Below are 144179 nucleotides of genomic sequence, written 5' to 3'. Positions count from 1 at the left end.
AGCATAACTAGACTTTTGCCTAAGAATATCTGGTAAATGACAGCGTTTGGATTTTCTCCATGTGTAGGCAGCTAGCAGCCACATCCCTGGCTTGCCCTGACACCCTTTCATCAAAATGTATCTGCTGTGGGTCCTAGCTCCTCAAAATTCTGACTTTATGTAATTAATTGAGTTAAGAATTTGACCTAACATCCCTTTCCAACCTGATCCTGCCAAGTCCACATGAACCATTCTCTCTGGCCAGACTACTTCTTACCACTTGACTATGTCATTCTCATTGAGTCAAGGTTAAAATATCCCCCACCCCTCTCAAGTCTTTCAGTGATAGCTCAAATCCTAATTCTACTCTTTTTTAAAAATATTTTTATTATAGTTGATTTACAACATTCTGTCAATTTCTGCTATACAGCAAAGGGACCCAGTTATACATTTATATGCATCCTTTTTTCACATTATCTTCCATCTTGTTCCTTCACAAATGATTAGATATAGTTCCCTGTGCTATACAGCAGGATCTCATTGCCTATCCATTCCAAATGCAATAGTTTGCATCTACTAACCCCAAACTCCCAGTCCCTCCCACGCCCTCCCCATCCCTCTTGGCAACCACAAGTCTGTTCTCCATGTCTGTGAGTTTGTTTCTAATTCTGCTCCTGACTGCTTTAGTTGGAAGTGATTTGCTTCTTCTCATATACTATCTGTCTCATTATCTTCTAACTTTTTACTGTGAAATATACCTTAGATATCAAAAGTATGCATCATGTATCTGGACATAAGCATAAAAAAAAAATCACCTCCCAGGTCAAGAAATAGGACATTACTCATCAAAATTGCCTCTCCCAGCCCCACTTCATAGAAGGAACTGCTATTCCTATCATTGGATTATTCATTGTCTTGCTTTTCTTTATGGCTTTGACATAAGTCAACGTACCCCTACACAACCTTGAACTTTATTTTGCCTTCAACTTTGCCTTGAACTTTGTTTTGCCTTGAACTTTATATAAATGAAATCCTACTTTATTTATTTTTCCTAGGCTTTCTTCTTTTGCTCAAATATTGCTTTTGAGAATTAACGGTATTGATTCATATAGCTATAGTTCCTTCTTTGTCATCACGCTATAGTGTTCAATTGTCTGCATATACTATGAGCTATTTATAGTTTCTGTTGTTGATTAACAGGTTGTTGTCAAAACTTTTCAACAATGACCAATGTAGCCATAAACTTTCGTATCTCTTAGTGCATACTTTTCTAGAGCAATGGTTCTCATGCTGTGGGCCCTGAACCGGTAGTATTAGGACCATATGGGAGCTTGCTAGAAATATAAGTTCTTGGGGCCCCATCTAGACCTGCTGAGTCAGGCCCTTCAGGGGCCAACTCAGCAATCCACAGTTTAACAAGCTCTGCAGGCGATTCTGATGTACATGGTGGTGTGAGACCCATATGCCTGTTGTGATAATAGATTCGTCAGCTTCTTGTAGCTTTGTCCCTATTGTTTATATATTTTGAAGTTACGTTATTGCAATATATGAGTTAGAGTTGCTATGTTTTCCCGGAAAATTGAAAAGTTTATAAAAATGTAGTGATTCACTTTATTTCTGGTAATTCTTTCAGCCTTAAAGCCTATTTCGTCTGATATTAGAACAGTCTTGGTAATTTTCTTTTGCTCTCTGCTTACTGTCTCGTTTCCTACCACTTGACTTCTACTCTTCCTCTGTACTTAAGTTTTGGTTGAATGTGGCCCTTATAAAATAATTTATTACCTTTAAAAAATCCAATCTCATAGTCGTGTATTGGAGGAGTTTAATCCACCTATATTGATTACTGGTCTATTTTAACTCCTTCTTACCATCTTATTTTCACATTCTGTTGGATCTCATTCTTCCATTTTATTTTTACTTTTTTTTCGCTTCTTTGGATTATTTGATATTTACTTTTTCCTCATTCCTTTTTTTTCCTCTGCTTGTTTTATACTTTTAGTGTTTTTTCTGGAAATAATTTTAATATGCATATTTAATTTTTAAAGTCTAAATTTAATCAGCAGTTCTATTCTGAATGATATAAGAAGCGTATGGTGTTTTAAGGTTGAATGGCACTCTTCCTGACATGTTTTCTTAATCAAAGATTCTAGTTTTTAAATTTATTTCTTGGCTCCATAAACTACACATTATTGGTTTATTCCATCATTCATGTTCATATACCACTGCATTGCTATTTTTGATGTTTATTATTTTTCCTTATAATTCAAGTCTTCTGGAGTTCTTTTATTTATGAACTCTGTCATGTACGAGCTCTTTTAGTAAAGATCTGGTGATAACAAATTCTCTCAGTTTTTGTATGTAAAGTTCTCTGTATCATCCTGTTTTCAGATGATGGTTTTATTAGGTAAGCAATTCTGCCATGATAGTTATTTTGTCTTCAGCAGTTTAAAAACAGTATTCTAATATCTTCTCATTTTCGTGTTGTTGAAAAGTCAACTAGTTGTCATTTTGTGGTAAATCTGCCTTTTTCTCATACTCATATTCTTTTTTTAACTTTTTTATTTTGCTTCTAGTTTCTCTAAAATATGTCTCAATGGAGATTTCTATTTAATTTGCCTTGGATTGTTGGGATGCCCAAATCTAAGAATTGGTCTTTCATAGAGACAACAATTCAGTTCTGCAATTTTCATATAACTTAAATTGTGTTTTATTTTCCTATGATCTTTTCTAGCAGTCTGATTACACTGAATCATTTCACTCTATGCTCTGTATATCTTGACCTCTTTTTATGTATTTTCACTCCTTTTCAAATCCTCCTGTTTTTCTTTTAACTTTATTTAAACCTGGTAATTCTATCTCCTTCCTTTATGAATCTGTTTCTGTAGTTTATCATTTTGGCTGACTCTCCCTCATTGTGGCTTGTTTCTCCATGTTGCTATGATTTAGGGAAGGGGGTGGAGAGAATTATCATGGCTCATGTTCCTTGGGACTTGACCCAGAGGAATTCATTTGAAGCCTGGGTTTAAAGTGGATTTGTGTTTGTTTCTGATAGGCATCTAGGGACAATACCAATCTTTTTAAACACTGTATAGATATTGGCAGTTATGGCCTTAAACCCATGTTAGAAATTCTTGGGAGTCTCCCTTGTGGCTCAGTGGAACGAATCCAACTAGTATCCATGAGAATGCAGGTTCCATCCCTGGCCTCGCTTAGTGGGTTAAGGATCCAGCATTGCCATGAGCTGTGGTGTAGGTTGCAGACGTGGATCAGATCCCATGTTGCTGTAGCAGTGACGCAGGCCAGCAGCTGTAGCTCTGATTCATCCCGTAACCTGGGAACTTCCAAATGCTGCAGGTGGCGGCCCGAAAAAAATAAGAAAATTTTCAAAAAGCTGTTTAAAACTATTTTTCCACCCTTATTTTTTATTTGTATTATACTACATTAGTTGATAGTGTCTCTTACTGCAAGTCATATCCACTTTGAGAATACTTCAATTGTTATTACAAAATGAAAGAGAGAAAGAATATCTAAAAGTTGATGAATTATAGCATTGGATTATTTTTAAATGAAACTTTGCTAGGATCTCAGTTAACACAATCCAATGTATTTTGCTTTTAAGGTATGTTTCAGTCCACCTGAGACTGATAGCAGAATCAATTGATCTTAAAGCATGCTTAGGCAGGCTCAAAAAATGAATGAGGAAAACATGGGAGTTCCAAGTCAACATTAAATATTTATGTGGAAGTTAAGATTTAGAGGCTTTCAGATTCAGGTCTGGATTTGTATCCCAATATGAATGGGCAAGATGGAGCAGTATGAGTAAAGTGCAGAAGAAAACACTAAAGTTCCAAAATATGCTGAGTGAAAATCCATAGGTACAAAACAATGTGTATAGAATGCTGCCTTCCACATAAAAATAGAAGGGGAAGGATAAACATTTGCTTATATGTGCATGAAATACTCAGGGAAGGATATTCAGGAAGTCCAAAATCTTGCTTGCCTCTGGAGATGGGAACTGGATAGTAAGGGGAGAGAGGTGAAAGATTTTTCCACGTGTACCATACCCCTTGAGTTTTGAGCCCTGCAAATTTATTATCTATTCAAATAAATGGATATGTAGATGGGTAAGTTGATAAATATAAAGATATATAAAAAGAAAAGTAGTAAGTAAAGGACGGAGAGAGCGAGTGAATGTACCCCTAACTGAATACACCACTTACAGCCTGTTGTGCCACCTTCCCTGCCTTCACTTCCTCACCTGTAAAATGCAGATAATGGCATCTACTTCACTGGGTTGTTGTGAGAATTGAATAAGACACGTAAGGCAAAGTTTCATAGTAAGTATACACACACAAAATGCTAGTATTTGTTTGGCTATAGTCCTTGTGATCCTAAGAAAATGAGTTTTTGTCCATCTGTACCTAAACCTATGAGTAGGTTCTCCTACTTCTGTGAGATATTGCGCAGGATTTTAAACTTCTCTTGCCCTCAGTTTCTATAACTATAAAATTTGAGTAATAATAATATAACAAAAACAATACTAATAAATTCAAAAAGCCATCTCGCTGACTTGATATTTGTTGATATTAAAAAATGATGGTTAATTTTTTCAGTGTGGTAATATTAGGCTTATTTTTAGTGAGTCCTTAACATTTTATTAATAAAATATTCATAGATAAAAATATCTAGTATTTGCTTCATTAATAATAGAGGAATATGTGGTGGCAAGGATAAGAGTGACCATGAATTAATGATTGCTGTCATTGAGTCATGAGCACATCGGGATCATCAGACTACTCTCTCTGACTTTGTGTATATTCCAATTTTTCCCTAAAAAAATCTTTTTCCTAAGAGGCTGTTGTTAATGGAGAAAATATATCATCCAGTAGCAGGTATGAAGTAATGACTCAATGAATGGATGCTGGGAGCCGGCCGTAGAGCTGGTAGTTACACCAACAGTTGGAGCTTCCTATCTATTTTTATCAGCCTCAGTTAGATGGTCGGGAACAGAAGCTTACAGCAAAACAATGGATTAACTGATAGATGCAAGGAAAACTATCAATTTAAAAATTTCTCCTGATGAAGAGTCCAACTTCCTGATATTTGGAGAAACACCAGCCACCCCTCCCACCCCCCTAATAGAAGTCTATAGAGCCTGACCCTTAACAATCACAGTTCTCAGCCAAAAACCAGACCCTGGAAAACGGTAGGATTTTCTTTCATTGTTAAGTGGCAGGAACCGTTTTAATTTTACCTTCATTTTGAGCTTCAATTTGGAGCTTAAACAGTATCTAACAGGGGTTTGTTTGTTTGTTTGTTTGTTTTTTCATGCAAATGTATCTTTACAGTCAAATACCTTATTTTCAGCCATTTAACCCTGAAGAAAAAGGGAATTTCAGTTACTGATGTGTGGCTGTTTTAACTTGGACACTCATTAGTATTGGAGGAGTGGGGATTTGGAAGTGCTGCCTTCAAAAAAAAAAGTTTCCCCTTTAATTTATTTTTACCCTTCCCACCTCTGTCTCCATGGAAATGGGGTCAGAGGCCACAGGGAGCTCTCAGGGAGCCAGCAGCTGAGAATGAGAATTCTCACTTAGAGATTTTAGCTGAAAGCTATAAACCGCTTTACAAAGACCAGCTGAGTCTTGGCCACTGCGGTCTCTGGTTTTTTACACTGATGCATAAGGTATCCTTTTTTTTTTTTTTTTTTTCCCTGTGTTAGAGGAGAAAGAGATGCTCTTAAGTAAAAATCATTTTTCATTTAAACTTGAACTTCTCTCCTGTAAATCAAAGACAGTGACATTCCTTCGGCAATTATTTTCAATTTAAAAATTTTTAATGATAGTGTACATTTGGAATTTAGCAATTATCACGTTTGCTCTCTATCCTTTCAAGCTTATGATAGTACTGGATATTTGAAGAAAAACACATTGAACTTGCTCATCGCATGCTATCAATTGCAAGTGATTCTGGTGAGTGGAATATCACCATGGCACAATTCTAAATTACTAGAATGAAAATAAAAATCTCAAGGTTATAGGCAGTCAGGACCATTTCACAGAATGTTTTATAAATTAAAGTATAATTTACTACTGGCTCCTTTTCTTAAACTGTTAACACTATTTCTTCTTTTTTTCACTCTAAATATTCCGTTAACTTTCTTATAAACTATTTGAAAATATCTGAGGGGGCTGGATGCCCAAATATGCCAACTATTTTAAGTTATTTTTATATATTACACATTATTGTTTTATTCATTAGCAACCAAGTAATTATTGAAATAATATGAAATGTAAATTTGCTTTTGAAAAAGCCCTGCCAGGTCCTGATTAAATTTGGATCTAAAAATCTATGTTTCAGGCTATCCTTTTTTTTTTTTAATATTCTTTTTCTCTTCATTCCACACATCGTTATGGTTCAAAGTTTATAGACTCAACATTATTCCCAAGCACTTTTGCAAAATTTCACCATTACTCTTGCCCAAAGTATTCAGTTTTTACTTTCTAATCAATCATTAATCCTACAACTTCTCTGAATTTTCCAGAATTTAGTTTCAGTAAACATCAGAACCACAGCACCTCTTTTGAAGGCTCTAATCAGTCTTTCTCTCTCTCTCTCTCTCTCTCTCTCTCTCTCTCTCTCTCTCTCTCTCTCTCACACACACACACACACACACACACACACACACACACACACACACACACACGTCTTTGTGGTCAGCAGTCCAAGGACATTGCCTTTATTCCTTAGTGTTCCTTTGTCTCTCAGCCTCTTGCATGTCTGTGCTGAGTCCTCCCTCTGTCCTGGGTTGAGCCCTTATTCCACTTCCCTTTGCTCGCAGAGTGAACCAGAACATTGTGTTCTGAAGCTGCCCCAGCACACATGCTTCGTGATGCTGCCAAGTTTGCAGCTGACCAATTGGCCTACTTTAGAGGGCTTGATTTATAAAATTTACAACCCTTAATTTCCACCACCCATTCCTCCCCCCACCCCTGAAAAAGAGTGTGCCAGACGTCCTGATAAATCAAGAGTCCTTTGGTTTCGGTGCAACAAAATGGGCAGTCATTTCTTTTCCCTTCATTGGCTCTCAGCCTTGCCATTCCCTCCTGAATAGATGGAAAATAACGGTTGATGTGTTGTAGGAAGACATTTGATAGTGGCTGCCTCTGTATTAATAACTCGTTTTAAAAGAAGTGTACTGACAAAATGATACGCTCTTCAATTTCTGGAACTCTGCACTTCTCAAGTAATTCCTATTCCAAAAACCAATCCAGGCAAGTTTGTCTTCTTCCAAATTAGGAAGACAGAGTTGGGCCCTTGATTTTTGAGTGAGGTTGGCTCAGTTGGGTCTTTTGAATTTGGATATTTTGATTACTCCTTATTGGCTCTACTAAACTTTTTTAATAAATGCACAACCAAATACGAGAAGGTGAAGGTTTAACGGAGAGAAGAAAAACTGTGGAAACCAGTCTCTTGTGATTTTAGTGATTTCTTAAGTTCTTTCTCCTGCCCTCTTCAGAGAAAAAGACCTCTGTCAGGGTAGATCCCAAAATTTATGAGGCCTGAAGCTTCTCAAATGTGGAACCCTCTTTATGAAAGAGAATATGAAACTAGGTTCAAGGTACAAATTGAGTTCAAATGAAAAAATCAAAGAAAGCATAACAAATTACAAGTTCTAGAAAGCATCTAGAAAAATAGCATTATCATCATTAGTTTTAGTTAATTTTTGCTACAATTACAACCTAAGTGCTGACCCATCTATGTAATACATCTTTTCCCTATATTTTTGGCGTTATACTCATTGATCTTTTTTCACATGGTAAAAATTTTATAATGCCATTTTATGTACAGAGAATAGAAAGACAACTTTGTCTTCTGACATAATAGATAGATGTTTTTTGTTATTTGTGGTTTAGAAAGGTTTCCTTCCGCTCCAGAACTTGTTGATCATGCCACAGCTGAAATAATTTCTTGATCTGGAGGTACGTCTTGTCCTAGGAAAAGCCCTCTGAGACTCCAGACCTTTGTTATCACTGGAGAGGGATCCAACTGGCTACCTGGCTATGGCTGTCCAGCTCAGCCTGGTCCAGCATCCTGTTGGTAGTCCTGGACAAGGGAAGCAGGGTCGGGGAAGTGCAAGGTGAAAGGTGCTCATGGTGGAGTCTTAGTCTGGAGGGCCCTGGCTAGAGAGGAGAGGATCATCCTATTCAGAATCTTCTTAACCCTCCTGCGCTGTTGGTGGGAACGTAAATTTGTACAACCACTATGGAAAATAGTATGGAGGTACCTCAGAAAACTATATATAGAACTACCATATCACCCAGCAACCCCACTCTTGAGCATATATCTGGACAAAACTTTCCTTGAAAAAGACACATGCACCAGTATGTTCATTGCAGCACTAGTCACAATAGCTAATATATGGAAATAATCTAAATGTCCATTAACAGATGAATGGATTAAGAAGATGTGGTATATGAAAACAATGGACTATTACTCAGCCATAAAAAAGAATAAAATAATGTCATTTGCAGCAACATGGATGGAACTAGAGACTCTCATACTAAGTGAAGTAAGTCAGAAAGAAAAAGATAAATACCGTATGACATCACATATCTGGAATCTAATATACAGCACAAATGAACCTTTCCACAGAAAAGAAACTCATGGACCTGGAAAATAGATGTGTGGTTGCCAAGGGGGAAGGAGTGGGATGGACTGGGAATCTGGGGTTAATAGATGCAAACTATTGCCTTTGGAATGGATAAACCATGAGATCCTGCTGTATAGCACTGGGAAGTATATCTAGTCACTTAATGCTGGAGCACTGTGGAGGATAATGTGAGAAAAAAGAATGTATATATATGCATGTGTGACTGGGTCACTTTGCTGTTCAGCAGAAAATTGACAGAACACTCTAAACCAACTCTAATAGAAAAATAAAAATCATTAAAAGGAAAAAAAAAGAATCTTCTTGATGCCAGAGTTGGGTTTGGGATACCTGGGGAAGCCCCCACACAGTGTAGAATGTCACTGGGGGCCAGCCAAAATGAAAGGGTTACTGGCAACCCATTGAGCTCACCTATAATTCATAATTCATGAGCAGTGGCCCATGTATTGAAACGAGTACTAAATTCTTGAGGAGGATGCACAGGAAAGGCCCATAAAAGTAAGCAACTATGAAGCTTAAAATTCTTTAGTTTTACTAAGAATCCACCTCTGTAGCTCAGCATTTAAGGGACTTCTGTGGAGCTGAAAATGACATTGAATTTGATGGCCAAAGTGACCTGTACTTAGTATCCTCAAAATTATAGGGGCCAGGCAGGTTCACAGCTGTTTAATTATCATTTAGAATAGTACCTAGCACATGGTTGGAGCTCAGTAAGTATTTGCCAAATGAATAAGAAGTGTTTTTCTCTGAATATTTTTCCGATGGTAAAGAGAAACAAAATTAGTTACCAATGCCATTTTTTTTCTCCTGGGTTAAAACAGGCCAGCCAGCTGGAAGCAACTGGATATTGCTCACTTTTAATGTCTTCATCCACCCTTGAGATGCTCTTACTTCCATCATCCAAGCTCCTCCCCATGCCCCCTCCCCCTAAAATGGGTGGCAGGGGGGACTTTAAAACATTGTTTAAGCATCATGTCATTTTCTTTTCACTTTGAGTGCATGCTCTATTGCTGTCCAGATAGTCAAATGTTGAGCTTTTTTGACTGAGATTCTTTCATTTATACTATAATGCCTGAACTTTTTCTGATTAAAAGAGCTGTTTATCCAAGTGTGTTTTCTTCTTGTTTCTTGAGGATTCCGAGATGCTCCTTTTGACCTATAGGGAGAAAATAATTCAGTCATCATGTTTAATGTGGGGATTATGGTGACCTTTTCATTTCTGGAGCCTGCAAGTCACAACGTGGCTATCTTGTTATACAGATAGTGAGTAGCAGCAGTGGAAAGAAAGCCTGAAACTCATAGATGACATAGGATCTTATGGTGACGAGTGACATAATATATTCTACTTCTTTACTGATGAGAAAACTATTGCTCAGAAAGATTAAATGAATTTTGCCTAAAGTTATAGTCATGATTGGCATTAAGCAGAAGTTCTTCAAGGGCAGCATAAAAAAGCTATTCCTCAAAATGAGTTTTGAAGCTTTTCTTATCTCTTATATTCATTCCCCCATCAGCCCTTGTCTCTAATACCATAAGCCCAATTAACTGTCTGAATCTGTGTCGGTGCTGTCGCTGGTTTTTTTTGTTTGTTTTTATTGTTTCGTCAAGTTCTATTGAGATTTAATTGACACCCAGTATTATATAAGTTTAAGGTATACAGAATAATGATTTGAGGAGTTCCTATTGTGGCCCAGCAGAAACAAATCCGCCTAGGAACCATGAGGTTGCAGGTTCAATCCCTGGCCTTGCTCAGTGGGTTAAGGATCCAGTGTGGCCGTGGCTGTGGCGTAGGCCAGCATCCGTAGCTCTGATTTGACCCCAGCCTGGGAACCTTCATATGCTGTGAGTGGGGCCCTAAAAAGCAAAAACAAACAAACAAAATAATGATTCAATATACATATATATTGCAAAATGATTACTACAATAAGATTAGTTAAAATCCATCACCTTAGTTTTTTTTTCCCTCATGATGAAAACGTTTAAGATCTACTCTTTTAGCAACTTTCAGATATAAATACAATATTGTTATATATACTCACCGTGCTATACATCACACCCCCAGAATTTGTTATCCTGTAACCAGAAGTTTGTACATTTTGACCTCCTTGAAGTAATGCCCCTGAACCTCCAACCCCCACCTCTGGCCATCAACAATCTGTTCTCTTTTTCTGTGAGTTAGATTTTGTTAGATTCCACATGTAAGTGAGATCATACAATATTTGAATTTCTCTGTTAAATATGCCTTCAGGTTTCATTTATGTTGTTGAAAATGGCAGGATGTCCTTCTTTTTATGACCGAGTAGTATTCTGCAGTGTGTATATACCACAGTTTCTCTTTTGTTCTTTAAAAAAAAAAATTGAGAAGAAATTGGCATTTAATGTAATATTAGTTTAGGGTATACAACATAAAGATTTGATATATGTTTATATTATAATATGATTGCCCCAATAAGTCTAGTTAGCATTCATCAATACACACAGTTAAAAACTTTTTTCTTTATGATGAAAACTTTTAAGATCTGCTCTTTCAGCAACTGTCAAATATGCAATACCGTGTTACTAACTATAGTCACCATACTATACATTTCATCCCCAGGACTAGCTTCTTTTATGATTGGAAATTTGTGCCTTTTGACCACCTTCACCCATTCTGCCCTTCCCAGTCCCTTGCCTATGGCAACCACCAGTCTGGTCTATGTATCTATAATTTTGGTTTTTGTTTGTTTTCAGATTCCATGTATAAGTGAGATCATTCATATGGCATTTGTCTCTGTGTGTGTGTGACTTATTTCATTTAGCAAAATATCCTCAATGTCCTACTCATGTTGTCACAAATGACAGGATTTCCTTCCTTTTTGTGCCTGAAATAGATATGCATATATTTGACCTTTTATCCATTCATTTTTCAATGGACACAAGTTGTTTCTATGTCTTGGCTATTGTAAATAATGCTTCAGTGAATGTGGGGGTGTGTATGCTTTTTGAGGTCATGTTTTCATTCACTTTGGACATATTTATTCCCAGAAGTGAAATTACTGTATTAAACGCTTGTCCTATTTCTACTTTTTTGAGGACCCTCCACACTGTTTTCCATTGTGTCTGTACCAAGTCGCATTCCCACCAATATTGCATGTGTTCCCTTTTCTCTACATTCCAACACTTATTCCTTCTTGCCTTTTTCTGCAACAGTCATTCTTAAAGGTGTGTGGTGTTATCTCATTTTGGTTTTAATTTGCATTCCATGATGATCAGTGATATTGAGCATCTTTTCATATACCTGTTGGCCACATGTATGTCTTCTTTGGAGAAATGTCTGTTTAGAGTTGCTGCCCATTTTTAAATCATATTGCTTGTTTTGATTTTTTTTTTCTATTGAATTGTATGAGTTTCTTACATATTTTAGATATTAATCCCTATCAAATACATGATTCACAACTATTTTTTCCAGTTCTGTTTTCATTTTATTGCTGGATTCCTTTGCTGTGCAGAAGCTTTTTAGTTTGCTGTAGTCACATTTATTTATTTTTGCTTTTTTGCCTTTGCTTTTAGTTTCTTTTCTTTTTTTTTTGTCTTTTTTTTTTCTTCGGTCTTTTGTCTTTTCAGGGCCACACCTGCGGCATATGGAGGTTCCCAAGCTAGGGGTCTAATTGGAGTGGTTGCTGCTGGCCTACACCACAGCTCATAGCAGTGCCAGATCCGAGCCACATCTGTGACCTACCGCACAGCTCATGGCAATGCTGGATCCTTAACCCACTGAACGAGGCCAGGGATTAAGCTCACAACCTCATGGTTCCTAATCTGATTTGTTTCTGCTATGCCACAATAGGAACTCCCATCATTTTAGTTCCAAATAAAAAAAAAATCAATGCCAAGACCAATGCCATGGAGCCTACATTTTCCTTTAGGAATTTTATGATTTCAGGTCTCATGTTCAAATCTTTAATTCATTTTGAGTTGAATTATATATATGGCATTGAAGAGTGATCCACTTTTATTCTTTTGCACATGATTGTCCAGTTTTCCCAGTACCATTTGTTGAGGAGACTATCCTTCCCCAGCTGTATATTCTTGGCTCCCCAGCTGTATATTCTTGGCTCCCCAGCTATAGAGTAATTGGCCATATGTGTAGGTTTGTTTCTGGGCTCTCTGTCCTGTTCCATTCATCTCTTTGTTTTAATGTCAGTACCATACTGTTTTGATTACTATAAGTTTGAAGTATAGTTTTAAATCAGAAAGTGTGATGTTTCCAGCTTTTTTCTTTTTTTCTCAAGATTTCTTTGTATTCAAGATCTCTTCTGGTTCCATACAAATTTTAGGATTGTTCTATTTCTGTGAAAATGCTATTGAAATTTGGATAGGAATTGCATTGAATTTGTAGATTTCTTTGGGTAGTATGGACATTTTAAAAATATTAATGCTTCCAACCCATGATCTTGGAAGACCTTTTCATTTATTTTTGCCTTCTTCATTTATTTCATCAATGTCTTGAGTTTAGTTTTGTTTTGTTTTGTTTTGCTTTGTAGGGCTGCACCCTCAGCAAAAGGAAGTTCCCAGGCTAGGGGTCAAATCAGAGCTGTAGCTGCTGACCTATACCACAGCACAGCAATGCAGGATCCAAGCAGCATTTGCAACCTACACCCCAGCTCACAGCAATGCCAGATCGTTAACCCACTGAGCAAGGCCAGGGATTGAACCTGAATCCTCGTGGATGCTAGTCAGATTCATTAACCACTGAGCCATGACAGGAATTCCAATTTCATCAGTGGCTCGCAGTTTTCAACATACAGGTCTTTAACCTCCCTGGTTAAATGTATTTCTGGGCATTTTATTATTTTCAATGCAATTATAAATGGGATTGTTTCCTTAATTTATCTTTCTGAAAGTTCATTATTAGTATATAGAAATGCAACCAATTTTTGTTTATTAATCTTGTATCTTAGAACATTATTGAATTTGATTATTAGTTCCAACAATTTTTTTGTTACAATTTTTGGGGCTTTTGTTATATGAGAGCATGTCATCTGCAAATGGTGACTTCTTTCTGATTCAGATATTTTTATTTCTTGTTTTTGCTTAATTTCTCTGGTTCATATTTCCAATACTATATGGAATAAAAGCGGCAAGAGTGAGCAACATTTTTTTGTTCCTGATCTGTTAGAATATCTTTAAATTTTCACCATTAATAATGATATTATCTGTAGGCTTGTCATACATGACCTTTATTATGTTGTGGTATGTTGCTTCTGTGACCACTTTGCTGAGAGTTTTTATCATAAATGGGTGTTGAATTTTGTCAAAAGTTTTTTCTACTTCTATTGAGATAATCATGTGATTTTTACCTTTCAACTTGTTAATGTGGCATATCATAGATTTGCAGACATTGAACCATCCTCGCTTTGCTGGAATAAATCCTACTTGATCATGGTGTACAATCCTTTTAATATATTGTTGGATTCAGTTTATTAACATTTCGTTGAATATTTTTTGTGTCTGTGTTTATCAGGAATATTTTCCTATAATTTTCTTTTCTTGTATCCTTGTCGGGTTTTGTTAGGGTAATAATGGCTTTGTGAAATGAGTTTGGAAATATTCTCTTCTATTCTATTTATTGTAAAGACTTTGAGGAAGATTGAGTTTATTTCTTTAAATGTTTTGTAGAATTCACAAGTGAAGCCATCTGGTCCTAAAGTTTTGTTTGTTGAAAGGTTTTTGATTACTGATTCAATCTCCTTATTAGTAATCAATCTATTAGATTTTTAATTTCTTCATGATTCAACCTTGCTAGGCTAAACATTTCTTGGAATTTATCCATTCTTCTAGTTGTCCAATTTTTTGGTGTGTAATTGTTCATAGAAGTCTTACAATCCTTTGTACTTCTGTGGTACAAAGATATCAGTTGTGATAACTCCTCTGTTATTTGTGATTCTGAGTCTTGCTTTTTTTCTTGGCAAATGTAGCTAAAAGTTAATTTTGTCTTTTAAAAAACCATCTCTTGGAGTTCCCATCATGGCGCAGTGGTTAACGAATCTGATTAGGAACCATGAGGTTGCAGGTTCGATCCCTGGCCTTGCTCAGTGGGTTGAGGATAGGGCATGGCCGTGATCTGTGGTGTGGGTCCCAGAAGTGGCTCGGATCCCACATTGCTGTGGCTCTGGCATGGGCTGGCAGCTGCAGCTCCGATTCGACCCCTAGCCTGGGAACCTCCGTATGCCATGGGAGTGGCCCAAGAAATGGAAAAACAAAACAAAACAAACAAAAAAACCCCAAACCATCTCTTAGCTTCATTGATCTTTTCTATTATATTTTTAATCTCTATTTCATTTATTGTCATTCTGATCTTTGCTATTTCCTTCCTTCTACTAATTTTGGGCTGAGTTGTTTTTATTTTTTGTTTTTCTAGTTCTTGAAGTGTAAAGTTATGTAATTTCTTTGAGATCTTTCTTGTTTCCTAATGTAAGTGTATATCATTATGAACTTTCCTCTTAGGACTACTTTTGCTGCATCTCGTAAGTTTTGATATGTTGTATTTTCATTTTTCTCAAGATATTTTCTGATTTTTTAAAATTTATTTATTGACCCATTGGTTGTTTAATATCGTGATGTTTAATCTCCACATATTTGTGAGTTTTCCAGTTTTCTTCTTTTAATTGACTTCTATTTTCATATCATTGTGATTGGAAAAGATGCTTGATATGATTCCGTCTCATTAAATTTATTAAGATTTGTTTTGTGGCCTAAATATGATATGTTCTGGAGTATGTTTCTTGTGAGCTCGAGAAGAATGTATATTCTGTTGTTTTGGGATGAAATATTCTACATATATCTTTTAAGTCCAACTTATCTAACATGTCATTTAAGGCCAATGTTTCCTTTCTGAATTTCTGTCTGGATGATCTATCCATTGACAAAAGAAGGATATTGAAATCCCTTATCATTATTGTATTACTATTTATTTCTCCCTTTAGGTCTGTTCATATTTGCTTTATATATTTTGGTGCTCCTCTGTCAGGTGCACAAATACTTACAAATATTTTATACTCTTGTTGGATTAAGCCCTTTATAAGAGACAAAGAGTCTTCTTTGTGTCTTATTATAGTCTTTGTTTTAATATCTATTTGTTATAAGTATAGCTACTGCAGTTTTCTTTTGGTTCTCATTTGTGTGAAATATCTTTTCCCATTCCTTTATGTTCAGTTTATGTATATTCTTACATCTAAAGTAGGTCTGTTTTAGGCAGCCTATAGATAAGTCTTGGGTTTTTTTAAATGTGTTAGCAACTCTATTTCTTTTGATTGAAGAATTTGGTCTGTTTACATTTAAAATAATTATTGATAGATATGGGCTTATTACCATTTTTGTAATTGTTTTCTGGCAGTTTTATAAAGCCTTTGTTCCTTCTTCTCTTGTTATCTTACTTTGTGATTCAATGATTATCTGTAGACTCTATTTCTGTGACTATTTTCAATTAACAGAATGCAACAGATATGATGTTGTAACAGTTTAGGCCCTTAAGAAGGTATTTTTATATGGGGAGCCCTGAGCCACCATGTACTCAATATTGTCACTCAGCTGGTGAAATAAGCCTCACCTGAGGTTTACATCCTGTTGGACCAGATAGACTTAACAGACATATACAGACAGTGAATTTCATTTATTAACTAAGTCTTTATAAGTGTGTTTTCTGTTAGTTATATCTGATGGGATCTCTGTATCAGAACCATTACCAAGAAGAGAGAATTGTTATGAGCTAGGCAAATACCTCAAGAGGGATCTACAAAGAGGAATGTAACTCCCTTTCACTTAGATGAAAAGATGTCTTGTAAGCACAGAAGTTTGGGGAAATAGAGGAGGATATGAGGTCACATGGCATCCCTCTTTCCGTTGCAACTCTGGTTTCTGTATATCACCTTTAGGAAGTGAGGCTTTTATTAAAAAAAAAAAGGTAACTAAAACTTACTGAGCCCTTACCATGTGCCAGTCACTGGTCTTGGTCCTTTACATATCTTACTGAATCTTTACAGAAGCCTTTTGTGTAACTACTCTTTAACACTGCAGATGTAGAAGCTAAAGCTCAGAGTAGGCAATCAACATCACGTTGCTAAGTATCAAGCAGGTCTTCCATTTGGCTCCAAAGCTCTTTCTCTCCCCCTCCCCTCTGACAAATCCCAAAGGCACCCTTTCATATCTGTTCTGTTATCACCACCAGTAAATGTAATTATCAGTGGGGATAAGGAAAGGAAGGCATAAAAGCAACTCTGGGCACATAAAGTCCTGGGGGTAGGATTGGGAGAAGCAGCAAGATTTACCCTCAACCTCACTCTGTTAGTTACAGTCTGTCAAGTCTCTTGGTCATATGTGTTTCACATAGAATTTCCAAATGTTAGAGGAGTAAGAGAACCTTGTGTCATCTACTCTGATCTTTTCCTTTTATAGTAGCTGGAGCTGAGTCCAGAGAGCTGAAATGACCTGCCTTAAGGTCACACGGCTAGGAGCAATGTTTGAACTAGAACCAGAGTGTGCTTTTAGCTCCACCTCTCTCATCTATAGCATAGTGTTATTTGAGAGATCCAATTTTGAATTCACACTGTCTAGGTTCATTGCTTGGCCCTGAAACTTACTGAGTGGGTTGGGCAAGTTATTTCCTCATTTTCTTTAAATGGGACAAAATAGCATCACCTGTATCTTGGATATAAACCAATAAACAGTGTCAGGAACATAGTGAATGCTATGTTCCTTCCCGTTGGCTAGCTCACAACACGATCTCAGTGGCATCGATTCTCTTCCCATCCTGGCCCCATACTGAGCACCTCTCAAGAGGCTTGTTATACACTGGTTACCTTCAGGGTGAACTGAATTACAATCTTTCAGTCATCTACCTAAATCTGTTCTAGAAAAGAACTTTTGATTACTGTGCTATGAGGCAAGAGACGCGATAGGGCAAGGCCCCTAATTTTAGTCTTAATCCATCTAACCTTTAGTTTTCTCTTTTTGCTTTTCTCCATTATTGGTAGAAGTAGGAGGAAGAAGGTTCAGTGTCTCCTTTTCTACCCTCTCACTTTTAAAATCTACCACCAAGAAAGGATCTGATAAGCTTATTCTTTGGTAACTTACTGATAAGGTTTAACTGGTAACCTCCGCTTTTAGGGACATTTTGCAATTCTGTGATAGGTTAAAGCCTAAAACAAAGGATCTCTAATGTTAGGGTCTTGGTATCAGTCAGAGTGGGACAGGTTTGCATGTTGGCTTTATGTTTCTGATAGGAGATTTGGGAGGAGGAACAGGAGGAAACACATGCCTTTCCTTTGAATCCAGTTTTCACCCTGCAGGCTGTGAGTAATCTAACCAGGTGGACAGACAGGGAAGAAGTGTTAGATTTTTTTTCCAGGCTTCCTGAGGCAGCCCAGCCAGGATACAAAATGAGAATTGCCTTCATGGGAACCAAAGAGTGGGGGTGATGGATGGCTCCACCAAGAAACAGAGCCTTTACTGAGGACAGCAGTCATGTATCATATCTAAGCTAGAATAGGACAGAGTGACCCACAAGTATATTCATCAGTGAGTCTGAGCCTAGGGCTCACACCCCTTTTAAATTGGAGCTGGCTCTGTGCTATGGGGCAGGTACTACAGACACAAGGCTCCAAGACACGGGCACTCATTGCTGCCTATTCTTGCTTCTCTTAGAGTGCTACGCCTTCCAAAGAATGGAGGGTGGAGAGAGCCATTGACCAATGTAACCAAAAGTTACTTGGACTTGAAAAGAGCACAAGAATTCCAGCCAGGTCAGTCCATTAACCCACATGGAGTTCCCTCTGCACTTCCTTTTTTAAAGAGTTCTCTTAAGAGGTGAAGAGGAAGTAGATCCATAGGAACTGAAAGTTCAGGTGGAATGGCTCATCTATTAGAAGAGAAGAGCTAGTGATGAGCATAGGAGTGGGGTGGAGCAAGGGGCAGCAACAGAAATGCATACCTTCCTGATTAGAGGTCGTCCCAGGAGTTATTTCAAGGCCTTTGCAGCAAGCACTAGCTATAGACTTAATAGATAATATGTTTTCACACATATATGCCAGTGGTTTTTCAAATGCATATGGAAGCTGTAGTGTGGCAATGTGATTAATATCATCCCTAATTTATAATTCTTTATTTTACCAATGAATGGTTAATAAAGTGCAACTACTCTCATATGGGGACCCATGAAATTATTTTGACTTTCAAAAGAGATTCTTGTTCTTGAAAGTGTTGGAGACATTGGGCTACATCATTGCCTTTTCATTGCCATTGTCATGTGCTTCAGTAATCTTTTTTTTTTTTTTTTAATTGCCACACCTGTGACATATGGAAGTTCCCCAGCTAGGGGTCAAATTGGAAGAGCTGCAGCTGCCGGCCTATGCCACAGCCACAGCAACTCCAGATCCAAGCCACATCTGCGACCTATGCCACAGCTCACAGCAACGACAGATCCTTAACCCACTGAGTGAGGCCAGGGATCAAAGTCACATCCTCATGAATGCTAGTCAAGGTCATAATTCACTGAGCCACAATGGGAACTCCTATGAATATAATCTTTTTGCCCACCATCTTCACCATCAGAGAGTATGTATTTGGTGTCCTCTTCTAAATATTGGATAAAATGAATCAAACAAGTATGCCTGTTAAAAACTTTCTTTAAAATATCCCTCAGTGTATTTTCATTGATCATTTCATTTCTGTTCTTTTCTGGAGTGAATTCACTTAATCCTTCCAGCCTACCAGCTCTTGATACAGACTTGGGGGCAGATTCTTCCGGAGAAAATTGAACTCTGTTTTCTGAATCTTCACACACACACAGACACAGACACATAGGCAAATGCGACCTACAAGCAAGATATACTTAAGTAATCTGGATCCTTGATAACAATGTTAAAAAGCTTGCTACTCATATTGCTGGTCAGATAACAGTTCACAGTCAAAGGCATACTGCTAACTTTGTTCAGTTTCCTTTCCACGCAAGTAAGTTTACTCTCAGACAAGTTTTAATTATTTTTCTAACATAATTTTTAATTGTTTCAAAAATTTTGAGATTTACAAAAATCAACCACCCTTTGAGTTTTGTTGGGAAATCTGTGTTCACAGTGGATGTCTATTTCTCTCTGCAGCAAGCAGACCTTATTTCCTTGACACCACCTCTGTGACCTGGGACAACTCGTTTCACCTCCACAACTCCTCTGTGAAAGATAGGTGAGGGGCTGGGCTTGGGACATTGATGCTGAGAATGGCATGCCATACTTTTATGTTACTCAAAGTAGAAATAACACTGGTCCTTAAAACAAATGTCAGTACATCAGCAATTCTCTGAATATCTCATGATGAAGGCTTCCTTGCTTTCAGTGAACATTAAATATGAAATTCTTTCAAGCCGTGTATGCATTTCTACTTCATCTGGCTATCACATAACCTAATCACAAACAGGCTAGTGCACTTTACACTCTCTGAGCTCTGAAAGTCTGTGATTTGATAGTTATGATTTGGAGAGTGGAAACAGAGGTGAAGAGGTTAATTAACATGAATGGTATTAAATCAGGCTAAGGAAGAAGAAATGACTTTGAGAGATGGGAGACAATGAAGATTATTTTAAAAGTCACCAAGTACCCAACTTAGCTGTGGGCTATGCATAGTGACTTTGAAAGAAAATAGTAAAAAGAGGGTAGGGGGAAAGGTAACTTTCCATTGGGGAAATCTGCCAAACACTACCTCAGCCAGGTGATCAAGGTCAACATCAGCAGTCACAGGTCATGTTGATAGTACATACCCTTGACTGATATGATATGATGAAATGGCACTTTACATCTGAGGTCCTCTAGCCCAAAACCTCCTGCTGTAATTTAATCATGAGAAAAACAACAGACCTCTCCCCAGGGATGGGCATTCTCTTACCTCTTAAAAATCACTAGTACACCTCAAAACTGTCAAGGTCATTGAAACCAACAAAAGTCTGAGAAACTCTCACAGCCAAGAGCAGCCTAAGGAGACATGACAACTAAATGTAATGTGGCATCCTAGATGGGATCCTGGTATGGGAAAAGGACATTAGGTAAAAATCAAGGAAGACTATGGGAGTTCTGTTGTGGCTCAGCAGGTCAAGAACTCAGCTAGTATCCATGAGGATGCACGTTCAATCCCTGGTGTCGCTCAGCGGGTTAAAGATCTGGCATTGCCATGAGCTGTGGTGTAGGTTGCAGACGTGGACTCAGATCTGGCATGGCTGTGGCTGTGGCGTAGGCTGGCAACTGCAGCTCTGATTCCACCCCTAGCCTGGGAACTTCCAAATGCCTCAGGTGCAACCCAAAAAAGAAAAAAATAAATGAAGGAAGTCTGAATAAACTGGACTTTAGTTAATAATGTTTTGATATCAGTTCATTAATAACAAATGTGCACTATTAGATGTTAATAATAGTGGAAACTGGTCGTGATGTATATGGGAACTCTCTACCGTCTTCTAAATTTTTTCTGTAAATTTTAAATTGCTCTTATAACTGACCTCTTGTTTTTCATTAAAAAATTCAGGAGTAATTATTTAAAATAAGAACAGTGACATTAAATTTTTTCTTGTAGGCTCGCCAGGCCCAGACTGGGGGTTGGGGGAGGTAGGAGGCAGGGTTCTTACTCCCTCAGTATTAAGAAGCGATTTTTTTTTCTTTTTTTGGTCTTTTTAGGGCCACACCTGTGGCATATGGATGTTCCCAGGCTAGGGGTCGAATTAGAGCTGTAGCCGCTGGCCTACACCACAGCTATGCCAGATCCCAGCTACATCTGAGAGCTGCACCACAGCTCATGGCAATGCTGGATCTTTAATCCACTGAGCGAGGCCAAGGATCAAACCCACATCCTCATGGAAACTAGTCAGGTTCGTTACTAGTCAGGTTCGTTAACTGCTGATCCATGACGGGAACTCCCAAGAAGGGATTTTTCTGCCTTATGAATCTACCTCATCTGAATTTTCCTGGAATTCTCTGTAATGAAAAGAGTAGACATTGTTCTGAATATAAATTATTGACTTACTCTGTATTCCCATGGCCAAATCGCCTTTTCTAGGCCACAGTCACCTGGCACTTTAAATATCAAATTTACAGGGCATAAGCTATGTGTTTCTCCCAGAAAGGGTATAAGTTATTTTATAGTCATACCAAGATTGGATTTCTGACTGTACTGTTTATAAACTGCGTAACACTATTGAACAAATGAGTTAACCTTTCTGAAACTCAGTTTTCTCCTTTGTTTAAAAAAAAAAAAAAAAAAGAACAACAACAACGAAATTGCAGGATTATGGTAAGACAATGAGCATGCAATACCTAGTTCAGTACCTAGCACATAAAAGTTCTCAGGAGATGATAGTTAATGATAAACAGGATCATCAGTCCAGATCAGGAGGAGATAATAGTATCCTTTGATTGGACCAAAATGTAACTGAGAGCTCTCCCCTTCCAATTCTCCTTCTCACTCCAGTAGGTCACACTGCATCAAGCGTCTAGAAGGCTCTCTGCCAGCAACTGTACTGGCTTGTTAACTGAGTGAGTCTTGGTCATTTAGCAAAGTCAGGGTCTTTGTTACTGTTTTCATCACCACTAGCTGAGCAGAGAAAGACCAAGCCACAGGGTACATCTCTGCCTGCCAAGGTCCTGTGTGTGTTCCTGAAACAAAAACCCAATAAAAATGGCAGTTGGTGGCAGACACTGAGCCCAGGCTTGGGAGCCAGTAGGGAGGGGCTCCTTCTCCTGTCCCTCAGCACCTGTCACCGAGAAGGGGTGGCCCAGGCTGCGGCTGACCGCCTCCTCCTCCCCCCATCCAGCCCAGGGGCAGCTCCGGACCTCGGCTCCCAGCAACGCAGCACAGCCCACTCAGCAGCTAGAAAAGCACCCATTGAGGGCTTGCAGCTGCCGGTGCCGTTTGCCCAAACACTACATAAAGCCTCAGCCTCAGCTCCAGTGAAGAAGTCACTACTGTGTTCTTCCTGAGCCCCAGTCACGGCTATCAAACATTCAAAGAGGACTGGCGGTGGTTAAACACTGCATGTGTTTACACCCCGAATCTTGAATCACAATGGGGCGGTTTGAGCTGCCAAGACCCGGCCAGGCCCGGCTTTATCCTGGACACTGGAGTCTGTTCTCTGGCCCACCGGACAGAAGTAAAGTTGAGTAAATACCAGATCGCTTTGCTTTTCAGAGCTGTTTGCTCTCAGGGACTTCAATGGGCTTCGTCTCCAGGCGGGACACATACTTGAGGACTCAAGCTGCTCCCTCACGTCAGAGTGCGTTCAGAAGCTCTGAGGCTTTTGTGAGCCATCCCCAAAGGGAAAAGCCAAGCTAGAGAAAATAAAATCTATCCAAACAAATTAGAGGATAACTTGAATCCTTTCAAAAACTGCTCTGAAAAAAAGCAGGGAGGGGAAAGAAGTGCAGTTGATGGGGGAAGCTGAGGGATGGATATTTGGGACCTTATTACATGTCCTCCATTCTGGAGAATTTAGACATTCATTAAAAAAAAAAATACTACAGGGAGTTCCCTGGTGGTCTAGTGATTAGGACTCAAAGCTTTCAATGAAGCAGCCCAGGTTCAGTCCCTGGTCTGGGAAGTGAGATCCCACTTCAAGCCACTCCACACCAAGCCAAAAAAAAAAAAAAAAAATTCTATAGTAAGAAAACTCCTTTGCCTCTCTCCTTTACCCAGGATACAATACCTAACATATATTTTCTTTTAAATGTTCAAGTCTATTCTCTGTTTTAACTTTTTGAGTTTTTTTTTTTTTCTTTAAAAAACATGTCAGGATTTTGTTTTCTCTGATTATAAAAAAGTATATTATTATGGTGGTAAATTGAGAAGTGGAGAAAAGAAGCATAAAGAAGAAAATATTAGTCCCATGTCTTTGCATTAGAATTTGTTAGTGTTTTTATATATTTCCTTGCAATCTTAATACATACATGCAGAGAAATAAAAAAGTAATTTTTAACACACGTAAATGGAATCCAATTCTGTTTAGCTTTATACTGTGGGATTTTTTTTTCTTTTTTTGAACTCATGACCATTCCCCATACCATTAGATATTCTTAAAAGAACAACTTGTAATGACTGTGGAATACTTTTATCCTATGTTTCTCAATGCCAGAAAAAGTTCAAAACAGTCTTTTACTTATACCATGCCATACTTTAACAAAAAAAATAGAACGAGATTTTTATAGCTAGAGATTGCAAGGAAATTTATTTCTCACTAGCTATATACCACTTTCTCCAGAATAATTTAAGAATTGCAGCTGGATTCAGCATAGTATTTGGCAAGTGCAAATATAGTAGTAAGACAAAGTTTTCTCACCTTCAGATGTGCTTGGAACAGGAATGAGAGGAAAAAATGGAAGTAGAGCACATGGGTTGTGGATGTGAGAGGCGAAGCCAAAAATGGGAGACAGTGACTCAGCGCTCTCCCTCTCCCTCTCCCTCTCCCTCTCACACACACACACACACACACACACACACACACACACACACACACACAGCTGCTATGGTCTTGCACCAGCCAATAGGATCTCTGTCTCTTAAGAACTTTGGAATCAAAACTCAAAAGGATCAAGTGAAAATCACAAAGAGTAAGAGGAAAAGACATGTTGAAGTGAAGAGCAAAGGAAAGAATAGCAGACAGATTCAAAAGACAGGCCCTCCAGCACTGTCTGAGCACCTGCTGCACACAGAGCTGTACATTGGACCAGTACATAAGCCAGTCTTTGGCCCCAAAGAGCCCTCAGTCTAATGGAGAAGACAGGGTATAAGCAAGTCATTTCAGCTCAATATGGGCACCACATGCACAAAGAAATGAAAAAATGTAATGTATACATGTAAGGATAACCTGACCTCCTTGCTGTACAGTGGGAAAATAAAAAAAAATTATTTAAAAAAAAAAAAAAAGCAATCCAGTGGGATCCCAGGGGAAGGATGAGGATTCATGTGAGATCAGAAGCTCTCGGAGAGGATCTAACCTTGGAGCCAAGCTGAGAAGAATGAGATCTCAGAAACCTAGGAGGAAAGGAAAAAAATGACTGGGGAACAGTTGAGTTAGCAAAGAAAAACAGCTCTATTTTAAAATGTCTTTTTGGAGTTCCCATTATGGCCTCAGTGGAATAAGAACCTGACGTCTCCATGAGGATGAAGTTTCAATCCCTGGCCTTACTCAGTGGGTTAAGAATCCACAAGCTGTGGCATAGGTCACAGATGTGGCTCAGATCTGGCATTGCTGTGGCTGTGGTATAGGTGGCAGCTGTAGCTCCACTTCTACCCCTAGCCCAGGAACTTCTGTATGCTACAGGTGCAGCCATTAAAAAAAAGGAATAAAATGTCTTTTTGTCATGGTATTTGCCCTTTTTTCTGTTATATATATATGTGTGTGTGTGTGTGTGTGTGTGTATATATATATATATATACAGTAAGTGAATAACATAATAAATAATATATATAAGTAAATAATAATTATTCTGGAGTATTCCTGAAAAATTTTGCACTGGACAAACTGATATTTTTAAGCATATTCCAAATAAACAGAGATAGCCATTTAAAGAAACCCTACTGAATTTGTTTATCTAGATAACTCTTCATTCGTGTGTATTTATTTATTTAGTTTTTTAGGGCCGCACCCGTGGCATAAGGAGGTTCCCAGGCTAGGGGTTGAATTGGAGCTACACCGGAGCTACACCTGCCGGCCTGCTCCACAGCCACACCACTACCAGATCCAAGTCTCCTCTGTGACCTACACTACAGCTCACGGCAACACCGCATCCTTAACCCACTGAGGGAGGCCAGGGATCGAACCTGCAACCTCGTGGTTCCTAGTCGGATTCATTTCCACTGCACACAACAGCAACTCCACCACGACAGGAACTCCTGTTGGTGTTTTTGTTTGTTTGTTTTTAATATGGGATTTTACATAGTACCTGCAGTTAGGGCAGTGGTGAAAATAGATGTTTCCCCACAGGTTCTGTTCATTGGTTTCCAACCCAGAAGGACCTTAAATGAATGTGATATTTACATGCTGATGCCCCTCCCCCACCCCACACCTATTTGCTTTTTCCTGTTAGATGGTGAATATTAAAAATCAGATGACAAAAGGCAAGTAACAGCACAGGCAGACATGGCCATTGTGAATGCAGATTCACTCTCCTTAAAAAACAAGTTTTATTGATTTTGAAAACTACCACATTTACAAAGCTGATTTAGTAATTTTAACTCTTTGGCTTTTTTTTTTTTTTTTTTTTTTTTTACCCCAGGCAGTTTACAGCCTCCCCGCAACCTACACAGTGACAGTTAACGTAGGTCAGGACTATAATTACAACTTTGCAAATAGAGAAACTAAAATGAAGAGGCAAGGTTGGATGTTAGCAGCTCTCCCAGGTAGGCCTTTAAATTGTCATCTATTACAAGAGAGAGGTTTCCTGCAGTGACTGGAGGCTGCATCCTCAGACAAGCTCTATGTCAATGTCATGACACGGTCATTTTTAGGAGCTGGGCTGTGCTCTGCACTCCTGTTGAATTAGAGCACTCAAATCTTGATGGTATTGAAAATATCTATGCACTGATGATGGGACGGTAAAGTGCCGCACGAATTAGCTAAAGGGGCAGGAAGCAGAAGTCTGTTCTTATCTCCTTGTATTTTTCCTCTGATCGCCAGGCCAGAATGTGTTTCACTGTGGTTAGAGTAAATAAAGACTCAGAATGACCTTTTTTTTTTCCAAACAAAAACAGAAATTTTTTTTGTCCTGAAGAATACTGATAGTAAGACGACTGTAGTTGTTATTTAAGGGGTCATCTTAGCTGTGTTTTTCTTAAATGGAATTTTTGTTCAGTATGTAATGGCCATGGATACGTTTTTAAAAAGGCTTTCCTTTAAAAAAAATTAAGGCTTTTTAGAATCTTGCATTCTTCTGTTTATATAGGTTCTAGGTCACTTATTCCATGGTTATCTTTCTCTCCTTGAGTGTGGACTCTAAACTTATCAGGAAAATGTATTGAAATATAAATGTTTCTGTGTTAACTTTGATTCTGGTGTAATTAAGAATAGTTTTGGTGATGATACCATCCTATTGCTACATAACAAATTCCCCCAAAACCAGTCGCTTAAAACCACCATTTTATTTCGGTCACAGTTTTGTGGGCAGGTAATTCAGGAAGAGCTCTGTATAAGGAGGTCTCACTGGGGATTTTTCATCCATTCCAGTCAGATGTTGGTTGGAGCTCCCATCATCAAAGCCTCCGATGTGCTCTCCTGGGTCTAAGGTTGAGGTGTCACCTTGGGAGCTCAGCAGGGATGGTTAACAGAGCACCTACACCATCTTGGCACTCCCCAGGTAGTCAGACTTCCTACATGGGAGATGCTTCCCTTCAGTCAGCATCCCAAGAGAACCAGGCAGTCGTCTTTGCCAGCCTAATCTCTGATACCAGAGCACTGTCACAAAACCAACTGGTTATAAGCAAATTATGAAGATTGGCCCCATCGTGTTGGAAAGAATGTCAAAGACATTTTTTAATTGCCAAATGTGTGTTTTTGTGTTGTGTTATCTCTCTCTCTCTCTCTCTCTCTCTCTCTCTCTCTCTCTCTCTCTCTCTCTCGGGTTTTTTTTGTTTTTTTTTTTTTTTTGGTCTTTTTAGGGCCACACCTGTGGCATATGGACGTTCCCAGGCTAGGGGTCAAATTGGAGCTACAGCTGCCAGCCTCCACCACAGCCACAGCAACGTGGGATCCAAGCCGCATCTGCAACCTACACCATAGCTCAGGGCAATGCCGGATCCTTAACCTACTGAACTAGGCCAGGGGTTGAACCTGCATCCTCATGGATATTAGTAGGGCTCAAGAACCACAATGGGAACTCCTAGAGTGTGTTATCTTCAGCTAGCAACCTGGATCCTCCTCAAAACCCCACAAGTCTGTGAGTTCATTTGGTACTTCCAGAACCTGCCACAGGGACTTTGCTGTAGCAAGTGCTCCAGGATACTTGTTAAACTAAACAGAGGGCTGACAAGCCAAGGACCCTGCAATACAAATGAAGGAGAAGGGACTTTGTGGTTGCCAAACTTTTACCTTTGATAAGTTAGAAGGCTTATCTTGGCTGATAAAAACCACTCCATATAGAGATTACAGAAAAGCTAGAGTTTTAAAGGTACAGGAGTCTTAGAAACCCTATGGTCCCACCCTCCTCCCCCCCCTCCCTCCCAGTCCTTCCCACCCCACCTCAGTTTTTTCCAGCTGAAGCCCAGAGAAGTTAAGTGAAATAACTGAGTCCACAGAGATCAAGTCTCCAGCCATAAATTCTAGCCATTGCTTCTTTTCCATTGTAAATGATTTTGTCAGTCACTATTTGGGGTTATAACTTTATCAAATCGCCAAGTCCCTGAGGTTTAGCTCTTTTTTATATATCAGAGTGAATGCGGTTAGGACTCTGCCAACTTGATGATTGCAGCCAAAGTCCTTTTCCTCCTGGACATGTCTATCCATTCCATGCATCAAGAAGATAAAGAAAAGCCCCAGAAAGGTTTCCCCAGGAGGCCCCAGGACTCCAAGTGGCTCTCTTCAGACACAGGTCAAAAAAATCTAACTCCCCGATGCTTTCTTCCTGTCTTGCAATAAAAATCTTGCAGATTCCTACATCTGGGGCAGTGCTGAGTCTGGAAGCCTTCTTACTATTTAATTTTTTTAAATTTTTATTGAAATATAGTTGATTTACAACATTGTGTTTCAGGTATAAAGTGATTCAGATGTGTGTGTGTGTGTGTGTGTGTGTGTATTCTTTTTAAAATTCTCTTCCACTATAGATTCCTACAAGATTACAATATGTTGAGTATAGTTCCCTGTGTTATACAATAGGCCCTTGTTGGTTACCTATTTTTTATATAAGTATTTTGTATATTTTAATCCCAATCTCCTAATTTATCCCTCTCCCTTCCCTCCTCTTTGGTGAATAAGTTTGTTCCCTATGCCTATGAGTCTATTTCTGTTCTGTAAGTAAGTTTATTTCTACCCTTTTTTAGATTCTATATATAAGCAATATCATTGTCTAAGGACAATGATATTTGTCCTTCTCTGTCTGGCTTAGTTCACTTTGTATGATAATCTCTGGGCCCATCCATGTTACTGCAAATGGCATTATTTCATTCTTTTTTATGGCTGAGTGGTATTCCATTGTGTATATGTACCACATCTTTAGCCGTTTATCTGTCTAGGGGTGTTTAGGTTATTTCCATGTCTTGGCTGTTATAAATACTACTTCTCTGAAAATTGGGGTATATGTATCTTTTCAATTTAAAAAAAGCCATTGGGAAATGGAGGTGTCCCTGAAGCTGCCAAAGCCTGTCACTGTGACTGTATGTCCAGGTTGTGACTATGCATAGTACTGTAATATTGTGAGATATCATCCTTGCTCTTTGGGGTCTTGGAGGCAGAAAGTCAAGCCTCCTATTTTGCATCACAGTGATGCAATTTTGTCAGGAAGAAGAATATTTAAGTGACGACCCAGATAACTAACACAAGGAAAGAAATGACATCTTTTCCTTTGATGTTTCTACAGCTTCCCTTCACAAGAGAAAGCTCCTGCCTTAGCCTGTATCAGGGCCATGATCGAGACTTACACAATTAAACAAATTCCATAGTTATAGGAAAAGGCAAACGATAGAACTGGTGCCTCGGACTTGTTCTTAAACTAATTTCTTAGGTCAGTAAATATTCCTTTAATTCATTAAATTGATATTTGTGAAGGTGGCTGGCTCACAGAAAGTGCTCAGTGTATGTTAATTCCCCCCTTTTTCCCCACAGCGCTGTACAGTGAGTGACCCGTGTTCACGACGTTCACTGTTTCCCTAAAGTCTTCTGAATCTTTGTTAGCAAGAAAATATCAATAATATTTGGCCTCCTGAACTTACTGAGGAAAGAAAAATCTTTTGAGCTCCTTGTCCTAGGGATCCCCAGAGAACCAACAGAAAAAAAAAAACATCTATATGTTTATGTATATCGAAAGGGATTTATTGTAAGAAATTGGTGATTATGGAGGCTGACAAGTCCCAAGATCTGCAGTCAGGAAATTTGGTGCCAGCCAGATTGAACAGGGATAGAACAGGTGCCTCAGACCCAGGAAAGCTGATGATTTAGTTCCAATCTGAGTCCAGAATCCTAAGAAGAGGAGAACCAAGGGTGTAGTTCTAGTCTGAAAGCCAGCAGGCTTTCAGCTTAGGAGGAGCCAGTGTTAAAGTCCCAAGGCAGGAGAAAAACCAATGTCTCAGTTCCAGGTGCTCAAGCAGGAGAGTATCCCCTCTTATTCATCAAAGAGTCAGCCTCTTTATTCTATCCAGGTCCTCAAATGATTGGCTGGGGTGGCCCACACTGGGGAGGGCCATCTGCTTTACTCAGTCCACCCATGCAAATGTTAATCTTGTCCAGAAACACCCTCACCAGCACATCCAGAATAACATTTGACCAAATGTCTGGGCACCCCAGTCCAAGTGACACGTGAAATGAACCATCACACTCCTCTTCCAATGGGTGCCAGCTAGATTGAACTTTCAGATGTCATTTGTATGGTTGTAACAGAAAGGACTTTCTAGGAGTTCCTGTCATGACTGAGCAGAAATGAATGCAACTAGTATCCATGAGGATGTGGGTTTGATCCCTGGCCTTGCTCAGTGGGTCAGGGATCTGGCGTTGCCGTGAGCCGTGGTGTAGGTCCCAGACTCAGGTCCCGAGTTGCTATGGCTATAGCGTAGACTGGCAGCTGTAGCTCCAATTTAACCCCTAGCTTGGGAGCTTCCATATGCCACAGGTGCAGCCCTAAAAACACCATACACACACACACACACACACACACACAGGCTTTCTAGTTAAAATGGACATTTCAGCAGTGATGTGTAAGGAACCCAATTCTCTGTGCCTTCAGATGTTACAAAGAGCTCAGGACATTTCCTTCCAGGCCATGTGAATAAATGGGATGCCTCCTATCCCTGTCCCCAAGAATCCATTTTCAGGGATAACACAGGGCCAGAGGGAGAAGGACGCCCTGGGTAGCAGGCTTGCCTCTGTCACTGTGCTAAGAGATGCTGGTGGAAGCTGTCCATCTTCACTTTGGAAGAGAAGAGACTTGCCTTTAGAGGTGTTACAGGGCATGGAGATCAGAGCACATTTGACAGACATTCACAGACATCAATGACATTTTAGTGCCCGTAGTTGGAAGGCAGATCATCTGCATAGTTATGACTGATTGAAAAGTAAGACATTGTAAATGTGTTGCATTTTGGTCTTATTCAGAAACCAGAAGCCTTTTCTCATTTGATGGCAGCAAGTTTGCACTGACATGGCTGGTTGTGTGGGCTGCTGTGGTTAAGAGCATGCAACTATCAGGGCTCTAAGTGCAGATCTACCAACACAAAAGCAAACATGGGGAACCCTGTAGAGTTTTAGAGTGGGAATACAGTGAAAAAATCAATGGCTGAAGAAGGTTTGTATTAGCTAGAATTTGTGCTTATGTTAGCTAGACTCTGTTATCTTTGTAATTAATCTCTAAAGAGATTATATCTTCTGTACCTATTGTGAGGTACGTACTTGCCAAGTGGCAGTCTGAAAACATAGAGAACGCAAATAACTTGTCCTAGAGAAGCATAGCAAGTAAATAGCAAAGCTACCTGCAGGAGATTGAAAAGAGGGAGTCTGGTTCCCAGTCTGATCACCAAACTAGAGGTTCTGTAGTTGTAGAGACTTCTCTTTGCAACTTAGACAAACCCACGATTCACCCCCATGACTCCACAGGGCTGCTGCCTTGTTCTGCCAAGCCCCAAGGGGATTATGGGACAAAGGTTCTCCTTTTCTGCTTTCAGGCCATGCCACTCAAACCACAGGCAGAAGTGTACGGGGATGAAATGTAAGACCAGACCTCATGGAGCCCGAGGCCTTTCCTCCAGACCCTTCACCTTCCTGCGTCTTTTACACCCCACTTGCTCCATCCACCATCAGCCATGAACCCTGTAGCCTTTTATACTCTCCATTCCACCCAAAACTTGGGTTTTCCTTTGAAGTTTTTGTTAGTTTTGTAGCAGAAATCTTGGTGCTGCATTCTAAGCAGTAGGTCTGCCCTCAGTCAATATCACCCTCTCCTGACTTGGTCCTCCTCACATAGAAAGAGGGCTTCCACTTCCAGGTCTCTTTGGAACCAGAGATGCAGTGGTGAGCAAAATAAACATGGCCCTTGCTGACACAAAGTTTATGTTCTAGCAAGGAAGACACATGTGATTCAAAGAATTACCTGTAAATGTAAAGCTGACTGCAACAGTGCTATAAAGGGAGGCTGCAGAGTTTGATGGATCCAGAGTTGGGGAGGTTGACCTATTCAAGGAGTTCACAGAAGTCTTCCCCAAGGAGGTGGAACAAAGTGCAGATCTGGAGCAAAAGGAGAGTGTGTCACAGTAAGAAGCTGCTCGGAGGCCCTAGACTCAGGCAGGAAGGAACATGGGGATTTTGAGGAACCGAGAGAAGACCAGTGTGGCTGCAGAACCGAGGGTGGGGGCAGATAAGGAAGCAGGGACAAAACCCCAGGCTAGGGGTCTAATCAGCCCCTGTTAAGGATTTTGGCTTATGTACCTAGAGTGGTTCTTGCAATCCTGGCTTTTCATCGGAATCACCTGGGGAGCATTTTTGAAATACTGAGAAGAGGATCCCACTCCAGAACAACCATATCCAGATTTCTGAAAGTGAGACCCAAGCATAAGTGTTGCTTGTTTGTTTTAAAGCTTCCAGGTGATTTTACTGTGAAGCCAGGAGTGAGAATCATTGCCCTACATTAACAGGAAACCTTAAAATGTTTACAAGAGAATATGTGTATCATGTTTGGTGTGTGTTTGGGGGGAGGTGGGTGCCATCATGAGATTTACATTTCAAAAATCATCCTTTGGCTAGAACTGTGGAGTTAGGAATGCTAGGAAGTAAAAGCTTTCAGAAAGGAGACTGATTATGTGATTACTGAATGATGCAACTTTGGAGTAGGGTAGCGGCATTGGGGATGAAAAGAAATGGTTAAAGATGAGAGATTTCTATTTGCTTAAACCACTGGGGCTGGTGGAGTGGTAAAATGATGGACTTTGTACAGGAGAAAAGAGAGAGAATGATCACCCAGGTTCTGCTTACACAGCAGACTGGATAACTGTGCTGTTACTGAGCTGGGACCAAGGACTAGAACCAGCCTGGTAAAAGTGAGGGTGGAGCTTCAGTTTTGGCCCATGGCGTATGCTTTCCTTTCATAGTGTGCTTTACTTCTCCTTTCTCCAGGTCATCAATATGTCACTCACCAGTTCTTGCTATTTATTTTTCACTGAAACAACAGCAACACTAGTAACAACAACAAAAAAACCATTGGGCACTTGGTAAATTCAAGCCATTGGCCTGATTAATCTGCCTTTGATTGTAACTCACAGAAGCTCTCTGATGAGTAAAATAACCTATCCTAGTAAATACGTGTATTTTCCTAGCAAAATTTTATTTCATCTTCTCCTTAAAATTTGTAATGTTGTGTATTTTTTAAGACATTTATTGCCAAGTGATAAGCTAAAGCAAAAAGAACATTTTATTGTAAGCCTATAAAGGTATCTCATGGATACAAAGATGAATCTGGAAGAAAACGGAAATCAGGAACTCAGGACTTCAGGGTAGCTCTCCTTGGTTCCTCCTCTCAGCATCTCTGCTTTGTCTTTTTTTGTTTGTTTGTTTGTTTTTTTTTTGCCTTTTCTTGAGCCTCTCTTGAGGCATATGGAGGTTCCCAGGCTAGGGGTCTAATCAGAGCTGTAGCCCCCGCCCTACGCCAGAGCCTTAGCAACACAGGATCCGAGCCACGTCTGCAACCTACACCACAGCTCATGGCAACACCGGATCATTAACCCACTAAGCAAGGCCAGGGATCGAACCTGCAACCTCATGGTTCCTAGTTGGATTCGTTAACCACTGTGCCACGACGGGAACTGCCTGATTTGTCTTTCTTTCTCTCTCTTCACAAACCAGCTTCTAGGATGTTTCTTGTCAACATAAAAGAAACATGGCAGTTGACAGCTTCTGAGATTTAAGTGTTAGAGCTTAGATTGACTCAGCACAAAATCCTAAGGAAGGAACTTACTGGCTCAGTTGGGCCACAAGAGCTCTTTCCAACCCCTCAGCTATGGCCAGGAAGTGTGTCCTGAGGAAAAGGTAATGGTCATCTCACACTGATTCATACACCCAAGGTCTTTATCTCGATCATCACCAGTAATGGATGCTCCTGTCATAAGCCGTGGGGATTGTATCGGGACTGGCGTTGCAAATCCTGGAGAAAGAGAGGTTAGGCAAATAGTGCAAGTCTGCCGATACATCCCAACCGAACGAATTAACATATGTGAACCATCAGCTCTGAGAACACTTCCAAGAAGGTTGATAATTTTACACAATATTTCATTTCTCTGGTCTGATGTTATTATGGCATCTGAAGTTTCCAAAACTTCCAGAATGTCATATTTAGATAGTGACGCATGCCAATAGATTTGCATTTGTATATAATTTGGAGTATGAGGTTTTGAACCAATTCAACAAAGCAAAGCACTAGTTTTGAAATTTTGCTGACTTTATCATTTGCATTTCTGTCGATGGAAAATTATGTAACAGTTTCTAGCTGTTTTGATTCTCATTAGTATTTGATTAACACTGACTCCCCAAAACCCTACAAGAAGGAACAGGAGTTGAGATTTCAGGAGCATTTCAGAAAATACAGACTTTGTTCCCTTGGAAATGAAGGTGAACACGTTAAATGACATGTCATGAGGAAGCTGATTTTGACAGTGTATTCTTTTGGAAGTTCTAAGATAAAATGAGGGCTTTGCAAATTAATGGTGATAATCAGAAATAAAGATTTCAGATGAGCGTTCTTATGGCTGGGAGTTGAAAAATACTAGGGAATCATCCGGCCGGTATTTCCATTCTGACTTCTCAGGGTAGGGCCCTCCTGCAGATGCCATGCCTCTCGTATTCATGACCTTTGGAATTTTCCTTAAGGCATTTACAATCCAGTTGGGACAAAACGAGTACATGGTTAATAATGTTTATAAAATAATCTGCTTTTTTTGTGTCTAGAAGACAGTTTACATGAGTTTAGAAAGAAGTCAGGGCCTGGGAAGCCAGGGAGGCTTGTATGGCCCTGCTCGGCCTGGCCCTCCACAAAGCTGGAAAGTAGCTGATCCTGTACCCCCTTATCAGCAAGAGACTGTGTTTTCTCCCTATTGGCTTCTCTGGGTTTTAACTTCCTTCTCCATCTGCTGGATGATCCCTCTAATTTGTTCCAGTCTTACTCTTAACTCATTTTCCACTAAGCCCTGCTAAGGCACTAACTGAAAAGTGAGGTGGTATCTCCAATGCAGTGGGGTAGATGTTCAGGTTGGGAATTTAGATTCTGGACCTGACTCTGCTGTTACTAGTGTCATCTAGAGGTCAATTTTCTCATGCCTCCAGACTTCAGTTTCCTTATCTTTCAAACAAATGGAAAAGAAGTGGATAGATGTTAAACTGTCTCCTTGATGTTAAATTTTTAGCTTACAGATGTGATTGTACTTCTAAAACGTCTGAGAGGGACATTCCACCTCCTTTCTCAGTATAATTCAGAGCAAGAGTCAGCAAACTCTTTCTGTAAAGAGCCAGTAAACATTTTAGGCTTTCTGGGCCATACAGTCTCTGTTGCAACTGCTAACCCTGCCGTGGGAGGGTGAAAGCTGCACAGATAATGAGAGGTATTTATAAAAATAGGTGATGGGCCAGAAGTGGCCTGCAAAGTAGGCTTTGTACCAAACCCCTGGTTTAGAAGATGCTGTCTGGGACCAAGCTGCTTGAGATCAAAGCTCAGCTCTACCAGCTACCTCACCTCTTTGTACCGCAGTTTCCTCATCTGTAAAGTGGGAGTGGCGACACTGTACCCATCTCATGGGGTGGCTGTGGAGACTAAATGAGTTCATATGTGTAAAGCACTTGGACCTGTGCTTGGTTCATAAGTGTGGTAAAATATTCTCTTTTCACCTTCACATTGGCATTTTTTTTTTCTTTTTAGTGCCATACCTGCAGCATGTGTAATTTCCTGGGCTAGGGGCTGAATCAGAGCTGCAGCTGCTAACCTGTACCACAGCCACAGAAGCACCAGATTAGAGCTGCTTCTGCAACCTATGCCTCAGCTTGTGGCAACGCCGGATCCTTAACCTACTGAGGCAGGCCAGAGATCAAACCCGCATCCTCACAGACATTATGTTGGGTTCTTAACCCACTGAGCCACAAAGGGAACTCCTGTTTTTCTGTTGATGTGCTTGGCTCAACAGCCTTTTCTGCAGGGAGGTGGTACTATGAAGGCAAGAACCATTCACCTGCCCAATCAAGAAAGATCTATCCTTGTATGGAAACTCCCTCTTCTGAGCTCTCTCCTGGTGAACAGTCATAGATATCTCCAAAGCTTCTTTCTAGAGCAAAAGCACAAGAACTTGGCCAGCCTTGAACTAATGGCTCTTGTGCTCCCATGTAGGATATTACTTTGAGTCTAAGACACATGGTCTTGTAGCCATCTGCAAAGTAGCCTCTTGGTAAGCCAAGTTTCTGAACCCCCTTCCAAGAAAGAGTGAATAAGGAACAGCTTGGCAAAGCCACCTCTGTCCAAATACTGAGCCTCATGATGGGTAGCATACTGGGTTTTTAGTATTAGACAGGGATTGGTGAGGGAAGGTACCCTACGTGAGGGGACTATGATGATACAGTTTTACTGTGGTCCCACATGGCATGGGGTGGGGTGTGTGTGTTGACATTCATGGCCACATCATTGGTTTGGGAAACAAGTATGTATTCTTTTTTCCAGGAACTGCCACCTCTTTGCCACGGAATTGTGTGTTAGGGTATAGCATTTCATGTTTAAAGAAGCTCTGTCCTTAGATTGCACCATCAGCCTGCATGGTTCCTCCTGTTTTTCACATGGCACGGTGCCTAAATTGTGTACAAGATTATTAATCCTTTACAAGGCCATTGTTGACAGACCTGTAATCATGTATACGAGTCATAAATCTTGTCTTCAGTAAGTCAACAGTGCCTGTTATATTTGGCAAGTACTTACCAGGCACCAGCTAAACCAGAATAGTTCAGGCCACGGCTAGACCAGTAAAGCCTGTGTCTGGACTTAGGAGACTTAGGTTCTTACCATGATTTTTTCACTAACTGGCTGTGTGACTTGGAGCATCAACTAACTTTAACATAGAGACAATTAGCTTATTTCCCTGAGCTTCAGTTTTCTTTGAAAAATGAGAGAGTTAAACTGGCTACATAGGATTCTTTTCTCTTGTAGATCATCACAGAATATTGGGTAGAGCTCCCTGTGCTATACAGAGGTCCCTGTTGGTCAGTCATTCCATGATCTATGTGGGAAAAAAATCTGAAAGAGAATGGATACGTGTATAATGGACTCACTGGTTGTACAGCAGAAATTAACACATGGCAAATCAGCTACACTTCAATACAACTTTAAAAGCAAACAAAAAGCTAGATACATAAGACACCTGTCAACTCTGTAATGCCAGATTACCCGTGGAGGGAGATGAGGTGCTCCCAGATGTCTGAAGTTGTCTGTGGATTAGCTAGATCCTCATGGGCCCTTGCAGAATTTCTCCTTGATTTGTGGTAATGACAGATTAGCTGACAGTTATCAGCGATTAGATGAAAGCTGCCTAGAAGTGGCACATCACAGGTTCAGGATACAGAGCAGGTTAACTTGAAGGCGGGTATCACTGAACAATGAGGTAGCCTGTGCAGTGATCTTGGAGTCACACAGCCCCAGTGGAGATTTTTATCGTGTTGCTCGCCATCCATGAGACCCAAGTCAAATCGCATAGTCTTCCTAAGTCTCTCTCTTCCTCTATAAAATGGAAATCATGATGCCTGCTCTGCCTTCAACCCAGGGCTGATGCATCAAATAATTCATGTCAAAGCCCTCTCGAAACATTAAAATCCAACAGAAAAGCCATCATAAGCATGGCTCCCCTCTTAAGACAGAAAACAAAAGATACGTATTTTTAAACATATTCACGGTTAAAGAAACTAATGACCTACAAAATATCTTAAATTAGAAGTAGTCATTCCTTCAAAATGCATGCATTCATAAGTGAAGAAAGGAAATCCTTGTTAATATCGTGATACAGTCACCCAACAAAAGATTCTAACCAATTTTAGAAAATTTGCTATTGTTCAGAATATAACCTTACCTGAACTAAAGCGTTTTCTTTATAGACACAGCTTGGCAAGACCCAGAGAAAAAGGCAGTGTGGTAGGGGCCAGATTGGGAAGGGGGGGATGGTAATGGGTTTCCTTTATTCTGCAGGGCTGCCTGAATACTCAGGGCTAGGTTCTGTCAGAAGCACTGACAGTTCTGGATCCCCTCCAGTGGAGGGAACAAAGGCTGGGGTTTCTTTTGAAAAGCTCTTTCTGAGCAGTGAGATTGTCCAACACAGTTTCCTTGATAAAGGGCTCATTATCTATCGGTGTGACTTTGCCCTTCATTTTTATGCTGGCAGTGCCAACATGAGCATATTTAAGCAAATCCTTTTTCCCCAGACAGCTGTAACAGCACCCTCACAATTTGTGCCAGTGCTCAAAGCTGAGGTGTAGAGTAAAATGCACTCGGAGCTAAGTTTCCAATAAGTCGAGGCACCAAGAAATATAATTTATTTGCTTGCTTTTCATCGTATTCACACTTCCTATCCCTTTGCAAACGCAAGCCCATTTTGAATTTAAAAAAAAAAATAGAATGTTTTAGAATTGCTTTCTTACTCAAATACATTCTTACAGATCAAAGTGGTTGCTTTTGTTTGAATAAGGTGACTCCCAAACCTTGGGTAAAGGTGACCCTCTGAAAAAGAAATCCATATTAACAATGAACACGTAATAAATCAGTCTGAGAGGGAGCATCTGTCAAAGGATGGAGAAAATCTTGTATCACGTGAGTATAAACAGGGTGATTAAGTCTGTCTCTACAAGGCAAGGCCAGAATGTGATGTTAGCTCAGGAAGCAGAAAGCTAAGTGTCCTGTCCCCTTCGGAAAAGATTTATCATCAAGGAGTTCCTGTCATGGCGCAGCAGAAACAAATCCGACTAGGAACCATGAGGTTGCGGGTTTGATCCCTGACTGCACTTAGTGGGTTAAGAATCCAGTGTTGCTGTGAGCTGTGGTGTAGGTCGAAGATGTGGCTAGGATCTGGCTGTGGTGTAGGCCGGCAGCTCTGATTAGATCCCTCGCTTGGGAACCTCCATATGCTGCTAGTGCGACCCTAAAAATAAAGATTTGTCATCCAAGTGAGGTCACTTCATGGAGCCTAAACAAAGAGGAGTCAGACAATAAGAGTAAAAAAGTACCAGGGAGAACATTCCTGAAGTGGGGGATAAAAACACTCTGCCCGTTAGCAACAGGCACTCCATCAGCTGCCCAGGACATAGCAGTAAGCGGTCCCAGAGCCAAGATGAAACATCTTCAAGCCTTCCCAACACCATGTGTGCTAGATGTTTTCAAGGTTCACCCACATTGTAGCATGTGTCAGATCTCCATTCTTTTTTATGGCCAAATGATATTTCATTGCATGTCTGTACCGTATGTTATTCATCCATTCATCTGTTCAGAAACACCTGTGTAGTTTCCAGCTTTTGGCTATTGTCAATAATGCTGCTATGAACATTGCATACAAGTATCTATTTGAATCCATTCTCAAGATTTTAATTTGCATTTCCCTGAAAACTAAAGATGTTGAGCTTCTGTACACGAGCTGATTGGCCATCCACATATCTTCCTGGGTAAAGTATTCAAATCTTTTGTCCATTTTTAAAAACTATGTTGTATGCTTTTTTAAAATTTACTGTGTTGTGAGAATTACTAATGTAGTTAATGTATTCTACGTACAAGTCCTTTGTTGGATATATATTTTGCAAATATTTTCTGCAAGATGTGGCTTTCTGTTTTCATAGCCGTGTCTTTTGAGGAGGAGACGTTTCCAGTTCTGATGAAATCCAATGTATTGGTTTTCTTTCTTTTATAGTTTGTGATTTTTGTGTCCTAATATTTATGAAACCTTTTCTAAACCCATGTCCTCTTTTAGGAGTTTTATGGTCTCAGCTTTTAAATGTAAACCTATGGTCCATTTCTAGTTAGTTTTTTTATATGGTAGGATATCAATATCAAGGTCTGCTCTTTTTTTTTTTTTTTTTTTCTGGCATGTAGCTTTCCATTTGCTCCATACCTGGTTATGTTTTAATACTTCTCATAGACTGGAAGCATGGGTGTCCTCAAATCTGGTTCTGACTTACTCAGACCCCCAGAGGTTCTATCTGACCAGCCCTTATATTCTGTTACCGTAATAGTCACAAAAACAAGAATTTCAGGGGCATTATCTGGTAGTCTAGTGGTTGAATTTGGTGCTTTCACCACAGAGGCCTGGATTCAAAGCCTGATTTGGGAGTGGAGATCCCACATCAAGCTGATGCATGCTGCAACCTAAAAAATAAGAATTTCATGTTGGGTATCTTTTAATCCTGCAGACCTTTCTCCCGTATTGAGTGTCTGCACCCTGGCATTCAAGAAAACAACTACACACGTTTTGTTTGTTTCATATTTTATCAATTCAACTGAAATGACCATAACTTTTTTTAAAATCCAGCTTCTTAGGTCAGGGGACTTTGAGAGCAGATATTGAGTAGAATTATCTGCAGCTATCACTACAGTGACTTATTTTCTTCTCTCTCATGCTGGTTGATTTATTTAGCCTTATTCCCAAAATATGAGGAATGAAGAGCTGAAGGACAGGAATGCCCAGACCATAGATTATAACCAAAGAACTGAGTATAGGTGATTATGACCAGACATGTTCTCTGGGGTACAGTCAGGAACTTGCCTCTCCTTTTACTACTTCAACCTGGTTAACAGCACAGACAAGCCCCGAAACAATCAAAGAAGGATTCTAGAACTGATGGCCTTCTTCTTTTTTTTTTTTTTTTTTTTATGGCCTTCTGAAGTCTCACTCTGCTAGGTAAAGCACTATTCCGGCCAATGATGTTTCTTCAAGTTTCTCTCGCCGTGTGTTTAACCTGGCTAACTCACAAAGAGTGGAAAATGTTAAGCTAAGTAATACAAAGATTGATTCCCCCCTCCCATTTCAGTTATCAGGGTAGGAGATAGGGAAAATAAAAATATTGGGCAAAATCCCAGAGTATTTTGCCCCAGGATTGCTGCACTGGTATCTCACCCATTCCCAATTCTCAGTCATTGAATGCCTGCAGTGTTTGGTGTTGCAGAGAACAGAAGATTCAAAAGACCCACTTATGGAGTTCCCTTTGTGGCGCAGTGGTTAACGAATCCGACTAGGAACCATGAGGTTGCGGGTTCGGTCCCTGCCCTTGCTCAGTGGGTTAAGGGTCTGGCATTGCCGTGAGCTGTGGTGTAGGTTGCAGACGCGGCTTGGATTCAGCATTGCTATGGCTCTGGTGTAGGCCGGTGGTTATAGCTCCAATTCGACCCCTAGCCTGGGAACCTCCATATGCCGCTGGAGTGGCCCAAAGAAATAGCAAAAAAACAAAACAAACAAACAAAAAAAAGACCCACTTAGTTTTATGATGCAAAGCACTGGTGTTCATAATGGGCCCTAACCCAGGTTTCAAAAAAAAAAAAATGTTGAATGAATTTCTAGCATTTAATAACTGGTAAATTGCCCATAAAAAAAAATCTGTATTTCCAGCTTCCCTCTGAAAATTGGAAAGCCTGGCAGATCTGGGCTTACGTTACTGTGTGGCTACAGGTCAGCTCAACTCTGGTACCAGAGCCTCCCTTTAATACCAGGCATTTGGATGCCATTCTCTCCCAGCTGGCCTTCCTGATGGCACCCTTTCCTACCTAGATCCTTCAAGTGGTTCTGAAACCTGGCTTCAGGTATTGGAAGCACGTGAGGAACTTGAGAGCTACTGATGCCTGTTTTCCAGCCACCCAGAATTTTGATAGGATCCATCTGGTGTGCAATCCAGGTACTGGGATTTTTTTTCCTTATCTTTTTAGGGCTGCACCTGTAGCAAATTGAAGTTCCCAGGCTAGGAATTGAATCAGCTGCAGCTGCTGGCCTATGCCACAGGCATCTGCGACCTATACTGCAGCTTGCTGCAACACCGGATCCTTAACTCACTGAGCCACAATGGGAACTCCATGGGTTCGGGGATTTTTATAAGCTCTTCAAGTAATTCCAAATGTGTAACCAAAACTGAGGAGCCCCGTCTAAGAGCATCTCAAACTTTAACTTGCCTTATCACCTGAAGACCTTGTTAAAATGCAGGTTGTGATTCAGCAGGTCTGGGATTCTCCATGTCTAACAAGCTCCTATATGGTACCAGTGCTGCTAGTCTATGGACCTCTCTTTGAGAAGTAAGGCTTGAAGGCATTTGTCTTCGTCTTTGATTTCGAACCCTAAACTACAGACTTAGGTTGCAAGTCTAATGGAAGCTTATTCTAGCACTCATATTACTGAAGTAGCTGAAGTGAAGGTAGCAAATGAGAATATCCCACTTGTCCTCTTTGGGGGAGGGTATTCTAAGTTTGCTGTGGCCCCGGGAAAGCCTTTCAAAGTGCTGGGAGTCCTTGATTCCCCTGGGTCTGCCCTCCAAGCCACCTTCACTGTCACCAGTTGTGCATGACAACCCTCCCTGCCTTTGGCAAATTGTGCCTCCTCTGACATTTTGAGCTCTTTGATGGTGGCGATGCCTGCTAGCCAGCAGTTCGGCTGTTACTGATTGAATAGTAATGTTTATGAGTTTGAGTGTTTTATTGCAGTGGTTCAGATGTGCGCCCAGATGTCCTAGGCCTGGAGCAATGGTTCTCAAACTCTACATGTCATTTAGAAGGCATATTAAAACAGATCCACAGGCTCCACCCCCAGCACATCTGATTCACTGAGGAGAGAATTTGCATTTCCAACAAATTCCCAGGAGGTGATGCCACAGTTGGTCCAAAGACCTCGAAGCTCCCTTGGTTTTACCATAGGGCTTCTCATAAGTTACATTTTGGGAATCCAGATAAGATTTGATTAAAGAAAATGGTTAAGTCTTAAAAATTTGAATACTGTTGTTTTGGTGCCTTTTGCTTTTATCATTTCATAGAAATTAATAGAAAATGAAAATAAATAAAATTTGAATATTAATGATATGGTGAGGAGGTTATCAGTTTGAGAGATGAAACAAGACTAAAATTATTCAGTTTATGGAGAGTCAGATTGTCCTTCATGGAACACTCTTTGGACTTATGCTATGTGTTCAAGTATGATAGAAAAAAATTAAAGACAGGAGTTCCTGTCGTAGTTCAGTGGTTAATGAATCCGACTAGGAAGCATGAGGTTACGGGTTCAATCCCTGGCCTCCCTCAGTGGGTCAAGGAGCCATGAGCTGTGGTGTAGGTCACAGATGCGGCTCGGATTCCGAGTTGCTGTGGCTCTGGCGTAGGCTGTCGGCTACAACTGCAATTAGACACCTAGCCTGGGAACCTCCATATGCCGCGGGAGTGGCCCAAGAAATGGCAAAAAAAAGAAAAAAAAAAAGACAAAACATATACTGTCAACAAGCTGCTGAGGTCTATCTAAAAAAGGAAGCTTGATTAAGGATTTCATGCTATTTTTAGGCTGAGGGGAATAGAACCCTGTAGTAGCAGTACATAAGTGTCTTTCCAGGAACTCATGGTGAACAAAAGGAGACAGCTGGTAAGGTTTCTTCAGACCCAAGCCTAAAGGAAACAGAGCAAATATAACAGCAGTTGTGTTTCAGCTTATTGGAATGGATCAAAGTAATTCTATCACAGGGTGAGACACATTTCATTTACTGACGAGCAATATATGGTACCGTTTCATACGTAGGTGCGAATGATAAAGTTTGGTAAACTCTATATTTCTTTTGAGATAAAATGGATTTTTAAACAAATAGGTAGGTGTCTGTTTTTGTATCTTCAAGAAACATGTGGAAATAACAAAAGTGCCAGAGCCTGAATAACCGAAAGTAGAACTAACTTGTCCGTTAGAATGTGAGTCACATTTAAGAATGATTATATTTCCTTAGGACAGACAATAAATTTCAGGATATTCTTTTCTCTGCTTCCAACGCCAGAGGAATAAACCACCAAATTCAAAGTTTGACAAAAGTCTAAATACTTGGTTTAAAAAAAAAAAAATCTTGCAAGGAAATTGGGAAAGGGACTTTAAGGCAAGTAGGCTGGGCGGCTGCAGGCCTCAAAACCGCAGAAAGAGGAATCTGGGAAAAGCTTTTTAAAAAGCGGACTCTTAACAGGTTTTAATGGGCGAAAGAGGAACACAGGGTGCTGGCATCTCCTCCTACCGTCAGAGGAAGGTTTGAATCAACATCAGATTTTTCTTGTGCAACTTAAGTAATGAGTATTAGCTGAAGAATCCGCATTTGAAAATTAACAAATTTAAGGGGCCATACAATTCACGTGAGCTTCCTCCTACGACTCCACGAGTAACAGGGGGTCCGCTATCTGTCTGAGCGACCTACTTTTGCTCCGACATCTGAGGACTGGGAGGGATCAGCCAGCGTGCGCCCTCCCCATAAAACTCTGCCCTTCTGGCGGGCCCGCCTGGCTGCGGGTGGCGGCGGTGCCAGGCTCCTGGAGTTCGGGGCAGGCTGCGGGCGCTCGTCCCTCCGGTTCACCCTTTCACCCCTCCTTCACCCCCGGGAGCCATGCGGGGTGGCGTGGTTTTTCCGCCCACTCCTGAGGCCGCTCTGGCGAGGCCGGGAATTGCAGGTCCTCCCCGCTTTGGTTGAGCCTGGAATCCGAGTCCTGCCCTAACCAGCAGCTCTGCTGGGGCGCAGGGGGCTCAAAAGGGGTTTGCTTCAAGACTCTAGGATTAGAGACGCAGCCTCTAAGTCTGAACTTGCCCTCGACCTCCCCCAGCTCCGCCGCCTCCGGTCCCGGAGACGCCCAGCAGCCGGTTCTGCCGCGGGCGGGCAGTAGCCTGGCCCGCCCGGCGGGCGCACACCCAGAGCGCTCGGCCCTGCCGCCCGGGGCATCCCCGCGGCTGGGGGCGGAAGGCAAGCACCGGCTGCAGGAAGGGTCTGCCGGACCGGAGCCCCGCCCGCTGGCCGCTGGGCTCAGAGGCCGGCACTATGAATGGCAGCGGCCGCGGGCGCGGCGCCAGCAGAGAGGGGCAGAGACGCGGGCGCTGGTTGGCGCGGGCTTGGGGGGCGGACCCCGTGGGGCGGGCCCAGAGGCGGAGCTTGAGCCGGGTGCTGGAACTGCGGGCGCACGGAGAGGAGTCGCGAGCAGCTGGAGCGGAGTTGGAGGAAGCAGCGGCCGCGGCTGGGGCAGCAGGGAGCGGGTCGGAGACAGCGAGCTCGAGTCGAGAACGGCTGGCGGGTCGGAATCGGTTAGGGACGCGTTGGAGACGTGCGCGCCAGAACCGACGCTGCAGCCCGGGCCGGGCAGAGGAAGGAAGCCGGCCGGCGGGGGAGGTAGGCGGCGGCGGCAGCGGGTCCGGGTGTGTGCTCGGGAGGGGGAGGCGGTGCGTGCGCGCGCGGCCACCGCCGCTCTCTTCCTGTCACCAGCAGCCGCTTCTCCTTCTGCAGAGCCGAGCAGGGGAAAGCGGGCCGGCAGCCGTCCTCCCTGCCGCCAGCATCTCCCGCTGGCCGAGTAGCCGGGGGCCCCTCTCGCGGCCAGCGTCTTGGGTGCTCCCGGCCACCTCGTTGGTTGTGCATGCCGCCGGGCGCATTCGTCCCCGGAGATGCAGGCGAACTCGGGCTTCCGCCACCGTGCCTCCGTCACCGCACACTTCTGAGGGTCCCCACTGTCGCCTTGCTGCAGCTTTTCGGGGCCCTTCAGCAGCGGAGAGCGCCCCGACCACTGCCTTTCGTTAGCGGGAAGGAGCGATGCCTGCCCCCGCGCCCTTTGGCTGCACCCAGGTCGCTTTTCCTCGGGCGGGCGGGGCGACGAGGGTCCCCGGAGCTCGCCCCCAGCCCCCGCCCTCCGAAGTTTGCTTCCCTCCTCTTCCGGGGTGGGGGAAGTGCGCCTCGGGGCGGCTGGCCGCCGGGGCCCTAACTCGGAGTGTGGTGCGGGCCGGGCCTGAGCAGGTTGTTGGAGGCAGATTTAGTGGGGTCTTGGAACAGCCCGGAAATCCAGCTTTTTGTAGCGCGGAGCGAGACTGTTGGGACCTGCCCAGCAATATGGAGCCGGCTAGAGAGAGGGAGCATGCAAGCCCGAGCTGAAAGATCGTGGGGAATTGTCTGGAAACCACAGCTCTCACACTCACTTCCCAAGGCCAGAAACTGCCCCACACATCACAAGACAAAGAGAACAGGAAAGCTCAGGCCAAGCGCTCCAGTGCAGAAATATACTTTGGTAACCGGAATTCGAGCTTGAAATGTAAGGGTGTGAGCGGAGTGGCTGTTACGTGTTGAACGCACAATGTGTGTGAACTGGATTTGGGGAAATTATTTGGCTTTTCTGGGAGCAGTTAATGTCAGAAAGGTCTCACTTTTACCGTTAACCCTTGGTGGAGCTGCAGCGCTCTGGGTGTCTTGAGTATGAGTATACTCTTTATTTGGGGGAGTTTATGACTTTAGAAGCAGGGGCGGGGTGGGGTGGTTTGTTTTTTGTTTGTTTTTTTTTTCGGTTCTTTTCCTCTTTGCTAGTCATTGCAAGGTGCGAATGGATAAAGCAGTTCCGGGTTTTGAATGCAGCATAAGATTGTCATTTCAGTTTGGTGAGGCTGGAGTTTTAGTTGTTAGGCGGGACATTCATAAAGTTAGAGACCCAGGCGGGATGTGGAATGGTTTTTGAATATTTCATTAGCTTGTGCTGCCTTTCAACAACTTTAAAGCTGGTTAGGTATTAGCCTGAAAAGGTCAGAGTAGGTAGACAGGTTTAGTTCTGGGTCAGGCTCATGGTACAGATCATTGAGAATTTGGCAACTTCAGCACAGAAGGCCACAAACATCTTTTATCATTGAAAAAGGCAAAAAAGCATCCTTCTGACCACAATTTTTTGATAGATGATACTGTTTTTGAAATACACAGTTTTTAAAAGGCAGCGAATTGTAGTTTTCTTAGGGAACAAAACTTAGTCATTTGGAAGCAAGTGCTTTGGTCATTACTAAGAAAATACCCTGTGTGTGTTGGGGGGGGGGGGGTCCTCTAAAGTTTGGTTCAGAATCAAGGTTTAAACTGGAAAGGCGAGTGAAGGAAGCTCCCTGCCTTGTAGACGTGTTGGGTTATGTCACTGCTGGCCCCTTCAGCTTTTATATGCCAATTGCAACTAGAGAGTTGTTCTTTTTCCATGGAAGTGTATAGATTTTTGTGATTGGAAGAGAGTTTTATGTATCTGATACCAGCTTTGAATGTGTGATGTGCATTTGCTTTTTAACTTGCATCTTAATTTGGAACCTGTTCTTGTCACTTGCATAATAGATATTTGCATTGTCCACCCTATTATCTGCTGTTTTATCTGCTTTTGTAAAATGTTATCACTGTGTTTCTTCGTCTTTGTGATGCTGATAGCCAGTGTGAAAAAGCATTTCCCTTCCCATTGATTAATTATATTATCTTTCTATAGCTATTTCTTGAAATTTAAATTTTTCAAGAACAGTAAATCCCTGCTGCATGACTTTGGTTTTGGGAAACAGAAGTGGTACAATAAGTCATAGGTGGTATGTATTTTGGTCACTGACAGTTGGGAGTTTTTCTGCTGGAGATGTTAAGGGCACCTAAGCTGATTTTTGAAGAGTTTTGTATCTTCAGTGAAAGCTTGCCCCACTTACCCAAATTTTGTGTTGCTTAAAGTGTTGCCCATATGTTTAAATTTTTTCATGAATGCCATGTAATTCTTAGGCCAATATGTTGGTCAGAATCCCTCTTTTTTTTTTTTTTTTTTTAAGGTAGCTCAAGGGAGTATTTTAAAAAGGCATCCATTCTGAAAGATTGTCCACATGCTCATTAAAACAGGAACAATTCTAGTTCAGCTTTCATTGTGTTTGCATTTTGTGATATGCAAAATGAGTTTGATTGAATAAAAAGGTGGTAAATGACCAGACTGAAAAAAAAAAATGATTTCATGGTCAGGTAGAATATAGAAAGCTGAGATTATGTTTGCATTTGGTGTTTTGCTTTTAGTACTCCCACAACTGAGGCGTACACAATGCAGAAGAAAAAGGGAAGTGACTTTCAGTGTATTACACATTTTAAACAAGCTTTCCACAGCACTTGGCCTTTTGGAGGGCACAGAGATTTGCAAGTGAAGGCGAGAGAATTTAGCATCTGGGTGAAGCCCTCAGAAGAGAAGTTACTTATCAATGGAAAGGAGGAATTATCACTTAGTTTTTACCTTACAGGGCATAACATCAGTTATGTGAAAGCTTTTAATAAAACACTTGGGTTGTAATTAATTTTTAAAACATTGGTCCCATTTATTGCCTTTTGTCCTCTTGTCTCTTCCACCTACACCCTAATATGATTACCTGCCATGATTCTGCAAATGCTCTTACTGGAATTACTTGCTGAAGAGAGTGGCATTTAAAGGCCATTTCATGTACATTATGCCAAATGAGTTGAAAATAGGCTATGTGATTACTCTTAAACTTGTCTGGTTGGGTGACATTAGGTTTTTGGGTTTTTTTTGTCAATTTATTCATTTGAAAGGATGGAGTGAAGGTGGTATACCTTTCACTTACAAAAAATCCTACTATAAAAGCATCTTTAGAGATTTTTATCCTCCTGGGTTTGTTTTCCTTAAAGTAAGTCCAATACATAGCCTGAGGCACCTGTAGTCAAAATAGCTTTCTCATTAACAATCACCCCAGAGAGTAGTGGAGTCTCAGGAGTCTGGTAAAAGTGTGAGGAGACCCCACCAGTGGGTGAAGTGAGTGAATCAAGCCAGGTGTCGGGGCCAGTGTGCTTTGCCCCCTCACCATCCTCACTGGACCCAGGGCTCAGTCCCAGGAGCTAGGGCTATAACCAGAGGACACAGTTGCCTTCAGTCCCTGGAGGATTGCAAGAATGCTGTCATCTTTTCTCTTTGAAGGCAGCTAGGCAGCAGCCACCAAACTCTGCTGGAGAGGAGTGTTGTACCCTGACTCCACCTCCCGCCTCATACCACTCTCTCACACAGCCCCAGCCCCTCCCAGGTCTCCTTTGCCCTGACCTCTATAGAACCACCCTCTGCCTCAGGACTAGATGGGCAGAGTCCACAAGCAGCCCTTATCTGTCTATCTATTTACTCTGAAAAGGAGTTAAGGAAACTGCAGAGAGTTTTCTTTTGGCTAGCTTCAGGATTCTTGCAGTACAGTTTGCAGCTTTGACAAGCCATGCCAAGGACAATTCCTGGCAAGTGTTCTGGTTTTAATTATGAATTGTGGCATTCAATACTAATGGTACCGATAGTAGTAACACTAATAATAATTACTAGCCATGTAACTTACGGCAAATTATTTAGCTTCTCCATGCTGCTTTTCCCATCCGTAAAATGGCGATGATAATTGCACCCAGAATGGTTGCAAGGATTAAATGAGTTGATATATGCGAAATCGAAAGAACTGTGCCTGGCCCCAAGAAAGCATTCTATTGGTGTGAACTATATTAAGTTTTAAGCACCAAGCATGGAGACAAGTCTTTGTATAAATAATTTCATTGACTCCTCCTGATAACTCTCTCAGGTGTACGTTTGCTTATTGTATCGGCCTCACTGATGAGAAAATTGTGGCACAGGGAGGTTTAAGTAACTTGCCCAAGGTGAAAAATCTAGGCACCCGTGGGGACAACCATTTGGGTGTGCAGCCCCATGCTTACACACACCTTCCCAAGCATTTTACACTGTAGCCTTGTTTCTTCACCAGAGGAGGGACTTTAGATCATCTGCTTCACTCCTCCCATCCCATGGCCTCCTCAGAGCCTCTCCACTGGGATGATGCCGGGAACTGGAATGGTCTCCTCCATGCCTTTTCTGGGCGATGGGCAATGTTTCTCAGGCCCTGGGAGCCACAGTGTGAGTGCTGGCATGGCCCTTTGTCCCAGCCTCTCAGTGATGACTGGTGAGCCTGAGAGCTGCCTCCAGCTGGGCCAGGGTCTCCCTGCCCATCCAGCAGTACGTAGCGCCATCCCATCACTGTGCTTTCTGGAGCATTCTCTATCCTTGTTCTTTGACCCAGGCTGGTCCTGCCCTCTCCCTGCACCCCCCGCCCCCACCTCCCCTACACACTCCCCAGCCCCCAGAGGGCTTCCCTGAAGTACAGATCCTGCCCTGAGCCAGGCAGCCCCCAGCCACAATCTCATTGGTTTAAAAATGACTGGAGATATTGGAGGACCATGACTTTGGGCTTCATCTGAGCCCCTCATTGTGTTTTGCTTTAATAGAGATAAAATTCACATTCCCCCCAAATTGTACTCTGAGCCCGTCCTTTTGTATTGAAATTCATTTTGTTTGGTCGAAATTTTAACTATTCGTTTTGATTTTCACAATTTTCGAGACACCATATTTGAAAGTGAAAAGATTTCTAAATTTTTTTTTTTTTTTCGGTTTTTAGAAAGACTGTGTGAATTTAGTTGGGGAGCTTGCCCTACTCAGAGTATCCCACTGAAGATGGAGAGACGAAATGTAGAGAGGGGTCCGGGAGCCACTCTGTAGTAGCTTTGCAGCTGGATTGAAGGTCCATTTTTGTGCTGCGACCCAGTGCTAAACTGCTATTTCGTGGTGGGATAGACTCACACGATCAGGACATATTGATTTATTTAAAGTGATTTGAAACTATCCTTTATTCCTGCCTCCCCATCAAGTTTGCTAAATCTCCATCCTTTTTTAAAAGAGGGAAGAGTAAGTCAGCAAAGTCAGAGGGCTTTTCAAAGGATTTTGGTTGGTTCTTTGCCCAAATGCCTGCGGGTTAGAGGGTTAAATTGAAAATTTACTTTCAGGCAGTTGTGCGTTAAGAAGTCATGGATTGCTCCTTGTCAGGCTTGAGAAAAAACTTGATTCTGAGGAACAAGATGAAAATTTCTCAGTATTTTAGCAGAGAGAGAAAAATATGTCTTCTGGATTAAATGGTAATGCAGGCAGTCTTTAAAGGGCTGGAAAGACAGGAGTGAAATAATTCTCTTGAAGGAACTTTTGAACAGTTACATATAATGTTGTGTAAGAGTAAGTTAATTTGTTATTCGTTCATAGGATGCCTTTCTAACCTTTTGTTACAGTAACTTAGGTATATGCTAGTTTGGAGCCTGTGTTGTCAGAAAACTGCCTTGGTTGCTGGAAAACATTAAATTATGAGTGGTGAATATTATCCATATATAAAAACTGCTAGCACAGAAATGATTCTGTTGGAGGTGTGTGGAAATAGTCAATGGACAAGTGTCTGTAGCCAAAGAGATTGGAGGTGTGAGCTTGTGAATCTGGGCAACATGTAGTTTCGGCTCCACACTGATCACAAGAGAGTTAGGCACTAGCAAGCCGCAGGCTGCTAAGTGTTCTACAGTGTTGGGAAAGGTGAAGGTGAGAGAAAAGAGAACCTACCTGTCCTCTCATGTGACAGCCCTTATGACTGTGGATCAGTGTTTCACATATCCCCCTAAGGAGGAGCTGAGTTGTTAGAAGTTGTGCTGTGACGGGCCTGGGATAGCAGCAGAGGGCGCAGATGCCAAGAGGCGTACAGGTGGCAGGAGCTTAAGCTTGTAGAGCAGAAATGGGCAGGATTCCAGGAGAGGGCAGCCTTCCAGAAGTGATGTGCCCCATATTCTTTTATTCACTAGTTTATTGACTTCCTTGGCATGAATGCATTTTAATGAAGTCTCTTTGGGAGAAACTTTGCCTGGTCCAAGATGCCTGGCCTCAGACTTGAGGCTACTGCTGCTGGATTAGAATGGCTTCGTTTCTTGCAGGTGTTTTTGTGAAAGGGCCACCAACACTATCAGGAAGGCCACGGTCATAGAAACTAAAAAGCAGGCACCTTCAGGGTTAATCTGAGAGGTCAGAACATGCAGGCAAAAAATCTGCATTCTTGACCCCATGGGCATATCTGGGCCATCCAAGCAAGTTGAGTTTGAACATTAGGTTTTAGGGTGTTAAAAATGGTGGCTCTCAGAGTTCCCGTCGTGGCTCAGTGGAAATGAATCCCACAACTAGCATCTACGAGGACACGGGTTCGATCCCTGGCCTTGCTCAGGATCTGGCATTGCTGTGGCCTGTGGTGTAGGTCACAGACAGGGCTCGGATCTCGAGTTGCTGTGGCTCTGGTGTAGGCCAGCAGCTGCAGCTCCAATTCGACCCCTAGCCAGGGAACTTAAATATGCTGCTGGTACAACCCTAAAAAAGTTGGGGGTGGGGGAGAGTGAGAGAGAGAAAAGGTGGCTCAGAAGCCACACTGCTTAGATCTAAACTCTAATTCCACCTCTTGCTTGTTGACTGTTACCCCAGCCAAGACACTAAACAGATCTGAACCTCAGATTTCTACCTATATAAAGTGAGAACATCAATAGTACGTACCTCACAGTTATCTTCCTATTGAGCATGTTAATACACAGAGCTCCCAGTAAATACTCAATGCTGGTGATTGAATGGGTGATGCTGATGATTGAATGGGTTAATACACCTATGGCCTCCAGTATTAGATAAAGACCATGATGACAATAACAGTCATTAAAATGGGCATGGCAGTTAGGAGAAAGTGTACAGTGTGCTCTAGGGTAGAGCTGCCTGCCTCCTCCCTCCAGCCAAGGTCTGTCTCTAGCTCATGATAGGATGCACTCCAGTCGCCACCCACAGGGCGAGTCCGAGTTGGCTCCTCTTAATGACTCTCCAACCACTTAATTGGCACTGAAACATGGGCGACCTTGAATTGTTTTGATGGGTCCTCCTGGCCTTGATTGTGGAGTCCCAAAAGACAGGAATGATGTGTTCTACTGGCAGTCCAAAAGCCATTGGTGATCTGGGGTTCTATTTTCAGTCACGGGTCCATAGTTCTGCACAGATTTCTTACAGAGAAAATAAGGATCCTCTTACAGACAGTGAGGGAGGGGGACTTTGTAGAGACATGTCAGTCTCTGGCACCTGTGCTGGCAGTTGCTATTCTAGAGTCTGGCCTTGCTGAAGTCTTCAGGTGCCTCAGCGTTCTTTATCTCTTTGCACAGATTTAGCCTCAGGCCGACTAATCCAGAGGGTTTTAGGTTTGTACAACCTTGACCAGATATGGAGCCTTTTATTAAGACAGTGTCCCCTGGTGAGGAACATGCAAAGCTACATAGGTATGCTATGAGCAGGGTTTGGTGGCTGCTGGGGGCTGTGTAGAGGGGAGAGGAGGAAGGGGTGGGGGGCAGAGAAGGAAGGAGAGAGAGGTGTTATTATACCCCCATCCTGTTAAGTGAGATTCTTAGGCCAAACTGGCCTCCTTGGTTGTTGAAATAGAGGAAGCCATAGGCGCAGCTGGAGGAAGGATCTACCCAGCCTACTAGAGGATTTTTTTTTTCTTCTTCCAAAAAGACATGCATTGCCAGGAAAAGCTAAGAAAAATCTCAAGGCAGATTTGGAGGAATTAAATTATTCTTAGGCATATTGCCTGGTTTCCAGGCATTTAGGGATATGTAAATTTTCATGTTCTTTAGAGTTCTGTGTCTCATTTGTAACAGAGTACATTAGTACTAAAAATGGGATTTGCTAGTTCTACATTTTTGTGTGAATTTATGCAGTGAATATTTAATTTGACTCTGGATCTATCAAAAGGAGAGGCTGTCTTCAGACATAATATAGTTTATTTTTCTCATATGCTCTACCGGCTGCTTTCATTTTTTTTTTCCCTCTCACGACTGAAATACAAAGTAGAATCGTATCCCAAATTAATATTCTTGCTGCACAAAGATCCCCAGTGTTTGTTTTTGCTTCTTTTAATGTGTAACTCTCCTAAGAGCGTTATTGTATTACAGCTAAGAGGCTTTGGCCTTGTAAAGTTGAATACTTTACACTTCTGAATGCCAGCGTAACAATTAATCTGTGATTAGATTTTGCTGCTTAAGATGCCTACACCACAGAGTGCCTATAATGTTAAACTTCTAAAGGGCTCCACTCTTTAAAACTTATAAAGCTCTCTTTGACATAGCACACCGAAATTGGGAGGCTATTGTTTTTATGGCTTTATTGTTCAGTCAGCTTAACAGAAACCTTTTAGTTTACTTTTGCTCTTTATAACAAAGATAATGTGGAGAAATGAATGGGGCACAAAGTGTGTCTGTGTGCATGCTGTTCACTGCTGTTCTCTCTCCAATCCGTGTGGCCTTACCACCTCTCTAACTTAGCCTCTGACTCTCTAATCCCTCTGCTTCCACTATATTCAAAAAAGGAAAGAGAAAAACACTTGCATTTCCCATTTCCCCCTTCACTGAGCCATCTTCACAGAGTAATCCTGCAGCAAGCATCTCCACTTACCTTCAGTTCTTCCACTCCTTAAACTCTAGTTACTATCCTCAATACCAGCTTTCTTTAGAATGTGATGATTCCAGGATGGATGGAGCCCCTGTGTCCTGGCTCTGCCTCCCTTTCCCCCTTCTGGAGGCCTCTGCAGGATTTAGTCTTGGAGATCAGCTTTTCCTACCTGAAGCCCTCCAACCCTTGTTTCCAGAACATTGCATTGTCTCCAGACCTTGACTTTTCCTTCTTAGTGACATTCACTGAGCCTCAGTGTTTGGTCCTTGGATTTATTATTATTTTTTAAACTTTTAATATTTTTTCCTGTGAGTTTCTCCATTCCATTGAATTTGGCTTTGCCATGTTTGCAGCTGATTACCTGATCTCACGTGTGTTCCCTCTCCTGAGTCACTGTCAAGGTTTTCAACTGCCCACACCTGTATTTGGATGTACAGCATCACCTTAAGTCCACCAGGCCTCCTGCATCCCTTGGCCTCATAGTGGTAGCTTCATTCTTCTCATTTACTAGGGATCAGACACCTTTTGCTTCTCTCTCCCTTTTTAAAAATAATATATCATCTTTATTGCTTTTTAAGAAAGGAATCAATATAAAATTCAAATAGTAATCAACTTTGGGGTAAAGGAAAAAGTGGGAGAAAGAGAGGTTGTTTAATGCTGTACGTTTCTGTACAATTTATACTTTCTATTTTACGTTTTTCCTTCGAATGTACCAACAAAATGACCTGTGCTCTGCTAAAACGTACTACTTTTTTGTGGTTTTCATTTCTTTGTAGTGAAAATACTAGTATGGCAGGGAGAGCCTCCTGTGTAGCACTGGGAACTATGTCTAGTCACTTATGATGGAGCATGTGAGGAAAAAAGAGTGTATACATGTACGTGTAACTGGGTCACCATGCTGTATAGTAGAAAAAAAATAATGTATTGGGGAAATAAAAAAAAAGATGAAAAAAAGAAAATACTAGTCTGTTGCTAAACATCCACATGAGTAAATATATCTCCCTGTTGATCTGATGTTGTGCAGAAATGAAAGCTAAAATAGCTGGTGGAGTGGATGATCTTTAAGCTCCAATGGTCAGCTACTGCCTTGAAGCTTGGCTCAGCCCTCCAGGTGGCGAAGAGCCCTTTCTTCTTGGCTTCTATGCCATCCCCTGTTTCTACATCTCCCCGACTAGGGTCGAGCCCTCCAGGACTCTGTGTCTCTCTTTCTTGACCCATTTTCCAGCATTGCCACATCTCGCACATGGTTATTTCAGACCTCCCCTTTCCGTGCTTTCTGCTACCTCTTTGGTTCATGCCCCGATGGCCACTTGCCCGGAGGGCTGCAAAACACCTTTCACAGCTTTCCTTTTCTGTCCCTGTGCCAGTCCCTCCTCCGCGCCATGATTAGATTTTCTTCAAGTCCCCCTCTAGGCCTGTTGCTCCCCCTTCTCGAAGCCTCTTCCCAGCTCCTCCTTATGGATTTGCATCACTCCTAAACCCGACATGGGTTTTCGTGAAACCATACAACCCCCTACTTATCTTTCTGACCTGGATCCAGTGCTCCCTCCTTGGCTTCAGACATACTGCACTGCCTGTTCTAGCTCTTCCCAGAATATGCCATGTTCTTAGTGACACCTGCACCTAAGATCACGCCACCCATTCCCTTCTGTCTTCAGATGCCTGTGGTGAGATGTGGTCTCTTCCTCTTTAAGGTCCCTGGCATTCATTTAGTCTCTGCTCTCTTATGGCATTTACCTGGTGTCTGGTTCCTTGTATATCGTCTTATCTCCGAGACACTGCCCACTGCCACCACCCCTCCCACCTCCCAGGGCCTGCCCACCTCACTCATCTCTGTTGTGTGTACCGTGTCAAGCAAAAGCACACCTGTCCTGTGCACATCTGCCACATTGATGAAGTACTTGCTGAATGGAAGCTGAAAGTCACATTTGCACAGATGGCCAAGTGTGCCATTCATTCATAAGTCCTGCTCTTCCTTTGCTAGGTGCGGCTTGTGTGTGGCGTGCCACGGTCAAATCAGATGACAGATGGACAGTGTGACAAGAGTGTCTGAAAGGATCGGGCCTCGCCAGGGGAGTCAGCCTGGAGTCAGCGTGTTGACAAGTCGTTGAAAAGAAAGCCAGTGGGAGGACTGTGGCCGAAGAGGAAGTGAACCCTGACTTCAGTCACACCCTTGATGGAGGACAGATGGACGGCCGGATGGCCAATCACCGCTCCTCGTAAACCTTTGAAGAGTTATCCTTTGTCCTCTGCTGGACGAGCATTAGGAAACTTCACACACTCTCTGAATTCACTTTCCATAGAAAGGCAGAGTTAGACTGCAGCGTGCCCCTAGCCCAGCTGTCGCATGGTCGCAGGTCTGCAGCCATGAGTGCTGAGGGCTACCAGTACAGGGCGCTGTACGACTATAAAAAGGAGCGTGAAGAAGACATCGACTTGCACTTGGGGGACATACTGACTGTGAATAAAGGGTCCTTAGTAGCCCTTGGATTCAGTGATGGACAGGAAGCCAGACCTGAAGAAATCGGCTGGTTAAATGGCTATAATGAGACCACAGGGGAGAGGGGGGACTTTCCAGGCACTTACGTAGAATATATTGGAAGGAAAAAGATCTCACCTCCCACACCAAAGCCCCGGCCCCCTCGACCCCTTCCTGTTGCGCCAGGTTCTTCAAAAACTGAAGCAGACAGTGAGCACCAAGGTCAGTAATGATGAGTGATCGCTTAATGACTTTTCTTTTCTTTTCCTTTTTGTTAAAAGAAAAATTCCTAGGTTGAGATGGGCTGAAAAACTCTGGGCAGAGGTTGTTTTGGCACCTTTACCCGAAATTATGTGTGGGGTACGGAAAAGTTTGGTCAATCATTAGATGGAGAGCTGTTATAAAAATAGGGTGATGATATCTGAGAACCTGTTTAGTGAGTGTCTCTAAACACTATTATTAGAGTTGCCGTTGAATTAGGCACCTGTTGCATTCTTATTCTTGTAATTGGTACTACATATATTTTTTAAGTGATCATTTGGGGAAAGTAGAAGGTAAGTCTAATGTAAGTATATTTAACATTCCTGTCATCTGCGTGGAAAATGTAGCCAGTAATGCATGACCACAGAACTCAGCTGAGAAAAAACCTTTGTTTTTATAACCTGGTGCCTACCTCTCCGTTTCCTCTCCAGGAACACTGGCTGGAGCTGAAACCTGACCCTGTCATTAGTCTAGAAGCACAGGGAGTCTCCTTCCTTCCTGGGCAGTGTCGTCTGTAGCATTAATGCCAATAGTGTGCTTGGCTTTCATGAGAGAAAAAAAAAAAATCACAGCATATTTGTCTCACATGGAAAACATCTTGATCCAAAACCCCCTCATTGTTCACAGGAGATGGTCCCGAAATGAGCTCCGAGTCCAGCTGTTCCTTAAGATGTTATTTCTATAGAGTTTCACTCAGAGACAGCCTTCTGCTCCAATTTGCTGTTAATAGCCTTGTCAAATAATTCATTTCCTTACTAGTCAGTCTCAAGCCTTGTTCTCCCTGTATAATCTTTTTTCCCCCTCCGGAGACTGAGAGTGGTATAGAAAGGTGTGTTTCCAGTGGGTAGACTCAGTGGTGATATGTTGAGTAGAACTGGCTGTGGCATCAGTGTATTTCTGGAAGAGATTCTTTTCTTTTATGTCTTCTTTAATGTTTGCTTATTCTAGCAAAAATGAATGAGGCAGTAGGAATAAAGAAGTAGAATGCAAGGGCAAATAGCTGCCTTTTTAGCATTGGGTAATCATAGAATTGGGAATATTTTATATAAGTCAAAGAACTCACGAAGGATACTTGAAGGAAACTGCTTTCCCACTCCCAACCTACCCAAAAAGGATACTTGTTTCGTAAATATTACCCGTACTTTAGGAGTTCCTGTTGTAGCGCAGTGGTTAACTTGAATCCGACTAGGAACCATGAGGTTGCGGGTTCAATCCCTGGCCTTGCTTAGTGGGTCAACGATCCGTGAGCTGTGGTGTAGGTCGCAAATACAGCTCGGATCCTGCGTTGCTGTGGCTGTGGCATAGGCTGGGCAGCTGGGTGGCTACAGCTCCAATTAGACCCCTGGCCTATACTGTACTTTAGAAATAATATCTAAATGATATGTTTTACTTTACAGTTCAAAAGCAAATGTTCATTTTTCTTTCTAGACGAATCAAAAAATCTTGACTCTGTACTCACATATGTAATTTTATTAACCATTGATTGTGTTTCTTGTATAGTTAACTCAGAAGAAGGAAGGTATATACATATATATATATATATTTTTTTTTTTACCATCAAACTACATATTTTAAACTTTTGCTTTACTAAGTTAGATACCCTTCCTTATATGTAAGCCTGATTGTAAAGGAAAAAATGGTAGTTTCTCCCAGAATACAAAAGATTACAGAATCATAACAGTAACTGAGTTGGATTAGAAAAGATTATTTAAAAGGTGGAAAGGGCATACCTTGTCAAGATTAGTGATAAAAAAGATTTTGCAGAAATAATTTTTCAGCAAAATTGTGTTTAATACCTGCTGTCAGGTGTAATGACTTCATTTGGCTATAGTATATGGAAAAGCAAGTCTTCCTTTAAAAATGATTATCCCTTTTTAGGTCCTAAAGTATTTTATAATGCTTTCTTTCTCATCTAATATGATAACAATTGAGATTTTTAAAGAGCTTTTTCTTTTTTTTTTTTTAAGACATAGAAACTTAGAGTAAAATGAATTCTTTTTTGCAGAATTTAAGCAAGAAGCCCATGATAATGTGCATTAAAGTAGTAGAGCAGGCCTGAGTATAAATGAGACATAAGGGTAATTGAAAGGTTGAAAAGGTGGTATGGAGGGCTGGGTGGGGAGTGGGGTACTGGATACTAGATTTCCTGGAAATATTAATCTCATCTTCTCACTTAAACATGACTCCTGTGAAATGAGCATTCCACAGCCCCTGCCAGCTGCCTGTGTATTGTGATGGAAAGTAGTTGTAAGGACGAATTCATTTTTTGGAACCTATAGGACTTTGATTCCTTTTGCCTGAGTGTGTTTATTTGAAGTGTTTTCAGTGAGGCTGTGAAGTGTGTGAAGGTGAGAAAGGATAGTTCTGTTCTTCCCGTAATTGGATTCTTTGGCCTTTTTTTTTCTCTTTCTTTTTTTTCCTTTTTTTTTACTCCTTCAGCTGTCTTGGCTTGTGTTTCATGTTTGACTGTATTTTATTGAGCAGGTCATCCCTGCCTGGTCTGAGGACCTCATGCAGGTCTCTGTGGTGGAGGGAGTGTGGTGGAGAGAGTTTCACCCCCACGGTGAGCAGGGGAGGCACTGAGGCTGCTCAGACCTACCTTCACGCGGCTCTCCCTGCCTTCCCTCTTTGTCAGAAGAGGTGGTCTTTTTTTTAACTTTTAAATTGAAGTGTAGTTGATTGACCATGTTCTGTCCATTTCTGCTGTTCAGCAAAGTGAGTCATACATATGGAAGTTGTCTTTAAACAGTGGCCACAAGTAAGTCTCTGTAAGGGGTGCCCCCTTACGTAACAGAACCCACTCCATGGTTCAAGTATGTTCCTGGAAATAAAGCTGTGGTGTTTCACTTTGAGGGGAAAATAGAGTGAAAAACCCATTTGGAGATCTGATATCCAGCTCCTCCCAGGAAAATGGACCTTCCACCAATCTGTTTTGCATACGTGTCTTTTCTTACAAAGCCCTGGTCTATCGCTTGGATTGAATCTGTGTATTGGATAATCTTGTATTTCTTGGAATTGAAATCATTCAGGAAATATGCCCTGAGCCCCTATTTTGTACTAGAAAACAGCGAAGAAAGATGTAAAGATGTAGTCAGGCCCCAAGAGAGATGGGGTGCCCTATGATGGCCTCCCCTCCCCCTCTCCCACCTTGGGCTGGGCTGGGCTTTCTCCCTCTGCTTGCCTGGCTCTTCCTCAGCCTTCCTTTTGGCCTGACCCACTCTCAACTCTTGGCTTAAAGCTCTCTTCTCAAGGAGGCTGGCTCGCTCATCTCATTTCATGGGGCAACCTGCCCCTCTGCTTTTGCAAAGCATTTATCATCTCATCTGCTATTGAAATCACTTACCACATTGTTTGTTTACTGTCTCGTCCTCTGGTAGATTGTAAGCTCCAAGAGGGCAGGGGCCTTAGATGTCCCTCCATTATCCTAAGGATCTAGAACAGTGCGGTAGGTTCTCAGCAAGTAGGCAGATGCTTGCTGTTGAAATGAATCACCTAGCTACTTCACGTCCCATGTGACTTTGGAAATGAGCCACATGCTTTGTATGTCACTTGCAGGCACACAAGGCTAACAGTCCGTTCTGGTTTTGGAAATCCTGAGCTATTTGTTATCTGCATCATTCATATCTGAGGAATCTTCTGCTTTGGCCTTGACCATTGCATGCTACAGCTCCAGAACTTATTTTCTGCCTCATTTCCCAGGACTGGTAGTTCTACTGCTAGGAAGGTGTGTTGAGGATGTGTTCTGTCAGTCACTCAGGCATAGTGAATAGAACACATCTAGAACACGTGTCAAGATCAGCAAGTGTCTTCAGGCATGAGTTTTATGCTCTCTCTCTCCTCCTCATTTATTTCTTTATACAGAAGCTAAAATTGCCCACGTGAACATGACATGTCATTTTCCCACAACCTGGTAAGCCCTGGGAGAACCTCTTTTCTGTCTGGTGCAGGTAAAGGTTGTGATGGGGGTCCTGCATACTCCTTAGGGGAGGCCAGCTCTTGTAAGGCTATTCTCCAGCTTTCTCTGAGTCAGGCTGCTCACACCTGAGTGTTCCATTCCCATATACCCAAGTGCATTTGACTGTGCTTCCATATTTCCCCTGACACAGGGAATCTGTTGATGGAAGTGGGAATTTAGGGATAACAGAATCAAAAGGTATGCCTTTATTTCGTAAGAAAGCTGTCTATTGGGGCTGTTTCTCAAGACAGCATCTTGAAATCCTTTAATTAAAGTCATGCTAATCAGGAGTATGTAGACGAGTAAGATTCCGTGACCACGTTAGTTTGTATAGGATGCTGAAATCCACACCTTGAGAGATAACTTAGGAATCTGAGTTTATACCCACTTCCACCCCCCACCCACACACCCCTCCCCCAGCTTCCACTTAGGATTCTGCCCATGGGTCCCAGCTGGTCCCACATTTGGTGTGGCCCATTTTAAAATTTGATCCGAATTCCTTCTCAAGAGAAGAAGAGAAAAGCCTGCGACTTGTGTTTGCGTTCATGGTTTCCCCAGCCCCGTTATTTTTCCATTTTTCACACTCAGCATCTTGAGTGTCCTTCCACGGTTGTCGCTCCCTGTCTAGAGAGCAAGGCTGTAATAAATCACAGAAATTGACTACCCTGTGCAGAGGTCACAAGAGGTGGTGACCCAGTCCAAAATTACACACCTTTGCAGAGCCCCCTGGTCGTAAGGTGCCGCAGTTACACACAGAAATAGTACTGGCGAAAGTCGTTGGCTTTGCTTCGCACATTCCTGCCTTTGTGAATTCCATTTCAGTTCAGAATATGCCTTGTCATAACTTTTTCCTCACCACTTCTCCTCCTTAAGTGAGACTTGGCTGTGAAGTGGGGAACCGTGTGGTTAACTGCCCCCGAATGATGGAGGAAGGCATCTGACTTTGGTGCTGACTGCCCGTTTTTCATGGGTCACTCTGCTGTCGGTGGAGGGGTGGGGAGGCAGGCCTGGTTTCAGCATATTTGAAGATCAGAGCATTTGAGCCTGGTCTTTAACTTCTTTCCAACCAGAAAAATTAATCAGAGCAGTAGAGATTTTTACCCAGGTGTAAACATTGACGGGTCTGCCTTTTGAGTTTTAGTAGGGAGTGAACAATATTTCTCAAAGGTATCATCGGTATAATTGATTAAAGATTAGACCTGGGAAAAAAACAAATGTGATCATAATTTTTGAGACCAGATGAGCCTAAGCACTTCTCTGCTGATAGAAAATATCATGTAGGAATTAAGTTACATATTATAACAGAGTTCTCCCTCTCAGAAGCACCCGTGTAGTGTTTCTCTTCTTACCAAAGTCTTGATTTAGAAGGCATTCTTCCTCTTCATTTTAAATTTCGTTATTTTGTTTCTCCAGAAATGTCAAAATACCCCTAATGAACCCAGTTTCCCTATGCACAGTCATTTGTAAAGGAAATAGTGTTGGAGAGAAAGGATTCTCACCTTTGCTGCTTTTTAGCAGGAAAGTTCTGCCCTGAGCTGGCTCAGCCACCTTCAACACAGGCCACCAAGGAGGGGAAATGAGCAGGAAGTTCCCTGTGTCTCCCGGAGAGGAGAGAACTCCTCCCTCCTTCCTCCAGTCTCTTGTTAGAAGGGAAGCGCTTCTCTCTTTCCTGGAGCAGCGGGACAGCTAAGGTCAGGGTTACAGATAAGACATTATTTGAGGAAAAGCTCTCCACCAGGCCCCGAATCACAGCTATGGTATGCAATTTTTTTTTTTTCTTAAGTGAGATATGAGATATATATTTAGACACTTTCATTAAGGCTTCTGGCTTTCAGAAATTTAATTCTGTGTTCTTTTTCCCCAAATGGGAAAAGGGTCCAATGTCCATATCTGTACAACCTAAATAAAGCCCTCACACCTCTTGTTGGAACAGGAGCTGTGTAGGCGGAGTGCTCAGGATTTGTTTACTAACAGCCAAGCTAACATTGATGTTCTGATAACCGTTTTCTTTGTCATGAAAGTCAACTCTATATGCTAAAAGTGTTTCTATTTTAACTTTTTAGCTCAGTTGAATAGATCCTTTGATAACTTTGATGTCAGTCTTTTCTGGTTTCTAGGTGAATGCATCTTTGTGTAAAACAGGCAAAGTTCTGATTAATCAGCACTTCTCCAGTAAGTCAGGGTTTGAGAAAATAAACGTTCAGAATTCTGAAATTCAACAACAAATGGTGCCTTGCATGATAAGTAGCTTCCCCAAAAGGGAGCATTTGGTACCTCTGGCAAATAAGAATACCAAGCATAAGATGCTGTTTACATATCTATGTTTTTCCTGGTAAAAGAAAACAGATGTTAGCAGTACAGCTGGCTGTTGCATATTTGTGTATCTTTGTTGCTAACAAATTTACATGAGGAAGGGCGTACAATTGGTTTGGAAACTAAAAATAGGAGAAAATAAGTTGGTATTTTAGTTAGAAATGAGAAACATACTTGCATGATGGATTATGTCTTAATTTTTGAGGTCTTGATTGAAGTTACAGCATTCAATAGCAAAACAGTGTTTTAGGCTTTCAGTGAAACTAAATAGAGCTCAAAGTAGAACTAGAAATTGGGTTTATTTGAATTACTCAGGTACAGCCTCATGAAATGTCAATTTTACGAAACGTTGTCAGAATACTTTGTAAATGTATATTCCTACTTACTAATTTATTAAAGAGACTGTGATATTTTGTAACTGCTCTCATAATGTACATTTTTAAAATGTTCTGATAAAATCTATTTTGGCAATTAAAAACAAAACAAGCAGTGGATCTGTTTAGTTTTATGTGCAAAACTTCCTCCCAGTGGCTTTATGCCACCAAAAGTATGGCTGTCGTTTTCAGGAATACCTTCTCTGCTCTGTTTCTTGCTTGGAGATATTTGTATTCATCTATTTATCTATTCGCAGTTGGTAGCTTGTATTAGGCAGTACCTATAGATTCTCCTGTTCTGTCCCAGTCTAATGCACAGTGAAGTTTCTGCCGTGAATTTACTACACTGTATGGTAGAGGACGTTTGTAATTTGTTGATCAGATATGATCTCCAAGATGGTACAGATGTAGGCATAAGTGAAATAAAAAATCCCTGTGCTATATTATTTGAAGCAGAAGTTCCACTTCTGCTTTGCTTGCTGTAAATGCCATGAAACCCTTCTCATCCCAGGGGTCTCTAATAGTAAAATAAGTTGATACTATTCTGAGTTCTGGTTGTATTTTTATTTTAACCTCTTCCTGACACTTGATCAGTAAAAGCTTCTCCGTTCCTGCTTATAAGAATTGTTGGAGAAATAGAACACAGAAAATATATGTTCTCACTAGTAATGCATCCCCAGTAATGCAGCCCAGAAACTAGAAGGGAAAATAACGAAGCAACTTAGGTAGAGAGACAAGCAAGGACAGTAGATGTGCTCACATGACCTCATAGCAAGATCTGATTGGAGGTTGGTCCTTGGAATGATATGGGATTATTGCTAATGAAAGTGCCCATTTGGTACCAAGTTTTTGCAAATCTGCGTACTGTGTGATTTTAAGATCTGTTTCACCAGATCGAGACTTCATGCATTGCCTCTTTCGGTGGGCACTCAGCAGTTGCTGACATCTAAAGCGGTTTGAGACTCTTCCCCTTTTACTGAATTACCTGAAAGTAATTCAGGTAAAGACTGATTCATGGGAGTTCCCGTCGTGGCGCAGTGGTTAATGAATCCGACTAGGAACCATGAGGTTGCGGGTTCGGTCCCTGCCCTTGCTCAGTGGGTTAACGATCCGGCGTTGCCGTGAGCTGTGCTGTAGGTTGCAGATGCGGCTCGGATCCCGAGTTGCTGTGGCTCTGGCGTAGGCTGGTGGCTGCGGCTCTGATTCGACCCCTAGCCTGGGAACCTCCATATGCCGCGGGAGGGGCCCAAGAAATAGCAACAACAACAACAACAACAAAAAAAGACTGATTCATGGAATGCTCCCTTAGACTGTGTCTTTGTAGCGTAATTAAACTTAGTGACATGATATGTGCTTGGAGTTCCTAGGGATTTGTCTCACAAGTGTTTTGTTAAAATTTTCCGAGGCAGATAGAGGGTATGTTTATAACGCTGTCTCTTCAGGTTGTAAAGTTTTGCTTATTCAGACCTCTTTGAGCTTATGTGGTAGAAGTATTAAAACAGGTACCCAAGAGGTAACACATTAGCATAGGCATTAGGTGAGCCTGCATTGTAAAGCCAGAAGGCAGTGGTCATTGCTGTCTTCCAAACTTTCCCCTAAGGAGGAGGAGAACTCTCATAGAGCCCCCAGGCTCTGCACATGGTACCTCTGCCACAGCAAAAGTAGCTTTGGATCCAACTTGCTACTGGGTTTTGGAAAATGCATTTTTCAAAATGACTTGAGGTTGTTCAGAAGGTAAGCTATTGTGAATCTACATTAAACACTGCTGGCTTTATTTTTTATCCATTTTAAAAAATAATTTCTGGGAGTTCCTGTTGTGGTTCAGCGGAAACGAATCTGACTAGTGTCCATGAGCATGCAGGTTTGATCCCTGGCCTTGCTCAGTGGGTTAAGGATCCAGCGTTGCTGTGCATTGTGGTGTAGGTCACAGACAGGACTCAGATCTGTTGTGGCTGTGGCACAGGCCAGCGGCTACACATGTGATGTGACCCCTAGCCTGGGAACTTCCATGTGCTGTGGGTGCAGCCCTAAAAAGCAATAATAATAATAATGTTTAAGAATGTTACTTTATCAGTAAACAGTTCATTTGAACTATGTCTTTCTGTCCCTGCATATTAACTATAGAAATGTAGCTGAGTATTTGTATCACTATTAATTTATTTTATTTTTTTTTTCGTCTTTTTTTTGCTATTTCTTTGGGCCGCTTCCGAAGCATATGGAGGCTCCCAGGCTAGGGGTCTAATCGGAGCTGTAGCCACAGGCCTATGCCAGAGCCACAGCAACGCGGGATCCGAGCCGCGTCTGCAACCTACAGCACAGCTCACGGCAATGCCGGATCGTTAACCCATTGAGCAAGGGCAGGGACCGAACCCGCAACCTCATGGTTCCTAGTCGGATTCGTTAACCACTGCGCCACGACGGGAACTCCTGTATCACTATTAATTTATAATTTTAAAGTATTTTACACCATTACTAACTTAAGTCTTACCTTTTTTTCAGGGAGCAAAAAATAAATTTTCCATTTTCAAAGGAGAAAGGGGTTCAAAGAGGTTAAAAAGCAAGATGACTTTATTGCTAAATAATTGCCAAATGACTGTCTACTAAGTACCAAGGAATGAGATGTAATGAATTCGGTTGGAACATCTCAAAGTGTATATTAGAGTCATTGTCCCGTGTGTCCCCATGGCTCTAGTTAAATATTGAAAATGCCTTTTTCAAAATATAGCCGAAACATTTGCTGACTTACTGTTTGCCGAGCATTCTGCTTGGCATCTGATAGATACTTTTCATTTGATCCTTACAGCCACCCTGCAAATATGGCATTATTATAACCATTTTCCAGATTAAGAAGCTAAAGCTCAAACGATTGTGTAAATATTTTTTAAAAGAGGGGCTCCATTGAAAGACCATTCAGAAGGCTCAAGAACTGCAGCAGGCAGACTTGTGGGTCTTGTTAAGGAGTCCTTTGTGAAGTTGTCGGCAACCGGCAACCGAAGAAACCAGCTATTTTCTGCTGTTTGGGTGGTCTCTCAGCATGTCTGTTTTATCTGTTAAGTTCCATTCATACAGCCACACAAATTGCCTTGTTTTACCTGCGACATATAGCACATTCTCATGTCTGCTAAATATATGAAAGGGTTGAATTACAAAGAAACTGATCAGGCCATGAAACTTAGACAAAAACTGGGGTTTTATGTGTGTGTATGCAGTTTCTCTTGGGAAGAAATATACTTGATCAGACACTCACAAGTTAGATACCATTGATAAATGATTTTCTTTCCATTTCTGTTATTTTCGAGGAAGTTAATATCTGCCTCAAATGTTTCCCTGAGCTCCACGTTTTCTTATTTCTGATTCATAATTAAGTCATTTTGATGAAAATCAAGCACAGGCTGATTATTACCCACTTCTGAAGAGCCAAAAGCTGAGGATATCCAACATAAAAATTATGTGTTTTGGCATGTGGATAGCAGCTGCTTAAAATCCATAAGGACAAGTGGACTGAAGTCTTGTACCTGAGTCCTGTCAAAGTTAGCAGTAAATGCCATTTTAAAAGTTTGGCTAAATGACTAAATTCTTTTGAATGTCAAACTTTATTTCTCAGGAAAGTTAGTCACTGCCAAGTTTGTAACATAAACATTGTGCTGTTACCTTGAATTCCAAGGACAAGAGGGTGGATGAGGGCAAGTGAAAGGCACAGGTGAATTTTATTTCTAGTTTTTTAGTTTAAAAGAACACCATGACATTGCACAGAGTCTCTCAAAGGCCACAAGTGCCAGCAAAACTTCTTGGATGCTTTTATTTTTGCTTTTTTTTTCAGTTAAAAAAGAAATTTATTTAAAAGTTTCCTGATTTGAAAAGGTCTCTGCCTGGTAGTCCTGGCATAGCCCCTTGAGAATTCTCAATAGAGTCTTCTAAGAAGATAGAGAAAAGCCCTTATGTTCTAAACAGTTATAAAAACTAGAACTAGCAGGAGAAATGTCTACTGTAAACCAAACAGAACTAGGTTGAAAAACATAGGCAGAATAAGTTTGACCACCTAAAAATAGGTAGGCAGAGCCATGTCCTCCCTAACTCTGGCTTGTAATTCAGAAAGAGCCTGGGCAGCTGTCCCCAGAATGCTCTTCCCTTCCTCTTTCTAATCTCCTCCAACAGTGCCTTTTTATTCCATGGAAAGTCATAACGCAGAAAATAACCAGGCAGAGCTGGGAGGGTGGGACAGAGGCGGTATTACTATTACATCCTGAATCTTAACTCCACACAAGTGAAGTGCTGGAGCTGGGGCAGAGTTAGAAAACCTTGTGGTTCCTGAGAGTCTGCGCATTGAGTCCTCCGTGGTTCAGAGCATCAGGAAGCCTGGCAGTAAATGTAGAAGACGATTTTCAGCAAACCCACAATGAAATGAAAATCATATTGGGAATTGGCCCAGGGACATCTCAGCCTGCCGACCAACCCTAGATCTGTAGTCGGCACCACGTGGATCCAGAGGCGCTCAGAGCAAATGCCAGGTCTAGGTCCTGATCAGTCAACAGGAAAAGTATAGCTGGGCCCACCGAAAACATTACTCTGTCAAGGAAAGGCGAGATCTTACTGGAGATTTAAAGGAGGTGTAGACCTCCAGCAGTGGCCCAAATGAAAGAAGGGCAGAAAGCAGTTAGATGATTATGAGCTGGAAAGAATAGGATGAGATAAAAGGAAAGTTACCCCTCCCCAAAAAAATAGATTGTAAAGAAATTTAAAATGCAGCATAGCCCATGAAAATCGATAGGTGAGGCAATTAAGCGTAGCTGAAAATAAAGTTAATGTTGCAGAGGAGAAACTCAAATAAAGCTCTTCCAGAATTCAAAGAAAGAGAGAAAATGAAAGAGAAGATTATAGAGGTATAGTGAGAAGATACAGCATGGGGATTTTCAGTGTTGATAAAAGAGAAATGAATCATAGCAAATGAAGAGGAACAATCATGATACAAATAAGCGTGCACGCATTTTGTGTGGATTGGGAAGCATTCTCCACATTGTTCAGATGAAAGGAAAGCCCACCTCTAGATGTAATTTGGCAATGCTTCTTTTTGATTATAAGGATACTATTAAACCTCTTGCCAAAATATCTGATTAACTACCAAAGAACAAAATGCAGGCCTCCTTCTCTTCTGTAGCAGTAAATGCCAAAAGATAGTGGATGTAGCATTTTGAGGAAGAAAGATGGTGACTCAGGAACTTTATGTGCTGCTTCCTTATATACCATGTGGGAGGAATTGAGAGGCATTCTCTGATAACCAAGAGCTCAGGGAGATGCCTTCGACTTCTCATGTAACGTGGGTAAACTTCCGTGTTGCCGTTTCATCGTTAAGCTTTATATGATTAGAAAGGCATAGGTTAAAAACGAATTCATTTTGATGAACTAAAAGAGTAGTTACCAGAAGAATAAAACTGTAAAGTTTGTATTTTTCAAATACCTGGAAATAGAAGGCATATTCCAAAAAAAAAACCACAAACAACAAAGGGTAAACATACTGATAGGAGGAAAATGCTTACTGTGTATGAAAAGGTAAAAAAAATCCATTTATAAGCATATATATAGATAGACATAAATACAAAATTGAATTTATACCTACCCGTGTTTGTTCAACAAATAATATCTTCTTGTCAGTTGCTCTGCTAACATTTTGCTGCATTAACTTGTCACTTTTCATAGGAACTCTATGACATTGGTTTTATTATTTATTACACCTGTTGTGAAGATAAAGAAATTAAAGATTAGTTAAGTGATGGCTCATTGCCTCACAGCTTGTGCAGAAGTTGGGGTTTGACCCCAAACCATGTGACTTTTGACCCAGTGTTCTCAAGCAGCTGTGCAATTCAGTGGAAGGGCCTTTGGGTGGTCATGTTCGTGCTGTGTGACATCACTGTATTTCTGGCCATAGTCCATCAGCCAGGAGAACAAGTGATCCCCTGGTTTGCCAGTGACCTGTGATGCAGCCTGATATGAAAAAATGAGTCAAACAACCAAATTTTTTCTCAGGCAATAGACCCAAGAAAATCTAAAGAGAACAAAGCAGATCCGTGAGTTACTCTCACTCCCAGCAAAAGAACCTCATCAGAACAGTTTGGGGAGAGGTCATTGGTTTTAAGGACAGTTCCTTCCCTTGGCAGGTTGGAAGCTATGGGGCTTATTAAATGGTTAAAACACTAACCTTAGAGATAGCCCTTGCTTGGCTAGTGCTTCTCAAAGTGTCATCTATATGAATACAAAACATAAATGTATAAAATAGTGTGACACTAATATGTAAACATTTATATGTTATATAAAAATGTATAAATTATAACAAATTTGTAGCGTATATTTACATAGATCATGTTATATGTTAACATCTATCTAATAGCATATAAGGCAGTTTAGAAACGTCATTGTTGGGTTAATTTTGCAAATGTAATCTGCCTGCCGTGTCACTGAAATGGGTTTGGAAGGATTGAAAGCCAACTCTAACTTGCTACTTTACTAGCCATCCTTGTTTGTATTACATGCAGAGTTATAGTGTAACTGTCATTTGTGGTCTAATCTTCCCCTGAAGGGAAACTTGAGAAACCTGGTCAGCTTGAACATTTAGAGGAAGTTTAAACATATTGGAACAGAAAATTTACAGTTGTTTAGGTTAAGACTCCATTTCTTGTCAGACCACATCTATCCAGCTCTTCTGTGATTAGAATCATCTAACTTGGCCTGAATTAAGGGAGAGTTTCACAAGATGTACAAAATGTTTACTCTTGTTTTCTTTCTTTGCTGGCTTCCTGAGTCTGTGCAGTGGACTGAGACCTCTGCTTATCTAATGGCAATGTGGTCACATAAGCCAATTGTCACCAGTTAACTATTTTCATTCCCTTAACTGCTTTTGGCAAATTCCAACCAAGGTATTACATCCTTTAATATTTTCAGTAATTTGTATCCTATAAGTATAAAAGTGAACATATTTGAGGGTTTGTAGGGGGAGGTGGTTAAGTTATAAGTTTAGCTGTGAGACTAGTTGCCTTTTATATATTCTAGAAGGATGGGGGTCAGTTTCAAACTGATATTTTTTCCAAAATGCAAAACCACCGTCCCTCCTACCTCTCAGGCACCCCCTGCTCAATCCATTTTCTAGAACACATGTAAAATATAGCCAAGGCTTTCCCTTAAGAGTCTCTTTATGCACTAGATTCCCTAAAGGGCTGTCTTTTGCCCATGTCAAATGCTGTGTTCGCATTTTGAAATGTTCTAAATTTTATGTCCTAGCAAATGTGATAGTAATCTTCAGATTACATTGTTTTACATTTAATGTATAATTTATTAAGAAAAAGAGAGATGGTGAGTGTTGAGAGTTATAGTAATTAAACCTTCTTAACATGATGGGGAATAATCTTTTGTTTATGGAAGCTTATAATCTTTTTAGAAGAATAAAATCTTTTGTTTATATTCGAGGCTTTTCCCAGAAATCCATCTCCTGGAAGTTGATATTGAATGTTTTGGGCAAAGGCACTATAGATGCTGATGGATTTTGTTACCTTATTCTGGACCTTTCATTTATGGGCATGTAGCTAAACGATTGCATGAATTTTTGATTTGCTAAAAAAAAGGCTGTGTTTGCAATTTTGAAAATATTAGTTTTCAGTTCATTGCATCTGAATGCCACCTTTTTGTTTTCTTAAATATGTGTCAGATGCAGTGCTTCACCTCTGATATGAAAAATTTGAAGTTTATTCTTTGCTGATAGGTTTGCTCACATGCATGAGCCCTTGCTCTGTGTGTGTACTTCCATTATCTCACTTGGTGCCATTTACAGGTTGAGCTTCGAGAGAAAAAGAAACGTGCCCAGGGACAGCTGAGACTTGTACGCAGACTTTGTGACTTGAGGACGTGTGCTTTCTAACACCCCACTGTACCATCCTCAGAGTGGGGGGCGGGGGGGATCTTCTAGTAGGAATAAGTTCTCCAGAAGTCATGCCATATTAAAGCAACCACAGGTTCTGAAAACAAATATTACATATTAGGCAGTAGTGGCCCATAAGTTGTAGACTTTTAAATAGTCTCACATCTCTGTAATCTTTGTCTCCTTATCCATTTAGCCTCCAATTTCAAAATCTTAAAGATACAGGTATTAAAAATGCTTGATTGGCCATTGCTTTGTTTCTGTCAAGATCAGGTGCACATAAAACCAGAGTCTTATATGAGATAATTTGTATGAAATTTTCAACTTCTCTAGCAGTTTTCTTGCAAGAGAGAGAGAGTAATATGAAGTATCATAGATGATCTCATTCCATTCACAGAAAAGTACTGTGCTGTCAGAGCAGTGTCAGTGTTTGAACCTAGAGTTGGAACCTTTGATAGCAATTCCAGTCTGGAAGAATGTATGGATTAGGTAAATAAAAGCTTAATTTTCACTCAGAGAGCAGCTGTGACTAGCAGCTGAAGCTAGAACATGGATCAGGGGTCTGAACTTTTCCTTGTGGCCTCTGGTTGAGTCTTCCATAGCAGTCAAACTTTGGTTTGTGTCAGTCGTGATGTAGAAAGCCAGAGGAGAAGTCCAAGGTGCTAGTGGTTTCATTAAGTCATCAAGATGGATTTAATGATTTTATTTGGAGCATTACTTCCAGTGAGCCACAGCTGGGGGCTCAGAAAGAGAGGTCTTCCAAGGGTAACCAGGCTCTCAGGTGCTTTCCCAGGGTCAACTACTGCAATATGGCTTAACCGTAGGGCAGAAAAATCCACCCCTCTTGGAGGAATTAAGGTATCCTATGTAGCTGTGAGTGGGGAAAATTCACTCCTGTGAAACGAGACGTATGCTGGGTTGACCAGATAGCCCGAAGCTGAGCTGTACCCAGGCTGTCTCACATTCTCAAGGCCTCTTTCTTGAACTTGTCTTCTTTCAGACTTTACCTTCATTTTCTGGGTAAGTAGGAATGTATTTATAGGGAAAGCCCCTGGTTTGGGTTTTGTAAGCTTTCCAGAGAAAACTGGATCCAAGAGGGAAAAAGATTTGCTGACCCCTGTCTCAGAGGTTAACATTTTCATTTATGTTTTACATGACTCATTTTAAATTACAGTGCTCTACAGATATAGAAAGAAGCCTTCCTCTTCCCACCCTCCCCCAGATACCACATAATGGAAAAAGCAAGAATTTTCTGCATAAGCAAGACTTTTTTTTTTTTTTTTTAAACAAAAAGCCAGTCTCTGATGGGACTTTTTTCCTGTCAGAATTCCCACTGGTCCACTGTTGCAATATTTACAAAAGGCCATGATGAAAGAGGAAAGCCCATTTTTGAGCCCTTTGCCTCTGTGTTATGTAAAACATAACTTGTATTTCTGTTCTTGGTATTAGAAAAATTGTTATTTTTGAACTTCTCTGATGGGCTGGTAAACCTGCTAGGCCTCTTAATTGTTAAAGGCTAATTTTGATTAAGAAAAGATTTGTTCCTCTGCTCTGAGTAGACACGTAAAACTTCGAAAAAGGTTTGGATGTTCTGTTTCCTGTTTAAAAAAAAAAAAAAAAAAGTCCCTTCTTATGAACTCAACTGGATGAGAGGATGTTCCTCAGAGAAAATTCAGCTCTGGGAGGAACCATCCATGGAGGTCGTAACCTAGAACATTTTTGAAGGGAAGTTTCACTGAAACTTACAAGAGGGTGGGGTTAGGAAGGAGAAAGTTCTGTTCTACCATAGTTTTAGCTGAATAAATCATTTTACTCTGGAAGCCTGGTCAGGCAGTCCCATAATTTGTAGCTGATTGTCAACAGAGGTCCTTGATGTCAGTTCACTGTGCAGGAAGGAGGTGGCCCGGGGCCCCGTTAGGAACTTGTACTAAAGTTGTATCTTTCTTTCTTCCCCAGAATGTTCACTGGAGAAACTTCTTTTAACGATTGAGCCTTGGTGATCTTTTATTTCTACATGAAAACCTTTTAAAACTAACATAATTCAACTTGATCTTTTTCTTCTAGTTAGGTAGAAGATAGAATCAGCTGGAAGCACAGTTGAAAGGAGTGTATTCGCATGGGTGCAGGACTGAGGGATGGAAAGTTCTGCTCTCTCATTCAGCGGGACTATAAACCAGCTGTGGTAGTAAACACGGGGATCCCAGTGTTGGCAGCCCTGCTTTTGCTTTACAGACAGTTTGATTTGCCAGCCAAAAAGAAGCTACATCAAGATTAGCTCCCAGACTGGGGCTTTAGCAAGTGCTCAATTAACTTCGGCAGCTCAGGGGGAAAAGCAGGTTAGTTTGGGGATCCAGATTCTGAAGAGTGTGCCGTTGAACCACATGAACCAGAGGACAAGAAACTGTTTAATTAAAACTTCATAAAATGGTTCCTTAAGCTTCATGGACAATTGAGTAACTTCAGTTTCCTCTCTTTACTCTTGTTTACTTCCTGCTCTTCTTGAATTGAGCATTAGGTATTCTGGTCTCTTACAATGAGAAGATTAAACAGCTGTACTTTAAATTAAAGCATTAATTTGGAGTGTTCTGTGGCTGCATTAATTATATCTTTACTAAGATTACATTCCTGTGGATTTGACAGATGTGTATAAGCAGCAGTGGGGCTTATCCACAGCAGACCCAAATTCTGTTCACCACTGAGCCTTGGCGATCTTTTATTTATACATAAAAACCTTTTAAAATTGAAATAATTCGACTTGATTTTTTTTTTCTTCTAGTTAGGTAGAAGATAAAAGAATTGGCATAGAGTGCAACTGTGGGCATATTTGCATGGGTGCAGCACTGAGGGATGGAAAATTCTGTTCTTCATTCAGTGGGATATAGCGAGAAGTATGTGTTGAAAGTTTCTCACCTAAACAGGTCGTAATTACAGACTTTAGGGTTTATTTCTTTTAATTAGAACATTATGCTCACTCAGTGGTCCTTATGAAAACTTTTCTTCTATCTGCATATTTTATATCGAATGATAAGTTAAATTGCTCTGGTACATTGAAGAGTTCTTTGCTGTAACCCTAATTGTAGTTCATGCTGAATACATCAAGGCTACTGTTTGCTGAGTAGCTGACTAGTCAGATCCATGGTTAATTTTAAGTTTTTCTTCCTTTGTTTTCTAAGAACAGTTTTAAAGACAGTTTGTATTTTAGAAAAATGCTCTTATTCAGAACTTCTCAGATCTAACACAGCAGTCAGTGGGACTAGAGGTAAGAAGTAATAGCTTTAACCAAACATCATCTAAAATTCTGTAATAGGTAATAGTCCTTTGTATAACACATCTCATGTGTTTTACAATTTCTAAGACATCTAAAGTAGCCTGCACTTTTATCAACCTCCCTGCATCCCTGTAGCACAAGGAATTATTTTTGTTACTGAGGGGACAAAACAGGGGGTGAAGTGACTCACAGTTAATTGCCGGATTAAATCAGGCATCCAAGTCACTCTGCTTCGGGTAGATTCTCAGAGACTCAGCTGCTGTCTTCAAAGGGAAGAAATGCATTTCAGCATCCGAGAAGAACATAGCGTGCACTATGTGATTGGTCTTCTTAACGCTCTCTCGTTTTCCTATCAAAATAGCCTCTGGGTTAGAGGAAAATTTTGAACTTCTTTAGTCCATCAGCAAACCCTTATTATATTTCATAATTACTTAGTGCATTGTAAATATATTTAACAGTGGCTGTACCTCTTGGTAAGCTTAGGAATTTTGAGAAATGTATATATTTTTTAAATTTTAAGATGGGTGAGTTTTGAATATGCTAAGTTTCTGCTGTCTTTGTGGCTGTGTGGAAGATTCATAGGACAATGAGTTTCATAGGACAATGGTGCTTACAGAAGCACCAAAGCAACCATCGCACTTTTGTTTTGCATCCGTTTTCATTGTTCTTGCTTACGTGGAGTACTCATGCACAGGCTGGGCTTCTTGGAGCTCTGAACATTGTCCTTGGCCAACGGTTAGTCCTAATTGCTGTAATTAATTTGCTGTGTGACCTAAAGACAGTAACTTGCTTCACTTTGGTTTTCTCATCTGTAAAATAGAATCAATGACACTCTACTAAGCCGAGGATTTCAGTGAGGCATCATGAGCACAACCAGGCCCCTCAAAAACTAATCAGAGTAGTAGAATATTTGGTGAAAGCCAAATCCTCATGGATACCAATCCAACATGTGATAAACACACTGGACGCACACACATACAAAATTGTTTCTTAGACTTTAGTGTTATGTTTAGACCTGAAGGAAATGAAAGGAATTGAAATTGTTGAGCTACAGGAAATAAAGACCTGGGGCTAATTTAAACTATTGAAACTTATTTGAAGAAGTGTTTTGTCTCCATAGTAATGAACTCTTTTTCAGCTGCTTTGAGGCTATCCAGAGAAGAAATCAGGTTATATTACAGCAGAATTACCCAAGTTAGGCAGCAGCAGAAGTGATACCATTCTTTGTAAGACACAAACTTGAATATTTGCTTCAGTTTCAAGGGAAGGGGCAGTGAATTTGCCAAACAGTTGTGTATATGTTACCTCAAGCCCCCTCCCCCCAAAAAACAAAAAACAAACCACATACTGGAATAGCTCTTTGTTTCTTAAGACAGTGTTTTATTTGCATTAATAAGTCTTGTCCCTTAGGAGACAGTTTCAAGTCAACTCCTATATTCTTTTTACATTTTTGCATCTTCATTTTCTGTGCCATTTGGTTAAGAGACATTCCAGAGTCTTTAATATGCCACATGCATATATTGTATATTTTCATTATGCTGAACTTGGAGGTGATGGTACTGTCAAAACCATGCTGGGCCAAAAAAAAAAAAAAAAAGTCTCGTGTTTTTCACGTGTTGCTTTTTGAGGAGATTTTCAGGTCATCTTTTTCTCTTACAAAGACAAAATTACAATAACTTAGTAAATTACAACTCTTATGATTACTAATCACTTATTAAATAGCTTTATTAAAAAAAAAAAAAAGAAAAGTATTCTGAGCCTTGACAGGAGGGAGGGGAAACAAACTCTCTATAAACTGAGTCTTTTGCCTAGTAGTCTTAGCAATAAAGATTGCCACCTATTGGTTAAAGAAAAGAACTAAAACTAAAAAAAGTTTGCTAATCTTAAAGATACAAAACAGAATTATTTTGATGGTGTTCTTGGTTGAGGTATTTGAAAACATATGATTTGATGAGAATCTTTCTTCGGTGTTGGGAACTTCGCATTACCAAGCCCACTGAATTACAGCAGCTATCGAAGGAGAGGAGGTGCAGGCTCCCATGGCCCCTGTTAAAAGCGTACTTTTGAGAATTCCATTTTAATGCAATATTAAGTGGATAAGTGCATTTTTTAATTAGACAAATGGTGGAAGCTTGATTCTGAAAGTATTTTTCTAACACTGTTGGCTTGGGCTTCATTTCAGTCCAGGCTTTGAAATGCAACATTTCCTGTCCAACCGAAATGGGATGGACTCGGTAACCCAGACTTTGGGTGCCTCTTGGTGCTGGGATCTGTTTTTCCAGATCATAAGCACTGTGCAGAGCGCAGCCCTGGGCCATGTTCTTGCACCAGGGTCATTGAACGACTTTTTAAGGTGCATTTGATAATCCAAGGAAAAAAAAAATAAATGCATTTTTGTTGTTGAAAATCTCAACTGGTTGCACACTGGGGAAATGTTCTTTTTAATAACTGTCCCCAGTATTGTATGTATATAGATTCAATTATTAGGAATTCTTGTATTTAGTTACAAAACACCAATAAAAACAATAGCAATTTTTTTTATTGTTAATGGTCTAACCATCTTAAATCCACCTCCATGTCCTCAATATCTAAACATCCTTCACATCTGGAGTTAATTAAAATTTACACAGATGAGAGTTTTACCAGCAATTGTGTGTGTATGTGTGTAAATGGAAGCAAATATCCTAACAAATTTAGGGCTAATAAGGCCATTACTGCTCCCATGTTGCCTTTTTGTTTTTTTGCTCATGTGTCTGTTCATATGTGAAGTTTGAAGCATTTTTATCTTAGGTACTTCCCAATAATCATTGGATGCCCTTTGTTGGCATTATATATATTTGAAGAATTAGTTTGCTAAAATTTATTTACCAGCACCCTCACCTTCTTAGGAACCAAGTCGTCTTAACAGCTAAAGAAAAAGGTGGTGCATGGAGTTCCCATCTTCCCATCGTGGCGCAGTGGAAACAAATCTGACCAGGAACCATGAGGTTGTGGGTTCGATTCCTGGCCTCGCTCAGTGGGTTAAGGATCCAGTGTTGCCGTGAGCCATGGCATTGCTGTGGCTCTGGCATAGGCCAGCAGCTACAGCTCCAATTGGACCCCTAGCCTGGGAACCTCCATATGTCATGGGTGCGGCCCTAAAAAGACAAATGACAAACTAAATAAATATATAAATAAAGAAGAGGTGGTGCAAGGGAAATTGGAAGAACCATATGCTATTTGCTTTCATTTGTACATCGTACACCTATATATGTGTTAAAAATGTATAAACTGTTACAAAGCAACATATTGATGAATTTAAATGAGTCGGCACAATAGAAACAAAAACCAAACAGAAGAGTGGTTGGAGGGAGTCCATGATAAATCAAGGAATGTTTTTCGAAGGAATGTTTTCCAGCAGGTCCCTGTGGGTGTCAGCATAGGCTTGTACCTGGTGTTGCTGCATCATTTGAAATGCTGAGGTAGAGGAGAAAGGTAGCTTTGTGAACATTATCACAGAATGTAAGACATGCATGTTCTTATGCAGGAGAGTTAAAATTCATTGTTACAGTCAGTCTGTGTAATTTCCTTCTTTAAAGACCTGCCCATTTACCAGTAATGATACCTTCTTTCTCTTCTATTTTTGTCCCTTCCTTTAGGAAGAGGAATATATGCTTACTCATTATTTAAAATTCCGAGTCATTTTCCTGTTCCAGTTGGTGGGGTTCCTACCATGAGAGAAGAGTGGAATTAGGCAGACATGAAGCTTTTACCCTCCGTAACTTGTGCTTTTGCCAACCATCCAACTTTTTCCCCTTTTAAAATTCTCTTTTAACCGTCAAGTCTGTCTGGTGTTATCTCTCCTGGTCTTTCGTAGTTTTTTTCTCCCAAAGCAGAAGTGCTGGGCTTTTTTCAGTGCCACCCAGATGATCTGCCTGGGCTTGAAGAGGTCCTGTCACAGAGTGCAGTACTTCAACACACACAACTGAACTATTTCGAATCATGTTCTCCCATAAACAGTATGGTACTCGGCAGTTGGACTTCCAGCTAATCCATTTCTTTCTCCACATGACATGTTAGTTCACAGGCCATTCTAGGAATTTTGCTACCCCAGGAGCTCCTGTAACTGCATTAGTGTGATGATGATTTAACCTCCCATAAAGCTGCATTTTAATAGGTGTTTATAGGCATCACTTACCAAGCATTTCAAGTGCTCTTTGAATGGAAACTGCTGGGGGAAAACCTTAACCCAGCTACTTTCTCAGTCTAGCCACCATTGGAACATTCTCCCTAGAAAGCACTTGGTAGCCGATTTGGTGAGCAAGTGAATGTAGTCATTTATATTCGGATGGTATTTTATTTGCCACTTTAAACTACTTATTATGCAGACGGGTAAATGAATACCCAGCTCAGGCCATTGACCTTCAGTTGTTCCCCTCGAGTACTGGAGGTGATTCCCTTGGCACCTCTGTTCACAGTCATTTATTATGTGCTGACTTTATGTGGAGTCCTGGGCCTGATGCTGGGGTCACCCTAGTGAATAAAGCATCTTCACTGCCCTCATGGAAGCTCACAGTCTCGTAGAGGGAAGCAAAGAGAGTGAGCTGAGTACCAGCCCCGCCAGGTGAACAGTGAGCCTTGGGAATGGGAGGAGGTATGTTCCTTCACCCCTGCCGGGAGCTCCTCTCTCACATCACTGCCCTTCTCTCTGGGTGGGGCAGTCATGTGAGAGAGGTTGCTGGGGCTGTAGTGCACCCTCCAAGCAGGAGGAGAGGGTGGGTAACCTCTCACAGGACCTGGGATCTCAGTGCCAGGCCCCAGCATGGGAAGAACTCGCATGTTGCCAGGCCTCCTCTGACCCCTACCTCCCACCTCTTATAACTCCCTCTGCTTGGTCACTGCCCATGCCTCTGACATCACTGGCAAACAGAGGAGGGTTGGGTTTTTCCCATTGGTCTTAAAATACTTAGACATAGAAATGATTACAAGTGAGTTAGGCTTCCATATTATTAAAAATTCTGTTACCCACATTGCTGCTGAACTATGCAAATGTGCAGTCACCACCAATGTAGATGTTTAAAATAACTTGAGTGAGATAAGACTTTGGTGGTCTAACCTGGCGACCGAACCACCTTTTATAACATTTCTGGGGGGAAATGTGTTCCGAGTTTTGCACAACCAACTGCGGCATTGACATTCTGCCGTGCTGGGGGACCCTGGTTTTGCTTGTGTGTCCTTCTGCTCCTAAAGCAGTGCTGCTGGAGATGTTGAATTTACTCTCTTGGATTCTTGAGGTTAGTTACGCAAGTTCAAAACCTGCTTACCAGTGCCACGGAGCTAAAGGAAACCTAATTCATATCCTCAAAGGTCCTTTTAAATCAAAAGTGTATGTGTTTACCTTTTATGTCTACACTAAAATTAATCTGATGGTCCAACAACTTGTTGCCTTGTGACTCCCCAAGGCCTGGGGAAGTGACGGAAATGATTAATTTCCTGACACAGTAATCGACTTAGGTATTAATGGTTTCTCTTCACAACCTCTCAGCATACAATGGGTTACTGCTCTTGCCTTCAGATAAGGAATCCATTTAAGCAATGAAGTCCTGCTGTATAGCACAGGGACCTATATCCAATCGCTTGTGATAGAAGTTGAAGGAGGGAGGATAATATGAGAAAAAGAATATATACATGTATAACTGGGTCACTTTGCTGTACGGCAGAAATTGATAGAGCATTGTAAATCAGCTATAATAAAAAAAAAAAAAGTTTTTTTAAAGGCTATTTACCCAGGGGGAAGGGGAATTTTTTTTTTTCTCTTAAGGTTACTATATGAAATACATATAAGAGAGCAAATAAAAACTTTTTTCTGCTTAAAAACTTCTTCTCCAGGGATGGATAGATTAGTAGTTGTATGATAAAGCCAATATAGCAAAATGTCAATTGCGAATCCAGGGGGATGTGTATTTGGCTGCTTACTGTACACTTCTTTCAACTTGCCTGCATGTTTTCATTTTTCAAATAATAAGATGTTGGAAAAACCAAAAAAAAAAAAAAAACAGAAAACAAACTATCTTAAGGTTTTCATTTCTTTATTTATTTTTGGCCAGGGAGATTCTTTAAGGTAGCTGATACAGTGGTTCTATTGGCTAACAATGCCTTTGTCGTAATAGAAATTAAAATTCCTGGAAACTAGATAGGATTTTTAAATAGCTATTTAATAATGGGTGGTGGGAATATATTCTTGATAAAAAACCTTTTCACCCCATCTCTGGTAGCCTTGCTGTGCATGAGATGACTCAGAGGTTCTTGGTTCAGCAGATGAAAGGTGTAAACAGTGTTTCTGAGTTCGTTTTTCAATGAACCCTGCTATGTTTTTTTAAAAAATGTTATAATGAATGTCTTCATGAGCCTGACTGGTCTTCGAGGTTTTTACTTATTTGGCTGAACTAAGGGTGCTGGCCCTCCGTGAGCTGTTGAGTAACACAGGAAGTGCATCAAAGAGCACCAAAGTCAGTCGGCAGGTTTGGGGTTGGGATGTGTGGAGAGGCAGGTTCCTGTAGACCTGGATTCATCAGCCACTGATTTTGGATGGTAGACCCAGCTCCAGAAGGCGGGGGGGGGGGGGGCTTTCTTGTGAGGCAGAACTCCAATTCTTTATTTCAGATCTTCCAGACTTTTCATTAGTCCATCCTTGAGACTTTGCAAGTTTTAAAATTGAGTTTCCCTCTACCTCGAAGCCACGAAGTCGACAGCATTGTGAGAGGGAGAGAGAAAGGAGGAAGTTCAGTGTCATCCAGGGAGGGCCTCAGATCTAGAGGTCTGCAGGGCCCACGCCCTGCTGGGGGGCTCGTGTAGCCTTGGCTGTGTGCAGAAGGAATGGCTGACCTTGGAGGCGTTCTGGTTGGATCATGAGTTTGGGCTTGGAGAGCAGGGTCTCAAGTTCACCAGCAGGAATGAAGCAGAATTCACAATGCAGTGTCTTAAGACCTCAGCGTTTGCCAAGTGTTTGAGCAATCCCTCACATCCCCATGGAAGGGAAGAGCTGAGCCTTGGCCCACAGTAAGTCCAGCAGAGATGAGAAAAGTCGACCCTTTGCATCTCTCATCTGCTGTTTAGACTAAGACTCAGACCTCCGAGACCACCCTTAGCAACCTGTCCTAAACTTGAGCATCAGCAGAATTACAAGCCCAATTTCAAGCCCATTTGAGGAGTTGGTTTCTGAGGAGGGACAAGTACCTACATGTGTCTTTCATTATTCTGTTGCCTTAGGAGATGCTGTTTAAGTTGGCAGATAACGTACTGAAAGCAAACCTTGTCGCTGGTGTGATTACTGATTTCACAAAAAAAAAAGGGGGGGGGGATCAAATGTTGAGGGAGGGGAGTGTGTAGCATTTAAAAGTGTGGTGAAGCCATCAAGTTAACAAGAAAAAGTAGAATAAAATGTGGTTTCAATTTTCTGTACTGGGCTTGAGATGATAATGTTTCAACTGAGGGGAGGGGTGGGGAGAGGGAGAGTATTTTCTGAATTTCAAAATCCTAGAAATTATTTATTTTTATTTTTATAGTTGATTTACAATGTTCTGTCAATTTCTGCTGTACAGCAGAGTGACCCAGTTTTATATATATAAATACATATATATATATATTCTTTTTCTCACATTATCCTCCATCATGTTCCATCACAAGTGGTTAAATATTTTATTTCCCCTTGCTATACAGCAGGATCTCATTGCTTATCCACTCCAAAGGTAATAACTGCATCTACTAACCCCAAGCTCCCGGTCTATCCACTCCCTTGCACCTCCCTCTTGGCAACCACAGGTCTGCTCCTCATAACCATGAGTTTGTTTCTTTTCTGTAGAAAGGTTCATTTGTGCCATGTGTTAGATTCCAGATATAAGTGATATCTTATGGTATTTGTCATTTTCTTCCTGACTTACTTCACTCAGTATGAGAGACTCTAGTTGCATCCATGTTGCTGCAGATGGCATGATTTTGTTCTTTTTTATGGCTGAGTAGTATTCCATTGTGTATGTATAACGCATCTTCTTAATCCATTCATCTGTCGATGGACATTTAAGTTGTTTCCATGTCTGGACTATTGTGAATTGTGCTACAATGAACATATGGGTGCATATGTCTTTTTCAAGGAAAGTTTTGTCTGGATATATCCTCAAGAGTGGGATTGCTGGGTCATATGGTAGTTCTATGTATAGTTTCCTAAGGTACCTCCATACTGTTTTCCATAGTGGTTGTACCAATTTACATTCCCACCAGCAGTGTAGGAGGGTACTCTTTTCTCCACACCCTCTCCAGCATTTATTTGTTGACTTGTTAATGATGGCACTTCTATCTGGTGTGAGGTGGTAACCTCATTGTAGTTTTGATTTGCATTTCTCTAGTAATTAGTGATGTTGAGCATTTTTTCATGTGCCTGTTGGCCATCTATATATCTTCTTTGGAGAAATGTCTGTTCAGGTCTTCTGCCCATTTTTCAATTGGGTTGTTGGGGTTTTTTTTGCCAATGAGTTTCCTAGAAGTTATTTAGAAGTTTTGATTTGTTTCATTCCCTGATTCTATACTATCGTAAATCAGTATTTTTCTTTTTTTTATTACTCAGTAAATGTTATTACAGTTACAGTTGTATGATGATCATCACAACCTAATAAATCAGTATTTTTCAAAGGACTTGCTGATGATCAGAGCAGAGGTTTCCTAGATCAGAGGTCCCCAGCCTTTCTGTGAAGAGGAGCTCCTTTTTAGGTCCTGAAGCCTTGAGTTATTGGGGCTCAGCGTGGTGGAGGTGCTGAATGACCCATCCTAACTCTTAGCAATTCTTACCTCTGTGACACTCCACTTCCATCCAGCGGCAGCTGCCTAGACAGCACAGTAGCTGTACAATCTACCTCATTTCTCCCTCCCTCCCTGAGCTTCTACCTCTCTGTTGCTTCTGCTTGAGTTTTTTCCCCCACTAAATACCTGACATAGTGTATGGTGGGGAAAATTGACTCTGTGTCTGGCTTAAGTAATTCAGGGTGAATGTGAGTTGATTTACCTTGTCTGGTCTTCATAGCAGTACTAATTATTATCTGCATTGCTGTCTTCCAAATTAGTGATACTATGCATACTTTTTCCTTGCGTGTTTATGTCTCCTTGGCTAAAGAATTAATGGTCGGTGGTATGTCCGCTTGTTACAGTTTTAATTCAAAGCAGGTCTTTGCTTCTATCTTTGGGTTGCTGCTTTGAGCTGTGGTTTCCCAGTTCCCAAGTATGTTTCATGACACTTATCCTACATTTCAGACAAGGATTTATGGGTCCCATAGGATTCGAACAGGACTCCGAGGAAGAGCCAACTAGCAAATGGAATTATTTTGTCTTGTGAAAGCTTCCAGCCCTTTAAAAAAAAACTCGACTCAGAGAAATAGAAAACAAATATTCTTGGGAAGAAACTGGGCTTGTTAGTGCTTGGCGAGAAATTTTCGGAAGGGAAAGAACATTTCCTCTGGCCTCAGGAGCACATTCAATGTGAAATATTAACTGTTTTTAGAAGAGTTAAACTTAAATTCGTCTTCGGGTCATTTATTTGACTTGAAAATAAATGGATCTAGTCCTTAATTTTAAAAAAGGTGTTCAGAATCCTATTTTAGATAAAACAATCATTCAGTAAAGGAGGCAGGCTGCTCCAGACGTCAGTTCTTAACTGAAAACAGCTGGGACTTACGGAGGTGTTTGCAGAGATCTCCGGGGCTGGGGGATTGGCGAAATGTGGTGCACATTAGTTCCAGCTGCACACATTTGCCTCGTTCGAGCTCTTTATGGTAAATGAAATGCATGCTTCGTACAGACCATGCTTTAGTCGTCTTCTCTTAGCCCTTGACGAAGCAGGTGGAAAGTGTATTTAGTCAGAGGAATGACTGAAAACAATGAGCTGTAAACCCATCCATAGCCATTCCAAGAAAGAGCTATTAAATGTCTTCTTTTTATTTTCCCATGCATCTGCCCCCCCCTTTTCATATTTTTATAACCTTGGCAAATCTTGAGTAATTTTGAAACGTTTGTCATTTGGTCATAAATGTGGCAAGGGAATGATAGGAGCCTGCACACTTGGATGTTTTGTAAAGCAGTCGAACCCCAGACTGCGTCAGCACAAACGTGCAAGGAGGGCTCTGTGCATGCCCTGTCCTCTGGCTCTGTGGGCAGACAGGAAGTAGACCAGGAGAGATCCATTCCTGACCCCAGAAGGATCTGCACCCCCCCCCCCCACTGTGAAACTTGAAACTTGCCCTGATGTTTCAGTGTTGTGTGTGGTCCCTTCTCTTGTCCTCTCCTGTTAGGGTGGAAAACTGAGAGTTTACTGAACAGAATTTTGAGTGGAATGAGGACCACAGGGATCATCTCATCCAAATGGAAAAGGAAAAAAAAATTCCAAAGAGGTCGAATGATGTGCTTGTGTTGGGACACTGAAATCTCTTTATAGAGAAAAACCATCTTAAGGTATTTTTGTCTTAGACCTTTACCCAAAAGGATCTCTTCACAAAGACTTTGCATTAGTGAAAGTCTTCAATTCAAAAAAACAGGAATTCTAAGGATAGGGTTAGGATATGTTCCTGAACATTGGTTTAATATTTAAGTCATTCTTACCTTGGTGCTGGTCTGAATAGACTGAATAATTGTTTGAGTTAGCCATCACCTGTCACTTTGTACAATTTTAATGTGGGGAAAGATGCCTTTGGAAATACTTAGCTGTATGTTATACTTATAATCAATTATGGTTTGTTTGGTTTGGTTTGGTCTTAAAACTTTATAGACGCTCCCATGTGGCTTCTTGAGTCAAGGATCCAGAGTTGGCACTGCAGTGGCACAAATCGCTGCTATGGTGCTGGTTGAATCCCTGGTCCAGGAGCTTCCCAATACTGTAGGCAGGGCCAAAAAACAAAACAAAACCAAAAAAAAAAAAAAAAAACTTTATATAATTGAGGGAAGTAGATTGCATAAGTACAGTCTTTCTTTTTTTCTTTTTTTCAATGAGGCAAATGAAGCAGTATCTTAAATTGAATTAGGGTTTCCTGAGATTCTAGAATCTTATTCCTGAATTTTCCACTGGATAACCTCCAAATCTTTCTCTCGCCTTTGTCCCTGGTTGACTCGAGGTGGGCCCCAATTTGCATGGCAAAGGGATGTGATGCTGCTCTAAGGCTGTAAGTGCTGGGGAGAGAAATCCTTCAAGGGAAATAAATCTAGGATGGAACGTTGGTCTCTGGCAGAAGCATTTTACTGCTTAGCTTCTGAGATCTCTACATGGGGGATGAAATTTAACAGCAGCTGATATTCTAAAAGTAACAAAGAATTATTTCAGCCCCTGATTTGCAAAGTACTCACTTCTCAGTACTCTCAAAATTTTTGTCGGATAAAGATTTTTCCATACCACAGATGTGGAAGGAAGGACTCACTCGTTAGTGTTGTATAGAAACAAACGGTGAATTCAGGACTTTTCCGGGGTCGTGGAAGGTATTCATTCCTGACCAAGCTATTTGCGAATAGCATCTTTATCTGGGTCAGCCTCTGATTCAGCCTCATCATCTACTTCACCACTGGAGTAAACAAATGTCACTTGTTAGCTAGTTTTTCATGCCCTCAATGGACCAAACATTAATTTGAAGCCACGCTCTGTGAAATAGTCCTTGGGGGAAAATATGTTAGTGATTTTTATCGCGATAATATGGGGGTTGGGAAAAACACTGAAGCTTGCTTGTAATGATTGTATGTGTTTTCATATTGCTTTTCAGCCCCTCTACTTTCGTAATATTCTTTTAGTATTCCAGCCTAACTCAAACACTGTGTCACTTCTTATAACCTGAGAGGGAAACTGCGGGCAAGAGAGAAACATGATTGGCTGTCATTGTGAGGCAGTTACTCCCTCTCCAGTGTTGGTGTCTCTGGTCATTAATTGCTTTTGTAATGGGGAGATTATAATACGTACATTCATCAGTGTTCTTGTGTCACCTGGAATTTATTTACGCTTTGCAAAATTCCCAAGAAATGGTGCTTGGAACTTTGGTCTGCAAGATTTTCACATTAAAATGCAGATAACATCTTCAGAAACCACAAAGACATGGGCTTTGCAGGCTTGGTAACTGAGTGCCTTTGTGATGTGGTTTTATTCTTTTTTCTGAAGCACCTGGTTGCAAGCAGTGGGACACTGAATTCTTAGGGGTGTTTTTACTGAAATCTTTAAAACTAAGGATCTGGTTATTCAGAACAGCACATCATTCAAAGCACCTTTGATGACCCCCAACTAGATGTTTTTCTGTTCTTTAATGATAACATCCTGAACTTATTTATTAACCCAGATCTTTCCCTCTCTTGACCCCCCCTCCCCGCTCTTCTCTTTATCTAGTTTCTCTCTCTCTCTCTCTCTCTCGTCAAAAGAGAAACAAGAACCATATAAGATCATTTTGTAATCTTTTAAGTAGTCTAGAAATTTAAGATATCACTGTTATACTTCTTAATTTTACTGTTGCGGTATGAGGTAGATTACTGCTGAAGCACTAACAGCAAGCATGTTTTGGTGGCTTCAGTGATCTGAGCTTTGCAGAGGTCATCATAATGAACTAGAGCATTTTAAGCATCTTAATTAGACCCATTCTAATGATTCATTCATAGCCAAGTACTCAGGAACCATATATGTGGATGTATGTTTTCAAACAAGATTATGCCTGGAATTCTTCAACCAGAAGACTTTTGCTGGAGGCCTTATTAAAATCAGCTCCATCCCTCTGATATGGCACAGGAAGCTTTGTCAATCTTTTCCATTTCATTGTGATTGTCTTTCATACCCTTCCTAAGAGACTGTTTTTTTGAGCGAGGGTCGAGTGGCTGGATGACAGGAGTGACCACAGGCTGCTGAGCAGTCTCCTGGCTGAAGGAGGAGGATTCTCAGGAGAGTGGGATAATGGAAGAAGAAGAATATGGCCACACTGGTGAAAAGGTTCAGGAAGAGAAGGCAGAGACACTCAGGAGGAGCTTCCTGGTTTTCAGTTGTGTCCAGGCCTTGCCCCGTGAGGAAGGTCAGTGCCCACACCTGGCCACTGGTGGCATGGTGACCAGCCAGGTCGGCAGTGCATTAATATTCATCCTGTGGTCGAGAGTGGCTTCCTCAGGGCCTGGCCACGCCAGAGAGAGGCAGATACGCATGACTGGGGCCACATCAGCCACTGCTGTGATATGTACCACCAGGGACCTGGCCACTGCATGGCCTACAGTCTGAGGTGAGAGCCCCAGGAGAGGTGAGGGCTGTGGGGCCCAGGCAAGCCCGGCTCCCTCCACATCCTCTCGTCTTTCTCCTCTGCAGCATTTTGAGTTAGAAGAGCAAGCAGAGGTGTTCATAATTCAAGGAAACGGGATGGATGGACAGTGGAAGCTGCCTCTTCATTGGGAGAAGCCACAAAGTTCCCTCTGCCCACAAATTTCACCCCCTGTCATCTGCCGAAGAGCCTGCTGACCTGCACACATTACTGTGACAAAGTAACCCATTAATATAGGCCTGGCCTTTAGTAATTTAACTTTGGTCCTTTCATGCCTTTGGCTTGCTGTCTGGGCAAGACCCCAAAAAGGAGTCATGTAATCTGACAGTCAGGTCGGATGGGGAAGGGGGCTTTCACTACTCTGTGAAGCTGTGATGCTTTTACGTGTATCCTGCAAAACAGTGTCCATCCTTTGTTGGACAGTTTTTGCAGAACAGATTAGTACATGTTTTCAAACATTGACTATATGTTGGGTTACTTGGGAGAGTTGTTTGGGTTTTGGTTTTTTCTAACATCATTAACGTCTTTTTATTCAACGGTAATCTCTGAGTTACTCGTATACCATCTTCAGGTGCTGGGGAAGGAAAGGTCTCTTACTTATGGGTGTGAAAATCTTGGTGAAGCATTACTTTAGGGTTTATATTCAGAATTGTTAGCAGAAATACATAACACAGTCACTCAGTTATTTTCAAACAGCAAGTTCATTTCGTAACTTATTCGGAGAGCACTTGGAAAGATCTTAGAAGTGGTAACCCATTCCATACAGTTTATGTCTAAGAAAACTGAGGTCCAAAAAGAGTCACCTTAAAGGAGTCTAGCATTCATTCATTAAAAGGCTTCTTTTGTGTCAGGCACTTGATCCAGTGATGAACATCCTTGCTCTAGATCCCTGCTCTAGAGACACCACCCAGTGGAAAAGAGGCACAGGTGTCATTTAAACCTGGGTCAAACCAGTTCTGAAGTGGGCTGCTCTTTCATGTATGTTAAGCAAAATGCCGACAGCCTCTTAAGTAAGAATCTCAAATGGGTCATAATCTATTGTTTCATCTTCTATCGTCTTCTTAGAACAAGAGTTCTTAAACATTTGTGGAGTAAGGGATCCCTTTATAAATGCATTCAGTCAGTTGATCACATGCCCTGTGTCCTGGTACAGTGTGTTTGGGGCATATTCCAGGAGTGACCTCCCAAAGCCTGCATTCTCTTGGTAATCTTGAGCCTCTTCCTTGAAAGATGGGTTTGCACCTGCAAAACTCTTTTCCAGCTCTTCAGTGCAGGCACTGTGGACCCAATTCTACAGACTGCACACTTCCTCCTGAGAGCCAGTTTGCTGGGTATCACCATAAAGTATCACATTATACTAGGGTTTAACCTGTGGAGTCAGGCCCTGACTCCACAGGTTAAAGGGACACCTCGAAAGCCATGCAAACTTGATAAACTCTCTGCATCAACTGTCTTACAAGGCGCGAGCTCTTTCAAAATTCTGTGTGCCCTTCGTGGATTCAGACCTGGAGGCCTTATCCCAGAAAGCGCCTGGAGGTCTGAGAAGCACATTCACTGCAAAGCTCTGTTCTGTCCTTGCTGCCTTTCCTGAGTACTGAGTTTTGATTTGGTGCCTTTAAGCCATTTCTAATGTTATCATACCATCTGAGGTAGGAACTGCTTGCCGCTTCCAGTCTCTGCCACCCATGAAACATTTCACATTTGGAGAAAACAATGGCTTGACTTTTTAAAGGAAATAGTTTCTCTTCTGGGACTTTTTTTTTTTTTTTTTTTTAAGAAGTGTCAGGAGCTGGGCTGAAGCTTCACATTCCAGGTGCTTAGAAAAAGTCCAGTTGTAGGACTAGAAGCAAGCAGCCCAGGCACCTGCTGCGGGAGAGGCCGCCTTTGACAGCACAGGTTTCACTTAGGTTTCTCCACCCTTGTCCACAGCCCTGTGATTTAGCAGAAGTTTAAAGGCCAGAACGCCCTTCGTCTTGTAAGCCACACGGTTGAGAGATAGTCTCCGAGGTTTTATAAGAATGGGTACCAGAGTGGATGTATTAGAGACTTCGAATGGAAAGATACTGGGCTGTAAAAATATACACACCTTATCAGAAGGGTGCCTGCCTCTGCCTGTCAGTGTACGTAGACACTTCTACCTCTGCCCTTTTATTTTGATGACTGTTCATTTATCTTCTAGCAAATACCAGACATGTTAATGGTCACTACTTTTATAAATGAAATTATTTCAGCTCACACTGTCAAGATGTGAACCTACACAGACCTCAGATTTGCTGACTGGAGCAGCCTTCCCCTGATCATAGAAGCTTCTGTCAACTGCAGTCAGCAGCCTGTCTCTACCAGGAGGCACACACATACATGGAGTACATATTTTAGGGGTAGCCAGTAGCAGATGGAGAGCCACCAGCTGACACAGTGCTACTCATCGTGGCATTTTTGAAGAGCCAACTTCCAGGTCTGTGTAATGTCCTGACCCCTCACCAGGCACTCTGATGGACACCAGGCATCTGCTTCCTAGTATTCCAGCAGGTTCTGAGTATGTAATGAACGTAGGTGCCCCCATTCCCAGGCAACCAGGATTCTGTACCTTCACAGTAGGATTAAAGCTGATTTTACCCTTTCCACACTAAGAGTCAAGAACGCAGAACTCTGATCTTTTGGGATATAAGGAATATGGTTCTTCTTTTGTGTAGCTTTTTCGTTTTGATTTTGAAACTAACATCTTCTCCACATAACCAAATTCACATTGAGGCAAACCAAAGGCTGTCCTTCTAGGGCCGTGCTGTCCAGTACAAGGTCCTCTGGCCACATGTCACAGCTACATTGAACCACAGAAATGTAGCTGGTCCAAATTGGGATGGGCTATGAGTATATATTAAAAAAATTGTCAAATAGCTTATTAATAACAACTTTCACATTGGTTATTTGTTGAAGCGATAATATTTTGAATGTATAGTATTAAATAAAAGATTACATTTTCATCTCTTTCTTTTTGGTGGTAATGTGGCTACTAGAACATTTGAAGTTACATGCATGGCTTACACTTGGACCCCACCAATGAAGGTACTGACAATCACTCTCTGAATATCTATAATCTCTACTCAATGACTGTTTTGCATATTCTTTTCATGTCTATCTCTGTCTTTTCTTCCAAAATGAAGGATCAACTGGGAGGAGTCAAGACCTTGGAAATGATCCCTGTCATACTATGATTTTCAAGGATGGAGAGGGTTGACTGGAAAGTTCTGCTCTGATTTGTGAGCCCAGCATCCTAGAGTCTATCATGGGGCTCAAAAAATACAGTAAATATGGTCACGGCTCTTCTTGAGTGGCTGTTTTTGAGCTGTCTGCTTTCCAGATCTGTCCATTGACTAGGGAACTCTCATCAGCTTTCTTTTTCTTTCTAATTTTGTTGTCTGGCTCTTGGCAGCCCCAGTTTCCAGAGCAGTGCACCAAGAAAAGGTGCAGTTTTTAAAGAAAGCACATACTCTATGGCACTCCGTGGTCTGACACTCACTTAGCACCCAAAGATCCCTTGTGAAGGAGCTGCCGTTTTGTTCTCTAAACCAGATAACCTCTTTCAGTTAAATCCTAGCTCTGAGTGGTACAGCTGTGTGAGCCTAGACAAAGCACTTAACCTCTCTGAGCCTCAGTTTTCCCTGATGTAAAATGGAGATGATAATAGACCCTTCCTCATCATGAGATAATTGCAGGAGAACAACTTGGCACAGTACCTGGCACATCATAAATGTTACCCACTATTAGTAGTTTCTTGGTAATAAGAGCCTCAGCTACCAAGGGCAGTCTTTAGTATTTTATTCCTGATCTTGTGTGATTTGGGATTCTTTCCTTACCACATTTTGGAGAATGTATTATTTTTGAGATGTTCAGATGCCACGTCCCCTCAGCAGGGAATGGATAAACTTACAAAGATATAGGGTTTGGGGACCAGCAGTTGCCTCTGAGTATCATGAATTCTCATTAACCCCTTTACCTCTTTTATCACTGGTATTTGTCCCCATTGATGGCATAGATCCTAAGCTCTTTCTGCATGGACCGTCCCACCTCTTAGCACCCAGTGTGCGTGGGTCAGATATCTCAAAACGTTGCAAGGAACTGCATTTACAAGCATCGTAACTCAGAAACCAGAAGAGGATGAACAGAGCATCCTCTGCAGGAGAGACCAAAGGTGAAGTAGAAAGAGCGGGACCCTTGGATTCAAACAGACAAGGGTTGTGGTATCTGCTCTGCCAAATGCTAATCAAGTGATCTTGCTTTATCCGTCTCCCCACTCCGAGTCTTTCCCATGCACAAAATGAGACTGATGGACTTCGCAAGGCTCTTACCATGACTCGAGGAAATAACCGAAGGGACTAGAGGAGTATCTAGGCCAGTGGCTGCTCAACCAACCCCTCCCCACTTCTTCCTTCCTCACTTGGCCACAGTTTCATGATCTCCAGCTCCCATCTGTCTACATCATGATGTATAGAAATGTAACTCAGTTGGAGTGCGTTACATCCTCTGATCTGTACAGCCATGACCTTGGAGTACATTGAACTAACATGTAGTTAGTTGTCTTCTGTTAGATTCACATACAGACTCGGGAGAGAGGTTTTAGTTCTCTTGAATTTAGTGTCCATTCTGGCAAGGTGAAACCTGAAAACACTTTAAGGAAAGTTTCCCCTTCCCTGTTAGAAATTTTTGGTTAAAGTATCCAAATGAAATAAAATGAAATTTTGCCATTTCTCCATTTATTTAATGTATTTAATTTACCCCTCCACCCTCATCTTTGAAGTGAGGTTTTGCTTGGTGCCAACACCAACCACCCCCCAGGTGCCTATGATTTTTTGCCAGATTTGCAGCAACAAAGTCACTAAAGACAATATAGAGTTATTTTTAGATTAATTCTTGATTAAATGTAATTTAGTAATTTTATGTTGGTCACGTGATCTCCTTAACTTCTATCTCCAAATCATGCAATTTTAAGAACGAGAAAAGTATTTTAGGAGTGCCCATTGTGGCTCAGTGGTTAACGAACCCGACTAGTAATCATGAGGTTGCGGGTTCAATGCCTGGCCTTGCTCAGTGGGTTAAGGATCTGGCATTGCCGTGAGCTGTGGTGTAGGTCACAGCTGTGGCTTGGATCTGGTGTCGCTGTGGCATAGGCTGGCAGCTACAGCTCCGATTAGACCCCTAGCCTGGAAACCTCCATATGCCGCGGGTGTGGCCCTAAAAAGACAAAGGACAATAAATAAATAAATTAAATAAAAATAAATAAAAAAGAACAGGAATGTACCAAAACATTTAAAAAGAGAGAGAGAAATTATTTTAGAATTTCTTAGCTAAACCTTACTGCTTCACTGATACAGAATGAAAAACTCAGAGACATAAGTATTTTCCCCAAAGTTCTCCCATCTGTCATTGACAGGTCCGGAACTCATTTCCTTACCTATTGTCTTTTTCTTTTTTTTTTTTCCTACTGTGACACAATGGCTTTTTCAGTTGTTTTTCATGTGATAGAGTAACAATCCTGCATAGGTATGGCATTTAATAGTGATTTTTTTAAAAAAACAGAAGTCACAGAAAGGATGTAATGTATTAAAAAAAACCCTAATTTTTAGTTTCTGAAATAGATTACATTCGTGTAATACCCAGAATGAACTGTAAAGTCTAAAATGAAACTCTTCTGTCTTTAAAAGGCTCATGCAAAAAGTGACCAACAGGGGGAAACCTAATACAGCCTTTTGGATTAATTTGCTTAACTTCTAGCCCCTTTTAAAAAATTACCCAAGCTCCTGTTGAAGCCAGCAAAAAACATCTGTTGATTTATTTATAGTCACAATTTCTAAGAAGCATATTCTATAGCAGATGAAAAAGTAGTTGACAGCTCATAATTCAAAAAGTTACTGAGGCCTAATCTAATGGAACAAAATGTACAAAACTCACTCCTGTGGTTCAGGCCCTATCGCTTCCCTTTCACCCGAAGACAGAAGTGGTATACGAAGCAGAGCATAGATTGTTCTGATGGTTCAGAACAGGCCGCTGTGAGGTGAGGATGCAGAAAGGAGTGGCCTCCCGTGACCAGTGATTGCTTTCACCTCCGGGCCAGCCTCCTCCGGCCCCTGGGTCCTTTCCATTAACAGCATCACAGGTATTTCCATCCTCATAGGAAACTGGCGTTTTTCTAAGCATCCTCTCTTCTCACTGGGAAGTTTGAGCCGGGTGTTACCTACACAATGTCAGCAACGTAGTTTCTATCAAGGATCTAAAGTGTGGATGAAAGTGATGAATCCTTCCATATCTGGGTCAAGCTGAACTTTTGACTTGACTTCTTTTCTTGGACCGCTTGTTGTATTTGACATAATAGCCACTTTTCCTTAGCTGACTTCTAAGCAACTATAAAAAATACACCCACGCCTCAAATACCACCTCGCTCTATTTTTAGCCCACTTCTGATCACTTTTTGTGGGGAGCATAGTCAGATTTCTCTCTATAATCCATATATATTTTATAGGTTGCTTCTGTCCGTAGGACCTACTATGTATTGTAATTTTTCTTAAAAAAACTACTTTTTTATTTGGTCTGCACAAACAAGTCTCGATCACATAGGACTGTGTAGTATCCTGTAGTTTTTTGAAAATTTAATATGATCCAACTGCTACCCAGTTGACCCATCCAAAATTGTTATCCTGGAGTTCCCGTCGTGGCGCAGTGGTTAAGGAATCTGACTAGAAACCATGAGGTTGCGGGTTCGATCCCTGCCCTTGCTCAGTGGGTTAACGATCCGGCGTGGCTGTGAGCTGTGGTGTAGGTTGCAGACACGACTTGGATCCTGCGTTGCTGTGGCTCTGGCCTAGGCCAGCAGCTACAGCTCCGATTCAACCCCTAGCCTGGGAACCTCCATATGCCGAGGGAGCTGCCCAAGAAATGGCAAAAAGACAACAACAACAAAAAATTGTTATCCTTAAAAAGAAAATCATATCCAGAAGAAGTCCATGGATTTTTTTTAGCTGAGAGGTGAATAGCCTCTTGTTACTAATGATCGTCATTTATTACAAGATGGGAGAATTCATTAGCCAACCAGAAATGCTCAAATTGGTCTGAGGTATCAAAAGTATTGCTCTTTTTTTTTTTTTCTGACTCTGATTCCTCATGCAATTGTTAATGGTTGTATCTTATATTTATTGTTTATATGGATAGCTTAGTTTTCTATCAGTGATTTTAAAAAACTATATTAAAAAATATGATAAAATAGTGTCTTCCTTTCTTAATTTTCTTTGTAGGCTGATAGAGAATTTTCTGTTCAGTTATTTTCAGGCCGCTATCTTTTTCACCTTCATTTTCTTTTTCTCCCCAGTTCTATAGACACATCATCCTTTTCCTTTTCTCTCCCTTCTTGATATGAGCACTTTAACTCCTTTCATATCCTTATTAAACATAGCTTGTTAACATTTCATTTTGGAATCCTTTGAAATTTAAGTTTGTGTGTGTGTGTGTGTGAGACAGAGTGTATATTTTTTTCTAAATTATTTTCTAGGCCCTTTCCCCATCTGATGATTAACCAAAATAAAGTCCCTTTGTACCTTGCTGAAAGTGATGTTAGCCAGCTATATTTAGCTAAATAAAACCCATTACATCCTTGGGGAAGAATGTGCTTAGTTTAGCCTTATGAGAAAATATTTAATAAATGCTGTCCTGAAAATATTTAGCCTGGCTGAGTTGGACTGGCGGGGGTTCAATCCTGATAAAGCAGAGGCGATGGCAAGAAGCTGGCCCTCTAGTTCAAGTTCAGGTTGAACAGACGCTCCTTTTGTCACGAAGGGTTGTAACTGGGGGTCTTCTGTTGCCAAGTGCATTACCATAGGTATCCTGCAAAGATTTCCCGCCCCCTTCTCCTGGCTCTTTAACCTCCAGAATGGCGTCATGCAGCCCATAGGCCTAAAGAGGCAATGAGGTTCATGCAGTGGTCCTGGCTCCCTTTCAAGTCCATCAGTTCTTTAGAATCCTAGCTTTACCACTGAGTGCTGGCTTGTCTTTGACTCACTTGCTTCACTTTTCTTAGCTTCGGTTTCCTCCCCTGTAAAATGGGGACAATGATAAAACCACACAAGGGTCTGCAGACTAAAGGAGACAAAACACATGAAGCGTTGGAGTTCCCGTCATGGCACAGTGGTTAACAAATCTGACTAGAAACCATGAGGTTGCGGGTTTGATCCCTGCCCTTGCTCAGTGGGTTACAGATCCGGCGTTGCCGTGAGCTGTGGTGTAGGTCGCAGACTCGGCTCCGATCCCGCGTTGCTGTGGCTCTGCCGATGGCTGGCAGCTACAGCTCTGATTTGTCCCCTAGCCTGGGAACCTCCATATGCCGTGGGAGCGGCCCTAGATAAAGCAAAGAGACCAAAAAAAAAAAAAAGTGTGATGCGTTGAGCCATTTCCAACACTAATTGCTCAGTGCTAACTATCAGTAGCAGTAGGACAAGGAGTAATCTGTCACGTCAGCCTTTCTAATAGTCCCTAACCCCACCCCACCCCCAAACGCACGCTAAATTTTAAAGAGTTGAATTCTTTTGAATGTGATGAGATGTAAAAAGCTCTGGTGTGGGCATCAGAGGAACTGGGTTCTAGCCCTTGGCCTTAACTTCTTTGGGACCCTGGGCAAGTTGTGATCCATGTGATCTCTCCCCACACAACAGGGCACAGATGGCATCGGGCAGCAGAGTATCTACTGCTCGTCTCTCTTTGGAGAGCTAGTTGGGCATGAGAGCAGAGCTAATTAGATTTGATAGCAGGACCTTCGGAAGCAGGCAGTGTCACCTGCCTGACACGTGTTTGGTGTTGGGCCCTGGGATCTGATGTACCATCTGCCCGTGAAGCCCAAGTCATTCAAGCACCAGGTTATCAGTATGGAGATTCATCACTTGGAGGCTCTCTCCCACGGTGATCTGGATTTCCTCTCTCTGGCGGGCTCCCTCTCCATCCTTGCTACTCAGAGTGTGGTCTGAGGACCAGCAGCATGGACATCCCCTCCGAGCTTATTGGAAATGCAAAATCCCCAACCTCAGCCTCATCTCCTGAATCCGGTTAGTAAAACACATTAAAGTTTAGGAAGCACTGTCTGAAACAGCAGCTCCCCTTGTCAATATTCTGACATAAGAGGATGCTTACTAAACACCTATGGAAGTGGTATTTAACATTCTTTTTTTTTTTTTTTCCCCTAGACTTAAGTGTTTCTTTCCTCCCTTTGGGTGTAGTATGTTGATGTATTAGGTAGCTCAGGCTGCCATGACAAAAATACCATATCCTGAATGGCCTTAGCCACAAAAATCTGTCTCAGTTTGGTTCATGTGGCTAAAAGACTGAGATCCAGGAGTCAGCATGCGTGGGTTCTGGTGGGGGCCCTTGCCTGGCTTGCAGACAGTGCCTCGTTTTGTGTCCTCATGTGGCAGAGAGAAAGAGAGAGAGAGAGAGAGAGAGAGAGAAGAAGCTCTCTGGTGCCTTTTCTTGTAAGGGCACTAATCCCATCAGGATGGCCCCACCCTCATGATGTCATCTTACCTAATTACCTCCCAGAGGTCCCATCTCCAGATGCTATCCCAATGCGAGTTAAGTCTTCAACATATGATTTTGGAGGGATGCAGTTCAGTCCATGGCAGCTAGTTTCTGCAACTTACTTTGAGATGCATTCAAAAAAAAGTAAGATGGGCTGATGGAAAGATATGTAATAAATATAGTAAAATGTTAATTATAGAATCTGGGATGAGGATATATGTTCACAAATGTCAAGGGGAAAAAAAAAAAAAAAAGCCCTGCTCTTTCTGTAGTTCCTGGAATGGAAGCTGGCAGCTCTTTTCTCTGATTTCCATCCAGGCTTTCTTAAAACTGCCTTGCTGGGCAAATCTGCCTCTTCTGCAGTTCCCCCCCCCCCCCGCCACCCCCACTCTCTCCTTGGTCAGCCAGCGTCCTGCTTCTGTGCTGTGAGTTAGTGAACTTCCAACCTCAATTAAAAAAACACTTCTTTCTAGTCTCTGGTTTCATCAGTCGTGTCTTTCTGTCTAGTTTCTCTCTTCTGATCAGAGGTTCCTTCGATTCTTGTGAGATTGGGGCTTCTCAGGTTACATTGGAAGAGCCTGCTTTATTGTTCGTAAGTATTTCTAACATTTTCTGCGTTTGACTGTGCAATCCATCATCAGATAAAAGTGGGAGAGAAGTGAGTGCCTCCACAGTCTGACCAGAGCCCTGAGGGCACAAGTATGGCTCACCTGGAGCCCTCACCTCCCTCTTGTTAAGGGGGCTCCCGTGGCTTTCTCTTTACCACCTCACTTATCTGCAGTTCAAGGTATTTGCTAGCCAGGGGGAATGTCCTGACTTGCTTGACTGGGGAGAAGTGCATAAACTGGTCTTACCATTTTACTTAAACATACCTGAAAGTACTATTGTTGCCCACCTGTGGGAACAAGCATCTAATACCTCCATGTCACATGACAGCCATATCCCAGTTACCTGTTAAATTGGGGAGCCTTGGTGGGAAAGATGGGGAACAACATAGGTTTCTTTTCTTAACTGGAATTTGTAGACTCTTGCGGAGAGAAACAGGTTCAAGTCAAACTCAGACACTCTTCATGAGCTTTGTGACCAAACGACTTCTTAATTTTTCTTAGCAGTTTCTGATCACTCTCAATTTAAAGGCAAGGTTGATAGGGAACTTATAAGAAAAATTAGTGAAAGAATGTCTAAAATACTTAGTGCAGGAGTTCCCCTTGTGGCTCAGTGGTTAAGGGGGTGATTAGTATCTATGAAGGCTCAGGTTCGATCCCTGGCCTCGCTCAGAGGGTTAAGTATCCCACGTTGCCATGAGCTATGGCATAGCTCTTTGCAGACGAGTTTGGATCCTGCATTGCTGGCGCTATGGTGTAGGCCCTGGGCTACAGCTCCATGTGCTTCAGGTGCAGCCCTAAAAAGACAAAAAGAGAAAAAAAAATTTTTTTAAATAGATAAAATAGAATACTTGGTAAGGCGGTGTGATTCCTTACTGACGCTCCGTAATATTCATTCAACAAATAGTTAAGCACCCATTGTGTCACCTGATTTTCCCTTCTTTCCTTCCCTTTTGGGGCCTCTCGGTCATACTTGATATTTAGTCTTTCTAAATCATTCGCCTCCTGAAGTTCCAGGGACTCAACTAAATTATTTTCCTGGTGGGGAGAGGGGGGAGCCCCTTTCTCTTTCCCATTTATCCTCTACCCAGCATCGTAATTTGCTATATGCTGTAAATCGTAATCTTTAAATCAGACTCCAATTTAGGTGATAAGCATCACAATTAATTAGACTAGCCTGTCAAAGATTAAATGTAATCTTGCATTTCAATTATCTCAACGCCAAGGCTTTAGCTCCAGCCATCAGAAGTGCAGCTGTAATGTCTGCCTATGTTTAATAAAGTCTTTGCCTGCTCTTTGTTTCCTGTATTGCTTGTCTAGAAATAAATTAAGTAGGCAGAGGATCTCAGATCCCTTTCATTTGTTTTTAAGCTGTGGGGCAGAAGAGATATAAATGCAAGATGAAAAACTTAAAAGTTACTAAAACCTAATTAGTTCAGAGTATCTGAAAAGATTTGCAAACTTCTTATTTAAATCTGTTGACAGCTCTTTTAATTCCTTCCAACTAGTTATCGCTGATAATTGTATAGTTGTGGCTGAAGATTTACTTTCACATCTCTTCTTTCTACTCCCATTTCCAGTCACCCTTTTTTATTTACTTATTTATTTATTGCCATACCAGTGGCATGTGGAAGTTCCCGGGCCAGAGATCAAACCTATACCATGGCAGTGACCCAAGCAGCTGCAGTGACAATGCTCAATCCTTAATCGTCTGCGCCACAAGGGAACTCCACAGTTGCCCTTGTTTTTGTTTTTCCTCCTCCTCCAAAAGAAAAGTCCTTGTTGTCACTAAGCTCAATATCATTCCAACTTCATCTTTCCTTTACATTCAGAAAACTGAATAACTCAGTCCTTATCAGGGAAAAGCACAATGTATTTTAAATAATGTGATAATGTAGGTATGACTCATTAGATAACTTCTGAAAAGATATTGAGTGTTTTCATATATAGAAAGGCAAACTGCAGGTGTTCACTCTGTTAAATATGCTTCCAGTTTGCCACCTTAAAAAAGTTCCGAGAATTCTTATAATTCTTAATTATAATAATTTCTGGGAGTTCCCACTGTGGTGAAGTGGGATCAGTGGCATCTCTGCAGCATCAGGATATAGGTTTGAATCCCGGGCCTGGCATAGTGGGTGAAAGAATCTGGCATTGCCGAGGTTGCCATGTAGGTCACAGCTGCAACTCAGATCTGATCCTTAACCTGCCAAATCCATATGTTGCAGGGCAGCCTAAAATGAAAAAAAAAGGAAAAAAGTTTCTGGTCTTAAAATTTGCCATTGCAATTGGCTATTTTAAAAACCTGTTAATAATAATGAAAAAAGATTGCATGAATAATTCGAAGTTAACAGCAGCTACCCATTAGTTTGTGCTTTGCTACATGCTAGGCACTCTGCTTACCCATATTTGTTTATATACCACTCATTTAATCCTTGTTATACTTATTCTCATGTCACAGATGAAGAAACCGAGGTTCAAGTTAATTAGCATACCCTAAGTGGCAAAACCAAGATTAAAACCCAGCTGTCTTTGGCTTTAAACCTAACAGTTTTAATAATTTATCCACTACTGATTAAACAGGTGTGGTCCAAAATGAAGGAACTCAGAATTGTTTTGTTTGCGGTTTTTAGATGCATTATCTTAGCCAGCATTCGTTATGGCTTTGCCCATAGAACTTGAGAAGTTTAAACGTTCAAGATATTAGCCATATAGGCATAAAGTATGAACGTGCTTATAAGGTTTATTTAAGGAAAGTATTTGGGGTTTTTTAGATTTTTGCCCACCAGAATGTACATTTTTTTCATTTGAAAGAATGAGGGAGATTGTGTCAGACAGGAGTAAAGTTTTGATTGAGCAACAGTTAAAAGACAAGCATCTTGATTTAATATTGATCCACACTTTGCATATACTTTCTGTGTATTTGTGTTACATTTTAAAAGGTAAGTGGCAGTTTTTTATGTACTTCCAAGCTCCTTCCATCAGTAATGAAATACTTGGCTTGGGCAGTCTCTGGAGTCCAGAATTTCAGCTTAAATTTTCCATTCATCCGTGCCAGGCAGTAACTCTAAAATATCTTTTTTTTTTTTTTTTTTTAATGGAGAAGGCTCCAAAAGGTGCAGCTGTGTGCTGGTTTCATCTTGCACTTTGTAGCGGTGTTGGCACCGTTTACCGTGAGGAATGCCACTGTCTCCCACACGCCACTGGTGCCCAAGGACTGTTCAGGCCTGTCCGTGTTAGTGGTATGGGAAGGGCCTAAGTTGGGAGAGAGGGGCTCTTCTGTTCCATGTGATTGGTTGTCACCAGGGCACGTGGGGAGGGGAGAGCGGAGTGGGGAGACCTAGTGGAAAATGCAGCGTCTGATGTGTCATCAAAAATTTCTTCTGCAACCTGGGACACCTCGTTCACTGGTGTCCTTGTTAAGGACCGATTCCCCTTTTCCTTTGAAATAATACATGTCTTGGCTTCACCACCACTTTTAGAGCCTTCTGCTCTTCTTTCTTGTCTTCTTTCTCCTTAAGCGATACGGATTTCTTTTGATGAAAAATGATGCCCCAAATGAAAAACTGATGTTGGACTGAAGTAGGGGAGTCGAAAATTCACCCAGAGCTTTAAGAGTAGACTTGGCTATCCAGATATACACACTGGCTACAGCCAGATTTAAAAAAAAAAATTCTTCATTCAGGTGTAAAAGTCTGTCTGGAAGGCGAAATCAAGTGAGAATTGATATGTCAACTTGATGAGAATCATGCTCTGGTAATTTGTGTTTTGTTTGATAGTCGCCATATATAATCTCTGTATATTTAAATATGCATATTTAGTTACATCACATTTTAGTTTATTGAACTGTATGATATGGTACTTTATCATGGACTTTTCAGAGGACAACTTGCCAAATTTGGTACTTCCTAGCAACTGTCATTTCCTGTTGGAATTTCCTAAGGTGGGATATAACAGAAATGTAAATATTGACCTTGTATATTTGATAAAATTAAAGGAATGGTGGATTTTAGGGTTGTTGAAATAATTAGTATTTTGCTTTAGAACGGCATTTTCGACTTTCGCTGCTAATTGATCCTGGTGCCCAAAGTGGAAAATGTGAACTTTAAAGGCTTCTTGTGTAGTGCTTCCTCATTCCCTATGTTTAAACATTTTAAAGGGGAAATGGATTGAATCATAGATATTGTGCTAGAGAATAGGAAATCCTTGAATTGTTACTTTAAAAAGTCTTCTCTCTTTGTAAAATTTACCTTTTAACATTCCCATGGCAAAACTTTGATCAGGTAGGATGGATTTATCTACTTGGGTAATATACTTTCTTCAATATTAAAAGTTCAGTGATATGTTCAGTCAATATAGTACAAAAGGAGTACCTGTACTCCACACTCTATGGTCTAGTTTTTTCTTATTAAAATATTCCAGGGTGCACTTTGTGAGGTGTTGTTGCAAGGACCTGGTCGCCATCACAATGCTTTTTAGAAACTTCATGTAGCATTTGAATGAGTAAAACCAGTGGTATTTTGCAGCTCAGGATATGGAAAGGTAACTACCATTTTTGCCAGAGACACATTGAAAGGCTAAGGAAATAAGGTAGTGTGCCCCCCACCCCCACCTTCTTCAAGCTGAAGTGAAGAAATAAGAGCAGTAGAAACAACTTTATATGTAGTATTTGCCAACCCAGTAATAGAACAACTGTCAGATGCATATTTCAATCACTGTTAAGTGAAATCTCTAATTATCACTTAATTTAACTTCCATATTTGCCTGCAGAAATGATTGTGTTGATAAGATTCTAGAAGGCGATAAACCTTGATTAAGTAATTCCATTTTCGGTTGCCAACTTTATTAAAAAAAAAAAATGCCTGTGTAATTTATGGAGAATGGGAAGGAGGAACTAGGCATGTTGGTTGGACGAGTGTTGTGTGGATTTGTGGGTTCCTGTGTTTGCTGTTTAGCTTTTAGCTTTCTGGACCTTGGCATGTGCTGTGAGCTCTGTAAGTTTGAAAAGACCATGGAGAGACACTACAGTGAGCCCCCATTAGTAACATGTCCCTACCTTTATGTTTTCCTTCTGTCACCTATGCTGCTGGGATGATATTTTGCACAGTGTAGAAAGCATTTACGGGGGAGGAGATTTTTGTGAGCTGATCAGCTCAGGCAAAGGGAAGTAGTTGATCATTTGTCAGAGGAAATGAAATGTTGTGCTCTTTCATTTTCTAGTATTTCTTGTTTTAAATCTTAACCGTGCTTTCAATGCTCAAGACTACAAACCTTGCAAGGTACTGCACTGCCAGGGACCTTGCAAATCCAGTCCATGCAGTGTTTTTAGCACTTTTTCAGGTATCCTCATATTTTTATAGATTTTGGCCGAAGTTATTGCTGGATTTTTGTCAGGCAGGGGGTGAGGGTTACCCAGATGGATTTGCTTCTCCTAATAGCATGTCCTAAAATGTACTGTTAACCCAAAACAGATTGCTGGTTCCCTTCCTGGCTCTCCTGATTCAGGGAGTTTGTGGTCGTACCCAGGCATCTGTCTTCCACAGGTTCTCCCCGTGATCCATTGGTGCAGGCAGGTGGGGGAAAAACACGGGTGCGGTGATGTTCCCACTCAGCTCTCCTCATCGTGACCATCATTATGGCATCTAGCGGCATATCTGTCCTGCCTTTATGCCTTTGTAAAATGTGTTTGAGTGCTGTTGCCATGGGACAAAGTGGCCCAGGAAACTGAGTGATAACCTTTGTATGCCCTGAGTTCAGATGCTGAAGCCCATGTCTGGTTCCTTGTCCTTGGGGACAGCTTTATCATGGGCTCTTTGTAGCACAAAGTCAACTTGGGAATCTTTTATCTACTGTTGGCAAAATTTGCCCTGGCTCAGATTATAGGCTTCTTCAATACCGTGGTCACCAGCCAGATAGACCTATTTCACTTGAAATCAGTAAGTATTGAAAAATTCACTTCCTCCTTTGCAGTAGCTCCACTTTCAAGTGCTCAGCAGCACCTGTTGGGTGGCACAACTAATAGAACATTCCATCATCACAGCAGGTTTTATGGGAGGGTGCTGCTCTACGATTTCCTTCCGTAACATAGCTCTTCTCCTTTTATCCTGGGCAGTTGGAATGGCTAATAGAGTTAGGTGGCAAGATCACATTATAGTCTATCTCAGGGAATACTGCAACCTAAAGGGGTCTTAGAGTCTAGGGTTTGGGTTTTCAAAATGACAGAAATGAGGTTAAAATTTAACAACATAAGCTGACTTTACCCTTGTCTTGTGAATCTGTTCTTTTCCTATGCTGACTCAGTACTAGAAAGATGGGCTTCATTAGACACTTGCTTATTAACCTGGTACGTGGCTTATAATAAAGAATCACACCACTAAGATCTCATTGAGATGACATTGTCAGTATTCAGTTTTTCTTAGATTATATAAACTATTCCTAGGTAAAAGTACATACCTTTATGAACCTTAAGTGTCTAAAAGTTTATTGATGGCTGATAAACAGACTACTATTTTCATAAAGACTGTCATTTACCCATATGCTGCAGTTTGAGGAATTTGAGATGAGTATATTTAGCTCCCTCTTCTGGTATATTATGAGAAAAATATTTTTACTTAAGATGGTTTCATGTATTTGTGGAGTAAAGATACAGTTGCCAGTGTAAGGTTGAAGGACATTGTTTGTGTCATCCAATTGGATTTCATTTCTTTTGTATCATTGGGTAAAACATGTAGGTAAAGCATGGAAAAACAGTTTACGAAGGCATTACATTTCTTAGGATGGTAACTGACCAAAACATACGTAAGCAGATAAAGGCTTTTCCACAGCACATGCACAAGCACTCCATTGAATGTCAAGTGGCGGGGGGGTCATTTGCACTGGCTTTGTCTCTGATAATAAGCTCACCCCCACATTTGTGGGACTTGGGGCAAGAGCACAGAAGGAGGCCCAAGTGACCCTGTGTCTAAATATTTTAAAGTTATAAATCACAATAACAGATGTTTAGTAAAATCTGTTCTGGCCTCCTACCTGGACAGTGATTTCTTCACAATGACCAGGAGGCCAGATTTGCGTTTAGGTTTCTTGGGTTCTGAGTTTTGCCCTAGAGCGTGGTGATACCGAAAGTGATGCCCGGACCCACCCCTGCCTTGGCCCTGCACCGCCAGGGACCTTGCAAATCCAGACTCCATGCAGTCCTGAGCCCCACCCCCCTCAGCCTCCGCCCAAAGGGGTTCCCCTGAAGGGCTGTCAGCCCTGGGGAGGATAGACCCTGGGGAAGAGGCCTCAGAGGCCACTGGGGCAAGGGAGCCTGGGCTTCTGGGAAGTGTTCCTAGTGTGTCCTAGGAGAGAAGCAGCAGGCCGGTCCCTTGGCCCCCAAAACTCTTCACACAGCTGGAGGGTGGCCATGGAGGAGCCTTCTGAAGCACAGGTTGCTCTCTTGTTCCTGCCTGAGCTTGCCGCTGTCTCGGTAGAACATGACTTTGTGTCTTGGTGTTCTTCATTGTTGTCTGAGGCACCGGACTCCCCCAGAGTACACATAACCCATAACCGTGGGGTTCTGTTTATTTGCAGCTTCAACTCTCCCAGACCTGGCAGAGCAGTTTGCCCCTCCTGATGTCGCCCCGCCTCTTCTCATCAAGCTAGTGGAAGCCATTGAAAAGAAAGGTAATACAACTGGTAGAGGCGATTGGTGAACGGGTTGTGGCCTGATTTCCTAGGTGTTATCCTTTGTATTTGCCTCCTGGGCATTCATTAAATGCATTCCCTGCCACCTGTGCTGGACACACAAGCTTTGGGTTGTTGTGGCCTGGAGAGATACTCTTAGTCTGACTCGTAACCCCATACTGATGTGTCATTTTACTGTACGGAAACGATTAAATTCTCCATAACTTAATAAATATAATTAACTTGCTCCTTCATGGCCAGATGATTTTGCCAAAATTATTGACATGCTAGATAAGATAAATGGGAGGAGTTGACTTCCAAGAATATTTGGTACACATCTAGAATAGATACTGGATGGAGACTGGAATGTCTTTCTGGCAGCAGGCTCCCAGGTTTTCCAGAGAGTTGTGTTTTGCATGCTCAGTCTGTTTTGTGTCCTAGGTCTGGAATGTCCAACTCTATATAGAACACAGAGCTCCAGCAACGCAGCAGAATTACGACAGCTTCTTGATTGTGGTGAGTGTCATGGGGCCAGAAATATAAATGGGAAAGGTCTACCTTTCTGTTTCAGCTAATGCACAAAACACTTAAACTGAACCACACAACATTCTCAGTTTGAAGGGAGCTCAGAAATCACACACACTTCCCTCTGCCCTCTTATGGCAAGAGTGCAGACCTTTGAGTTGGTCTTCTGAGTTGGTGTGTGTTTGCCCGCCTGCCTGCAGGTGTGTCGGCTATCATCACAGCCACGCGCCTCTGGGTCCTGCGGAAATTGCCAGGGAGGGAAACAGCCTGAGATTTCTCTGGCTCTGCTCATCTACCATCTTTCTCTGAGCCTGCCATTGGCTACATCTAATTCATCTGGACCAGTTGACAAAAATATTTATAAGTCTGTGTCACTTAACAAATGTCTTTTTTTTACTTTTTCCCCTTTCTCTCTTTCCTTTTCCTTCCCCTTTCCCTTTCTGTCTTCCTTCCTTTCTTTCCTCCTCTTTCCTTCCTTCCTTGCCTTTTCATGCCATATTTACCTCAAGTAACATCATGAATATTGTTATATTCGGTAGTGTACTGGTAGACCAGTTCTCTGGGGGTGAGGGGAAAGCCCTGGTTTGTAGTAGCACTTACCCATTTCTGTGGTGTAAATAGTCCCACCATGATTAATTTCAAGCCAGCAACTGAAATTATTACTGAGTTCCAACTTGGGAAGGATTGTGAGCCAGTACAAGTCAGCTCTAGCTCTTGCCATTGGTTAAATGACATCAACACATTCAGCCAGGTGGTGGCTTGATTCTTTGCCCCTTCTCTCCTCTGCCATACAGAATAAAACTGTCCGAATATGCATGCATTTATTTGCCACTATTCCAGCAAGTCATCTTCTAGAATCATTCAGATCCTCCGTTCCCTCCCAATACTTTTCTTTTTATTACTCATTTTTTTCCTTCACCTTATTTTAACTGCATTTGGGTGCCTGAACCAAAAGGAGTGAAACCCAGCTTTAGGAGGAGCACTTTCAGACATGTAGTTGTGCAAAGAGTACCCACAAGATATTTGATAAATGAAAACTTGAAGGCTGAGGCAGCTTTAACATGAGGCAGTTTATGAAAATTTCTAGAAAAGATGTTTCTGGGAAGAAAGGAGGAGATTAGATCTTTATCATTGAATAGTTTCACTTGAAATGTACTGCCCGAATGTTTGAAGCTTTTAAAAAAAAAAAAAATTTCTTTTAACTTTCTTTTCTCCCTTGTACATGGAAACCAGTCTTAGCACACACACACAGGGCAGATACTTCTACACACACATAGAGTAGGTCATTAAATGTTGACTGGCAGAAAAATCAAGATGAAAAGACTTGTTTTTCTTTATTTCTAACAGCTTTACCAGGGTGTTAAAGGAAACACTGAATTTTGTCCTAGCCAATTGAAATAGAGATACATGTTTTGGTCAAAAAATTGGTCAAATTGAACATGTTAAAAGTCACAGGAAATGTTTAGACTTCAGAGACTGATGAAATGGGAGTTATTTGAGAAACAGTGGTTAAGCTTTTAAAGGTAACCAAAAACAAAATGATGCAGTTGAGCTTAAAAAAAAAAAAGCTTCACACCACCTGTGAGATGGAATAAATAACCAAAATTCACGTCAACAAGATATTTTGACAGACAGCTTTCTTTCCACATTTGAGACCAAAACACATGTAGAAAACTGGTTTCCCTCAGTTTCTGTGCTATAAAAGTGAATTTTGTGGCAAAACAAAAAGCATAAACACTATCTCAGTTTAAGAGTGGATCTTCCAGGACTGTTCCAGCCTGAGAATTTTTCAGTTTATAAAAAATGATGTAAGTCACTTTCATTAAAAACAAAAAGCATGGCTTTTAACAAACCCTGTGATTTAACTAGTGTCTAAAAAGGGCAGACTTGGGTGGAGGACAACAGCCCACTTTTTTTATTAGCACTCACTAAGTTATTTTATCCACACATCAGTCTTGTGATATAAGTATAGGGACTGCTGATGATAAAGCTGTGACTTGCATCCAAACTGTTCTGACTCTAAAGTTCTTACTCTCCCACCCCCCATATTGCCCTAAAATAAATTATTTCTTTTTTCCCTTGTTTGAATTTAAATGGGGTAGATCCTCTTCCCCAAACTCCCCTCCCCCCTCTCTTTTGGTTTCTCTTAACCTGAATCAGCCTTTTTCTTTAAAAGTTATCACAAGAGGAGTTCGTGTTGTGGCTCAGTGGTTAACGAATCCGACTAGGAACCATGAGGTTGTAGGTTCGATCCCTGGCCTTGCTCAGTGGGTTAAGGATTCGGCGTTGCAGTGAGCTTTGGTGTAGGTTGCAGACATGGCTTGGATCCCACATTGCTGTGGCTCTGGCATGGGCCAGCGGCTACAGCTCTCATCGCACCCCTAGCCTGGGAACCTCCATATGCCATGGGAGCAGCCCTAGAAAAAAAGACCAAAAAAAAAAAAAAGTTATGACAAGAATAAACAATGTGTGGTGATGCTTGTTAGCCAGACCTACAGAGTGGGGACCAGTTTCACAGTGGTGTATACAAATAGTGCATCATTGTGTTGTACACCTGAAACTACTTACAACACAACGGGTTATATATTCAGTTAGACATCCATTTTCAAAAGCAGGCCTTCTCAGCCTCAGCCCTCTGGACGGTTTAGGATGGATAATCCTTTGCTGTGAGGGGCCCTTCTGTGCCTTGTAGGATGTTCAGCAACACCCCCGGCTTCTACACGCTAGATGCCAGTGCGCTTTCCCCCCAGTTGTGACAGTCAAAAATGTCTCCCGATATTGGCAGATTTCTCCTGAGAGTAGGGGTAGGGCAGGAAGTTTGAAGACCCCAACTGAGAACCACTTAGCGATCAGTTGGAGAGGGAACTCCATTCCAGTGGGAAAAGGGGTGACGTATTGGAGAGTTTGCTGGTTACCTGTCATGTGAGTAGATTCATGAAAAGCTGGTAGAAGAGGATGTAACCCCCCTCCCCCCACAACCCACACCTCAGGATTGGGTTCCCAAGTCATCACATGACAGATGTGTATACATCTGGGAGGAGGATTTTAGGATAAAGGAGACTTCTAGAACAGAAGTCAGAAACTCCAAGGAGCTTCAGAAGCTGTCTAAAAAAAATAAATAAATAGAACATCTTGCATGAATTCGAGTGGAATTTGACATAAGGTGAGCGTCTCCAAAGACTTGAAATAGGGGTATTTTTTATTTTAATTGTTTTTTATTATAGTTGACTTACAGTGTTGTGTCAGTTTCTGCTGTGCAGCCTAGTGACCAGTCGTACATATACATACATTCTTTTTCTCGTACCATCTTCCATCATGTTCTACCTCAAGAGATTAGATGTGGTTCCTTGTGCTGTACAGTAGGAGCTAGGGTTATTTCATTCAGAAGCTAAAAAGGCTCTTTGGAATACACCTCATGGGTTAGAGAAGGGTTCTAGTGATTAGCATCACTTTTAGAATTCAGTTCACAAACATTTAGCAAGCACATTCTCTGCTGAGCTCTGTGGGATGTGAGAAGAGCAGGTGACAGGCCCAGTCCATGCCCGTGAGGGACGGTCAGTCTAGGAGAGAGACATGTAATGACCATACTGATTGGGACGTGTCGTGTCAGGGGTGGCTTGTCCATACTGCTCTTGGACAGAGGTGGCAGCAGAAACCCTGCCTGAAGGAGGGACATGTGGAATATTTAACTTCTTCATGGGTATATCTCATTACCAAATGGTTTACCGCCATCACGTAGGATGAGAAAATTAAGTAAGATGAGTTTGTTGGGCAAAGTGGTATTATATGAAGTATCCAAGGAGGCACACTAGGGGTGGGCAGCAGCTTGCCATGCAGTTAGCGGCTATGGAATGTTCACGGGGGATGCGTACGCGGTTTTGTTGACAGTCACACAAGTAGTTGTAGCACTTTCCACATGGATTCTTTATGCAAAGACCTAGTCTTGCCCTTTCCCACACTTTACTAGAGATGTGATATGCCTCTGATTAGTTCCTTGTGGGACGTTTTAAGTGACCCAGCCTCTTGCTTCTCCATCTTTTCCTTCTTTTCCTCAGACTAACCTCTCCACATTTGCTACAGATGGACTTTCCTGAGCTTTCTGGTATTGCGTGATTATCTTTCATAAGATCTGCTTAGTCAGTGGGACAGGTTTGGCTTATGATGACAATGCGTCCAGGGAACTTGGGTAGCTTCCGGCTCCACCTGGAGTGCCTGGTGATACCACACCTGGTTCACGGGCACCCAGGATGCCTCTGCTCCTTCTCACACTGAGCACCTGGGGGAGATCTTTGATTCTTTCTCATCCTCTCCTTGGCCACAGCCCAGTCCCATCAATCACCTGGTTTTGTTACTTATTTTTTTTTAATTTTTTAAATTATAGTTGATATGCAGTGTTCTGTCAGTTTCTGCTGTACAGCAAAGTGACCCAGTCATACCTCTGTATATACACACTCTTTTTCTCACATTATCCTCCATCGTGTTCCATCACAAGTGACTAGATATACTTCCCTGTGCCATACAGCAGGATCTCATTGCTTATCCACTCCAAATGCAGTAGTTATGTTACTTCTTGATAACATCTCCCCCATTCCAGGACTGTCCTGGAATCCAAGTCGCCATGAATGGTATTGGCACTTCCAGCATCACTCCTTCCTGACTTATTTTGAACATCATGACTGATGAAGCTGTTTAAAAATGTAGCTTTCTGCTCCTCAGCTCCCCTGTTCTCCACTGAGTACTCAAGTCTCCAGATAACAACGTCCCCTCCCGTCACCAGTGTGTCCTGTGACACACTGCAGCAGCCATGGTCCTTCCTGCCCCAGCACCCCTTCTTTCTGCCAGGCTCTATTCTAATCCCAGGCACTCAGAGACCAGCTGTGGTTCCTGTCGCCCCAGGGTTGAGATGCCTGATCACTCTTCCAGCAGAAGGATTTACTCAACAGACTGCTTATCTTAGCTTTCTCCTGTGATAGTTCTGTGCCCACCAGTTAGGTTAGTCGTACCTTAATTAGAACACCCTGTCACAAGTAGGGGGAAACAGTCTGTAGATGTTCACATTATTTTCATGGATATTCTTGAGATTGTGAAGATTCTCTAATGTCTTACTGCTTCATCAGTCACTCTGTTGGGTTAAATTTATGTTCATACTGATAGGTAGTACTGACAACTCCGATTTTAGGAAATCTGTGGATTTGCATTTCACAGTTTCTTGTTGGGGTGTGAGGAAGCATGCATTTACTCTGAGATTCTCCATCCTGAGACAGAACCCTTTCTCAATGAGGGCAGAACCACCCTCGAGGATGCATCTGGAAATGTTGTGAGGGCAGCAGTAGTTTGCTGAGGCTGCCATAACAAAATCCCACAGACCGGGTGGCTTAAGCAACAGAAGTCTGTCTTCTCACAGTTCTGGAGGCTAAACGTCCAGATCAAGGCAGATTTGGTTTCTTCCGAGGCCTTGGCTTTCAGACAGCCGCCTCCTTGCTATGTCCTCACGTGGTCTTTCCTCTGTGCGTGCACCCCCAGTGTCACTTTTTCCACATTTCCTGCTCTTAAAATACCAGGTGGATGAGGGCCCACCTCTCATAGCCCCATTTTAACCTAACCACCTCCTGAAAGCCCCTTCTCCAAATGAATCCACCTTCTGAGGTCCCTGAGAGTTAGGACTTCAACCTATGAATTTTGGGGACACAGTTCAGCCCACAACAGAGGCATTATTTTCCATTGATCCAGAGTCTCAGAATGTGTTCCGGCGTCTTGGGCAGAGGCCTTCATTGCTAAATGCCTCGTGTGGGGGGACAGACCTACACGAGGGAAGATGTTCTATTCAGAATGCCAGGAGCAATCCCTGCCAGAAGCACTGCTAGTAAATACTCAAGAATCTTTATGTACTTGTCCTCATACTGCTTCCTTTCCTGACTCACATGTAGGTCACAATTCAAATGATCGGCCCAACCAATGCATCTGATGTCTGACCTTTTTTTTTTTTTCCTGTTTCTATCATAGATGCCACCTCCGTGGACTTGGAAATGATTGATGTGCACGTTTTAGCCGACGCTTTCAAACGCTATCTCCTGGACTTACCAAATCCTGTCATTCCGGTGGCTGTTTACAGTGAAATGATTTCTTTAGCCCCAGGTTGGTTGCCTCTTCTGAGAACCTCACTGAACATGTATTGAGATGTGGAGGTGCTTGTTAAACTCAAGCACCCCATATAAAAAGAGATTTCTTAGAAAATGTCAGTAGGAATCCCCTCCCCTGCTGCCCCGTGCTGCCCCGCCCTGCCCCCATCGTCACCAACTCTTTCCCTTACCAGGGCAGCCAGTAGAAGAGCCGGATTCTTGTTTGCTTAGGAAGACCGTCCACATGTTGAAATGGCTAATTGTTAACCTTTTATCAGTATTAACAAGGTTCACTGCGTCAGTGAAGGCCCCCACGGGCCAAGTGCCATCCCTGGATTCAGGGCACCAGGGACTGGGACCCAGTGACTGGGGATATTCCCATCATCCCCTTCCAGGGGCCATTACAAAATGAGTCGGGGGACTGAGCTAACACTCAGTTCAAGTGCTTTGGGGACCGGAAACTGTGGTTCGTAACCTTCAAAGTTAAAACCTGTGACACTTATCTGATGCTCCTCCACACTAGCCAATCACACTTGACGCTGCTCCAGAGAAGGCAGATTTCTGCCCTCACCCCCAGCACCTCTTGTGGTTTTTCACACCCAGAGTCTCTTGCATTTCCATTTGATTTGAGATTTCTACTTTCTCATAATGCCTTTTCTAAGGAGAAGAGCACATGGACTGTCCGCTTCTTCGGCTGCCGTTGGTTTAAGTGACTCCTCTGTAGCTAGCGCAGAAATCCTCTAGGTGTTCATTCACTGAGAGGGAGAAGCAGTCTCTTCATCCCTTTTCTTCCATTGTTTGTTTCTTTTTAACCTGTAGAAGTGCAAAGCTCGGAAGAATACATCCAGCTGTTGAAGAAGCTCATTCGATCACCTAACATACCTCATCAGTATTGGCTCACACTTCAGTATTTGCTAAAACATTTCTTCAAGCTCTCTCAGACATCCAGCAAAAACCTTTTGAGTGCAAGAGTGCTGTCTGAACTTTTCAGCCCTCTGCTTTTCAGATTCCCAGCAGCCAGGTGAGTGAATGAAGAGAAGCCTGGGTTTGGGGGGGATAAGGAGAGACATAGATGGGTCATTAAGCTGATTCTAAAGATACTGGGTCACATGCATTTGCATATTTTCCTCAGATACATTCATTTGAATATGTATAAATGAAAATGGGTTTATCGTTGGGGAAAAAATTTTCTAACAGAACTCTTTTTTTATCGTAGCTCTGAGAATACTGAACACCTCATAAAAGTCATAGAAATTTTAATCTCTACCGAATGGAATGAACGCCAGCCTGCACCAGGTAACGACCTCTGAACATGTAAAATTCCCTCACTGTTGGTTTTTCAGAGCCTGAAAAATGGTGGCTTTAAACCTTCCCTAGAGTATTATAAGTTTCTCTTAGAATTGAGATCTGTAATTGCACGTTACCTTATGATTGGAAGAAAAAAATAGCCAGGCGGTAGCATATATGGTCAGTATTATCTGGATTTTGGTATTTGTGGATTTTATGTGATCTTGGTTTTAGGTGAGGGTTGTAGGGGGTGCCCCCTGTTCCCCTCAATTTTGATGCTTCTGGTTGTTGCATAAATTATGGCTTTCATTTTAGTTGTTGACATTTTTGTTTTTCTTTCTAATACTTGTAAAGTAGGGGATTTGTAATTACTATATAATTTAAAGTATTTTGGAATGTATTTTTTGGAAGCGGGTAGGCTGAGAAATGTCTGTCAAAATAAACATTTTTAATAATGAAAGCAGTATGAAACTAGGGGTTCACTGCAACAAGGTAGTCAGGCCAGACACTTCTTTGAAAGCAGGCTGGCCTTCAATTAGCTGTTTGATAAAGCAGGAAATGTAGACTGTGTTAGCTTGAATTTAATTTAAATTGATGTCTTTTTCTAATACTGTGCAAAGGAAACAGCCTTACCTTGCTGTCTGCTGGTTCATTTAGGGTAGTGGCAACGGTCTCCAAAGTGAAGGGAAGTTTTAGGGTCCGTAGAAAGTATTGCTTTAGTCTGAATGTTTGCCTCAAATTTATGTGAAAACATCATGAATGTATTGTCTTTTATAAGTAAATTATGCAAACTACCCAATTTATCTCTGTAGGAGTGGGCCTGGGGACCCAGTAGAAGTAAGTTGGGCTATTTTTAAGGTGCTACATAGACAGACCTAGTTGTTTGCTTCTGAATGGGGCCAAGAGAAAGGCAAGGGCCTAGACTTAAAACCCACCTGCAGGGAAGGGATCAGGATGGGATGGTAACCACTCCTGATAGAGGGACTCCTGATCATGATACTGGGAAGGGCTTCTGTGGGCAAAGCCAAACTTTGGTATCCAAAGAGGAGAGAGGCAGCAGAAACAGTACATAAGGCAAGCATGGGCCATTCCAAATGTTCTGAATTACAGCAAGTGGGAAATGCAAGAGGGCTACCCTGCACTGTAGGTCAGCTGCATCAGAGCTTTCCGATGTAAGAATCTGAGGATGGCCAAAAGTCTCATCTCACATAACTGCTTGGGCCACTGGATAATGGATTTGGGAGCTCTGTGCTGGTATTGAGAGTCTGCTTTTGGGCTCAGTAGGAAACAGTGCAGTGACAGGTTAGAATAGCCTCTGGAGAGGGGACAGGAGCAGGTGTACACTTGGCCCTGGACCCGTTTATTGACCACTCACTCCTGGACTGACTGCTGGATGGGGAGGGAAGAGGACCGGCAAGAGTAGAACAGGGCCTGGGCCAGAGGATTGAGTTCTGCTCTTTCATTTCCTCCTGACCTGTGGAGGTCCTTCTCAGAGACAGGGAGAGCTGGCCCTGCCTGCAGGCAGCAGGGTGGTCCCAGTCTTCTCAGTGACCACCCCTCAGGAGAGGGGAGACATGGAAGCTCAAAGCCAGACAGGGTTTGACAGATATCCATGAACTCCTGTGGAGTTTTGAGGATTTCTACTATACAGGGTGCACCGGAATCCATGATGGGATTTAGTGCATCTGCTTGGCGTAAACTGGTTGAGTGTCTTTCTCAGTTTCAGCCTAATTCCACCCAAGGAAAAATTCATCTGCAGCCATTTTCATAGGGCACACTTAAAACCACTGGTTGTGTCATAGACCCTCGCTGCATTCTTCTCTTAAGAAAACAGTGTGCCAGTTTCAAAGGCGGATTAGTTCCGTCAGCTCTCTGGAAGAATGATGAAGAAAGCCTTGAATGTTTGCTAGACTATCCCAGAACACATGCGGCCTCTTCCAAAAAATTGCATCCAAGTCATTTTTAAACCCTAGTTTGAGTCATTACCCCCTTGGTGGGATATCTCTTAGCTATTCTGGAAATTGACATAGCTGCTTCAGCACCTCTCACTGGTGAAAAGACACTACCCACCCCAACACAATGTTCTCATCCTGAACACCTTTGTATTCGGGAACGGCTTCAGTGCAAATGATTGTCAGGGCGCCATGGGTTTGAGAAATGACTTCTCAGGCCTGGTAGGTGTGCGGTAAGTTTTCATGGCGTCTTTCCCGGAGGGCTGGGAAATGCAGTCCCGGCCGCACCTCCAGGGCACAGTCATAAATCATTCACTTGCAATAACTTGATTGTCGTGAATAGAAATGAGGTCTCAAATGGTGTTTGGGGGGTGGGGGAGAAGCAAGACTGTGGTGAGGCAAGTAGACCCCTTTTCTAGTTGTCAGCAGGGAGAACTTGAAATGATAGACAGAAGCGATGGTGTTGGAGGCAGCATGTCAATTCAAATAAGACCCGTTAGCACATAGTATCTAATTAAATTCTAGGTGGGAGGGCATGTACTGTAAGTATAGAGAGAATCTGCGAGATGTGATTGGTGACGTTTTAGGATAATTGAGTAGACAGAAAAAGCTCAGAGGAAAAAAAAAAAGAGGACTGAAATGGGCTTTGAAGAATAGGTGCAATTTCAAAAGGGGAAGGAGAAATAGCATTTCTCTTCAAGAAGTTTCAAAGATTTATTCAGAATCATTTGTGAAGAACAAAAATAACAACTTGATATTTTTACCAGATTTGAAAGAGCAGTAAATATTTTAAGTGACAGTATCATAAAAAGCATCACTTGAGTGCCAAAAGCATTGTCCAGCTCCTCCTTTGCACAGGAAGAAACTGAGCCCACAGAGGCTGATGGTTTTACCTGGTGCCACCCCAACCAGTGCGAGCCAGAGCTCGGCCTGCCGGGGAACCTGGCCCGGCACGCCAGCCTGCTGCTCTCTCTGCTGCCTGGGGTTTTGGAACCTTCCTGGGCCATGAGGCTGCTTTTACTGTCCAGTCACAGAGCCCTCCGAAGTTTCCAGCAAGTAATAAACTAAAAATAAGTGCTCTTTGCTCACATGGGTCACACAGACTAAAGAGCCCCAGTGCATTTTGTATAGCTTTGGGGATCAAGCTCAGAGTCATTTGGTCTGTCCATCCATCTGTCCTTTGTGCCGTGGAAAGAACAATGTGTGTCAAATAGATCTGGGTTTAAATCCCAGCTTTTACTCTCTACTTGCTAAGTTCATCATTAAGTCATTCCGCCTTTGCAAACTGTTCCCCCGTCTGTGAAATGGGAACACTGCCTCTCTCCTTGGGTGGCTGTGAGAATTAAGTGACATGGGAAGGGATGAAGCTCCTCCTGACCCTGTCATATGGAGTATGTCCTCAGTATCTGTTGCGCCAGCCCTGTGGTCAAGGCCCTGCCAGAGCTGGCCTTGTTCTCGTCAAGCCGCCTTCCTGGTTGGTGCTGTACAGATCCTACCAGGCCATTTTCCCCAGCAGCCCCACATTCCCAGCTGCAGAGCCTGGCCCTTGGGAGCCTGGAGGGGCTCTCCTGCAGATCTCAGACCCTCCCTGGGCAGTTGCTGCCCTGAGGGCACATTGCTTGGAGGGAGGCAGGTGCCTTGGTCTCCTGCCCTTTGGGTGTGTGTGCCTCGGTGTGCGAGGGGCCGGGGTCTCAGTCCCAGCTCCCCCTGCCACCTTGTCTAGGGGCCCACACATGGTGCACTCAACACACAGGCATTCCCAGCCGCCCCAGATGGCGCCCTCCTCCACTGGCACCCAGGGACCTCCTCCCGGCTCCATGTGCAGGTTTTTGACCCATTCAGTGCACTTATGTCCTTTAAGCCTCTTGTCCTCTTACACTTTACTGTTGTGTAGTTCTTCTGTTCTCAGCTGCTCTTCTCAAGGACAAAGGCTGTGTCTCCTTCGGAGCTCTTCCTAGCATAGAACTGGGCACAGCATAATAATCACCCAAATGAATTTTTTTTTTTTTTTTACTCTTTGGTAAAATTCTCCACTTTCAGGGAACTCTCACGGCAGCTCATTTAAGGCATCCAACACACCTCTGAAGTACCGTTGTCTCCCTTATAGGGAGGGAAAGTAAGGTTTATATATATATGTGTGTGTGTGTGTGTGTGTATATATATATATATATATATATATATATAAAATGATTTTTATTTTTTTCATTATAGCTGGTTTACAGTGTTCTGTCAAATTTCTACTGTACAGCATGGTGACCCAGTTATACATACATGTATAGATTTTTTTTTCTCACATTATCATGCTCCATCATAAAGTAAGGTTTTGAAAGGCTAAGCACAGAGTAAGTTTTAGAACTTGGTTGATAGTTTGCTGTTCTCTTTGTTACCAAGAGTCTTTTTAAGAAATGGTTAATGTTGAACAGCAGGTTTTCTTGAATCACAGTGTGTTGTGTTTACCCTGCTGAAACTTAGGTAGCTATAGTAGATTTCTATAGGGCAACTAAGGTAAAAACAGGCAATTTAAGTTGGGGCGCCTTTGAATGAAACCCATTATAAGTGTATTTACATATTTCAGATTTCATGGATATATTCAGAAATATTAATGTAGCATAATTGACATCTAATATTGCACCCTCAAGCCCAGGGGGAGAATCAATGACTTCTTCTCCCCCCTGCCCTTCTACACCTGTCAAAGTTAATTTTTAACCACTCGTGCATTGCAAAACATTCATCCTGAAGAGCCTGATTCATAAATCTTGTTTTAAATGCTCTGGGCTTGGTTTGCAACCAAGACGAAAGCAAGCACTAAGGTAGAGGGAAATGATTTTCAAAGAGTTTTACTTTTCTCTGATTTATTTTTTATTGGGTTTAAAATGTGGTCTGACATTAGAGGGTTGTTTCCAAGGTGAGAAATGAAACTTAGAAAAAAATACATGTGTTTAGCCGGGTAGGAGTAAACACAGGCAAGGTGTACTAGGTTTTGTCAAAAAATAGGAAGTTTTATTTGTGCTCTGAAGAGGAGCATGTATTGGTGGATATAGTTCAGTTTTACTTTTGTTTTTGCAGTGCAAGCCTTCTCTTTCTCTCGAGGGACCTCAGAGAGGGAAATAACAAGGAATGGGTTCTTTTTTTCTGCTAAGCAATGGGCACACCTTTTCAGATACTTTGTAGAGTGCATCAGTGTTATGGAAACCTGAGTTTATTTATAAACTCAGATGGACATTTTTCTTAGCACAGGGTCATTAAGAACCCTGGATGTGGAGTAAAGAATTGGTATCATCCTTAAAGGCTTTTCTGTCCTAATTTGTTTTCAGTTAAAATTATGAAGGGAGGCATCAATTTAATCCTTAAAAGAAGGTTTTGGTTCATTGACTTTTTTTCTCACTGCCTTTTTATGGGCTTCTGTTCATAAATCGTGGCCCACAGAGCCACGTAAGAAGCTGTGCAGGATGAAAGGTCCTCGTGGGTCATTTGCTCCTCAACGGTGATTGGCACATAGGACATACTGTGTTCAGTCTGTAACTTACATACTTATCTTAATGATTAAGGGACATTTTCCGGACTAGAGCACACATGGGAAGCGACATATGGCCTCTTTTTGCCTCTGAGTGAGTTGTACAAAATTTTTGAGGAAAGGAAAACTAGTATGACCTAGGGATTTGAAGAACCTAGAAGGTACAGTTAGTTTTCAGTTATATAAGTTTTCCAGGGTGGTAGAGTCTGGGTTTCACAAGTTAAAATACAAGTTTTCTCAAAAGAGCTTAGCAGGCACATGAAAAATATTTCCTGGGTTGTTAAGGCATCTGTGCATTTGATTTATTATTTATTTCTTAGGGACTCATATAGATTAAGTGACAGTTGGGCAATTAGTCTCACACAAAATAATGAGACTTTGGACATGGTGGGAGATGAATGAAATACACAGAAAGTTGATTGTTTTCTCCTAAGCAGAAGTTACTGATGGTGTTCTACCAGCAGAGGGCTCCCTTTTTAAGCTAATAAAGAGCATGTGTTTTACAGACCACTGAACTGACTTAAATAGGAAAAAGCTCACACTTTCAGTAACATAAGAGAATCTCTATGGTAGGTGATTGTACATATTGTGAGAAATCTGAAGCAAAGTTTTCAAATCTATTTGAAGACTTTTTTCTCTAAGTAGAAAGTGTGCTGTTTCCCAGCAGATAATTTTCTTCTGAAAGGGAAAATAGACTGTTGGACTAGAGAGCATTTTCATCTTAGAAGGTTTTGACATGACATGTCATGTGAATCCAGACAGGTATGCTTAAGAGACGGATGTTTCCGAGGTTTCCAGCTTTAGAAAGACTATTTTTAAAAGTAGGGCAAGATTATGCAGCTGAGGATACAAGGGCATTCTCTGAACTAACCCTGTGTCTGGGATCAGCTGGCAGGAGCCAGGAGATGCACTATCCCCCCCACCTTTGGGAAAGTAGATAGTTCAAATTATATCAATTGCACCAAAGGAGAGCTTGTAAAATCACTTGCATTGTGAGTACAGCAGTGCTTCCCAGATACTGCAAGTAATCCTGAAGCTGGTTCCTGCCAGTGTGGACTCTGTATCAGCACCTTTGGGTCACCTTCTCGTTACGGAGTGTGAGGGTATTACAGACAGAACCTCTGTTTTTTTCAAAGATAATTAGAAGGTAGCTTTTTCTTCTAATAAAACTAAAAATAGAAAACAGAAAAAGTTTTGTTGTAGGTGTGAAATTTTTTGCATGTGGCTTAAAAGAAATTAACTTCAGTTTCACTTGTTAATTTTTACTTTCTCTGTCAGAGGGAAGTAAAGAGCAGGGCCAGTGGGTGGAGAAAAAGCAGTTTAGGAGCAAACATTAGCAGGCTCGGTTCTGGTCCTGGATTCTAGCCTGTGCTATCATCTTGTGCAAACCACTTCACTGGGGGTCAAACCAGAGAGAGAGAGTATAGCAAGAGGGAATTGCTTGAAGGATCTGAGGATTTTTTCCTCGTTTTAAAGCTAGTAATTCTGTGATTTTACTCTGGGTAAGCTTCACGGGATGAAAGTAAAGCTATCTACGCTGATGGGAGTGAAAATTTTTCTTAGGCCACATTTTAGTTCCTCAAATAGCAGCCAACAGTCCCTAAGGCTTCACTGCAACTTTCTCAAAGGCAAAAAAACTCTAGGAAGGTGTGCCATTCTCCCTGCCCTCCTGTCCTTTGCCCCATGTAGCATTTACACGAACCTAATGCAGACACACCTCTTAGGGCCATTTTAACGGGAGTTGAAACTGACTTCGTAGAAATAGCTGCAGAGGAGGATTTTTATTTTGGGGGGTGGTTTTTATGTTACAGAGCCTAGTGTATCCGTGCAGAGTCACATACTTTTCCCTGGGTGCCTCCTTCTGTGAAACCTTTGTAAACCTGTTCCCTGCAGGGTGGCCCCCATTGGGCTCCCTTGTGACACCTGCAGCCCTCTGTGCTGGGGTGGGGGAGGAGGTGGACGTGAGTGGGGCACGGTGTTCTGGGTCGTTCTGAGAGAGGTTCAGGCCTTTACAAGCAAGGCTTTGATTCTATTTTTTGCTGAACTAGCTCAGCCACTTCCTGTGTTTGGCAGCGCCTAGTGCCTCGCTTCTCTGTGGCCACTTGAGCCCCGTGAGCAGCGCGCCGCCGCCCCGCGGGTCCGTGATCCTATTTTGCGTCTGTCTACAATGGCCTTCTCACTTCCTCCGCGACAGGAGGACGGGGGCCAGCCCTGGCCACTTGTTAGCCGATGACAACTTCGACTTGGACTTGGGCTCCCCTCCCCCGCCCCAAATCCCTACCTCAGCAAATATTTGAACCTGCCCAAGTTAATCATGAAGCCGCGATCTTTATCTGAAAGGGACGTGCGAGCGCACGGGCTCTTTTCCTCCCTGGCGCGGCCCGGGTCCCGGCGCACAGCGGGCTCCTGTGCCGGCGGCAGGCGCTGAACTGCACGGCGGCGGCAGGCGGACAGGCGTCCGACCCTCCCTCCATCCGAGCCAGGCTTCTGCGCCTCCAGCGCTGGAGGAATTGCTTTGGGGATTTTTTTTTTTTTTTTTCATGGTCGGATACAGGCATTTTTAAGGGAAACCACTGAAATGCATAACCTGCAAAGTAAGTTGCCTTTCATTTGTGCACTGTTCTGCCCCTAGCTGTTTCACTGTTTTCCGTCCTTCTGTGAACCTTGCATTTTGTGTGTCTGTGTGTGGGTGTGTGTTGAGGTGGGGGGGGGGGGGGTGGCAGGGAAAGGGGGGGAGGTAGTAAGCGCTGCCTGGGGAGGGCAGATGAGAGATTAGGGGGAGACACTCCCCCAGTTCCTCGGGGGGCGCAGTGTGAGGGAAAGATGGGTTTTGGTTGGAAATGGGGAAGGAGGTAATTACCAAGTAGTGCTGGTCTGGAAGCTGGGGCTTGGCCAGGCCTGGGAGAGACGTGGAAAGTCACCTGTCTCCCTGCCCTCTTCCCCGGGTCTGTTTGCCACATGGGTTCCAGCAGCAGCAGGACCGGTTTGCACCTAGTGCCCCCAGAGGCATGGGGGGTGGGGCCCCTCTGGGCTGTCACGCAGTTTACAGCTGCTGGGAGGACTGCGGTTAACATTTTTATTTAAGAGGATTTTTTTCTAAATTTTATGTGAGGGCATATCCACCTCCCTCCTTCAGCACCACCCCCACTTTTATCATTTTTCTTTGAATTTGAATTTAGGTTCACTTAAATCTTTGGGCCAAGAGAAAACGCGAGTGGGTTAGCGTGGGAGGGTATAGGTTGACCCGGCCTTCTCCTTAAGGGGGGAAATGAATTAAACTAGAAGAGAGACATGTGAACAGTACGCAGAGAATGCTTTCCCTTTGCTCGGCTATTTCTATATGTTTTATGATTCCAAATTTGACAGAAAGTCTAAGAATAAATTTCAAGGACTTTTGTGTTCTTTAAATTGTCACAGAACTATGTTACATGCACATGGACATAGATCACAAAGCCTACTATAGTTTTAAAAACGTGCATGGGGGGGTGCTTTTCTCCCTTCTCTCATTATAGAGGAACTGATTTTCTGACAGGCAACACTTGGAAGAAAGAATAATAATAATATTTGTTCCCAAAGCGTGAGGCATTTGGGATAGAGGGGGAAAAAGCCCTTCCCCCAAAAGTGATTACATCACCCACCCTCCCAAGCAGTATTAGCACAATAAATCTGAAAATGGGCTCATCAGTGAGAAATACTTGAGCAAGATCACTCTGCCTATACTCTCCCTTCTGATATATGGCTTCGTTTTTTTTCCGGCCGGCCAGCGGGGGGTGGGGGGGAGGTCCTTTCCATAGTCTATTAAGTCTAGTTTTAACTGCAATGTTTAACAGAGATTTTTGCCTCTACATCTTCTTTTAACTGTGCTTTCTAAATGGGTAGTTTCGTGACAGTGTTTAAGTTCTGAGTTTGCAGTGAATTTTGGAGGACTGAAATTAAATACCCAGAGTGCTTGATCCTCCCTACGTTTAATATACAGGGGGAGGCCTTTTAGGGCTGTAAAATATATCTTAAGTAGACCATTTTGATGCCTTTGTACGATTTTTAAACCAAGAAAATGACCCGGCTATCTATAAACCCAGATGCACTGGGGGAGCAGAAAGCTGCATGCTGCAGCATATCAGCTTTTGTCAACCTGCCAGCAGCGGAGCGTACCATGCTGCAAGGAGCAATAAAAAAGGAATTAGAAAACTCACGGCTAGAGAACAGTCAAATTAAACCCCTTTTGGAAACGACGAGCGTGTGTACAGTGCAGTTCTGTTAAATGTAGGAGCTTCCTGAGGTCGGGGCTGTGTTAAGGCTGGTGGAGAAGAGAAATGATGAAGCAGGAGTGGTCTGGTGACATTTTTCTGACTTGATTGGCTGGGTTGTGTGATGTCATAGGTTACAGTGCAGCCCCTTATAGGTTTTAAAATGAATTCCAAGACACCATTACAAAGAAAGCCGGACTCTTTTCTTATAACTGAGCTCAGCCAAGGAAACTCTCGCACAAATGTACAACACTGTTTGGAATATGGAAGACCTGGATTTAGAATATGCTAAGACAGATATAAATTGTGGCACAGACTTGATGTTTTATATAGAAATGGATCCACCAGGTAATACTGCAGTATTCTTGTGGAAAGCTAGTTAATGTTGTAGCATTTAATTTTTTTTTTTTTTTTTTGACAACTACTGTTAGCAGATCCTTCTTTTGGATTTCTGTTTTTATTAATTTGTTCTAATTTAATATGAATGAGTTTGAATCATAGTGTGAAAATGAAACAAATTGTTTGACTGGCTGTGGAAGCAAGCAGGTCAGGCTGTGTGGGGTAAATGCTTATTCTTAGTTGAATGGATATAAAGTGAATTCCAGTTTTTCACTCGTGTCTTTTGTTAATCAAGTTCATTTGCCGTTTGCGTGCTGTTGTTGCATATTGTTCCTTTAATTTAAAAGGTGCATCCTTGGTGCTGCTTTTCTCTGTTGACAGTGGATGAGAACAGTATGGTACTTTGCAGTGATAACACCGGGTACTTTAGAAAGCATGTCAAATGTAGCAGTATTGCAACTCAGTTCTAGGTGCCCTGAAACTATATACTAATCAAATGTTGAGACTTTGCCTGCTTTTTCTTCTATTAAGATACTGTAATGAGGAAAGAAGTTGGCTTTCCATTATTGAGTCCCAGTCTTTATAAAAATATTCCTGATAGATTCCTGAAATAATTTTTGCTTAAAATAGTAACAGTGCTTTAAAAGTTATGACTTAGAATTTAGCTGAACATCCTGGACTTATTTTGCTCTCTCAGTTATTTTATTTCAATGTTAGCCTTCCTCCCAATTAGGAAATTCAGAAACACTGCAGTCTTTGTCACCAATTGGTATATGAATATGATTTGACATTGAAGAAAAGGAATATGGTTTTTAATCAGTCTTGGCAGAATACAGAGCACAGTTATCCAAACAGAATATTAACATGAATACTAAAGAGATTTAGGTCACAGATGAGTTTCTCCAAGTGGCTTCTGGCAGAACAGTGCCTGAAATACTAAGATTAGAGAAACCCAATTCCTCCTCTTAAAACAGTGCTGTAGATGAGCTTTTTATTACCACAACAGCATTTGTGCAGGACAGAAACCAAATTTGTCTTGTATAATTAAATAACAAGAGGAAATTAAAACCAACCCATGTGATTGCTCCTGCTCTTCTGTTTGTGGTTTCTTACTTTAGATAGATTTGACCAGATATGAAACTTGAATACAGCTCGAGCCTAGAAGTAAAACATGTCATGACTCTGGGATTTACTTTGAAATTCATTCACATGGCCAGCCCATTTTATTTTTTGGCCTCTAAGCTCTTCTCTTTTAAAAAACATTCCTGTTTTTTGAGTTGTTTTTTTTTTAATTTAAGAAAAAAAAAATTCATGGAATTGTGCACGATTGCTATGTTTCACAATTCATCCTCTCTGCCTGAGGATGGTATATATCTAAAAGAACTTAGCTTGAATTTTAAATGTTGATTTGTAGTTGGGATTGCAAAAACCTTCTTTCTCCTTAATCTACAGCACTGCCTCCTAAACCACCAAAACCCACTACTGTAGCCAACAACGGTATGAATAACAATATGTCCTTACAAGATGCTGAATGGTACTGGGGAGATATCTCGAGGTAAGGCTCTGGAAACACTTGAGTTTTCACTAGAGCCAGGGAGTTTTAGATGAAGAGAAAGAAAAGCAAAAACACCAGCTTGCTAGGTTCCAATTTTAGGATATCATCCAACATAAGCAAGAAGCATAGTTGGTCCTCTTCCAAAGACGACCATAGAAGTCACTGAGCACTGGGGAACTGTGGGTGCTGGATGCCACAGGAAATTAAATACCCGAGAAGTTTCATTATTGACAGAGATGTCAGGGAGGCAGCAGGGTGAAGTGGCATTGCCTAAAGGCGGACTGTAAAGTCACTCTCTTTATTAGACAGAAACCCTCAGAATTAATGTTATTAGCTTCAACATAATCAAGTGGCATTTTTATTCTAAGCTTTTTTTTGCTTTTTTTTTTTAAGGGGAGGGAGGAGTTGGAGTGGAAACCTTTCAGGGAATCACAATTTTCTGTGCTGATGTGTCAGAGTGACTGGAGTGTTGGGTTCAAGAATAAATTCTTAAGCCCTGAAAGTCACCAGATCCTTGAGATGAGCATTGTCTCGTGTTCTTTTCACTTCAGGGAAGAAGTGAATGAAAAACTTCGAGATACAGCTGACGGGACCTTTTTGGTACGAGACGCATCTACTAAAATGCATGGTGACTACACTCTTACACTAAGGTAAGTTAGGGCGTGTAGCTAAAATTGGAATGTTCAAGGTGATAGTAAAGCCCACGTTTATTTTAAAAAGAGAATTCTAATGTCATTATTTTCATATTGCATTCACAGGAAAGGAGGAAATAACAAATTAATCAAAATATTTCACCGAGATGGGAAATACGGCTTCTCTGACCCATTAACCTTCAACTCTGTGGTTGAACTAATAAACCACTACCGGAATGAATCTCTAGCTCAGTATAATCCCAAACTGGATGTGAAATTATTGTATCCCGTATCCAAATACCAACAGGTATTCACCTACTCATTGCAATAATTTGAACAAAATACTTCTTAATGCTTCGACAACATTTTTAAGCGGATGAACGCCATGTAGTCAGGTTTGAAAAACTTTCAGCCTGTCACTTTTGTGACCACAAGTGTATCATGGCTTAATAAAACACTTGAACAAAATACCTGACATCAGAAAAAAATCCTCACTTGCCATTTGATTTAATACCTTATCAACTGAATTTCCTTTTCTTCCAATCTCTAATCCTTCCAGGATCAGGTTGTCAAAGAAGATAATATTGAAGCTGTGGGGAAAAAATTACATGAATATAACACTCAATTTCAAGAAAAAAGTCGAGAATATGATAGATTATATGAAGATTATACCCGTACTTCCCAGGTGAGTTTTCTTTGGAAAATTTTAGAGCTCTTAGTTATTACAACCTATTCAGCTTTAAAAAAAAAGAAGTGAAAAAGGTTGAGTTTTTTTCCAGTAAAGTGGGACGAGAGAGCATTTATTTGTGAATCATTGTTGATTACCTACTCTTTCTCTAAACCTTTTAAACAAGGCCTAAAACTATGAGAAATAATAAATTAGGTTGATTTGACCTAATTGCTGATCAAAGGATTCTTTTTAGAGTAAAAGCTCATAATAACTTGTCTAGTCTCTGAAATGGGGATGTAACTATTATATGCCCTGACAGGAAAAGTGGAGGCTGCATTTAGTGCAGTGTTTTCCCAGAGGCTTAATCTCCTCTAGGCCATCACGTATCTGGAGCCGCCAGAGGGAGCAGAAGGATGCCATAAACTGCTGATAAAGTAGGATGGTTTTTTAAAAAGGTGCAAACTGGAGAAAATTGTCAAGCAGTCATCTTCCAGAGATTGGGAAAATTCGCCAAAGGAAATGTGTGCTTCTCTGATACTTTTTGCAGGGGTTTTATGAATTAGAGTCCCACCTTGCTAACAAAGTATTTACATGCTAGATAGTAGGGCCAGTCAAATGTCCTGGTAGTGTCTTGCAATAAGAAATTGTCCCTATGAAAGGAATGACCTTGTCTTATTAAAATTGTGTTGCAGGAAATCCAAATGAAAAGAACAGCTATTGAAGCATTTAATGAAACCATAAAAATATTTGAAGAACAGTGCCAAACCCAGGAGCGGTACAGCAAAGAATACATAGAAAAGTTTAAACGTGAAGGCAATGAGAAAGAAATACAAAGGTTGGTAAACGAGGAGGATTTTCCATCACCCAAATTCTCTTATACTGTTTAAAGGTGACCTTGCTTTCTGTGAAATGACAGGAAGAGAAAGCTTTCTTTACCTGAGGAGAGCTGCTGGGAATCAATAGTGAAACTTTGAGGGAACCTTCATGACGCACCAGCTAACGACACGGGTGCATTTATCTTGCCTGCAGGATTATGCATAATTATGAAAAGTTAAAGTCTCGCATCAGTGAAATTGTCGACAGCAGAAGAAGGTTGGAGGAGGACCTGAAGAAGCAGGCAGCCGAGTATCGCGAGATTGACAAGCGCATGAACAGCATTAAACCTGACCTCATTCAGCTGAGAAAGACCAGAGACCAATACCTGATGTACGTACTGGAAGCAGAGCCCTGGCGGTACGTGACTGGCCATTGCTGAAAGAGAGATTCTTAATGCATTTCCTTTTTAAAACTCTTTTCCAGGTGGTTGACTCAGAAAGGTGTTCGGCAAAAGAAGTTGAACGAGTGGCTGGGCAATGAAAACACGGAAGAGTAAGTGGTACAGAGGGGAGGGAGCAAAGGTGTTTTTTCATTTGAGGAAAATGCATGACTTGCTTTGTGTGCAGAACAAGTGAGGGTTGGAACATCTCATTGGAGAAACCGACTCAGCCTTTTTAGCCAGAATTTTCAAAAAGGAAGATTTAGCAGAGGAAAGTACAGGTGTCTCTCCCCCCCACCCCCCACCCCCACAGTGCCTTAAGGTGACACCGTATCCATGATAATGTCCCAGACCCATCCGAAATATCCCAACATATTTTGGGAATAATCAGGGGCCAGGGCAACTCTGTCTTGTGTATTTTTAAAGCTTAAGTATATGTTTTTGTTTCATTTATTTGAAAACTGGCATTCCTCCTAGTCAATCAATTTCCTGATCTAAACTGGACAAACAGGATTGTTTAACACCTTCCTCTCTGCCCAGGTAACTGAGCATAGTTGCTGACTTGAAAACAGGAAGAGTATCACTTCATGCTGCTAACTCTTTGTTCAGGGAGTTACAGGCTCAATTCCATGAGGAAACTCAGGCCAAAGTTGAGTTTGAGTCAGACTTGCTGAGAGGAGGGGCAGGAACTGGGGTGGAAGTGATGCGAGGGCCCCGGGGGCCGGCGAGGGGCTCCGTGACCTTCATGTGGGACCCTTCTCTCCTGCCTCCTTAGCCAATATTCGCTAGTGGAAGACGACGAGGACTTGCCCCACCACGATGAGAAGACGTGGAATGTCGGAAGCAGCAACCGAAACAAAGCTGAAAACCTACTGCGGGGGAAACGAGACGGCACTTTTCTGGTCCGGGAAAGCAGTAAACAGGGTTGCTACGCCTGCTCTGTCGTGTATGTATCTCCAGAAAGTTCTTTCTCTTGTCAAATATCTTAAAGCGGTAGTTCTCAAGGCTGGCTTGGTGGGGGGTGGTTGAAGAGTGACTTTGGATCACTAACATTATTTCGGAGAAGTCCGTGTCCTCTAGCAGGGAGAGGTTCTCCAAGTATTTTACCATCCATCATCTCCCTCCATCAAAGCAGAGCAATATCCCTACAGGAGAGATGTGGGAAGAACTTTGAGGAGGGCAAGGGAGCAGGAGAACAGAGGGTAGAAGCATAGGTGGGGAGGTGTGTGGATGTTTCCAGGCCAGCCTGGAAGAAGGAATCCTGTTAATCATCTCCTCACCATCACAAGGTACCACTTTGGTCAGGCGGCGCCACTCAGACTGATGGCTGAAGTCCCCACGGAGTGGCTGCTGACCAAGTTCCAGGCAGCCATTGAGCCCTCCCCGAACATGATCTCATTTCTCAGAGCTACCCTGTCACACGTCCATTACTGCTGTCCTCCTTTTAATCCACGCTCCTGGTCCAAGTACAGCAGCTCCGTGAAGCTGGTTACCTCCCCAGTCACTCGGCCCGTAGGTGACAAGTCACCCAGGACCGGTGCCCCCACAGAGGCTGGCCCACAGCGAGTGCACTTTTGCATGACGATCATGCCCAAGGCACCTCATCCCAGCCACACTCCTCAAGGCCTGCATGCTCTCTCTCCACTGCAGGGTAGACGGTGAGGTCAAGCACTGCGTCATCAACAAGACGGCCACGGGCTACGGCTTCGCTGAGCCCTACAACCTGTACAGCTCCCTGAAGGAACTGGTGCTCCACTACCAACACACGTCCCTGGTGCAGCACAACGACTCCCTCAACGTCACACTAGCCTACCCGGTGTACGCGCAGCAGAGGCGATGAAGGGCCGGCCCTGCCACCTGCTCAAGTTCAACTCTCTGAGGCCTCCGGCAAGCACAGGGCTCCTCCCCAGCCTGACCCGGGACCTGAGCAGCAGACATGAAGCCGTCTGCCTGCAGATGGGACTCGAGCTTTCGACATAACGGCAGTAGGGGAGACAACGCAGCCTCGCACTGGGCAACGGCCGTGTGGTTCTCACCTGGAGTGCTTAGCATCCCTTTTCCTTTTTTTTTTTTGGTTTGTTTTTCAGTTTAATTTAAAGCCACAACCACACACGACACAGAAAAAGAAATGCAAAAATCTCTGTGTGCAGGGACAAAGAGGCCTTTCACCATGGTGCTTGTTCATGCTTTCAGAAGCTTTACCAGCTCAGAAGTCGGGACCTTGGAGACCGGAGCGGGGACGGGCCGCCCAGCCCTGGCCCTGGGGACGCTTGGTCCAGCCTGGGTGTTGCTGTGCACCGTGGCCCCAGACACATCGCACTGTGGATTATTTCATTTTCTAACAAAATGAACCGATATGTAGCAGAAAGGCACTTCCGCTCAAGAGGAACACTTTGGGGAACGTCGGCTCACGTACGTTCAGAGGAAATTCTGTTGTAGCAAAGTGCCAGAAAGTGTTTTGTTTAAACTCTTCAAACCAAGACAACCTACCAACAGAAAAATGGAGCTTGGAAAACAGGACTTCAAAATGACATTTAGTATATAAAATATGTACATAATATTGGATGACTAACTATCAAATAGATGGATTTGTATCAAAACCAAATAGCTTCTGTTTTGTTGTGCTGAAGGCTAAAGTCACAGTGCTATGCAATTCTTTATTTTCGTTGTTGTTACCTGTTTTCAGTGTACCTTCAGAATAAGCTTCCCCTTGCCCCAGTTTTTGTTGCTTGAAAATACTGTCCCTGATTTTTTTTTGTTAATATTCATTTTGTTATTCATTTCCTTTTTTTAAAAAAAGAAGAAATGTACAGGATGCCAATTTAAAAAAAAATATGGCTTCAGAATTAAAACTATAAAATATTTTACAGTTTTTCTTGTACAGAGTACTTGGCTGTTAGCCCAAGGTTAAAAGGTTCATAACAGATTTTGGGGGACTAAATGTTTTGTTGGGCAGTGCCTGATAAGCTTCAAAGCTGCTTTATTCAATAAAAAAAAAAAAAGAGAGAGAGAAAGATATATGAATATGACAAAGTATTGCTGAGTTCAACGACATTGTTTCAAGACTTAAAAATACGGTACCTGGGAATGTTTGTTTCATAAAGAATTGTGAACTTCTTGAATCTAGGGAGGGGGCTGTAGCAAAGGGATGTACAGGTGGGGTGGGGGGGTGACGAGATGGCATGCACTTTCTCTTTCTTGTGATTACGGAGAAGCGGATCACTGCAAAGGGAGGTCTTTTCCCACTTGGATCCGCTGCTTGTTAAATACCCTGATGACAATGACAAACCTACTGGAAGGCCAACACAGTGCCCCTGGCCAGAGAGTTCATTCCTGAAGAAGGCAGGCAGGAGGGTTCACCCTCCTTGGAAACACTGATTTCAAGGTGTATCATCGCTGCATTTAGAAAACCTGTCTCCCTCTAGCATTAGACTACCCATTTCAACCAACCAACATCCATTTTAGAAAAAGCACGATCTGCAAGGACACTTCTATCTGGTGGTCTGTTATCTTCCTAGCTTCCCATCCAATTTAGACCATAGAGCAAGCAGACATGGCCCTAAGCATCCCCTCCCTGGGCTGTGAGGAGCTTGTTCAAGTCACGCAGCCACTGTAGGACTCATAGTAACAGTCCTCATTCATCCAAATAATTGTGTTACACTTGACAGGGTGGGGGGGGGGGGGAGAGGAAGGGGTGGTTAGAGCATTCTTTCCTACTTAAGCCAAGAGTGGGAGGCCTCTCTCCTCAATCGACATACGCAAAAGCCTTTATGTCTCACGTTGGGAGGTGTAAAGGATAATTATCACCACGGTCAACGCGCGGGTCAGTGAACACAGAATCTTACAACTTCAATTTTCCTTGCTCACAAATTAGATTCACCACAGCTTGACTTCTCCTCCCTTCAAATACTGGGGTAAGGGGGCTTGGTTTTTTGTTTTTTTTTTTTTTTTAACGTTGCTCCTTTTAAAATTCTTTTGAAAGGATCAGTCTAGCAGCTGACTTCAACAGTCGAATTTTTTTTTTTTTCGTTTTTACATGAAGCTACTCATATCAAGAGCAATAGTCAGTCTTATAGCCAGACTGTCAGCCTTCAAACTTGACTGTACTGAGTTATCTGACCCTCTCCCTCTCATTTCCAGACAACTGATGATCTCCCTGGTCTTGGTCCACAAGTGTCTGCTTTCAAACTCTCCTTCCATATCTCACACACAAGTCCAAAGGTAACAGTAGTTTAAAAACTAGGTTTGGTGGGTTTGGTTTGTTTTTTGTTGTTGTTGTTTTTTTGTTTTTTTTTTTTTTGGTAGCACATCCACTTATGCTATTAAGAAACTTTAATTTCTAACATGTAAGATCCAAGGTGGAATATTTCATTAAAAATCTACAGTTTTGTATCAGTCTTTGCTTCAGCACTTCCCAAGATGGCATGGTATTTAGGCACTTGCCTTATTTCTGTGTCTCCTGAAGACAACTGTAATACATTTTTTTCTTTGAACAGCGAAGGTAGGATTTGCGGTTTCCTATCACCGTGAGTTACATTCTACCCGTGATGCTATACCTCTGCCAAATGCCTTTTTGAGTGTGTCGAACATGCCCGCCACATCTGTCCTTGTAGATGTCTGACCAGCAGGGCTCTGAGTCCAGTCATTCATGTCCTAACAACATTGTCTGAGTGGCTTGTATGAATGGAAACAGCAGAGGCACTCCTGATACATGCTTATGACATCCATGCATTGATTTTCCCCACCCAACGTGGTATCCTGAAGATAAAAGCCAAAAGCTAAGCTGCAGGGAGGCTGTGATAGGGCTGTAGGAGCATTGGGACCGGCTATCATACACGAGGGAGAAGAAGCATCATAACCATGTGGAAAGGAAGATATCTTGTGTTTGCAACATCTGGCAACTTCACAGCCTTGGATATATGTATATATGTATATGTGCATGGACTGTGTTTCCAGTATACCTTTCAGCCAAAACAGATCCACAGTCATTGAGTTCAAGTACTTAACAAGACGATGTCTAGTACAATTCTTGTATATGCGTATGGGTTTTGTTTTGTTTTGTTTTGTTTTGAAGTTGCTTTGTTTTGTCTTATAACGCTGAATATTGTGTGCAAGTGAAGTGAGAAGTTCATAATTCTTTGGCTTTTTTTGTGTTGTTTAAAAGTTAACTCCTTTGGGGGAGCTGGTCTACATGGCGTGCTTTAACTTGGAAATCCTTGTTTTTCAGTGTGTCCAAGTCAAAATGTGTTTCTGTGAGCTGTTACTGTGGGGAACCAAGTGCTCTGTCATATAGCAGGTTATGAACTAGTAACATGTCTGGGAAGTCCTACTGATGTTCCTTATTGGGAGAAAAATTCTGCTGGTTCTAACAACTGTGCTTTTGCTATGCATGGTATCCAAGTCAGTTGGAAAGCAGACCCTGAAATCTGAGTTCAGGGTCACTTAAGAAAGGGGCAGTTTAAAGCACAATGCCTCACATGGGACAAAGTTCCGAAACACCAAATTCTTTAAAAAAAAAAAATCTAGTTATTTAAATTACTAGTATTATGAGTCAGGAGGGAGCAGAATTGGGTTCATTGGAAACACTATCCAACTGAATATTGAACTTGTCACCATGAGATAGCATTAGCTGCCCAGGATGCTGCTATTTAAAAAAAAAAAAAAAAAAAAAAACGGAACAAAACAAAAAAAAAATTCATTTATATGTGTGTATTTTTTAAAGCTATGACCTGTTCAATGTTTTTACAAATCTGTTTCTATGACATTGTTAAAATAAAGTTGGTCTTTTGACGAGAGGGAGGATGTCATGGTCAGTGGTAATTTTGCCTTTACAAGGCACCTGGGGTGGGGGGCGGGGGGACTGTGCCTCCTTGACATTTGTTCAAGCTCTAGATTCAGTGGAGCTATGTCTTGTTGTTCTAAGTTGCTTTAATGCATTGTATTAGGTCTTCAAACAGAATAAAGGTTGTTTTGAAACTTAAGTTATGGTTTGAAATTTCAGTGACCACCTAAGAAATAATTTTTTTTGGCTCTCTCGCTCTTTTGGTTAGTCGATGTTAATAAATGTTGCTGCTGTTTCTCTCATCTCCCACCCACCCGCTTTCACTGCCATCACATTATATCATTTTCCTCAAGTGAGAAAAAGACTAAGAGTGGTCACACAAATGATGGCTTGGTGTCATTTACGTCATTTCATTATATCTTTAATGATGAAAAGACATTGCTCTAGGTGATATCATTTCAAGGCATGTTCTGGCTCTAAGAAAACATAGTGTCCATTGTCCCTGAGTCCTTCCTCTTCACCATCCATCCCCAAACCATTTCCAAACTATGGTTTTCAAGTGTATCTGGCTTTTTCTCTCTGATCTACAGTCTGCATATTTTGAACAGCCACAGGGCAGGGATACCTGAAGGCACTGAGCAGTCTGCAGAGGTGTGACATGGGGCTCTCGACAGGGAACAAAGATCCAGTCCAAATTCTAGCTTCTCACTGTAGCATCAAGTCCATCTATATGAACCATTCCTTATCTGAAACAGCTCTCCCATTTGTTCTGATTGCTGAATGAATTTATGAGGAGGCCACTGTGCACGTACTTGGCACTCACTCAACACCGGGGCACCGTGAGGGTCCTAGACATGAAGGCATGGTCTAGTGATGGATGGGGGAGGGGCAGCCAAGTAATTACAGTCATGGCGACATGGCAGTTCCTCTAGAGATCCATTTCCAGCTTTTCCCCTGCCCTGCTCTGTATCACAGAGGACTCTTGCCCTATGGCTTCTAGGTAGTGTGTCTGCCCTGCAGCTCCAGCTCCTGCCAGACAGACCCACTCTTTGGGATCTGAGCAGCCATTATGCTCCCTCTCTCAGTAGCAGCCTTTGGTTTCTGAGCTCTGTCATCAGTGCTTTCCCCCATTTTCACTCTGGCCCAAAGGGTGGTAGCAGCCTTCTGCTGTTACTAAACTTCTCTCTCTCACCACTCCCAGTCTGGCTTCTGAGCCCTTCCATCACTCAGGAAACTGATCCTCTTTATTCAAGCCTTTAAGAGCCAGAGTCATTTCCTTTTTTCTGACTGGTTCTGATTGATAGACCAAGTGATTAAATCCATTCAACTCCTTGCATGTGTTATCTGATTTAATCCTTCCACAACTATGAGTTAGAAGACAATATCCCCATTCTACAGATGAAGAAACTGAAACACTGAGGGTAAATGACTTACTAAGATCATCAGCAATTAGAGCACAGAGAAGAGCACGTGGGCAGTCTGACTCAAGCCACAGCTTTTCACCCCTAAGCTAATGCTGGAAAAGGCACTAGAAAGTTCAAAGAAAAGTTCACTTCCTGCTGGGAAACCTAACCACACCATTCAGTTGGTAGACAGGGTACCAGTGGCACATGACAAATGGCACAAGTGACATGGGTTTGCTTTAGACCACTGGTTCTCTTAAGGGTGGTCCCCAGGCTGACCTCATCAACATGAGGACCACTTGTAAACCTAGACCGGCCTATTCAAGAGCCCCACCCCTGACCTACTAACTCAAAGTGAGACCCAGAAATCTCTTCCAACATGTTCTTTGGTTGATTTTAATGCACATTAAAATTTGAGAATCACTACTTCAGACTACCAGATTGTTAGAAAGGTACTTCTAGTATTTTGATGAAAAGCCACTGCCATTAATCAAAGATAATATACTTTACCTTATAATTTATGCTCATAATAGAAGCAATATATAGCAAAGATAATAGACCTACTTATAGCTTAGGAGGCTGAAATGGGTCTTAGTCCTTTCTTTAACCAGCTGTGGGAATTTGGCCCACTCCATTTACCTGTCTAGGCTTCCAACTCTACCTGTGAAATAAGGCTAGACATCTAGATAGTCTACAGGACTCCTACTAGTACATATGGTGTGACCTGGTATATAGTGAATTAGAGGCTCAGTCCCCTAGTTCTCCACTTATAATTTGGCCAAAATTAAAACCCACAATAGGACTTGTGGCTATAGACACTGCAGTTGTAATACTGGCTTTTTGTCAGTGACAATGGCCAAGAAAGGGTTAGCAAAATTGGAGTCCACTTAGCTTGCTGATGTCTAAAAGTTGCATTTCAGGGGAATGAAAATGGGAAGCCAAGTTCTTGATAATGTGATGAGGAGTACAACTGGAAATGACACTTTGTCCATCTATCTAAAGCACAAGGCACTGAGTCAGAGAACTTGGCCTACCAAATCCTCTGGGACATGGTGGGAGTTAGGTAAGCATAGTACATTAAGACTTGATACTGTGTCAACTCAAAGGGATTTTTTTTTTCTTTTTCTGAACTTGTCCCTTAAAAAAATCTGTCTAAACATAAGAATCCTCTAAAGATGTAACTGTAAGACCTGAAACCATGAAAATCCTAGAATAAAACATAATAGGTAAAAAGCTCTTTGATGCGGGTCTTGGCTATGATTTTTTGGAACTGACACTAGAAGCACCAGGAACAAGATCAAAAATAAACAGGAGGGGCTGCATCAAACTAAGAAGCTTCTGCACAACAAAATAAATTCTCTACAAAATGAAAAGACAATCAACAGAATGGGAAACAAATATCTGAAAACCATATATCTGATAAGGGGGTTTATATCTAAAACATTAAAAAACTCATACAATTCAATAGCACAAACCCCACAAATAACCCAATTCAAAAATGAGCAAAGGACCTTCTTTTTTAAAGAAGATACTTGATTGGCCAATAAACACTTTAAAAAGGTGCTCAATGTTATTACTCGCTGGGGAAATGCAAATCAAAACCACAATGAGCTGTCCCCTCAGAATGGCTATTACTGATAAATGACAACACCAAAATGGTGATATATGTTGTTCTAGATTTAACTCCCTCTCACTAGGGGAGGAATTAACAACTCTTCATGGACAAGACAACTGAGAAAAATCTTAGAACAAGGGACTGAAGCTGAAGCACACCCCTGTGCTTCAGTAGTGGTCCCCATCAGCAGCTTTGCTTATCTGGAGAACCAAGCCAATGGCATAGTCATCAGACTAGGGCACTTGGCAGGGTACAGGTCTATCTGAGTCAAGTCCCAAAAGCAGGAATTCTACCAGTGCTGGAGGCTGGTCTGAGTCACAGCCACACCCACTGCAGAACATGGCCCCCAGCCCCATCTGACAGGAAGGGCTCGTAAATACACTTGCAAGCTAGAGCTGAGAGGCAGGTGGACAGAGTTGAACACCTCCAGAGTAAAGCCACTGGCCCTGTTCAGCCAGGGAACTTGGGGCATGGGTCTACATGAGTCAGGACCACAAGCAAAGAGCCTTGGGGCTTTGGAGCTGCTTTTCTCACTACGACCAGGCAAGGAAATGAATTCACAGCCCTGCTCACTGCTCAGTGCAGCCTTCAGTCCACCGGATCAGGGAACCTAACCAAAAGATACACAGCCCATCCAACATAGCCCACAGATATTTTCTGTCTGCAGGGCAAAACCAGTGGGCTCATCTGACCAGAATATTCACTGCTCACTGTTGCCTGATTCAGGACCCCAAAGAATGAGTTCTATAGGCCTTGGGTCCCATCCTGCTTGCCCTGCCAGGGTAGGGAAGCTAATTTATAGCCCCATCTACTACTGAGTATAGTACCCATCCCCTGCCATCCAGTGTGCCTGACAAAAGAATCCAGGAAACTGTGGAACCCATCCTACAGCCTCCCTTGGGCAAATAACCAAGCCAGAAGTCCTATCCAGCTGTTCTTAGCCAGTGGCATACCCCCTACCCATGACCTCAGAGCTTAAACAGTTGCCTCACCCCAAAATAGACCCTAATAGCAGGCTCACCTGGCCCAAGGATGTTATCAGGAGATTGTTCAAAAACCCCTACTGAACTATCTCTGCCAGAGTGAACCTGCAAAGTCTGGAAGAGGAGACTACCCACTCAAATACACAGATATCAGTGTAAGCAATCAAGTATCACACCTACACAAAAATCAGGTGAATATGACAACGTCAAAAGAAACTAATAAGGCTCTAATAGCTAACCCTCAACAAATGGAAATCTATGAAGTATCAAAAAATTCAGAATAATTCCCTTAAGCTTAGTGAACTACAAGAATGCAAAGACAGAGGACAAAATGAAATTAGGAAAACTACCAAAACATGAAGTTCAACAAAGAAACAGAAGCCATAAAAAAAAAACCCAGCAGACATCCTAGAGCTGTAAAATACAATAACTGCACTGAAAATTTCAATAGAGAGCTTCAAAAACAAACTCAACACCACAAAAGAAACCTCAGTAAACTGGAAGACAAGATATTTGAAAATAACCAGTCAGAGGAGCAAAAAGACAAAACAATGGAAAAGAGTGAGGAATGCCTACAAGACTTCTGGGATACAATAAAAAGAAACAGTATTCATATTATGGGAATTCCAGAAGAAGAAGAGAAAAATAAAGGGGTAAAGTATATCTAAAGCAATTGGCTGAAAAGTCCCCAGAACAGAAACAGATATCAGGCCCCAAAAGGCCCAAAGGACCCCAAACAGTCTGAATCTACATAGGGCTACACTGAAACAACATAATTAAATTGTCAAAACTCAAAGAAAGACTTTTATGAGCAGCAAGAGAAAAGAGAAAAATTACATACAAGGAATCCCCATAAGACTATCAGCAGTGTTCTCAACAGAAGCTTTTCAGGCCAGGAGAAAATGGAATGACATATTAAATATATTGAAAGAAAATATCTGTCAACCAAGAAAGCTGTCCTTCAGAAAGGAAGGAGGAAAAGACTTTTCCAAACAAGCAAAAGCTGAGAGAGTTCATTGCCAACAGACTTGTCTTCCAATAAATACTAAAAGGAGTATTTTGAGTGGATAAAATAAAGCTAATTAACATCATGAACAACATAAAAAAGTAGCATACATCTCCTTGGTAGTAGTATATAGTTATAGTTAGATTCTATGATATAGTAATAATGGTACAAAATTCACTTAGAATTCTACCTTGAAAGTTATTTAAAATGAACATAGTGAAAATAACCATATCAACGACAATCTGTTATTAGTTACACAATATAAAGAACATGTACACTGTAATGACAATAACCTAAAATGTGAGGGAGAAGAGAAGTAAAAGTGAAAAGTTCACAAATTATATTGAAGTTTAAAATAGAGCGTTGTAACTTTAACATATTTTATGTAGACCTCATAGTAACCACAAGGGAAAAACCTACACTAATTACACAAAAGAACACAATAAAGAAATAAAAATGGTATGCAGATAGCACAAGACATCAACACACACAAAAAAAGATAGCATTATAACACACAAGATAAAAATGGATCTACAAAGAAACCAGAAAACTACAGTTGACTCTTGAACAACACAGACGTTGAGGCACCAACCCTTCATACCATCAAAAATCCACATACATCATAGTCGACCACTGTATACATGATTCCTCTGCACAAACAGGTCCTCTCTATATGTGGTTCTGCATCCTCAGATTCAACCCTCCATGGATCATGTGGTACTGTAGTATTTACTATTTTTTAAAAATCTACATATAAATGGACCCACGCAGTTTAAAACCATGTTGTTCAAGGATGACTTATTCAAGGATCAACTAGTAAAATGGCAACAGTAGGTCCTTATTATCAATAATTCCTTTAAAGATAAATAGATTAAATTCTCCAACCAAAACACAAAGAATGGAGTTCCTGTCATGGCACAGCGGAAACAAACCCGACTAGGAACCATGAGGTTGCGGATTCAATCCCTGGCCTCGCTCAGTGGGTTAAGTGCCCAGCGTTGCTGTGAGCTGTGGTGTAGGTTGCAGAAGCGGCTTGGATCTGGAATTGCTATGGCTCTGGTGTAGGCCAGAAGCTGTGGCTCCTATTAGACCCCTAGCCTGGGAACCTCCACATCCCAAGGGTGTGGCCCTAAAGAGACAAAAGACAAAATAAAATAAAATAAAATAAAAACATATCCAACCATGCCCTGCCTATAAAAGACTCACTTTAGCCTTAAAGGCATACATGGACCGAGAGTGAAGGGATGGAATAAAATATTTCAAGCAAACAGTAGCCAAAAATAAAACATAACAAAAACAAAACAAAAACCACAGGTAGCTGTAGACAAAATAAATTTAAACTAAAAATGGTAAAGAAATAAAGATGATCATTATAAAATGATGAAAGGGTTAATGCAACAAGAAGATATAACAATTTTACTTATGGGCCAAAAGTGGAGCACATAAGTACAGAAAGCAAAAACAAATAGCGCTAAACTAAATTAAAGGATAAGTAAACAGAAGTACAATAATATTTGGGGACTTTTAATACCCCTACTCTCAAAAAGTGATAGATCATCCAGTCAGAGAATAAATAAGGAAACAGCTGAGTTGGACAACACAAGAGTAAACTACAGAGAACATTCTAACTGACAACAGCAGAATTCTTCTCGAGAATGTGTGGATGTGGAACGTTTTCTAGGATAGACCATATGTTAAGTCACAAAATAAGTCTTAACAAATTCAAGAACATTAAATTTAGACCTTGTGTCTTCTCTGACCACAATGGTATGAAACTAGAAATAACAAGAGGAAAACTGGAAAATTTTCAAATACATGAAAATTAAACACTCTCCTGAATAACCAATGCATCAAAGAAGTTAAAGAGGAAATTTAAAAATTGTCTTGAGACAAATGAAAATGAAAATACAACACACCAAAACTTATGGGAGAATCTGGGATCAAGATGGCCCAAGAGCAGGATGTGGAGCTTACCTTCTTCCATCAACACATTGAAAAAAAAATTTACATGGAGAACAATTCATATAGAACATCTACTGAACACTGGCAGAAGACCTCGGACTTCCAAAAAGGGCAAGAAACCTCCACATAACTTGGTAGAACAAAAGAAAAAAGAAAAAGAGAGAGAAGAGCAAAAAATGAATCAGGATGGGGCCAGCACAACTGAAAGGGATCAGTGAAAGAGGAAAAAATGTGCATATTGGGAGGCCACCTAACAGACAGGGAGACCAGTTGGGATGGAGTGGGAGCCTCAATGCCTTGGAGACAAGTGCAGCAGCTGGTCTGAGGAAGGCAAAGCAGATAGAGCTGCACAGATGATCAGTACTACTGCCCAGCATACCACAGCCTGAGACACTCGAGTGGGGGCTGGACACTGAGAGTTGAGCTTCAGAGATTATGACAAAATATAAACTAAATGAAGATGCATAGGAACCACTTCCAGTTAAAAAAATAGGAGAATTTTCTTGAAAAAGCAAGCTCTGAAACAGACCTGTGCAGTCTAACAGACACTGATTTCAAAAAGGAGATAATGAAAATATTGAAAGAATTAAGAAAGGCCATTGAGGAGTTCCCGTCATGGCTCAGCAGTTGATGAACCCAACTAGTATCCATGAGAATGGATGTGGGTTCGATTCTTGGCCTTGCTTAGTGGGTTAGGGATCTCGTGTTGCCATGAGCTGTGGTGTAGGGTGCAGATGAGACTCAGATCCCACATTGCTGTGGCTGGGGTGTAGACTGGTGGCTATAGCTCTGATTGGACCCCTAGCCTGGAAACATCCATATGCCATGAGTGTAGCCAAGGCTATTGACAGTAATACAGATTACTTTAAAACAGAACTAGAAATTGTAAGTAGGATACAAGAAAAATGAGAAAATTAATTTGCTGAGACAAAAGCTGAGCTAAAGGCTTTGAACAGTAGAATGAATAATGCAGAGGAATGAATAAGTGACAAGGAGAATAAAATAATGGAAATCATTCAATCAGGACAGAGACAGCAAAAAAAAGAGAAAGAATGAAAGAAAAAGAACAATGAAAGCAATATAAGAGATCTACAGGACAATATAAAATATGCCAATAATAGGGATCCCAGAAGGAGAAGAAAGAAAAAAGAGATTTAAAATGTATTTGAAGAAATTATGACTAAAAATTTCCCAAATCTAAAGAAGGAAACGGATATGCAGATACAGGAAGTACAGAGGGTTCCCAACAATATGAACCTAAAAAGACCTACAGCAAAACATATTATAATAAAAATGGCGAAATTTAAAGATAAGGAGAGGATGCTAAAGGCAGCAAGAGAAATACAAAAAATAAATAACAAGGGGACTCCCATAAGGCTAACAGCTGATTTCTCTAGAGAAACACTACAGACCAGAAAAGAGTGGCAAGATATCTTTAAGTGCTAAAAGGGAAAAATTTGCGATCTAGGCTATTCTACCTAACAAGATTACCATTTAAAATAGAAGGAGAAATAAAGGATTTCTCAAACTAGCAAAAACTAAAACATTACAACAATACTAAACCTATCCTAAAAGAAATGTTGAAAGGCATCCTCTAAATAAAAAAGAAAATGAGGGCGCTCCCATTGTGGTTCAGTTGTTAATAAACCCAACTAGCACCCACAACGATGTGGGTTTGATCCCTGATCTTGCTCAGTGGGTTGAGGATCCATGTTTCCTTGAACTATGGTGTAGGTCACAGATGAAGCTCAGATCTTACATTGCTGTGGCTGTGGCCGATTCAACCCCTAGCCAGGGAACCTCCATATGCTGCAGGTGCAGCCCTAAAAAGACAAAAAAAAAAAAAAAGAAAGAAAGAAGGAAAGAAAAAAAGAAAAGAAAAAGATTTAGGATGGAGAAAAATCACAATTGGAATTAATAACTTAAATAAGGCAGTATACAGATCAAAAAGAAAAAAAATCTATTTGTGAAAGCAATGATAAACACAAGGAACAGCAAAAGGATTAACATTAAGATTTAGAAAGGACATGGACTTCCCATCTGGCTCACGACAAGATTTAAAAAGGACAGCAAAATCATAAAATGTGGGGAAGGAAAATAAGAAATATATATAGGATAACTTTTTTAGAATGTTTTTGAGCCTATATGACTATCGGTCTAAAGCAATCAGATATAGGAAGGGGTTAATATACTCAAAAAACAGGGCAAATACAAATCAAAAACAAAAAGAAGAGTTCACAAGCATAAAATAAAAGGAAATTATCCAACCGCAAAAAGAAAAACATAAGGAAGGAACAAAGGAGAAACACAGAATCAACTGGAAAATAAAGTTTACAATGGCAATAAATACATATTTATCAATAATTACATTAAATGACAATGGACTAAATTCCCCAAAAGACAAGAGTAGCAGATTAGATTAAAAAACAAAGTGTATACAATATGCTGCCTACAAGAGACCCACCTTAGGGCAAAGACACATATGAATTGAAATTGAGAGGATGGAAAAAGACATTTCATGCAAATGGAAATGACCAGAAAGTGGGAGTCACAATACTCATATCAGATAAATTAGGCTTTAAAACAAAGGCCATAAATAAATACAAACAACACTATATAATGATAAAAGGATCAATTCAAGAAGAGGGTATTACACTTGTCAATACATACAACCCTAATATACATACAACACATACTAGCAGATATAAAAGAAGAAATTAATGGGAATACAATAATAGCAGGAGACTTAATACCCAACTCACAGCAAAGAACAGATTTTCTAGACAGAAAACCAATAATGCACAGAGCCTAATGCACATACGAAAAAACAGACTTATTTGATCTTTTCAGCTCATTACAGCCACAGAAAAACCCAGAATATACATTCTTTTCAAGTCCCAATGGAATAGTCTCTACAATTGACCACATACTGGGTCACAAAACTAACCTGAACAAATTTAAGAGTATAGAAAATATTTCAAGCATCTTCTCTGACCACAGTGGCATGAAACTAGAAGTCAACCAGAGTAAAAGTAATGAGAAAAAAAAATGACCATATGGAGACTAAACAGTAGGCTACTGAAAAAAAATGGGTCAGTGAGGAAATCAAAAAGGAAATTTAAAAAATACCTTAAGAAAAACAACAATGAAAACAACCATATAAAATCTATGCGATGCCACAAAAGCAGTTCTTAGAAGTTCATAGTGCTATAGGCCTCCCTCAAAAACAAGTAAAATCTCAAATCAACAAACTAACCTACCAACAAGAATTAGAAAAAAAAAGAACAAAACCTAAAGTCAGCAGAAGGAAGGAAATTATAAAGATCATAGAGGAAATCAATAAAATACAGATTTTTTTAAAAAAGAAAAAAAAAGTAAAAAAATAAGAGCTGGTTCTTTGAAAGGATAAACAAAACTGATAAACCTCTGGCCAGCCCAACAAAGAAGAAAAAAGAAACCAAATAAAATAAGAAATGAAAAAGAAGAAATCTCAACTGATGTAGCAGAAATACAAAAAAAAAAAGTAAGAGAATACTATGAAAAATTTTA

The 144179-nt window shown here is 41.6% G+C and overlaps 1 protein-coding gene across 6 annotated transcripts; it reads left to right on the top strand.

The window, feature by feature from the left end:
- Positions 1-45066: 45066 nt before the first annotated feature.
- Positions 45067-133860, top strand: PIK3R1 (phosphoinositide-3-kinase regulatory subunit 1). Of its 6 annotated transcripts, none has more exons than XM_047797045.1 (16): positions 45067-45200; positions 56120-56836; positions 105692-105784; positions 106226-106300; positions 112313-112444; positions 113248-113449; positions 113645-113724; positions 125220-125322; positions 125874-125972; positions 126081-126261; positions 126514-126639; positions 127317-127459; positions 127654-127830; positions 127924-127992; positions 128655-128825; positions 129530-133860. In XM_047797045.1, exons 2-16 carry the CDS (start codon positions 56503-56505, stop codon positions 129717-129719), a joined length of 2175 nt encoding a protein of 724 aa, XP_047653001.1. In that variant the 5' UTR covers positions 45067-45200; positions 56120-56502; the 3' UTR covers positions 129720-133860. The 6 variants fall into 6 exon arrangements, with proteins under 6 accessions (XP_047653001.1, XP_047653080.1, XP_047653235.1 ...); XM_047797124.1 differs by lacking the exon at positions 45067-45200 and adding an exon at positions 45703-46107; XM_047797279.1 differs by lacking the exon at positions 45067-45200 and adding an exon at positions 90986-91034 and having other exon boundaries at positions 56723-56836.
- Positions 133861-144179: the final 10319 nt, after the last annotated feature.

Source organism: Phacochoerus africanus, chromosome 1 (assembly GCF_016906955.1).
Source record: "Phacochoerus africanus isolate WHEZ1 chromosome 1, ROS_Pafr_v1, whole genome shotgun sequence".
NCBI classification, from domain to species: Eukaryota; Metazoa; Chordata; class Mammalia; order Artiodactyla; family Suidae; genus Phacochoerus; species Phacochoerus africanus.
Note: the sequence above shows the minus strand (reverse complement) of the source record. Positions and strands in the feature narration are given on the sequence as shown.

Coding starts and splice junctions, on each gene's coding strand:
- PIK3R1 (XM_047797045.1), top strand. CDS start 56,503: ATGAGTGCTGAGGGCTACCAGTACAGGGCGCTGTACGACTATAAAAAG. Junction 56,837..105,691: donor AGCAGACAGTGAGCACCAAG/GTCAGTAATGAT, acceptor GTTTATTTGCAG/CTTCAACTCTCCCAGACCTG. Junction 127,993..128,654: donor GGCAATGAAAACACGGAAGA/GTAAGTGGTACA, acceptor CTGCCTCCTTAG/CCAATATTCGCTAGTGGAAG.